The sequence below is a fragment of the Callorhinchus milii genome, unplaced genomic scaffold (assembly GCF_018977255.1).
Source record: "Callorhinchus milii isolate IMCB2004 unplaced genomic scaffold, IMCB_Cmil_1.0 Scaffold5, whole genome shotgun sequence".
Lineage (NCBI taxonomy): Eukaryota > Metazoa > Chordata > Chondrichthyes > Chimaeriformes > Callorhinchidae > Callorhinchus > Callorhinchus milii.
Genome location: NW_024704746.1, coordinates 25,859,193 through 25,989,192, shown reverse-complemented (window position 1 = coordinate 25,989,192; position 130,000 = coordinate 25,859,193). Strand labels below are relative to the sequence as shown.

Here is a 130,000-nt window from a genome sequence, read left to right as displayed (position 1 = left end):
TCTTGATAATAGGATCAATTAGTTGAATTCTCCACATCCCAATCGTCAGTCGGAAGCTGTTTTTTGTGACATTTTGTAAAATATGGTTTAACATTCAGATTCCTAAGCTCCTCACCCTGTCTGTATATTTACTGCCCACACATACACACACATACATGCACATTGACAAATACATCCACATACATCAACCTCTTCGCCACAATAAACATTAGAAAGAAGGTTAAGTGATCATAATTTACCTGTTTGTGAAAGAATGATCCACTGCCACAGAAAGCTGTGTGTCCACAGTGTCACCGCGAGGCATTGCTCTGCTCTGCTCTGCTCTGCTCTGCTGTCTTCTCTCCTGTGTTGTCCTGTGCTGCCTTGAGAGAGCTCGCGATTGAGCTCACAGTCAGGCACGTTATTAAGCTGCTAACGGCACTGCCTCTCCATCTACTGTGCCAAGGGTCACAGCTGGTGCTTAAACATTATGTGTGAGGAAACCCCACCTCCTTCACACTGTTACGCGACGCTCATATTTGGGATTTTCAAACGTTGCTTCCTTTGGCTGTTCTGCGATGTACGTGCTGTGATATGGAGCACATTTCTCGTGGAGTCCCTGTAGCTCAGTGGTTAGAGCATTCGCCTCACAAGCGAGAGGACCCGGGTTCGATTCCCGCTCAGGGCGAAACCTTAGGCAAGTTTCCAGCACCTCGGGACGTCCTCTCGACGTGAAAGACGCAATACAAATTTGTTGTTGTTTCCTTACTCCACACACTCCACACTTGCCTCTGTTTACCAGCAGTCAGTAGGAACCTGTTAGTCGATGGGCAGATCGCTTTCCGGGGCTAATAATCCCTTCAAAAAAAATAATAATTTGGTCACTCAATCCACGACTGTTTGTGAGACAGAGCTGTGTGCGGTTCTCCCACAAAATGTACAGTCATTACCTTTTACAGTATATTCTGTGAAGCGCTTTGAGATGCCTCAAAGATGTGATGAGGCGCTGTATCAAATGAAAATATTACTTATTATTATTATTATTATATTTACCCTTTAATGCTCCTGGTTACCAGCATCGCCCTAATTTCCTTTTCGATCAATCTCTGAATTCAGACTCAGGATTGGTTTGTGAATATTCCAATCACCTCTTTGCTAAACACTTGTTTTTTCTGATTATCTCAAATGTGGACCTTTTACTGACTCACTGATCAGTGTAGGTAATGTGTTGCTATTTACCTGATCATCAGAGAGCAATAAACATGAACCTCTCCCCTCTTGGTTTCTATTGCTCTTCTCTGTTTGTCTGACTCTACTTTGAATCTTTGCCCGTAGACATAAAAATAATAAAATAATCCTTCCATTTGATACAGCGCCTGATCACGTCATTGAGACGTCTCAAAGCCCTTCACAGAATACACTATAAAGTGAATAGACTGCACAGTTTGTGGGCGAAACCCGGCAGCCAATTGCGCACAGCAATGAGTGTCCCACACACAGTCGTGGATTGAAGTCACCACATTATTATTATTTCTTTCTTTTAGTTTTTCGAAGGGATTATTACGGTTCCCATATTCTGAATGGTTTAAGATTTGTTTGGGAAAACATGTCAGACCCCCCCCCCCCGGCTCCTGAGTAGCCGTGTGTGATAATGATGATGATTCACTGATTTACACAATTGGTTGGAATGAGTTGCTGAACACTGTGGCCACTCGAGTCACCGTCAATACACCACACAACACAGTCTTATTTCTTTATACTGTGTGTGGGCAAAGCTTCAGCGCTCAAAGTAAACACTCCACATCTGCGTCATGACCCGCTCTGCCCTCCCCCACCTCCGCAACACCGCCCGGCTCCATCATTGCCTCACACCACAGCCCCCGAGACCCTCACACATTCATAGCATCCAGGCTCCACTGTGCAAACTCGCTGCTTGTCGGCCCCCAACTCCTCCCTCCACAGACTGCAGATCATCCCGAACTAACTCTGCAGCCCGTGTCCTCTCCCCACCGGGCACCGTGACCCCATCACCCCCATCCTCTCCCACACCGGGCTCCGTGACCCCATCACCCCATCCTCTCCCCCACCGGGCACCGTGACCCCATCACCCCCATCCTCTCCCCCACCGGGCACCGTGACCCCATCACCCCCATCCTCTCCCCCACCGGGCTCCGTGACCCATCACCCCCACCTCTCCCACACCGGGCTCCGTGACCCTATCACCCCCATCCTCTCCCACACCGGGCTCCGTGACCCCATCACCCCCATCCTCTCCCACACCGGGCTCCGTGACCCTATCACCCCCATCCTCTCCCACACCGGGCTCCGTGACCCCATCACCCCCATCCTCGCCCGACTCCCCTGACTCCCCTTCACACAGAGGATACAGTTCAAGATCCTGGTCCTCATCTTCAAAGTCCTCCACAGTCTTGCTCCCCCCGACCTCTGTCACCTCCTAACCTCCTGCCATCCTGATTCTATGTAAGTGCCATTTTGTTGTTGTTGTTGATCAGCTTGTATATATAGCCGTCACAACAACACACGACATTTACACGGCACCTTTCACCTTTTCCAGCCACTAATTCAGTTTATACACAGACGTTTCATCTTAATAATCAGTGAAAGCAGTCCTGTAGCTCAGTGGTTAGAGCACTCGCCTCGCAAGCGAGAGACCAGGGTTTGATTCCTGGGCAGAGTGAAACCTTAGGCAAGTTTCCTTACTCCACACACCTCTGTTTACCAGCAGTGAGTAGGAACTTGGATATTAGTCGATTGGCGGATCACTTTTCCAGGGATAATGGAGTCCTGCAGCTCAGTGGTTAGAGCACTCGCTTTGCAAGTGAGAGACCTGAGTTCAATTCCAGGCAGAGGGCGAAACCTTGGGCAAGTTTCCTTACTCCACACAGAGCCTAATAATAATCCCTCCAAAACCAAAAACAATAATAAATTGGTCATTTTCAATCTACGACTGTTTGTGGGACATTGCTGTGCGCAATTGGCTGCCGCGTTCGCCCACAAATATACAGTCAATTCACTTTACAGTGTGTTCTGTGAAGCGCTTTGGGATGTCCTCCCGACGTGAAAAGCGCTATATCAAATGCAAGGATTATTATTATTATTATTAATAATACTTTTTTTTAAATGGTCACTCAATCCACGGCTGTGTGTGGGACGCTGCTGTGTGCAATTGGCTGCCGCGTTTCACCCACAGAATATACAGTCATTAATAATTAATATGATAATAATATTATAATAATAATTAATAATCCTTGCATTTTATACAGCCCCTTATCATAGAATCGAGACATCTCAAAGCTCTTCACAGAATAGACTGTAGAGTGTAGTGACTGTATGTTGACTAAGTAAACTGGACATGTTCACGCTGGAGAAGAGAAGATTAAGAGTTGACACGATGGCTGTTTTTAAGATTCTAAAAGGGCCAAACAATATAAATCATGACAGACTGTTCCAACTTGTCCAGAATAGTAAACCCAGAGGACAAGGCCTGCGATTGAAGACGGGTAAATTCAGAACAAATCTATGTAAACACTATTTCAGTGAACAAATAGTGAATCTGTGGAACAGGCTCCTCAGGGAGACGGTTGAAGCAGGAAATGTCGATTCCCACAAACACAGATTGGATAGTTTTTTCACATTATGGGATACAGTACACAGGGAGTTTGGGACATATGCGCCTGAGACCACCAGGAAGGTGGAAGGTGAACTAGATGGACTTTGGTCTTTTTTGTCCAGTATTTTTTATGTGTTTATGTTTATGGGTGAAACGCGGCAGTCAGTTACACACAGCAATGTCCCAAATGAAGCACTACATCTTCTGACAACACCCTGTCCATCCCATTATAAACTCAGGTTGCCAAGGTGTGTGAGTTTACTGAACAGTGACTATTCCTACCTGTAATGTGTCCCTTGGTATGTGTTACATTAGCCCTAAAGCTACGCAGAGCTTTTGTTTCGGAGAGAAGCATTTACTGAGTTAATGACTGAGCCATAAAGGAAATGGGCAAGCAGTCAGCCTTACCCAATTTAATTAGCTTAATAATATCCACCCAATTGTTTTCTCCCCGCTGACTAAACAAAACAGGTAGAAACCTCTAAGCTATTTACTGTCTGAATGTTCTAGTTGGTGAAGCTCAGCTAAAACCCTGCAGCACCGACAACGCACATTTACACAGCGCCCGTTACACAGGGCAGCGTCCCAGAGCGCTGGCCACTGGCGGAGGACAACACCGAGCCGGGGGGGGGGGAGGGGGGCAGTGACCGTAGCCATGGTCGAAGAGGAAGGATGGGGCACGGTGGAGTTGTGGGACACTTGGCTGCCGCGTTTCACCCACAGTCACTACACTTCGCAGTATATTGTGTGAAACGTTTTGAGATATCTCAATGTTGTGATAAGGCGCTGTAGCAAATGCAAGGATTATTATTATCATTATTATAAAATGGTCATTCAGTTCTCCGCACTCTGCCGTGCGCAATATGATTCTCACATTTGACTCCACTTGAACCATAATTACTATCACATGTACATTCGGAGTAAACAGCAAAGTCTTCAAACCTTCCTCAAGAAACTGGCCCTGAGGCAAAATTCCTCGTGCTGGTGAATGGCTTTGCTCACTGAGAGGTACCTGCAGATACAAGCTGCGGAGCGAGATGTCAGCCACCATCTGGTTTCTGTCAGTGACTCATTCCACCAGACACAAACCAATCAGTTTAAATAATCCTTGCGGTTGATACAGCGCCTTATCACGTTGTCGGGACGTCTCAAAGCGCTTCACAGGATGCGCCGTAAAATGAATCGACTGTGCATTTTGTGGGTGAAACGCGGCAGCCAATTGCGCACAGCAGCGTCCCACACACAGCCGTGGATCGAGCGGCCACATTACTATTATTATTTATTTTGAAGGGATTGTTACCGCTGGAGAGCGATCTGCTTTTGCTGATTTTTCATGTCACGAATGTTTGAGAAAAAAAAAAATCCTTAAAAATGTTGCTTTCGAAGGTGAACAAAAAGATTCCTAAACCACTTTCAAAATCACTGACTATTCTCACCGATGACATTTAAGAAGCAGATAATGTGCCACAATAAGTATTGAATAGGAAACTGAGTTCACTGAAATCTTCAAGGTCCTTCCCTAATTGAATAAATGTACCATATAATTTTTCTGACTGACCATATAATCTTTCCCAAACACAGTCAAGTCCTGACATATGGTTACATAACCCCAATCTTATTATCCCACTGAAAGGCATAAAAGCTTTGAATTGCCAATGCAATGTGAAAGGTAATGGGTTCAAGACATTTCCGTGACAGTGTAATATTGTGCTACATCATAGAATCATAGAATTATGCAGCACCGAAAGAGGCCATTCGGCCCATTGTGTCCGTGTTGGCTCTTCGAAAGAGCTGACCCAATTAATCCCACTCCCCCATAACCTTGCAAATCTTCCTCCCCGAATATCTATCTATAATATATATTTATTCATAATATATTATATTTATTATATATCATTTTTGTTACACCAGAGGTTTAAATTGAGGAATATTGAAAAATGTTGTCAACATTGGTGCCTCCCTGGCTCAGACAATAACAATAATAATAATAATAATCCTGGCATTTGATATAGCGCCGTATCACGTCGTCCAGACGTCTCAAAGCGCTTCACAGCATATACTGTAAATGTAGTGACTGTGTATTTTGCGGGCAGAACGCAGCACCCAATTGCGCACGGCAGAGTCCCACAAACCATCGTGGATTGAGTGACCAAATTATATTTTGAAAGGGATCATTATCCCCAGAAAAGCGATCTGCCAATCGACTAACAACCGGGTTCCTTCTCACTGCTGGTAAACAGGAGTGTGGAGTAAGGAAACTTGTCCATCGTTTCCCCGGCCCGGGAATCAAACCCGGGTCCTCTCGCTTGCGAGGCGAGGGCTCTAACCACTGAGCTACAGGACTCCACAAAATTAATTTGTGTGCAAGATTCACGAGTATGTGGTCTCTTCTCCTGAGCTCTGTTGTTATGCAGTAAAACTGAGAAAGTTTTAAAAGTAGTTTTGCAAAGTTCGGTCAGACCTTCTGAACACACTGAGCTGCAGCCACAGCTCTCCTGCGGCTGTATACGCTTTACCTGTCTGCCACCTCGTGGCGTGATTGCACCGTTGCTGTCCAGTTTATCCTTAACACTCACAACACACAAGAACTATATCAATAATAATCCTTGCAACTGCGCCTTTGAGACGTCTCAAAGCCTTCACAGGATATATTGTAAAGTGCAGCGACTCTGTATTTTGTGGGCGAAAAGCAGCAGCCAATTGCGCACAAGCAGCGTCCCACACAAACAGTCGTGGGTTGAGTGACCAAATGACTATTATTGTATGCATCCTACCTTTATTCAGGCAGGTTTACTCTGGGATGGTTTGCTGCGCAGCGCATTGTGAAGTGAATCTATCCTCAGTTTAATTGTGTTACTGTTTCAGAAACAGACAGAATAGTATCTCTTCAGGTTGGATGCCTTTTGCCCCAATGGGGTTTTATTTACGTCAGAAGAAATCTGCAAGTTGCTGATTATGCATTATTCTGAGCAGAATGTGCGGCATTCAATTTCTGGTTGTCAAGCAGTAACTCGCAGAAGGCAAGGACATTACCTCAAATAAATGTTCTTCCTGGTAATCTGCCAACTAGAATTTAATCAGATACAATAGGGCTCGGAAAATTACAACTTTGGTTCAGTATTGCAGATACTTAACTGGTTCGACTCCAGCAGTTACCCTAATGCACACTCTGGGCTCCCCTCCAAGCCTTGGCTCTTGCCAACCTGCGCCTAATACTCTCTGGAATTAGGTTGTGTCCCTCCGGGGAGAGAGAGAGAGCGCATTCCATTCGAACAGTCTCTCTCTGGGATTTCCATGTGTAGTTGGGATGTGGGGAGTTCTCAGTTTAGTTTGGATTCTCTTAAGTAACGGTGATGGGTTTCCACATGCCGTTGCTCACAGATGTAGTGAGTCTGAGGGATAGGGTAGGGAGATAAGGAAGTCAATAAGGTGAAAAGACGTTAGAATAACCTTTGCATTTGAATATAGCGCCTAATCGCGTCTCAAAGCACTTTGACAGGAGCCAAGTGGAACAGCTTCCATCTTGTCAACATTCAGCCGAAAAACACGTCAACCAAGAACAATTTTATCATATTTCAGCAAATCGCAAAAACATGACCTGGTGCTAACTGTATAACCTGCAGGTTCCAAAGCCAAGTGTATTGCAGTCACCTTTCTTTTTGTTGGGGGCTTAAAATGAAATGCAAAGAAAAAATAAAGTGCATACAACTTTATTAGGATAAGAACTCCACACGGAAGAAGTCAAGGTAGGAGGGAGGGTAGCATCTCAAGCAGGTCAGTTCAGCTGCGGCCTGTTCACTGCCTGGAGCTTTGTGGTGGAACCCACTGGTGAATCTTCTTGCGAGTGGTTGAGTAAGGTACGTACTGCCCTGCAGTGCCGCTCATATTGAACGTATGCGTCTCCCAGATAAACGGGCGGCTAACTGGCGGGTGGACACTGGGTGCATCATCGGTCATGTAATGGAGCCAGCGATGCCTGAGGTAACCAGAGAATATAAAAGCAGCTTAAAACCTTGGACACCAAGACGCCAGTTCAAAAAACTTCAAAACATTTCAACTGTATGTTTGCTCTTCTCTCGGCAACTTTCATACCAGTCGCAATACCTAACATCAGCAATGCACACACTGAGAGACAAGACTTCCTATTGTAACACACAAATACTAGGGACATAAATACCTCCCAAAGCCCTGACCAAGGTCCATCCAGTTCACCCTCCACCATCCAGGCAGTCACTTGCACAGGTCATGTCCCAGACTACATATGATCTTCATCCACACGTCACCTTAACACGTGATGGAGTGGGAGTTTTTTCCTTTCAAAATACTAAATCATCCACATGCAGAGTTTTACACAGCGACAGAAACAAACGGAATAGACTCGCGAGGTTTACCATTCTGGAGGAACCATAGAACCATCCAGATCCCAGTAGGTATTTTTTCCGTTCATCTCATTGGTGTATTCAACCCATCGATTTCTCCCTGAGATTGAATCACACAGTGAGTTCAGTGGAATATAACCAACAAACTATCTTTCACATAGTCACAAATCACAGACATACATATCAACATTTCCAGATTTAAACAGTACAATGTCAGATTATATTTATTAATGTTTTTAAAGTTTTTAATTAGGAAACTTTTAAAATATAACCAAACACTTATAATCTGTTTAGTATAGCATTCCTTAGCTGTTAGGGCATAGACAAGGCTGTGTTTGTAATGACTAACTTAGGGCCCCTGAGAGGGTACATGTGCCAATTAGCATTTGCAAAGGTAAAGATATATTGGTTTAACCCCGGCTGAGGTCAGGTTCTGATAACTTTCCCTCGTCCGGTGTGTGGGTCCCATGTCATTCTGCCATCTGAGACTTGAGTAATATTGTCCTTGAGCACAGATGTGAGAAACAAAGGCCTCAGAGAGAGGAGTGCACTCCTGGAAATCTGATAGCTCAAGACTAAGAAACAGGGAGATGGCAGAATGCTCCCAATCAGTTGGCCATATCTCTTTCTCCTTAACTGTAATTTTCCCATGCGGAGCGAGCCTACTCAACATGGCTAGCAGCCTGCGGAGGGTGTGGGCCCTCTCTCTGTGCCAAGGGGCGGTGGAGTTACAAACACATAAAAGATGTAACTTTGGAATAGTTGGGAGTTATCGAAGGAGGAACAGTTGTGAACAGCTGGAGGTCAGCAACTTCCCCAATGGAATCGGGTAATATCGGTTTCGTTGAATCTTACTGCTCTACTGAAGCGCTTTGAGACGTTTAGAAAACGTGAAAAGTGCTATATCAAATGCAAGGATTATTTTTATTATTAATGTAACTTAACAATATAATAATTGTACATGTTAAAGCATTAACCCTTGAATTGTGTATGATATCAAAAGATCTGTAATTCACACCAGCTGCATTGGGTAAAGTCTCCTCCTGGCAAACCTTACAACAGTTTGCAACACTGAATGGTGCTTTGAAGATTAATCACCATATATCTTGCTGAATTAATTTATTGGCTACTCCGTAGACTATTCAAACTCTACGTGTTTCATTAATTTTGTATTTTGTCTGACGCCAAGTTTTTTTTTGCTGGGTGTCTGACAGGTGCGGAAACCTGTCACCGTTGCTTAAGAATATCCAAACCAGACTGAGAATTCGAGGCATCCCACCTATACATGGAAATCCCAGAGAGAGATTGTTGGAATGGAATGCACCTCTCTCTCTCTCTCTCTCTCTCTCTGGAGGGATGCATCCATGTTGAGGTAATAATATTAATAATAATCCTTGCATTTGATACAGAGCCTTATCATGTCTTCAAGACACCTCAAAGCGCTTCGCAGGATACACTGTAAAGTGAATTTAGTGTATACTTTGGGGGTGAAACGTGGCAGTCAAATGCGCACAGCAGCGTCTCACAAACAGTCGTAGGATGAGTGACCAATTTTTTTTTAAGGAATTATTACCCCCGGAAAAGCGATCCAACAATCGACTAACAACCAGGTTACGACTTACAGCTGTTAAACAGAGGTGTGTGGAGTAAGGAAACTTGTCCATCGTTTCACCCTCCTGGGAATCAAACCCAGGTCTCTCATTGCAAGGCAAGTACTCTAACCACTGAGCTACAGGACTCCTGGAGTTCCTGCTATAGTTGTCTGGACTGTGGTTAGTTCAGTCAATATAGCTCCGAGCTCTCAATCTCAAATTTGGGGTTCAAGCCTCATGTTAGGTGATTCTTTGACTCTACCCTCTCGCTGCTGACTGGATGGGCCGGAGGGCTCGTTTCTGTCTGTAACTTTCTACAATTCTATCAGAACATCAGAATCATCGAACGACAAACTTTCTTTTGCAAAGTGACGTACACAACTTGATGGGACGGCCTGGGTTTTCTTCACTTTTAAAAAAAAAATCAATCAAAAGTTGACCTCAAAACCGTGTAAATTAGAAGTAATTTGTTTCTGAAATGATGGAACATTTAAGCGCCATCCAGAGAAAGAAAGAGAGAGAGAGAGAGAGAGAGAAAGGAGGGAGGGAGGGAGGAAGATGATATTACAACACTTGTCTAACAACAACTTGCTTTTATATAGTGACCTTCACACACGCAGAGACTAATCACATTTTAAATGTGCTTTTAAATTTTAATCATAACACATTAATCATTAATCAAACCCAACCCAGAACCAAGGACTTGCCAACCAAGAACAACAACAACAACAAATGACATTTACACAGCATTGATACAGCACCTTTCACGTCGGGAGGACGTCCCATGACACCGGACAGTCAGATAATTCCGTCAAATTAAATCAGTTGCTAAACGCAATGAGTCGGCAGGCGTTTGTTAAACAAATATGAAGTAATTTGTCAGTGAACACCAATGCCCAGTACTTGCCCCAAAATAATAATATGCAAAACCACATCTAAATGCTATACTGTGTACAGAGTCTCACCGACATGCAAATCAGTGCTTTAACCAATATGTCAACTGTTGTATCTTTAAACCAGCCCAATTTTTTTCAAGACTATTTTACTCCAACACAGTCTGCTACAGATTAATAAAAAAATATCAGGTATACACAAACCGAGAACAGGCTTTGTCCATACCAAATCACACACATCTGCTCTGCAAAAAAAACGTGTGCAGTCCTAACAGAACCAGAGGAGGTTCAGTGCTTCAGTGCTGTAAAGATTGCGTTCCTCCCTCAGGTCAACCCAACGTGTTGGAGGATTGTGTCATTCCAGTCAGAACCTACAAAACTGATGGTGATTAGTATTCCTGTCCTGTCTCTCGCCCTCGCGCTCTCCGCCGCCACACCACCAAACTCTGGGGCCCTCCCCCTCGCCTCCCTCCCTCCCTCGCCTGCCTCCCTCGCCTCGCTCCCTCCTTCCCTCGCTCCCTCCCCATCTTCAGGTCAAGCTTGAAGACCTTACTCTTCGACCGTGGCTACGGTCCCCCCCCTCCCCCCCCGGCTCGGTGTCGCGCTCTGGGGGACGCTGCCCTGCGAGTTGTTGTTGTTGTTGTTGTGGGGGGGGGGTACTGCCGGCGCTGAACCCGAACGGCAACAAACTGCAAAGTACGGCAAACGTGAGACACTCACCGAAGAAATAGCGCTGGTTTTCAAAGTACCGGTTCCCGGACTTGTCTTCGCCAACGAGTGTCCCGGTTTTCAGGTCACTGACTCTACAACAACAACAACACATTAACACAGACTGAATAAACAACAACAACAGCAACAACAGCAACCTCGGGGTTCCCCTCGACCCTGAGCCGTCCTTTCTCCCTCATATACGCACCACAACCGGCACCGCCTTCCACCACCTCCGGGACATGGCCACTACCTCACCCCTCACCCCCACCCCTCACCCTCACCCCTCACCCCCACCCCTCCCCCTCACCCCTCACCCCTCACGCGGCTGAAACTCTGGTCCACGCCTTTATCCCCTCAAGGCCGGACTATGGGACCTCTCTCCTCGTCGGCCTTCCCGGCCCTCCCTCCACACTGCAGGTCATTCAGAACTCTGCAGCTCGTGTACTGTCCCGCACCAGACACCGCGACCACATCACTCCCACCCTCACCCTCACCCTCGCCCTCACCCTCGCCCTCACCCTCACCCTCGCCCTCACCCTCGCCCTCGCCCTCGCCCTCGCCCTCGCCCTCGCCCTCGCCCTCGCCCTCGCCCTCGCCCTCGCCCTCGCCCTCGCCCTCGCCCTCACCCTCACCCTCACCCTCACCCTCGCCCTCGCTCTCGCCCTCACCCTCACCCTCGCCCTCGCCCTCACCCTCACCCTCACCCTCGCCCTCGCTCTCGCCCTCACCCTCGCCCTCGCTCTCGCCCTCACCCTCACCCTCGCCCTCGCCCTCACCCTCGCCCTCGCTCTCGCCCTCACCCTCACCCTCGCCCTCACCCTCGCCCTCGCCCTCACCCTCACCCTCGCCCTCACCCTCGCCCACACCCTCGCCCTCGCTCTCGCCCTCACCCTCACCCGCGCCCTCACCCTCACTCCCACCCTCACCCTCGCCCTCCCCCTCGCCCTCACCCTCCCCCTCACCCTCGCTCCCACCCTCGCCCTCACCCCCACCCTCACCCTCACCCTCGCCCTCGCTCTCGCCCTCACCCGCGCCCTCACCCTCACTCCCACCCTCGCCCTCGCCCTCACCCTCGCCCTCACTCCCACCCTCGCCCTCACCCCCACCCTCGCCCTCGCTCCCTCCCACCCTCGCCCTCGCTCCCACCCTCGCCCTCGCTCCCACCCTCGCCCTCGCTCCCACCCTCGCCCTCACCCTCGCCCTCACTCCCACCCTCACCCCCACCCTCACCTTCGCCCTCACCCTCCCCCTCGCCCTCGCTCCCATCCTCGCCCTCGCTCCCACCCTCACCCTCGCCCTCACCCCCACCCTCGCCCTCACCCTCCCCTCGCCCTCACCCCACCCTCACCCTCGCCCTCGCCCTCACTCCCCTCCACTGCTCCCCATCCCCCAGAGGATCGAATTCAAGATCCTCGTCCTCACCTACACGGCCATTCCCGGCCTCGCTCCCTCCTCCCTCTCTGACCTACTATCCCCCCACGTACCCCCCGTACCCCTCCGTCTCCGGTCGGCCCCCCATCCCCCGCCCCAACCGCCCGACCATCGGTGGCCTTCAGCCTCTTTCCCCCCTCCTCGCCCCCTCCCTCCCCTCACCCTGACCCCGGGGGCCGATGGCCGGTTGGTTCAGGGGTAAACCTCTGGAGCCCCACAGTCCGGAGGAAACCTCTCGCGCCTCAGAGGTCAATAATTCCGTCACAAAATAAATAATAATAATCTGATGACAGCGAACACCACACACAGTCACTACACTCTGCGGCATATCCTGTGAAGCGCTTTTGAGACGTCCGTTCACGGTGTGTGTCACAGTTTGTGTCTCGGTGTGTGGGTGTGTGTGGGTGTGTGTCACGGTGTGTGGGTGTGTGTCACGGTGTGTGTGTGGGTGTGTGTCACGGTGTGTGTGTGGGTGTGTGTCACGGTGTGTGTGTGGGTGTGTGTCACGGTGTGTGTGGGTGTGTGTGGGTGTGTGTCTCGGTGTGTGTGTGGGTGTGTGTCACGGTGTGTGTGTGGGTGTGTGTCACGGTGTGTGTGTGGGTGTGTGTCACGGTGTGTGTGTGGGTGTGTGTCACGGTGTGTGTGTGGGTGTGTGTCACGGTGTGTGTGGGTGTGTGTGGGTGTGTGTCTCGGTGTGTGTGGGTGTGTGTCACGGTGTGTGGGTGTGTGTCACGGTGTGTGTGTGGGTGTGTGTCCCGGTGTGTGTGGGTGTGTGTCACGGTGTGTGGGTGTGTGTGGGTGTGTGTCACGGTGTGTGTGTGGGTGTGTGTCACGGTGTGTGTGTGGGTGTGTGTCACGGTGTGTGTGGGTGTGTGTGGGTGTGTGTCACGGTGTGTGGGTGTGTGTCACGGTGTGTGTGTGGGTGTGTGTCCCGGTGTGTGTGGGTGTGTGTCACGGTGTGTGGGTGTGTGGGTGTGTGTCACGGTGTGTGTGTGGGTGTGTGTCACGGTGTGTGTGTGGGTGTGTGTCACGGTGTGTGTGGGTGTGTGTCACGGTGTGTGGGTGTGTGTCACGGTGTGTGTGTGGGTGTGTGTCACGGTGTGTGTCACGGTGTGTGTCCCCCCCCCCCGGTGCTGCTCGGCTCCCCCTCACCTCAGGATCTGCCAGAAGGAGCCGCGGAGGCCTCCGTGCGCGCGGACCTGCCCGAGGGCCCGAGTCACACAGCGCAGCACATCCGCCATCTCCGCTCCGTGTGCGGCACCACTCGCCGCCCCGCGGCCCCGCCCCCCGCCACCAGGGGGCGCCCGCCACCCCGGCCCCGCCCCCCGGCCCCGCCCCCAGGGGGCACCGCCACCCCGGCCCCGCCCCCCGGGGCACCGTCACCCCGGCCCCGCCCCCCGGCCCGCGCCACCAGGGGCGCCGTCACCCGGCCCCGCCCCCCAGGGGGCGCCCGTCACCCCGGCCCCGCCCCCAGGGGGCACCGTCACCCCGGCCCCGCCCCCCAGGGGCACCGTCACCCCGGCCCCGCCCCTTCCGCCCTCTCGCCCCTCCCTCTCCCTCCTTCCACTCACCCTAGCCCCTCCCTCTCCCTCCTTCCACTCACCCTAGCCCCTCCCTCTAGCCCCGCCCCTCTCTCTAGCCCCTCCCCTCTCTCTAGCCCCTCCCCCTCTCTCTAGCCCCTCCCCCTCTCTCTAGCCCCTCCCCTCTCTCTGGCCCCTCCCCTCTCTAGCCCCTCCCCTCCCCCTCTCTATAGATGCTGCCTGACCTCCTGAGTGTTCCCGGCGCTGAGTCTATAATCGCACAGTGATGGTCGGAGTTTTCCTCCCACACGTGGCCGGGAATTTTGGGCTGTGGAGGGGTGTGCGGTACATTACCTCGGCTGGTGGGTAAACAACAACAACTTGCACATATATATATATATATATATATAGAGAGAGAGAGAGAGTGCCCTCTGCACAGGATAGCGCTTCAGAGCGCTTGAGACGCTGTAAACCTCGAGAGGAAAGGCAGCCGCGTCACACACTGCGACCAATTCTGGGTCAGCGCCGACTGCTCAAATTACAATATTTAGTGTTTTTCAAACCCAATTAGACCCGGAGTCCTGCAGCTCAGGGGGTGGACACTCACCTCACAGGCGAGAGGACCTGTGTTCGATTCCCGGCCGGAGGAACCCTGGGCAAGTTTCCTTACTCCGCACGCCTGATGATAATCCCTCAAGAAAAAATAATAATTTGGTCACTCGCTCCCCGGCTGTGTGTGGGGTCACTGCTGTGCACAATCGGCCGCCGCGTTTCACCCACAAACATACAGTCAATTCACTTTACAGTGTATCCTGTGAAGCGCTTTGAGACGTCTCGAAGACGTGATAAGGCGCTGTATCAAATGCCGAGATTATTATTATTATTATTATTATGTTCAGGTAATTATATACCCAATAGTTTTACTCAGGACTGTTTCACTTTTTAGGTTATACAATACAAAAATGTCCAAAGGTTTTTCGCAAATCCCGTGAGGAAGCCACGAGGCAGCAGATCCCACTCTCCGTCTGTCCCTCAGAGAGGAGTGTATTCTCTCCGGATGATCTTATGACGAAGGGCAGGTGTTGGGCTGTGTTTCCTGTCACACAGTGGGACCGTGTTCACAAGTACATCATTGATGAGCACATGGAATATCAGAAACCTTGTGAACCGAGGCAGCGGCAATAAAGGGAAAAAAAAATGCAGGTAAAAGACATTTGATATTTTGATAGTCAATGAAAATGTATCATTATTTGCTTTCACTGTGAAAGAAAATCTTAATTTAAATGATTACAAAAGTTAAATCTCCCTCCTTTATTGATTGAATTTTGAAAGCACATGAAACAACCAACAGCCCAACGGAAACAAATGGACAGAACATTTCCAACAGCGAATGCATCACGCAGGTTTATTTTTATTTTTTTGTTTTCTAGGTGGATCGGGACCTCAAAGACAACTCGCTCCGACAACCTGCTACTGCGTCATGTGTGGAAAGAATTCATGTTGGACCTTGTGCGGTGTTTGACTGGAGCAGACGGACCGCTTGAAACAGCCCCTGCCTTCCAAGAGCTTCCACGCAAGTACACGAAACAGGGAGGGATCACCCAACACCATCACAGCTTCGTAATACATACTTGAAGGAGCTTATTAAAAAGAGAAAAAAAAAAATTAGGTTCGCAGCAAAATGCCATCTCCCAATAGCATCAATTAACTCCAGAACCTCCCCCCGGAAATTCTCCGCAATTTTTTGGCCAAATAGTTCCGCACTTTTCCATTGGCCCAAGGCGATGGCCAATGTTTCCGGTCCTGCTAACAGAATAAATGTTCCTGCTCTGCGGCATAAATCAATCAGAAAATCTAATAGTGATCCTTGCAAATAACAAAAATGATAACGTGGTCACTCAATCCAGGACTCTTTGTGGGACATCACTACGACCAATTGACTGCCACATTTCACCCACAAAATATAGTCAATTCCCTTTACGGTATATGCTGTGAAGTGCATTGAGACATCTCAAAGACGTGATAGGGCGCGACAGCAAATGCAAGTGTTATTATTCCAACAACTACAGCGCCCTCCACGCAGGGCAGCGTCTCAGAGCTTAACAGTGAATATTATTATTCACACGGCTATCTGAAAAGCATATATTAGCAGCTTCGCAATGAAGTTGTTTTTACTGCGAGAACTTCACATTAAAAAAAAGGGAGTTTAGGGATAAAAAAACAAAAACAAATGGGCTTCAACAAGATCTCAAAAGTTTGTTTCATGTAGGAATACAGAATTCCCGAGTACATTTTATTCGTTGGATGCACACAATATAAATAATAATCCTTTAAATCTGCTGTAGCTAATTGCAAATATTTACTGTTGTCTTAAGTCTTAGAAATGTCTAACAAAATACAGAAATACCAGTTTTAGTTCAGTAGCAAGTGTCCTCATCATATATAAATACACACAACTCACTTTTTGTTGCTGTTGTTTTAATACTCAAGAACCTTATTGCAATTGTCCTAATATGGAGCTATGTACAAACAAGTAAAACATCACAAATTTTCTGTTTTCTTTTTCCTAATAAAATCAGTTACAATCTGTTCTTTAAAAAAATACAGTCAAAATAGAATTTACACTTGTCTGATTTCAAGACATATTTTACAGGAGTATTTATACAAAACAACACACTGGGGAAAAGTCTGAAACAGGTTGACGGTATCCAGGTTAAGCAACTCAAGTGTATAAAGGGCTACAAGTATTTCGCCCACAAAATATCCAGTCAATTTATTTTACAGTATATCCTGTGATGCACTGCGAGACGTCTTGAAAACGTGATAAGGCGCTATATCAAATGCAAGGATTATTATTATTATTAGATATGGAATGCAAAGCAGTTTCAAACTGTACAACACAAACATTGTCCAAAAGGTTAGACTTCTACCTGACTGTACAATAATGTGTAATGTACAGCAAGTGACACTTGGATCATACCGCACTGGAGAAGACAATTTTAATACTTGCTACAACCCAAACAGGAAAAAAAACCTCACAACAGCAGCTAATTCTTACGAGACGAAATATAATCAGTTGCTGCTCCGTGTTGGTTGATTTCCAAATAATGATATTTGGGAACTTCTAATCAGTTCACGGTTAAGGAATCAAGTTGTCAAATTTAAGCCATCAATGTTCTCTCCCTTCACCACTGACTCCCTCCCCTTACAACAAAGTGCACATCTAAATGTATAGGTCAGCAATTCATTCATGAAGGATCTGGAATTCGTTCCAAAATGACTGCTTTGATAAGAATTTGGTCACTCAATCCAGGACTGTTTGTTGGACACTGCTGTGTGCAATTGGTTGCCGCATTTTACCCACAAAATATAGTCACTAACCTTTACAGTATATTGTGGGAAGCATTTTGAGACATTTCAAAGACCTGATAAGGCGCTATATCAAATGCAAGGATTTTTATTATTCAATTATGTATGTACACTGTCAGGGAGAAGTCTTACTATTTATTTAAAAAAATCATGCAGAGACCAGATTATTCTAGAGATGAGTTTGGTTGACAGAATCAGACACAAAGTGTTGTTTTTTTTTAATTATAAATTTTCTTTTATACAAAATAATCAATTTAAGTTACCCTGCAATAGCTCTTGAGAAAACGAGCAGGAATCAGACATTTGTGCAATTCTGATACCAGTTTCCGTTTTATTCTCCTGAAAAATAAGAGCATCTTTCATTCCCTTTCCTGTACCCTCAAAACAGGAAATAAGCCACAAAAAAAAACTTGGTCTGATGAAATCCGTAGCAGATACAGATTACGAATTCAAATTTGGAAATTCAGATTTCACCCGCAAAATATAGTCAATTCACTTTTAAGTATATTCTGTAAAGCCTTTGAGATGTCTTGAAGACATGATAAGGCGTTATATCAAATGCAAGGATTATTATTATTACTAAATGAAAAATGTTTCCTTTGAATGGAGACGGTGACATTTTGGTAGGTAAAACTCTCTCGTTTCACCAAACATCAGGCTACTTCATCTCAAGTTAAAAACTAATATTTTCTGAGCTTCATTAGGACATTTTGAAAAGTTAAATACAGTACAATAAATCATAATTAGTTTGTAAAATGCGCGTTTGCTAATATTGCTCTGTACGTCAAATATTCTGTAACAAACTGTGTTCATTATAGTGCAGAAACATTACTGAAATCCAAATATAATCCACCCAATCAATATATATATTTTTTTGAAGCATCTCAATTTGTAGTTAAATGAGTTATTGGTCACTGATGGTTTCAGTAGGACGAAAAAAAACAATCTCTTCTCCCATCACCACCCCCCCCACCCCCACACCCCTCCCTCGCTAAACCATTTGTGTATTAAAATGAATTTGCAGCACGTTAAAAGGTTTAAAAATGATACAGAATTGGAATAAAACATTGCAATGTTCACGGTTCTCTTGATAGCTATCAAAGTGCTACAGTATTTTTCACCCGGCTGTTTTTAATCTAATTTTGAGCCAATGTATATTATCTTATTAGCACTTGTTTGCGAAGGGCTCAAGTTCAAAACTGTACCCAGGAGGGTATTCTAGTCGGGCACCAGTACAGATTGCTAGAAATAAATCACTGTCGTTGCTGAGTTACAAATGGAAACTTAAAATCTAGATTGACTGATTTTCTGCATCTGTAACATACTGTAACATACGTGGAGTCCTGTAGCTCAGTGGTTGGAGCACTCGCCTCGCAAGCGAGAGGACCTGAGTGCGAATCCCGCCTGGGCAAACCGCTGCGCAAGTTTCCTCACTCCACACGCCTGTTTACCCAGCAGTAAGTGGGAACCTGGTTGTTAATCAATTGGCGGATCGCTTTTCCGGGAACAATTCCTTCAAAAAATAATAATAAATTGGTCACTTCAATTCACAACTGTTTGTGAGACACTGCTGTGATCAATTGGATGCTGCGTTTCACCTACAAAGTACAGTCAATTCAATTTACAGTTAAAGACGTGATAAGGCGCTATATCAAATGCAGGTATTATTACTATTATACTCTGGGGTGGGAGCGACTAAAACAAGGTTCGCCACCCGATCTGCTCTTCCTATGTTCGTGCTTTGTAAAAGCAGAACATACAGACCGTGCCTTAAGAACAAATGATATATACAGCATTTATACAGCACCTTTCACGTCGGGAGGACGTCCCATGACACTGGACAGTCAGATAATTCCGTCAAATTAAATCAGTTGCTAAACGCAATGAGTCGGCAGGCGTTTGTTAAACAAATATGAAGTAATTTGTCAGTGAACACCAATGCCCAGTACTTGCCCCAAAATAATAATATGCAAAACCACATCTAAATGCTATACTGTGTACAGAGTCTCACCGACATGCAAATCAGTGCTTTAACCAATATGTCAACTGTTGTATCTTTAAACCAGCCCAATTTTTTTCAAGACTATTTTACTCCAACACAGTCTGCTACAGATTAATAAAAAAATATCAGGTATACACAAACCGAGAACAGGCTTTGTCCATACCAAATCACACACATCTGCTCTGCAAAAAAAACGTGTGCAGTCCTAACAGAACAATTAGAAAAAGGAAAGGTTCTTTCATAGTCACTATTTTATTACAAAAGTGTTCTTGAGCACAATTCGTCACTGAAAAATATTCAGTCTTCTCTCCTCAAATTGTTTTCTCCTCTCCGTTTGCAAGGATTATTCCTCATCATATCTTTTGTAGATGTGTTCAGATAACAACTTGTTGCTCGTCCCTCACAAAGCCACGATGAACAAGATTTGCGCAGGTCGTGAGATATTGCTGAGGCGAGAGATCACACTGCAGAGCCTGTAATCTGGCTGTTGTATTCCGCTGTTTCCATTCGCAATATATAGGGGATTATACTGTCGATCTGAACGTTTCCTATTAGTCCTGCAAAGAACAGTTCTTCTGTGATGGCACTACTCATAAGCCGTAAAGCAGGCAATCTGAGAAGGAGCCTAGACAACCTGCAAAAGATACAATCAAGATTATTTATAACAAAGCCCTAGTTACAATCAACACAAAACCTGCCATTTTTTAACATTATATTGAGGCATTCTATTCAGATTTACAAGGAGGTAATAATAATAATAATAATAATAATCCTTGCATTTGATATAGCGCTTTTCACGTCAGGAGGACGTCCCAAAGCGCTTCACAGAACACACTGTAAAGTGAATTGACTGTATATTTGTGGGCGAACGCGGCAGCCAATTGCGCACAGCAATGTCCCACAAACAGTCATGGATGGAAAATGACCAATTTATTATTGTTTTTTGTTTTGGAGGGATTATTATTAGGCTCTGTGTGGAGTAAGGAAACTTGCCCAAGGTTTCGCCCTGACTGGAATTGAACTCAGGTCTCTCACTTGCAAAGCGAGTGCTCTAACCACTGAGCTACAGGACTCCACGTAAGTGAAGAAAAGCATTAATATTAATAATAATCCTTGCATTTGATGTAGCCCCTTATTACAATGTTGAGACGTCTCAAATGCTTCACAGAATATACTGCAAAGTGAATTGACTATACTTTGTGGGTGAAACATAGCAGCCAATCGCATACAGCAGTGTCTTACAAACAGTTATGGATTGATTGAGTGATTAAATTATTATTTTTAATTATTTATTTTATTACGCCTGGAAAAGTGATCTGCCAATTGACTAACAACCAGTTTCCTAATTACTGCTAGATGTTTGGAGTAGGAAAACTTGCTTAGGGTTTCGCCCTGCTCAGGAATCGAACCCAGGTCCTCTCGCTTGCGAAGCAAGTGCTCCAACCACTGAACTACAGGACTCACTTTTACAAGGAGATAAGTGAAGAAAAGCATTATTAACAATAAACATGTTGTAAAGAGAGTTACTCTGCCCGATAAGACAGGAATTTCCAGTTATCAATCTGCTGGAAGTCAAAGACCTAATAGAATTAGGAAATAAAGATTTACGTTTACCTGTAAGAATCATCTGGATATGATTTCGCTTCATAATCCTGAAGTTCCATGTATGCCTTTTCTTGAAATTTATCAATCTGTGCAGCGTTAATTAGTCCGGGGTGATCTGAGGAAACAACAAAAACAAGACAACTTGTGTATAATAATCCTTGCATTTGATATAGCACTTTATCACATCTTCGAGACGTCTCAAAGCGCTTCACAGAATATACTGTAAAGTGTAGTGACCGTGTGTTTTGTGGGTGAAACGAGGCAGCCAATTGCGCACAGCAGTGTCCCACAAACGGTCGTGGATTGAGCGACCCATTTTTAAATTTATGTTTATCACGGTAATAAATGGTACTCAATTTTTTTTAAAACTTCAGGAGCAACTTTTAACACCATACACATTATTGCTTGTGCTGTAAACTTAGTTGACTTGTGACTTACCTGGGCTAAACAGAACGATTGCCTTCAGGTATGCATATTCGTATCCATCCAGAGATAACTTAGCCATGCTGTTGGAGAACTCCTGCAGCTTCCAGATATGCTCCATTACTATTTTCGCTCTGTCCGCCGACAACTTATCTGTTAAGAAAGATGGCGAAGCATAAAAATCTTTGCATTTGATATAGCGCCTTATCATCACGTCGTCGAGACGTTTCAAAGCGCTTCACAGAATATACTGTAAAGGGTAGTGACTGTGTATTTTGTGGGCCAAACATGGCAGCCAATTGCTCATAGCTGTGTCCCACAAACAGTCATGGATTGAGTCACCAAATTATTATTATTATTTTTAGAGGAATTATCCCCCGAAAAGCAATCCATCCACCAATCGACTAACAACTGGGTTCCTACTTACTGCTAGTAAACAGAGAAGCGCGTGGAGTAAGGAAACTTCACCCCGCCTGGAAATCAAACCCAGGTCCTCTCGCTTGTGAGGTGAGTACTCTAACCACTGAGCTACAGGACTCCACGAGGGAATGCTAGCAACACCAATGAGCCACATCATCTTCCAATGAAGTTTTTCAGTACTAACTCTTACCTTGTTGAAGGCTTGTTTGCAAATGGTTAACAATCGCTGTGAGGATGGTGGATAAATTCATCACTTGGGAACACTGGGCCAGACCGAGTGTGAAGAGTTCATTCCAACAAGCTCTTACCAAGGCTGTGTTATTATCTGACCTGAGAAAAGAGAAAAGCACTGTGTTGATGCTGAAGGTTGACTCAGACAACCATTTCCTACCATACATAGCAATGTTCTGTGACCACTTTCGCTCTGTCTGCTGACAATTTATTTGTTAAGACAGCAAAACATAATAATAAACCTTGCATTTGATATAGCGCCTTATCGTATCTTTGAGACGTCCCAAAGTGCTTCACAGAATATACCGTAAAGTGAATTTCGCCCAGCTGGGGAATCGAACCCAGGTCCTCTCATTCGAGAGGATCTAACCATATCTGAGATAAAGCACCGAATACTAAATCGCCCACAAATACAGTCAATTCACTTTACAGTGTATCCTGTGAAGCGTTTTGAGACGTCTCGAAGATGTGATATGGCGCTGTATTGAATGTAAGGATTATTATTAATACAAGCACATCGAGCTCTTTAGTCTTAACTGTCAAAACAGCAAATTGAAATTGAAGATTAAAATAAATCACATACCCGAGCGCCTGGAAGGCTGGAATCGACCTTGACCAGTGCATAGAGAGAAACAATAATCTGCTTGCCGATTCACAGATATAGTGCACATTCAAGTATTCTGGCATGGGTGATGGCATGGTTAGCTGTAGGTGTGAGGGAAAAAGGAGGCGTTCAATATCAAAACAGGAATTGATTTCCAGTCCAACAAACAACAACAACAAATTTACATTTGTACAGCAAAAGACAAAATAATGCAGAGGCTGGAAATCTGAAATGAAAATACTGACGAGTTTGTCCAGTTCTGATGAAAGGTCAACGACCTGAAACGTGAATCCACTTTCCTCTCTCCATAGATGCTGCCTGACCTGCTGAGTGTTCCCAGCCACTTCTGTTTTTATTTCCAAAGTTTATATAATCTCATTAAAATTAAATAATGCAAAAGAGCAAACCTTGAAAGCAACATGCACATCACTGAGGATCGGCACCTCAATCTCTACTATACGCAGGACTGGTTCCCCGCTAATCAGCTGTATGTTGGTGCCTGATGTATCCATACAATCTGCAGAGTTCTGAACAGCTGATCCATCCACTGGATTTAGTGCCTTGGCCAGTGTATCAAATGCTCTAAGAGGAAAAGAAATAGAGAAGCAACACAATCAGAAAACATCACCAACAACTCACATTTACACAGCACCCCTCACACAGGGCAGCGTCCCAGAGCGCTGGACAGTGGTGGAGCACGACTCCGAGCCGGGGGTGGGGGGGAACAGGGGACCATAGCCACGGACGAAGAGGAAGGTCTTCAAGCCCGATCTGAAGATGGGGAAGGAAGGGGCAAGACGGAAGGATTGAGGGAGTGTTCCAGAGTTTTGGGTGCAGCGGCGTAAAGCAAGGCCTATGGTGGAATGGAGGGCATGAGGGAAAAGCAGGAGGCCAGACGGAGTCAGTCGAGCGGAGGCAGCAGATAGTGGGTTGGAGAGTAAGGCAGAAAACCTAAGAGTCACTCCAAGGTGGTATATTTGTTTGCTACAGATTAAGGATAGTTCATTTAGATTTCACCAAGAGTGAAGAGGATTCAAAAACACACAAATGCCAGCACCTTGGGACATAGGAGGCGCTATACAAATGTAATTTTGTATTGTATAAACTATAAACTGTCTGAAGAAAACAACGGAATTTGCATGGTTTCGTTAAAATTTACCAAACTATAAATTTACTTAAAATGTACCGTACAGAAATAGGCAATTCAACCCAACTAATCTGTGCATATGTTTATACTCCACACGAGTCCGATAATAATAATCTTTGCATTTGATATAGCCCCTTATCACATCGTTGAGACAGCTCAAAGCGATTCACAGAGTATACTGTAAAGTGGAATGACTGTGCATTTTATACGTATATTGTATACAGATTGGTGGATAGCTTTTTAGGGGTAATAATCCCTTCCAAGAATAATAATACAACAAATTTACATTTGTATAGCGCCTTTCACGTCGGGAAGACAAAATAATAATTTGGTCTCTCAATCCACGGTTGTTTGTGGGACGCTGCTGTGCATAATTGACAGCCACGTTTCGCCCACAAAATATACAGTCAGTTCACTTTAGAGTACATCCTGTGAAGTGCTTTGAGACGTCTATGATAAGACACTCTTATCAAATGCAAGGATTATTATTATAATAATTGTGGGCGAGATGAAACGTTAGAAAACAGAATTGTACAAAAGCAGTTTCAACTAATTCACGACTGTTCAAATTGAATACAAGCATGACTTGCAAAGTGGGTGTAAATTACCTCGTAATGACACTCGCAGACTGATCATCTTGTTGCATTTCTGATAAAGAAGCGTCTCCATTACTCAAGGTCTCGACAGCTGATAGATCGGCGCTGCTTTGGGACAGGTCCTTTGATTTGCTCAGGGTCGCTAGTGACGTGACCACATTTGCAAGCGTACTTAAATCACCTTGACACGTTTCCACCTGAAACGAATAGGGCTGGTGAGATCAAGATTAGTGGGCTGGGTTAGCCATAAGGTCGACCACAAAAAACGCTGTATTTCAGAGCAGTAAATGACCACATCTCACCTTGATGTCAGACGATAGTAACATAGTGTTTTCGGTCTCCAATAGTGGCTGCTGTATATTCACCAACATTCCTGACTCCAAAAGTCCCACTGGTCTATCAATGCAAACAAAACATAACCGAAAGCTTTTTCATTTCTGAAATAAACCTTTTCAGAATCTATTCCCCTTTGAGACCCAATAAGGGAATAATGTAAAAAAAGGCAAAATACTGTAGATGCTGGAAATCTGAAATAAAAACAGAAATTGACGGGAACAAGAGGGAATGGGGGGGGACTCAGATTTCCAGCATCTACAGTATTTTGCCTTTTTTTTACATTATTCCTTTATTGGATTATAAGGACAAGCAAGGAGAAACAAAGACAAAGGAAATAATGAGATAGAGGACAGAAGATGACAAGATCAGAGGTGTTGATGGTGCAAGACAAAAGAAGGCAATAATGGGAGGTTACAAAAAGAAAAGATCCATCACCAATCACCATTTTATCCCCCTTAACTCCTCAATCTCTCTCCCCACCACCACCCAACGCACCTCCATCTCCTACCACCCCTGGAAAAGAATCTCCTCACCCCTCTCACTCCGCTGCCCTGGAGTCATCTGAACTCCTCCCCCTCTGGCCTACCTCCCGCACCGACTTATCCTCCTCAGTCACTCTCCTCCACAACTCCCTCTCTCACCATTCTTGATGCCTTAGCCCTTCATCTCCTATTCACGAACGTCACTCACGCTGGTACATCAGTCACCTTCACTGTTGTTTATTATTACTTTAGTTATATTTGAAGAGATTATGGAAAGCGATCACCAATCGACTAACAACTGGGTTCCTATTTATTGCTAGGTATACAGAGTAAGGAAACATGCCTAAGGTTTCGCCCTGCCCGGGAAAACACTGGATAGTTTTGACAATAGACAAGCAATGTAATACCTTGCACTTTCCTTGTCTGTTACGAAGGTGGGGGTTGCTGCTAAAGGGCTTCGCAGGTCCTTCCTGATGTAAATCTTTTCAGTTGAAGCCGCGCAGTTTGCAGATTTTTCCCGGGAAACTTCTACTGGCTTTCGTTCACATTGAACAGCTATTAAACAGCAAAGAGAGGCACGAGCATTTAATATTTTTGATATCGTAAAGTCCTGTAGTGTATTAAGTAGGAACCTGTTTTTTAGTCGATTGGCAGATTGCTTTCTGGAGGTAATAATGCCTCCAAAAAAGTTAATTAAGATAATAATTTGATCACTCAATCCACCACTGTTTGTGGGACACAGCTGTAAGCAAATGGCTGCAGGGTTTCACCCACAAAATATATAGTCAATTAACTTTACAGTATATTCTGTGGAGCGCTTTGAGATGTCTCAATGACATAAGGCACTATATCAAATTAAAGGATTATAACTTTTTAAGCTTTTTAAGGTACTGAATTTGTAATAAAAGAAAATGGACACTCAGTTCTTGACTTACAATCCTGTTTCATTCCCAAAACCAAGCACCTCTGAAGTCGACAGTACTGGCAGCGGTTTCTGTGGTGTTTGTTAATGACGCAATCCTTTGATCCCCTGCACACATATACCAAGTTCTTCCTTATACTTCTTTTAAAGAATCCTTTGCAACCTTCACAGCTCACTGCCCCATAGTGACGTCCTAATGGGTGGGGGGGGAAATGGCATGATTATTAAAATCCATTGTCTGTTTACCAAGTCACCAAAAACCCAAGACAGACATCTACCGATCAACCAAAAATGTCTACAACATGCAAAGTCAACCTCAGGAAACCGTACTGGAGTCCCATAGCATAGTAGTTAGAGCATTCACCTCGCAAGCGAAAGGACCTGGGTTCAATTCCCGGGCAGGGCAAAACCTTAGGTAAGTTTCCTTACTCCACACGTCTCTGTTTACCCGGCAGTAAGCAGGAAACCGGTTGTCAGTCGATTGGCGGATCGCTTTCCGGGGGGTAATAATCCCGCCAAAAAATAATAATATTGTCACTTTGAGACATGTTGAAGATGTAATAAGGCACAATATCAAAGACTCGATTTTGACATTCCATTGCCAGGCATGTCAACTTGGAGCCAGTTCAGCTCCAAGGAGACCACCTTACCTCCCTCAGCGTAATGGAAAGTAAACTCAAACTCGTTGTTAAGATTATATATGATTGAGATTATTATAAGCAGATTCTTACCTGAAGCCCTGTCCCCACACACCACACAAAGCTCTAGTGCTGGTTTCACTGGGCTTTGCTCTGCTGAAGTAGCATCTGTTACAATCTGCACAGAAGTAAGACATCAACCAATAGATTGGGTCAATAGATGTGAAAACATTACAATTCACTTTATCTTCTTTCGTCTATAATTCTTATGTTCTTATGATATTTTGATTTGATTACAATGTACATGTAGTTTTAAATTTATAAGGGTTACATAGGAACAGGAGGCCATTCAGCCCCTCATTCCTGTTCCGCCATTCTATAAGATCATGGCTGATCTGTACCTCAACTCCATACCCTCCATCCAGAAACCTTTGCTCCATATCCCTTGATATTCTGACCTAACAAATATCTGTATTGTTAGGTCAGAATATCACTGTAACTCAGTGGTTAGAGCACTCGCCTCGCAAGCGCGAGACCTGGGTTTAATTCCAGGTAGGGCGAAATGTTGGGCAAGTTTGCTTATTCCACACACCTCTGTTTACCAGCAGTCAGTAGGAACCCGCTTGTTAGTTGATTGGTGGATCACTTTCCGGGGGTAATAATTCCTTTAAAAAATATTAAAAAACAAACTCGCCTCACAAGCAAGAGACCTGGGTTCGATTCCCAGCAGGAGAAACCCTGGGCAAGTTTCCTTACTGCACACACACGCCTCTGTTTACCTAGCAGTAAGTATGAACCAGGTTGTTAGTCGATTGGCAGATCACTTTTCTGGGGGTAATAATTCTTTCCAAAGAAAAAGAATTGGTCACTTTAATCCACGACTGTTTGTGGGACACTGCCGTGCAAAACTGGCTGCCATGTTTTGCCCACAAAATACATAGTCAATTCACTCTACAGTATATTCTGTGAAGCGCTTTGAGACGTCTCAAAAACGTAATAAGGCGCTGTATCAAATACAAGGATTATTATTATCCACCTCAGTCTTGACAATATGAATGGATCCAGCATCCACAGCCTTTTGGTGAGAGAGTTCAGGATTTAAACTATGCTTTGATCTATTGGTACCACGACCTATTATTGACTTTCCGATAAAATCCAACGAACCTGTATATGTTGTGCAGAGCCATCAGGAGATGTAAAAATAAGCTGGTTGAGCCCAGCTGAATCAGGTGCTGCTAGGATGACTTTCCCTTGTCCACAATCGGGTCTGGCTAGAATCACCTTATTCGATGTGGAGCTGTCAGAATTCGTTATGAAAAACTGTTTGGTCGCCCCCTGGTCCATCGATGTGACTATCTGAATTTTCTGGCCAGTTTGCTGATCTGTAACAATCTGCAAAGTGAAATGATATCATTTATTACAACAATAATAATTCTTGCATTTGATATAGCGCCTTATCAAGTCTTCGAGATGTCCCAAAGTGCTTCACAGAATATACTGTAGAGTGAATTGACTGCATATTTTGTGGGCGAAACGCGGCAGCCAATTTCAAACAGTCGTGGATTGAAGTGACCAAATTATTATATATTTTTTCCCCCTAAAGGACCTTCCTAAAGCAGCATCCATTTGCACACAGCTCAAGTGTTTAAAAACTAAACCATTTCCTTACTCCTTAGCGCATTTAACCAACTTAACACTCCTGAACTGAACACACACACTAATAAGATTGCTTTCACTATGTCTGAGGGAAGAGAAATTCTACCTGAATGCGCTGTGCTTCAGTGACACCAGAGTCGGCAGGAACAATCTGAATCCTCTGTAGGGGATTGGTCATCATTGGTCTTCCTATCACAGTTCCTGGAGCTACAGTAGATAATGTCCCGTGACAATGGGAGGCCTGGGAGGAAGTTGCCAATGATTAGACAAAGAAAGGGGGGAAAAAAAACAAAAGCTCATCGCAGACTAAAATGTAAAAAAAAGCAACATTTTTCATATATATATATAATCCTTGTATTTGATACAGCGCCTTATCACGTCTTCAAGACGTCTCAAAGCGCTTCACAGGATAGACTGTAATGCGAATTGACATTTTGAGATGATTGTTATGGAGTGACAAATCGTACCTGCTGTTCAGCGAGCTGCTGCACTAAATCATCGGTAACTGTGATCAGCTTTACTTGTGCTTGTTCAGCCAAGGACAGCGTTGGACTTCCAGCCATAGACACCTGATGTATATGAACCTGCAGTGAGCATAAAACACAGCTCGGTAAGAAGAACAACAAATTACAGACCCTTTCACGTCAGGTGGACGTCCAAAGGGGGTGGATGGTCAGGGATTCGATCTGAGCTGGGGGTTGGGATCAGCAGGGGTGGAGGGCAGCATGGGTAGGGGTAGGAGGGTCATCAAAGGTGTGGTCGAAGATGAGGGGCAAGTATTAGATTTACTGTATTCTATTTTCTCTACTTCGCACACAATCTAGCCTGTAGACCCTCAGTGACATTATCAGTTCAGTGCTGGATTACAAGCAATCTCTTTTTTAAACAGTTTAACCATGATGCTAGACAGATTACAAGTTTCACCTGGTGGCTGCTGAAGTCATGGAGAAATGACCGAATGTGCCAACAGACAAGTCAAATTGTCAATGGTCTCACACAAGTTCAAGAAACCTAGATATCAACTGACCGCTGACTGTATTAGCCATTTTCCTGTTGCTATTTGTGATACCTGCACAGTGGAGGAGGTTCTTGAGACAAGCCTTGAAGGAGCAAAGGGAGGGAGCGAGGCGAAGGGACTGTAGGATGGAGTTCTAAGAGGTGGGGGCAGAGAGGCTGAAGGCCCGACTACCGATGGTGGGGCGGGCAGGGTCAGGCGGGGGATGTGGAGTAGGCCGGAGCCGCTGAGCGGAGGTTGATGTGGAGTTAGCAGTTACAAAGGTAGGGAGGAGAAAACCCGTGGAGGGTTAGAAGGCGATGTTAAGTTACCAAAGAGAAGGAAATAAAACTCAAAAGTAAATCACTTAAATCACCGAGCAGCACAGGCAGATCAGCTGCTTCCCCAATTACGGAGTCCTGTAGCATAGTGGTTAGAGCAAGCGAGAGGACCTGGGTTCGATTCCTGGCAGGGCGAAACCTTAGGAAAATTTCCTTACTTCACAAGCCTCTATTTACTTAGCAGTAAGTAGGAAGCCGGTTGTTAGTCGAATGGCGGATCAGTTTCCCGAGGCAATAATTGCTCCAAAATCTAATAATAATAATGTGGTCACTTAATCCATAGCTTTGTAGGACACTGCTGTGCACAATTGGCTGCCACATTTCGCCCTCAAAATACAGTCAATCAGTGTACACAGTGGATCCGGTGAAGCGCTTTGAGACGTCTCTATGATGTGATAAAGCGCTATATCAAATGCAAGATTTATTATTGATAATTAGATAATTATTAGTATTCATGCAGAATGCTTTAATTTAAAAATATAGAAATACTCCACTAAGTCTATCTATACAAAGTTGAGTGCAGTGCGTAAACATAGTATCACCAGCTCTTGTAATACAAGACGATGTAGTATATAGCAATGTCACCTGTTTAATACCAGCGAGGTATCAGATATTAGGTCACGAACTCAACTGTGGACCTGACTGAATGTTACTCATTACATTATCACGTGCCCTGAAGATCACTATAAACTGAAAATTAACACAAGGTCACTTTAACTGCACAACATAATCTGAACTAAGCTCACAACACTTTCGTAAACTGAAATCAAATTGTTTAAATGGGTTTCACCCTGTAAAAAAAATTTATTTCAGCTGATATTGCAGCACCATGCAATCTGCCAATGTGAACTGAGGCTGGAGTCTGGGTCACAGTGTCAGGTCTCAATGCAAATACAACTGTTCCTACTGCAGGAACCCGGTTGTTAGTCGATTGGCGGCTTGCTTTCCGGTGACAATAATCCCTTAAAAATAATAATAATCGTAGATTGACTGACCACATTACTGCTGTGCGTAATTGGCTGCTGCGCTTTGTCCACAAAATACACAGAAACTACACTTTATAGTATATTCTGTGAAGCGCTTTGAGACGTCTTGATGATGTGAAAAGGCGCTTATATCAAATGCGAGGATTATTATATCAGTTTAAAATGAATAGTAGTGAGATCAGCACAACATTTAAAGTGTAAAAAACACAATCTAACAGTAAGTACCACCCTCAAAGTGGCAGAAAACCTTACCTTCTACTTGTCCTCACAATGCTCTCAAGCAGCTTTCACTGACGTACAAATGCTATTTACTCAAACGCGATACTGATGATATAGGATTGTTTGCTGTTTTTTCAGCATCCCTAAAGAGAGGAAGAAAAGTTATTTTTACAGAAGGGGGCAAAATTATATAGTTTTAAAAAAGCACCTGGTAAAAGAAACAATCCACTCTACATAAAGCACATACCCAAGCTGCAACTGAATGCTAGGTTGATGCAGGAATGGAACCAGAGTCCCCTCGCTTGTGAGGCGAGTGCTCTACCCAATACCCATAAGCATTTCTGTGACTACTAAGCCAAGTATCACAGATTATAACTGGCTAAAGTTTTTGATTTCAACCAAATACACCTTCCTGGTGCTTCCTGGGGCTGCGAATGCAGGGGAACCTCATTAAAATGGTGTTTTGTAGCATATTGATGTGGAGTCATGCAGGGTAGTGATTCGAGCACTCGCCTCACAAGCGAGAGGACCTGGGTTTGATTTTCAGAAGAGGAGAAACATTAGGCAAGCTTCCTTACTCCACTCGCCTCTGTTTACCTAGCAGTAAGTACCATTGATGGATTGCTTTCCGTGGGTAATAATCCCTTTAAAAAATAAATAATAAGTTGAACACTCAATCCAAGTGAAGACAGACTTTGTCCAGTAATTTGCTAAATTAAACTCAAAATGTAAATTAAAAATTAAAATATTCACTGAATTCACTGTAATTTATGCAAATACTTTCTCAATTGATGTGCAAATACTTCCTGCCATAGACTGCTTGCTCAACACCATCAATCACCCCTGGCTAACAAGCTACAATTTCATAATTCATAGAATTTCTGTGAAATTTTATTAGGATCCCAATGAAAAAGGACACGACTTGCTATAATAATAATAACCTGAATAATAATCTTTGCATTTAAGAGGAACATATCACTTCATTGAGATGTCTCGAAGACCTTCACAGAAATAATTGCTAAATGAATTGACTGAATATTTTGTGGGCGGAATGCAGCAGCCAATTGCTCACAGCAGTGTCCAACAAACAGTGGAATGAGTGACCACATTATTACATATTTTACTTTTTTGGGGGGGATTACCCCCAGAAAAGCAATCTGCCAGTCGACTAACTACCGGGTTCCTACTTACTGCTAGGTAAACAGAGGCGTGTGGAGTAAGGAAACGTGCCTAAGGTTTTGCCCTTGCTATGTGAATACAGTATGCATACTTAGAAGAATTATTTCCTTCCCTCTCAAAATTAAATAGATTAAAATCAGAATAGATTTCCAGAAAGACAGTTGAACAATGTTGTCTGTCTACATACCTCTTTCCTTTGTCGCTCAGCAATCTGTTGTGCCCCCTCTTCCATGTACTTTGCCATTCTGGTTATTCTTGAGAACTTTCTGGAAGAAATAAGGTATACAGGCTTTATTCACTGAAAATATTTTGGTTGGAAAAATCTGCTGCTTTACAAAATAATAATAATCATCCTCGCATTTGATATAGTGCCTTATCACGTCTTCGACACGTCTCAAAGTGCTTCACTGATACAATACAAAATTACATTTGTATAGAGCCTCTCACGTCGGGAGGACATCCCAAGGTGCTGGACAGTCAGGGATTGGGATCTGAGCTGGGGATCGGGATCAGACAGGGTGGAGGATAGGGAGGGTAGGAGAGTGGCCGAAGACTCGGTCAAAGGAGGGTTTTGAGACCCCCCTTGAAGAAGGCAAGGGAGGGGGCGAGGCGAAGGGAATGTGAGATGGCGTTCCACAGGGTGGGGGCAGAGAGGCTGAAGACCCAGCCGCCCAAGGTGGAGATATACACTGTAAAGTGAATTGAGTATATAGCAGCAGCCAATTACGCACAGCAGTGACCCACACACACCAAATTATTATTATTTATTTTGAAGGGATTATTAACCACTAGAAATGCGATCTGCCAATCAACTAATAACTGGGTTCCTACTTATTCCTAGGTAGAGGCGTGTGCCTAAGATTTACTTTGCCTAAGGTTATGCCTTGCCCAGGAATTGAACCCGGGTATCTCGCTTGCGAGGTGCTCTAAACACTACGCTACAGGACTCCACATCATCTGCCCGTTCAGGTAGAAATTCAACGATATCATGACATTTTACAAAGTGAAAGGAGTTTCACTCGGTGTTCTGGCCAACAATCCTACAGATACACGGATTGCCCAAAATTAGCTGCTATGTTTGCCTCCAAAGATAGTCACTACATTTAACATCAATTATCTACGAACAATTTTAGGATGTTCAATGTTACAGGTTAACTTCCAGCAGTTACTCCAACGCACAAGCCTGGGCTCTTGCCAACCTGCGCTCAATATATTCCGCAATTAGGTAGGCAGGATGCGTCCGTCCGTCCCTCCAGAGAGAGAGAGAGAGAGAGCGCATTCCATTCCAACGAGCTCTCGCTGGGATTTCCACGTGTCGGTGGGATGTGTGGAATTCTCAGTTTGGTTTGGAGACTCTTAAGCAACGGTGATAGGTTTCCACATGCGTCAGGACACCCGGCTGACCCAAAATGAAATGTTACAGGTGATGTATCAGATGTAAGTATTATTAATTATTTACGATTCCATCACCTTTGTTGAACTTCGGTCCCCACTCTTCCATTTGAAGACTGTCTTAACATTTCTTTTGAACTTAATGTAAAATGTCCACAAGATGGGCATTCATAGTAATACTTATGCCAGTTCCAAAAATACAATCTGCTTTTATGTATTATCCAAGACACCAACATTCATTTCAAGAAACTTTAATTTGTTAGCCAAAAATACACCAAAACGTGGTTATTTGAGAACAAGACTCTGTAAAATGTTTGCCCTGAAGACTATTTTCAACCCAGAAATGTTCTAAATTGTGCTCTCAATAGCATGTTGTCATATTAGAATACAGAGCTGAGTTTTCACTTCAATTAAGACTCTTTCCAAATCTCAATGTGCCAGAATACATGTGTTAGTCTGCCTTGCAGTCCAACTAGTGGTGTAGTAGTGTACATCTGAATGAGGTCTATAATAATAATTTGGTCACTCCATGACTGTTTGTGAGACACCGCTGAGCGCAATTGGCTGCCGCGTTTTGCCCACAAAATACAGTGAATTCACTTTACAGTATATTCTGTGAAGCGCTATGAGATGTCTCAACGACGTGATAAGGCGCTATATCAAATGCCAGGATTATTATTTATTATTATCCACTTTTCTAAATCTAAAAACCTCTTTGCAAAACATGCTGAAATATTTCAGGGTGTTTTTTTTTCATGATATTTCTGAGTTTGGAAAATTGTAAACTTCGTTTATCCGTTGCGCCATATACCTGGTCAAGCTAGCTATGAAACATGCATTTACACCACAGTTCCAATGTCCACTTGATTTCAGATTGGAGTTGAAATTCTAAATCAAACAGGACTGTATAAACAGCCAGGAGGTATTTACTCAGATCCCATAGAAATTAACTTGGATTTTGCCTTTAGCACATGACTGGATTACATAATTTGAGACTTGCAGCAGGCTGGCGAAAATAACCCAATGCAAATCCTATAACATATTCCACCCACACCTTGTAATAATATACCTGACAACCCACTTATACTCATAAGACGATGCTCAAACTCGCCAAGAAGCCAAAAGCTCAAATCAACTTTTTCTGGTTATATAAATGTAATTTTGTATTGGCTTTGTATTATTCAGTGCAAAGATGAGAAAAAAATTGAAAAAATTACATCAATTGGCCTTTGGCAGTGAACAATTTAATACATTGTCCATTTTCAAAATTCTGATTATAAATTCCAACAGAATACTCGCTGATGTAAGCATAGCAACACATATGTCATACAAATCTCAAGATTTTGAAGACAAGTAAATCTTTTGAGAGATGCTCACATTTTACATAATCTAAAACCTTTTTTCATTGGAATCATTTTGAGCCTCACTTTGTAGCTATTATAATAATCCAGACAATGAATAACTGTACAATCAAATAATTAAAACCAAAAATGACTTTCAAGGCTCGGGCTTAATGGAATGCATAAGTGTGCCTTGTGACTTAATATTAATGTAGGGTAGTCAATTGAGGCTCATCAGATTGGTTGAATTCCAAACATTAAAATAATTTTGCTTTCAGCATTAATCCCTCAAAAAAATTATTTGGTCACTCAATCCACATCTGTTTGTGGGACACTGCCGTGTGTAATTGTCTGCCGCATTCCACGCACAAAATATAGAGCCAATTTACTTTACAGTATATTCTGTGAAGCGCTTAGAGGCAGACACCTCAAAGATGTGATAAGACCCTATATCAAATGCAAGGATTATTATTATATAAATGCAACTTGTTGTAAATAATGCCCCAGATGTTGCTGACTGTTACAAATGTTTGTTATTGTTCCCCTATTGCTCTCATACTATATACGCTAAATATGGCATTGAATTTTTATGTTTATCGAGCTGTAGCTGCACTAATTTGTTTTCCCGTTAGCTTGAAGCAATTTAATAATAATAATATATATTTCTATGTATGTTTGAAACAAAACAGTTAAAAATGTCTCGCAATCAGCATCAGTATATAGTATACCTTTATTAGCAAATTGTGTGTAATTAAAATAATTGAGAGACATCTGTGCTGGAAAAAGTCATTGTAACATTTCACTGTAACATCCCAAGGCGCTGGACAGGGATTTGGGCCCGAGCTGGGGGTTGGGATCAGAAGAGGTGGAGGGCAGGGAGGGTAGGGGTAGGAGGGTGATCGAAGGTGTGGTCGAAGATGAGGGGCAAGCACTAGATTTACTGTATACTATTTTCTCTACTTCCCACACAACCTAGCCTGTAGACCCTCAGTGACATTATCAATTTAGTTCCGACGAAGGGTTGTGGACCTGAAACGTTGACTCACTTGCCTTTCTCCGTAGATGCTGCCTGACCTGCTGAGTTTTCCCAGATCTCTCTGCTTTTGTTTCAGATTTCCAGCATCTGCAGCATTTTGTGTTTTGTTATCAATTTAATGCTGCATTATAAACAATCATTTGTTTCTAACAGTTTAACCACGATGCCAGACAGACTACAGAAGTTTACCTGGTGGCTGCTGAAGTCATGGAGAAATTACCTAATGTGCCAACAGACAAGTCAGATTGCCAATGGTCTATCACAAGTTCCAGAAACCTAGATATCAACTGACCGCTAACTGTATTAGCCATTTTCCTGTTGCTCTCTGTGAGATACCTGCACAGGGAGAAAATCACTGCAGTTGTTTTTCTGACTAAACTCAATTGATGTATTTGGCAGTGAAAGGAGTGAGTTTCAAGGATCCAATACGCATCGCAAGATTCTTAAGTGGAGAGATAACTTGAGCTTCACCTTATCTACCTTGAAAGTCAATGCAGCCTATGCATTACCTCACAAAAAATATTCCCCGTATCATGAATTGCAATAATGTCTATTCTAACATGCTATGAAATAAAACCATGCTGAAATTATGAGATAATTTAAGCACTGACATTCAAGCTTTTGCTTGATACCCTTCTTCACCATTATTATACAGAACAGAAGAGTGTGTGCTCCAGGGACGAATTTCATCACTAAATCTTTAACAGGATTACTCATCCACAAAATTTATCAAAAAGACATTAATCATTTTTTGTATGCTTTAAACAAAATGCAGCTACTCGAGTGGATTTGTGTTGAAGCACACTCCAGTTATTGGAATTGTATTTACTTTTTTTTGTGTGATGAATTACTGGGTTACTGCTCCCCATGAGCAACTTTCATGTCTTGAATTTTCAACAGCGGAGTGCACATCAGTACAGCTAGCTCATCCAAGGGGGTTTTGGTTTCCAAAAGCATTAAATAACCTACAGTTGTCAAATCTCAGCCTAGGCCATATTAAATATGAATCAACTTACACCACTGTCCATTTTTACATTTGAGAAGGGGCCATGGAACAAAGGCAAATGTGGGAGTGCATCAGTGAGTGATCTAACATCGCAGAGCTTCTTGTTGGCCTTCACACACACCAGCAGTAAGTAGTAAATAAAGAGTTTTTCCACATTTAATCATTTGAGGGACAGGTTGGCTAAACCTCGATTTGGCAAAAATATTATTATAATAATCCTTGCATTTGATATAGCTCCTTATCACATCATTAAGGCGTCTCAAAGCGCTTTACTGGATTACTGTAAAGTGAATTGACTGTATTGGATTTGTTTATAAATGAAAAGATCATATGTCACCAGGGGCCATTTGTGTCCAATTTTACATTGCGCTTTAATAAAATGTACCCGTCTTCGTTGCAAAACAAGAGTCAACAACCGTAGAGCAGAGACCGGGAACGAGACAGACAAATACAAGGCTGGATCCATCCACACCTTCAAGAGTGAGGTTGATGGATTGTTGGTAGGTCAGGGTATTAAGGGATATGGGGAGAAAGCAGGAAATTAGAATCGAAAGGATTAGTTGAGGTACGGATCAACCATGATTTAATTAAATGGCGGAACAGGCTCAAAGTGCTGAACGGTCTCCTCCTGTTCCTATGTTCCTAAGGCTACGCTGGGTCCTCAGGACAAACGGCGGACGGACAGTCTCTGGCCCAGGGAACTGCAGGTGCTTTTTTTTTGTGTGTGTGTGTGTGTGTGACTGCTTTACTCCCACACTTTCTGCTTCAATATAAAATAATAATAATCCTTGCATTTGATATCAAACCTTATGATGTCATTGAGGTGTCTCACAGAGCTTTACAGGATACACTGTGTGCTTTGTGGGCAAAACGCAACAGCCAATTGCATACAACATTGTCCCACAAACAGTCGTGGTTTGATCCCAGGTTTGAAGAGAATAATAATAAGAATAAGCGTTGCATTTTATATTGCAGGTCATCATGTCTTCAAGACGTCTCAAAGCATGAAGCGGAGCCAGGTGAAGTTTTCAGATAAACGCAAGTGTGACACAGGAATAATAATAATGACTGTTTGTGGGACGGGACACTGCTATGCCCAATTGGCTGCCGTGTTTTGTCCACAAAATATACAGTCACTACACTTTACAGTATATGCTGCGAAGCGCTTTGACACATATCAAAGACGTGATAAGGCGCTGTATCAAAAACAAGAATTATTATTCATCAAACAAAGGATCAATCAATACAATTCATCAATACGATTATTATTATTATTTTTGACTGACTGAAGCGCTTTGAGACGTCTCAACCAGTGAGTGACTGTGTATTCCTTCCTGAGGGGAGTCTGTGCCACCAACACACACAGGGACAGCAGCAGTGAGTGTGTAAGCGAGGCCCTGGCTTGGCTCCTTTCAACCAGCCCAGGCCTGGGAATGACAGACTGGACACCGGCCGGGGAGAGGGAGGGAGGGAGGGAGGGAGGCCACTGCCCGCCCGTCTGCACACTGACAGACTCACCGCCAACTCCATTCAACCGGCGTCCCGGGCTTCTTCCTCCAACAGCCCGACCCACAACTCTCTACTTCTCATACACATTTACTCTGCTCCCTCCCTCCCCCTCCCTCCCTCCCACACACACTCACTCCTCCCCCTCCCACTCACACTCACTCCTCCCCCTCCCACTCACTCCTCTCCCTCCCTCCCACACACACTCACTCCTCCCCCTCCCTCCCACACACACTCACTCCTCCCCCTCCCTCCCACACACACTCACTCCTCTCCCTCCCACACACACTCACTCCTCCCCCTCCCTCCCACACACACTCACTCCTCCCCCTCCCACACACACTCACTCCTCCCCCTCCCTCCCACACACACTCACTCCTCTCCCTCCCACACACACTCACTCCTCCCCCTCCCTCCCACACACACTCACTCCTCCCCCTCCCACACACACTCACTCCTCCCCCTCCCTCCCTCTCACACACACTCACTCCTCCCCCTCCTCCCCCTCCCACACACACTCACTCCTCCCCCTCCCTCCCTCTCACACACACTCACTCCTCCCCCTCCCTCCCTCCCACACACACTCACTCCGCTCCCTCCCACACACACTCACTCCTCTCCCTCCCACACACTCATTCCTCTCCCTCCCTCCCACACTCACTCCTCTCCCTCCCTCCCACACTCACTCCTCCCCCTCCCTCCCACACACACTCACTCCTCCCCCTCCCTCCCACACACACTCACTCACTCCTCTCCCTCCCACACACACTCACTCCTCTCCCTCCCTCCCACACACTCATTCCTCTCCCTCCCTCCCACACTCACTCCTCTCCCTCCCTCCCACACACACTCACTCCTCCCCCTCCCACACACACTCACTCCTCTCCCTCCCACACACTCACTCCTCTCCCTCCCACACACACTCACTCCTCTCCCTCCCACACTCACTCCTCTCCCTCCCACACACACACACTCCTCTCCCTCCCTCCCTCCCACACACTCCTCTCCCTCCCTCCCTCCCTCGCTCACTCCTCTCCCTCCCTCCCTCGCTCACTCCTCTCCCTCCCTCGCTCACTCCTCTCCCTCCCTCCCACGCTCACTCCTCTCCCTCCCTCCCACGCTCACTCCTCTCCCTCCCTCCCACGCTCACTCCTCTCCCTCCCTCCCACGCTCACTCGCTCCCTCACACACACACTCACTCGCTCCCTCACACACACACTCACTCCGCTCCCTCACACACACACTCACTCCGCTCCCTCACACACTCACTCACTCCGCTCCCTCACACACACACTCACTCCGCTCCCTCACACACACACTCACTCCGCTCCCTCACACACACACTCACTCCGCTCCCTCACACACACACTCACTCCGCTCCCTCACACACACACTCACTCCGCTCCCTCACACACACACTCACTCCGCTCCCTCACACACACACTCACTCCGCTCCCTCACACACTCACTCCGCTCCCTCACACACCCACTCACTCCGCTCCCTCACACACCCACTCACTCCGCTCCCTCACACACCCACTCACTCCGCTCCCTCACACTCACTCACTCCGCTCCCTCACACTCACTCACTCCGCTCCCTCACACTCACTCACTCCGCTCCCTCACACTCACTCACTCCGCTCCCTCACACTCACTCACTCCGCTCCTTCACACACTCACTCACTCCGCTCCCTCACACTCGCTCCCTCACACACACACTCACTCCGCTCCCTCACACTCACTCCGCTCACACACACACTCACTCCGCTCCCTCACACACACACTCCGCTCCTTCACACACACACTCACTCCGCTCCCTCACACACACTCACTCCGCTCCCTCACACACACACTCACTCACTCACTCCGCTCCCTCACACACTCACTCACTCCGCTCCCTCACACACTCACTCCGCTCCCTCACACACTCACTCCGCTCCCTCACACACTCACTTCTCCCTCACACACTCACTTCTCCCTCACACACACACTCACTCCGCTCCCTCACACACACACTCACTCCGCTCCCTCACACACACTCACTCCGCTCCCTCACACACACACTCACTCCGCTCCCTCACACACACACTCACTCCGCTCCCTCACACACACACTCACTCCGCTCCCTCACACACACACTCACTCGCTCCCTCACACTCACTCCGCTCCCTCACACTCACTCCGCTCCCTCACACTCACTCCGCTCCCTCACACACTCACTCCGCTCCCTCACACACTCACTCCGCTCCCTCACACACTCACTCCGCTCCCTCACACACTCACTCCGCTCCCTCACACACACACTCACACTCACTCCGCTCCCTCACAAACTCACTCCGCTCCCTCACACACTCACTCCTCTCCCTCACACACTCACTCCGCTCCCTCACACACACTCACTCCGCTCCCTCACACACACTCACTCCGCTCCCTCACACACTCACTCCGCTCCCTCACACACTCACTCCGCTCCCTCACACACACTCACTCCGCTCCCTCACACACACTCACTCCGCTCCCTCACACACACTCACTCCTCTCCCTCACACACTCACTCCTCTCCCTCACACTCACTCCGCTCCCTCACACACTCACTCCGCTCCCTCACACACTCACTCCGCTCCCTCACACACTCACTCTGCTCCCTCACACACTCACTCCACTCCGTCACACACACACTCACACTCACTCCTCTCCCTCACACTCACTCCTCTCCCTCACACACTCACTCCTCTCCCTCACACTCACTCCTCTCCCTCACACACTCACTCCGCTTTCTCACACACTCACTCCGCTCCCTCACACACTCACTCCGCTCCCTCACACTCACACCTCCCTCACACTCACACCTCCCTCACACACTCACTCCGCTCCCTCACACACTCACTCCGCTCCCTCACACACTCACTCTGCTCCCTCACACACACTCACTCCTCTCCCTCACACACTCACTCCTCTCCCTCACACACTCACTCCTCTCCCTCACACACTCACTCCTCTCCCTCACACACACACTCACTCCGCTCCCTCACACACACACTCACTCCGCTCCCTCACACACACTCACTCCGCTCCCTCACACACACTCACTCCTCTCCCTCACACACACTCACTCCTCTCCCTCACACACACTCACTCCCTCACACACTCACTCCCTCACACACTCACTCCCTCACACACTCACTCCCTCACACACTCACTCCCTCACACACTCACTCCCTCACACACTCACTCCCTCACACACTCACTCCCTCACACACTCACTCCCTCACACACTCACTCCCTCACACACTCACTCCCTCACACACTCACTCCCTCACACACTCACTCCGCTCCCTCACACACTCACTCACTCCGCTCCCTCACACACTCACTCCCTCACACACTCACTCCGCTCCCTCACACACTCACTCCCTCACACACTCACTCCTCTCCCTCACACACTCACTCCTCTCCCTCACACACACACACAGATTTGCTGCCAAGCCTTTCTCCCCTGTCGGTCGGCTGCGGGCCGGGCCGGGCCGGGCGGGGGGGGCGGGGGTCAGGACGGGGGGGGGGGGGGGAGGGCGGGCGGTGGCTGTGACTAGGCCGAAGCCCTCGAGCGAGGGAGACGGTGAGACGCGGGGGCGGCACTCGCGAGGCAGGGAAAGGGCGGGAAGCCCCGGGGCCCCGCTATCTTACCTGACCGTTAGGATTTGAACGCGAATGGAACGCCGAGCCGTTGGCCTCGCGCCTCCCGCCGCCGCCGCCGCGGCTCTCTTTACCTCACGCGCGTCAGAGTTCGTGACCCCGTCCCTCCCCCTCTCGCTCGCTCTCGCCGCTCAGCTCTCCTCGCGGCGCACGCGCAGCCCGGTCGGGCGCACCGCGCACGCGCGCCGCTCGGCGGAGTGCGTCACCCCTTAAAGGGACAGGACCAGAGCCACGCAGACCACGACGACAACAACAACAACTTGCGCTTATGCAGCTGGCGGTGGGGGCTGGGGGTGTGGGGTGTGGGGGGGAGCGTCCCGGAGCGCTCAGAATCGAAGGAAAAATACTGCAGAGGATGCTGGAAATCCGGAATGAAAACCGTAGTGGCCGGGGATCGCGCGCGCAGCAGGTCAGGCAGCATCTATGGAGAGAGGAAGGTGGTTATCGCGAGTGCTCCGCCAGGACTCAGTACACCCCGCGCGGTTTGACCCGGCGCCTGATCACGTCTTCGCGACGCCTCCCAACGCTTCACAGGATACACACTGTAAAGTGTAGTGACTGTGACTCCTGCGGGGCGCGGCGCGGCAGCCGATCGCGCCCGGCGACGGCCCCACAAACAGCCGTGGGTTGAAGTGACCGAATTATTACTATTAATTGGTAGTGACGACTCGGGGGGGCAAACCCTTCGCTGTCCACAGCGCAATGTGTTACTGTGTCCGTCACGTTTCCTTTTCGTCCCTTCATACTCAGTCTGAACATTGATGACGGAGCCTCAGTGACGGCAGCGGAGGGAGGTACGTGGAGAGAGCAAGTAAAGGGAATTCCACACTATGTAACCCTGTCCCAAAGAGAACCCTTCCAAAAACTCCCCAACCTTTTAAAATTGATCTTTTAATGGTTCGTTTGATCGACATTCCCAAATGTTTCTTTTCAGTGCTCAACATTATATCTGTCGAGCAACGTTAAACCCACTGGAGAGATGGTTCTATACCCTTAATTTGTACACCCTCGTTCCCCCACTCGCAGATGGCCTCTGAGAACAATTCTCACCAATGTGTGCGAGAGCCTATTTCTTGCCAATTGAAAATTAACAGAGCCCTCGAATGAGATACAGTTAAGAAAACTCAACGGTATTTTTATTATGGTTCGTTCAGAATCCCAAACTCTTCGGAAATAGTTCTCAAGTGATTTCGACAAATAACAATAAATTACACAACCCTGAATTACACAAATAACTAATCAACTTTAACAAATACTAACTAGCAGGCTATTAAATATGAGGTGACTGAACCCAACTCTTGACTCTAAGGTGTAGGATAGATGTTCTTCGGTCCGTACACCAGTCTGATCTTGTCCATTCCAGTTTCCCAAACAATATGGATTCCTCAGGACTGATCTTTGTAAATCAGAGATTCAGAGTACCATGGTGCCATGGAGTAAGATGGTGATGCAATGACAAGTAATTTTATTCGGCCTTTTGTAAGCTATAAATATTCAGACTTGATGGCACAGGAAAACATCCCAACCAACTCTAAATATATCAAAGATGCATCCAAAGGGCCACTCAGACTGGCCAATGCTTCTGGTGAATACATAAGCCCTACAGAACACATTCTAAAGGACCGGGTGACCGTAACACTATACTAGTTATTTGTGAATGCAAGGTGTAATGCAACCATATGTTCTTCAGAGCCCGATGTGAGGACAGTTTTATTCCTACCCACTTACTCTTGAATGGGATTTGTGCTATCGCACAATGCTAAATGCAACAACAACAACAGGATTCCATTTATAGAGCGCCTTTCACGTCGGGAGGACGTCCCAATGCAGTATACTGAGCAAAGTGCAAAGCATCTGGCAAGTCAACAACAACAAATTACATTTTATGGCGCCTTTCACATCAGGAGGTAACCTAACTGGCAAATCTGTGAGGTGATCTTATACGGTTTATTGTCCCCACAGATGTCAGATTCGTGTATAAATTCCAACATCTGTTTAAACAGCTATCTCCGAATTCTCTTTTTTCCGTCATTTAATTTGTTGTTAAGTGTGGCAACACTTGTATTTAAAGCTCAGATTTGTTTTCCCATTTGTTCAGAAAGCTACACCCAAACTTTTACATTCAAACAGTTAAACTCCCTCAAAACCCACTTTCACTTGTATCAGTTCCACACCTATTCATAGCAGTTTTGCTTATTGCAGCATGAAAAAGGCACACAAATGAACCGGGAGGGGAGGGGTAAGTACTGAACAAGTCTATACTGTACAGAAACAGAACATTATGTTCGTTCATAGCTGTTGATAAACCTGCAGTAACATAATGACCGAATCTCCTCTCTCCCTCAGTGACCTAATGAACTGCAGGTACAATTGCGATAAACTGCTGGAGGATTCTGTAATTCAGGTGTTAAATTATATTTTTGATGTTTATATTTTTGAGACATAATCAATCTCATAAGACATGATGGGAGCCGGTTGTGACTAACTTCGCAGGAGATCCTTTCTCAAGGATGAGAAAGAAGACTATTTATAAACAACAAACTGTTCTCATTCCTTATCAGTCATTTTCTCATGGAACAATAGTCTGCAGTTAGTTTAATATGGGAGAGCTGTGTTGCATTTTTTTTTCAAAAAGGAATCATCGCAAAAGACAATAGGTGAAAGGTCACCTAATCAACTGTATACACAGAGATTGATTCAAAAAGAGAATCAGAAGAATTGGGAAGAAGAAATAAAGAACTTGGGAGTCGCGAACCATATTCCAGCTTCTACAGAAGGACGATCAAGATTACGATATAAACAAGCCAACGTCAAATCACTGGACACCTTTGGGTGATCGAACCGGGAACCGTACAACAATACTTGGATACCTTTTGATGGACATTAAAAAAGGACACATTAAAAGACATTAAATTAGACGTTGCTCCTTAATCTCTTCCGCAGCATTTGATCAACTTAAATCGTTGTGAACTGTATGTGGATACGTAAGCAATTACTGTGATGTATTCTTTAAATTACTTATAACCATTATTAATTTGAATTAATAAACCTCGGATTAATTTTGCATTTGTGTCAGTCCTTACTTCGCTGCAGGGTCACAAATTAACCCTTACACTGTGCAGTTTAAAGAGAATATTGACCATTTATTTGTGTGTTGAATCCAGGATTGGTTTCTGTGGTGAGGTGTTGTCTCAACAACAAAGTGGAAAAGAAATCTTGGTTCTGCGGTGATATCAGTGGCAAGCTATATGGTTTAGCTGGTTAGACTCCAGCAGTTAGCAATCTGGGCTCCCCCAGCTCTTGCCAACCTGCACCTAATACTTTCCAGAATTAGGTAAGCAGAATGTGTCCCTACAGGGAAATCTCAGTAACAAATGGCCTTTAAGGTAAACTTATCTTTCAAAGTAATTTTAATCTGTACAATTAAGTGATATACAAACAGTGTATGTAAAAATGTACAAAGTGTTTCTGCTTATGCTTGGGCAACATGTAAATGCTTTCTTTCACCACTCATTTTATTATAAAATACTGTTTTGTGTAGTGCAATCCTCAATAACACAAACATCATTACATGAAAAACAATCTCCCAAACAGTGATAATATGCACTGCATATTGATAACAAGAGAACTGGGCAGTACTTTGTCATTTGGTAGCCATACATTGGGTCAGGGTGGTTTGGGTTTCTCTAAATTATTATTTTAATAAGTTATATTTAAATCTTGCATCAACATTTTTGAAAGGCTTTAAGCAATCTTTTAAAATAAACCGTTTTACAGATACAGTAATTTGTCATTGGGGATTTCCATGATTTACAGTACTCCCAATGAGAACTGATGCATGCAAGGATTTCCTGAGATAGAAAAATCATATTGAATAGGAGTCACTTCTTAAGAACTAAACTGGAGACGTGGTAAGGGAGTTGAGGAATACGTTAAGTCCTAGTTAGACAGTAAGATGCAAAAAAAAAAAAAAAAAAATTCAAAAGTTAATAATTTGCTGTTTCTCAGTATCTTTCTCTGCCCTTTCCCCCTGTACCTTTTTTTCCTATGTGTCAGGTAATAGGGGAAAAAGCTACCAGGGAGGAGGAGAGTGAAGTTCGTGAGAAACAGCAACTTATTCAATATCAATATATAATCTCAAAGGGATTCCCGAATGAAAGCAAAATAAAATAAATATCCAGATCTTATTTTCTTAGCTTTGCCTGTGCATTTATACCAGGAAAAAGTGAATAATTGACCAGAAAGCCTGTTAAGATTGTGGGAGTACACCGTATGGAACAGTATTCTTAAATACAGCCATTCTGCAATTGAGGCATGAATACAAAAATAAGATCATCAATTGGTAAATGTCAATGGCTTCAAATAACAATTGCATAGGAATAGGAATTTGTAGAAGTGAGGTGAATGAAGACAGAATTCAGATGATCAGTGTGCCAGTGGAAAATACTGGAACATCCCATTCACTTTACATGGGATTTGTCGAGTGGTATTTGCTGATACAGTGGCCCTTATTTCAAGTGCTCCCATAAACCAAGTTCTTTTTGAATTCTTCTATTGCCATGTTTTTGACACTTATTAGTGAGGATCTACTGTTGAGAAACTGAACTTTTCTTCATTTTATTAACATAAGCCAAATTGTTAAGATATCACAGATCGGATAGACCAGACGCAGCATACTTTCTCCCAACACTTCCATATAAAATATAGAGCACCAGTGCTGAGCTCTAGAGAAGAGTTGTATTTTACATTAAGTTGGACTTTAAATTATATTGATGTTTGTTGTGGCTTCAGAAGGAACCAGTTGCTCACTAAAATACAATTAATAAATACATATCTCATGTACAAATCATCACTGAATTATTTTACAAAAGCCAAATATTAAATACAGGAACAGTAAATTAAGTTAGAGTATTGGATGTTGAAAGTGGATTCACTCTCAGGAGGTCTGTTGCAAGAGCAGTGTTTTCTGGAATGACTTAAAGCGTAAATTCTATTAAGTCAGCAAAAATTATCAAAACCAACTGGTATTGCACATCAATACCAGTGAAATCAGTTTGCTGGTTGAGAAAGCCGCAATTATTTGATTCTATGAATATTAACTCAAACAAGATACATAGTCAATTCATTTTACAGTATATTCTGTGAAGCACTTTGAGACATCTCAAATATGTGATAAGATTTTCACCATACTGGTCCTAGAAGGCTTAAACATCACAAAATTCCAATCATTCACAAGAAAAAAAAACATGCACAAATCCTAATATTTAGAAATCATTGAAGAATGGGAAAACAGATATTACTTAACTTGCACCACAAAACCTTTTGTCAAACCTCCTAATATAATAGATATTGCTGGACAAGTAGCAGGAAAGCTTGCCAGGCAGCGATATCAATGGCAAGCTATGGAGTTTTTGCTGGTTACCCCAACACATACGCTGGGCTCCCTAAGCCTTGGCTCTTGCCAACAAAGAAAACTAAGCTTAGTTTCTAGTTGTCTACAATGACCTTGAAAAAATTATGTCAATCAGTTCTAGTTTTGGAGACATTTTTTAAATGAGAAAATTAAAGGGACTGTCCAACATTTCCAACTAATATTTTATATGAGATTTTTGGAAGTTACGTTTTTAATATATTTATATTATACAAAATATATAGCAAAGTACAAAACCTGAGAAAATATGAAGAGTGTTTTGGGGTTAATACAGAATCGATCCAGTTCATTCTGCACTCCGAGATGAATCTTCAGTAATAGCAGATTAAGGTGCTAATGGCTACACGTACGAGTTTTCTTTCAGAGATCAACATGCATGTAGAAGTGAAACAGTTGTCCAGTTGCATTGCAGCAAATCACTACATTGTTTTCACAACAAAGCTGTTTGGATGTTGTTTCTTGAACTCTTTCCCTTTAAACTTGTATTGCTTTTCAAAAAAAGTGCGTCCATTTTTGGAGTGCTATAACACAGTTGCTTCTTGAAAAACTTCTATCCACCTGTTGAGATACGAGAACATTTACAATATTACATTATTGTAACTCACGCTACACAGATCATACATATATACATCTGCATTAGTGTTTAACGTATACTGCATAAAATGTACAAAAAAACACACAAAATCAGGAGGCATTTTTTTCACCCAAAGGGTAGTAAAAATCTGGAACTCTCTCCCCCAAAAGGCTTTGGATGCTGGAGCCATTCACAAAACTGAGGTGGACAGATGTTTGTTAGTATCAAGGGAAATGGGAAAAGGGAGGATAATTGGAGTTGAGGTACAGATCAGCCATGATCTAATAGAATGGCGGAACAGACCTGAATGGCCTCCTCTGGTTTCTATGTTTCTAAAACACACTGTTTACTTAAAATGTTTGACAATTGGAGCATAACAAATCTAACTAACATGCTAAATGTGCATGAATGCGATTCCAATGATTAAACATTGTCTGTGATATAATGCTACCATAATGTCTATATATATTTACTGGACCGTTGCAATAAATTATATAAACAGATCTCACTCTGTTTGCATACAAAAGAGGAAGCAAGTTTGCAGATTGTGCTGAGCTTTGGAATAAATGATTTTACCCACCTCTGGGCAGTATGTTGATCATCAACTTTAAATACATAGAACAGTGTTCTTTTGTGGAGCAATTGAAAAATCACTTTAGATTCTGTAGGATCTTCATGAACTCCAGAAACCGTGAATCCCAGCAATGGTTGACTCTCCAAAGCAGCCACATCCTATTCAAATAAACGAGCATTAGAGATAGATAAAGCTTTGTCCAATTCCCATAAAGAATCCACATTATTAGGATGATTCTTATTAGAAGTAAATATCGATATGTACATTTCCATATCGACCTGTCCGCTCCCTTCACTCAGTGGGCTCCAGCCTGCTCTACATCACCCGCCTGGCCCACTTCACCATCAGCAGTCGGGTCTTCAGCCTCTCCGTCCCCACCCTTTGGAACTATCCCACATTCCCTTTGTCTCATCACCTCCCTTGCCTCCATCAAGATACGTCTCAAGACCCTCCTCTTCGACCGTCCCTTTGGTCACCCTCCCAGCCCTTCACCCCTCTTGATCCCAACCTCCAGCTCGGGTTCAAATCCCTGACTGTCCAGCACCTTGAGATGCCTGGCACATGAGGTGAGTGGGCCAGCTGTATGAATGCACAATGAACAGTGTCCACAATTTGTTGGTGTTGAATGCTTTATATACAAGATTCTGCAACCATATAAACACTTACAATACAATTCTGCTCATTCATAATAATAGCTAGTCATTAAGTACGCTCTTTACACTTACAATACAATTCTGCTCATTCATAATAATAGCTAGTCATTAAGTACGCTCTTTACACTAGAACACATTGCAAATGGAGAACATTAAAAAGTGAATGATATTGTGTAACCTAACAGAGTAGAGAAAACCATAATCAAAAGATAAAAATCTTTGTTTGTGCAGGATTAAGTTCTCAGTCTCTACTGAATCTAGCTTGGTAGCCAAGTGATTACAACATTGTGTTCCTCACCAGATGGTGGACATGGATGCCAGCTTTGCCTTCCACTGGTGGTGAGTTTCCACTACAATATTTATGAGGTAATTATACTGAGTACTGTGCAACTATATTGCTTCAGGAGGAATAAGCTGCCCATTTTGCACCATAAGAATGTAATTTATTGCACCTGATTTGGTCACTTAATCAATCCACAATTGGCTGCTGTGTTTCGCCCATGAAATACAGTCAATCCACTTTACCATATATTCTGTGAAGCGCTTTGAGACCTCTCAACAATGTGACAAGGCGCTATATCAAATGCAAGGATTATTATTATTTCTATTCACTTGCAAGTGGGTTTTCTGTTTTCTAATGAGATTCCAAGTTTTAGTCACAACATCCTGTTGACATGATCATGAACATAAATGGATTTACTCATTAACCATATCTAATACTTACCTCACTGGCAGCATAAGTATACAGGACCTTATTCTGAATCACAAACCAAAAGCGTTTCCATGGCTTTTTACTGCCCTTTGACCTATATAGATATCCACTCATAGATGAGGCTCCAGTGTTAGCAGACACCTAAAATTTTTAAAAAAAGCAATTTGAGACGTCTCAACGATGTGATAAGCCGCTATATCAAATGAAAGATTATTATAATAAAACTGGCATCTACTTTAAAATAGTAACATTATGAATGTGTTCAATCAAAAACGTGGTGGGTTCCCATCCAACCCCAAGTGATAGTTTTAAGTGAGCGAGAGAGCCACATGGTCCTGTCTAATTCAGTTGAAGCTGTGCCACCCTCTGGCATTGTTTGAAAATATACATGTTGTGTTGTAAAGCAAACACAATTGGCTTCTGAATGATTCTGGTTTTACTCAAACACAAGTGTGTGTAACAAAAGCGTGCCTGACACAATTTTTTTTTATATAAGTGCATGACATCATCTTTTTAAGAGTTGTTATGGTCTGGAATGCACTGCCTGAAAGGGTAGTCGATGCAGATTTGATAGTAGCTTTCGAAAGGGGATTGGATAGGTACTTGAAAAGGGAAAATGGTCAGGGTTGTGGGGCAAGAGTGGAGGAGTGAGACTAGTTGGTAACTCTTTCAAAGGGCTGGCGGCACAAGCACGATGGGCCGAATGGCCTCCTTCTGTGCTGTAGGATTCTATTAGCGCGTGAGGTAAATACTTTATATAGAGTTATATATATATAAATAGTTTATATATACTCCAACCAGGTGAAAATCTTTTAACAATAGTTTGAGTTACTGGATCAACTTACTTCTTTCAATGCTGCTGGAATTTTCTTGTGCTTTCGCCCTGAGGAATGCTGAATGCTATGTAGAACTGAGGTGAGAGCACTTGAAGATTTTTGAGGAGTAGACAGCATCTTCACATCAGACTGGGTTTCTAATATCGTTTTTTTTCAAATAAAGAAACAGAGCAAAACTTTTGCAATATCTCAATGTGAATTCCCACAATTCAAATGATAAACAAGGAAGTTATGGGTAAGGAGAGAAATCTAACACTACAATTTAAATTGAAAAATAAAGCAAAGTTTGAAATGATTTGCAAAATTCTATTACAAACAGAGCTGAGTGGGGAAATCGACAAGATTTCAATATCTACAAAATATTTATTATGCTCCTGTTTTGCCAAAATGTTTGCAGTGAAAAGCTATAAACCTTACCTCTCTTTTGCAGCTCTGTGAAGCAGTAATCACAAACTCTAGCAGGTCTATTTTTAAGGTAGTCCAAACTGAATTTGTTCGATGAACAGGCTTGACAGACAATCTAAATATAAAGAGAATACAGGCAAAGCTAAAAAATCATCAATTATAATAATTTGGTCGCTCAAACTATGACTGTTTGTGGGACACTGCTGTGTGCAATTGGCCACCATGTTTTGCACACAAAATATACAGTCGATTCACTTGACAATATATTCTGTGAAGCACTTTGAGACGTCTCAATGACATGATAAGGCGTTGTATGAAATGCAAGGATTATCATCATCATCATTTCAATTGAACTAGCACTAAACTAAATTACAAAATCACCGTTTGGGTTTCTAATATTTTTTTTCAAAAAAAGAAACAGAGCAAAACTTTTGCAATATCTCAATGTGAATTATAATGTTCGTCACCACACCAAACAATTCAAATGATAAACAAGGAAGTTAAGAGTTAGGAGAGAAATCTAACCAAAAAACAAAGTAAAATAACTACAGAAATCCTATAATACAGGTATCCCAAGCCCTGACTTGTCTAAGTTTTAGCTCACTCATTAAGATCTGGTTTGGCAGGACTACCTCAAAAGATCGTCAAATTCAGGGGTAAAAAAATTAAATTAATTGCTATACCAACCTTTCCACATGCTCTACAGTGATGCCTCCTCCAGGTAAGTGTGAAGTCACAGGTACAGATCATACACATGGTGGCACGGGGGTCAGGGATCCAGATCGGAGCTTTCGTACCTAGTGGAGAATCCAATTCGGTCTTATCTGCTTCTTCCTAAAAAAAAAGCTTATGATCCAGAAGCTACAAAACATCAAAGCATTATCAAAGCATTATGAGCCATAATTTTATAGAATGGTGGAATAGGCTCAAGGGACTGAATACCCTACTCCTGTTTCTAAGTTTCTATTATTTTCCTCACAAACAACTCTTCACCTCACTCAGATTACCTACATTAGCAGCACAGTCAGAGAAAAACCTCATGAAGGCCTGCAGTTTAAAACTCTCGATAGCTTCCCTAAAGCTTTAGGCATCCCTTCCATGTGATGTTACATAAGAACATAGGAACTGCTAGATGAAAGACCAAGGTGTATCCAGTTCACCTTCCACCATCCTGGCAGTCACTTGTCATGTTGTGTATCAAACTATATACCGTATCCCAAGCTAATAAGCTTTCCCGCTAGTACCACTCTACCCATCAGTAATCAATAAGATAACATTTTTGGAAATGTAACAATTATGTGTCAAAGCATTCAATTTCACACGAGAGGTTTCCGTAAATAAGCCATACCTCATCCAGACTTTTGCTACCACTGAATGTGATCCGCTTTTTGGTGTAGTCCTCAATGGCCTTAGAAATGGCTTCCAACCATTCATCTCTTTCTGTTGCTGAACTACAAGCAAAACAGCTGATATTAGCAAATAATTACTACAGACAGGGTGGGAGACAATTACATTGAATAAGACCGACAAACAAAAAGGAAAAATGGGACTATAGAAACACACCTGAACCCTATACAACTGTAAATTTGAGTCCAAATGAAATCCTCTCCCATTCCAACTGCATTAATCAATACATTTTATTAACTACCAAACAGTCTGTCAGGGAAGTGATTTGAACGAGAGTATCCTTCTACTGCTAGCTGCAGTGATTGACTAGATTCACACCATCTCAATCCCTACACTTAGCCAGAGCAGCCTCTGTCCTGTACTTATTTACTCACATCTGTCACTTAAACATGGCTTCAATCAGATCTTCCTTCAAATGTCTACTGTGGATAAAAAAAATTCTTACATGCATGTTTATGGTGAAACCTTGGGCAAGTTTCCTTACTCCACATGACTGATAATAATCCCTCAAAAAAAAAAAAAATTGGTCATTTCAATCCACGACTGTTTGTGGGACATTGCTGTGCACAATTGGCTGCCGCGTTCGCCCACAAATATACAGTCAATTCACCTTACAGTCTATTCTGTGAAGCGCATAGAGATGTCCAGAAGACGTGAAAAGCGCTATATCAAATGCAAGGATTATTATTATACAGAAATAATTAAATTACTAAACTCCACAATAGTTCAAAAACAATAATAATCCTTGCATATGATATAACCCCTTATCATGTTATTGAGACGTCGCAAAGTACTTCACAGAATATATGGTAAAGTGGATTGGCTGTAATTTGTGGGTGAACCGAGGTAAGTCAATTGCGCACAGCAACTAGTTTTGGTCATTTTATTAAAAGACTAAAATGATCAATCTAAATATTTTTCATTGTGAAGTATTTTAAAAAATTAACTATTATAGAAACTGATATAGTATTTGAACTACCTTTACATTTCCTAAAATGTCTTTGAAACATCTCAATGTGCTTCACAAAATATACTGTATAGTGAATTGACTGTATATTTTGTGGGAGAAAATGGTCCAAATTAATTAATGTGTTTATTGGGACCTAATCTCTGGTTTTATTGCTCCCTGTAGATTATTCTACCTCATGTTTTATTGAATTACTGTATGGTTTTCACTTCTAGTCCAAGCACAAGCTGAGACCAATCACACCATTAGAGTCTGTTGTGTTAACCTTATCTAAACTTCCTGCCTTAAGATGTTATCAGAATACAGCAGACATCCTGCTGGTGTGAGCAACCACAAGGTCAGGTACTGAGGCAAGAGGAAACCAACACTGCCCAGCAACATCAGTAAAGGTTATCTCTCCCAATATTCCAAAACCACTTCCAAAACGTTAGCAACAATACACAATAATATATTGCTTTTACAAGGTGAAGAATGCACACAATGTACTGATATTCAACTTAAAATTCTAACAAAAGAGCCATTGAGATTTTTATGCCAACTGGACTATTAAGATTTTTAAAACTATAAAAGGCAAAAAAATTACCCACATTTACAAGAATCTCCCCAAAAAGTATACTTCGACAGTCAAACATTTGTCCTCATTTCACAAGCAGCAGTAATGCAATTCAACAAGGTCAGTTGGTCCTCAAAGTTTATAAACTATTCTGTCCATTACAAAAGAGGCTTATCAGATATATAAATAGAATGAACAAATGCTATATCTGGCTGCTGTATGCGGTTGGGTGAATGACAGACAGATGGTTTGTTAAACTGAGTGACCTTCGTACACCAGCCACCTCTGCTCCCTTAAAGTCCAGGCGGGTTCCACTGAGCGCACCGAGCTTAACTTGCACACAGCAGTGTCCCGCAAACAGTCGTGGATTGAAGTGACCAATTTATTATTGTTTTTTTTCTTGAGGGATTATTATCAGGCGTGTGGAGTAAGGAAACTTGCCCAAGGTTTTGCCCTGCCGGGAATCGAACACAGGTCTCTCACTTGTGAGGCAACAGGACTCCACATTGGCAGTTGAGCAATACTCGTTGGATACTCTTGCCCCCATCACCTCCCGTACTGCCTCCTACTCTCGCTCCTCCCCCTGGTTCACCACCCACCTCCACTCACTGAAGAGCCAGGTGCGGGCCGCTGAACGCACCTGCCTCAAATCTGGCCTAACAGTCCACCGACAAATCTGGCTGGACCTCCTCAAAATCTACCGCTCCACTCTAGCCTCGGCCAAGTCGTCCTTCTACTCCAGGATAATCCTGGAGGTGAAGAACAACTCCAGGCTTCTGTTCTCTACCACATCCCGACTCCTCCGTCCCCCCGCCACTCCGCGCAGGTCATCTCCTCCAACCTTCACTGCGAGGAGATGCTGGATTTCCTTGAATCCCAAATCAAGGGAATCCACTCCACGGTCACTCCCCCTCCAACTTCCACTTACTCCTTCCCTTCCCCACCCCTTTCCTCCCACACTCCGACTCCTACCCATCCTTCCCTACACACCTTCATACCCGTTTCCCCACCCTCTGTCACCAAACTCATCTTGTCCCTGAAACCCACCACCTGCTCCCTTGACCCCATCCCCACTCCACTTCTTATCTCTCAGCTCCACCTCCTTGCCCCACTTCTCACAGACACCATTAACCTGTCCCTCTCCTCTGGCTCCGTTCCCATTCCCCTAAAAACTGCCACCATCACTCCCACTTTGAAAAAACCCTCCCTTGATGCATCGCAGCTATCAAGCTACCGGCCCACCTCCAACTTCCCCTTCCTGTCCAAGGTCCTTGAAAGAGTTGTCGCTTCCCAGCTGCGCTCTTTCCTCTCCACCCATTCATTATTCGAACCCCTTCAGTCGGGTTTCCGTGCTGCCAATAGCACAGAAACTGCCCTGGTCAAGGTCACCAATGACATCTTGACCATCTGCGACCAGGGTCCCCTCTGCCTCCTCGACCTGTCGGCCGCATTTGATACGGTCGACCACGCTATCCTCCTCCACCTCAACCTTCAAGGCCCTGTCCTTGAGTGGTTTAGGTCGTACCTCTCCCATCGTCTTCATTTTGTTTTCACAAACGGCTTTTCCTCCACCCCCCGCACTGTCTCGTGCGGTGTCCCTCAGGGCTCTGTCCTCGGTCCCCTCCTCTTCACCCTCTATATGCTCCCCCTGTGGTGACATCATCCGCAGACATGGGGTTAACTTCCACATGTATGCGGATGACACCCAACTCTACCTTTCCTCCTCTACCCTCAACTCCACGACCCCCGATGTCCTGACAGCTGCCTGTCCGACATCGAGTCCTGGACGAGAGACAACTTTCTTCAGCTCAACGTGCGCAAAACTGAGGCCCTCCTGATTGGCTCACGTCAGCTCCTCCGCGCCTCAGGCGCTGACAGCCTCCGCATCAAAGGCTGCACTCTCCACCTCTCAAAGCCATCAGGAACCTCGGGGTTCTTTCGACCCTGAGCTGTCCTTTCTCACTCATATCTGCGCCACAACTGGCACCGCCTTCCATCACCTCTGGAACATCGCCAGACTACGGCACTACCTCACCCCTCACGCTGCTGAAACTCTGGTTCACGCCTTTATCCCCTCAAGGCCGGACTATGGGAACTCTCTCCTCGTCGGCCTTCCCGGCCCTCCCTCCACACTGCAGGTCATTCAGAACTCTGCAGCTCGTGTACTGTCCCTTCGCGACCACATCACTCCCACCCTCGCTCGCCTCCACTGGCTCCCCATCCCCCAGAGGATCGAATTCAAGATCCTCATCCTCACCTACAATGCCATTCACGGCCTCCCTTTCCTCCTTCAAGGCCGGTCTCAAGACCTTTCTCTTCAACCATGCTTTCAGCTCCCCTCTCGACTCTCTACCCCCTCCTCGCTCCCTCCCTTTCCTCCCCTCACCCTGACCATTTCCCCCCTCCTCGCTCCCTCCCTTCTCTCCCCTCACCCTGACCATTTCCCCCCCAATGCTCAGGTCCTGACCCAACTGTCCAGCGCCTTGGAACGTCCTCCCGACGTGAAAGGCGCTCTATAAATGAAATCTTGTTGTTGCTGTATTCTCTGTGAGGTGAAATACGAATACAAGTTCCAATTGCATTTCTGCAGTATAAATGGCATTATTCCCAAAAGACATGAGGAATTCATCAATGGAAGTGTTACCTGGCTGATAGAATAAAGGAACGCTCCACACTTTCTATATTCAGTTCATTCTGGTAGGCTTCTTGAGATGGTTTACTGACCTAGAGCACAAAGAGCACATTTTAAAGCATTGTATTTCATCCACAAAATATATTTTGCCCCCAAAATATGCAGTCAATTCACTTTACAATATAATATATAAATAGTAATCCTGGCATTTGATATAGCGCTTTTCACGTCTTCTCGACTTCTCAAAGCGCTTCACAGAATAGACTGTAAAGTGAATTGACTGTATATTTGTGGGCGAACGCAGCAGCCAATTGCGCACAGCAGTGTCCCACAAACAACCGTGGATTGAAACTGACCAATTTATTATTGTTTTGGAGGGATTATTATTAGGCGTGTGGAGTAAGGAAACTTGCCCAAGGTTTCGCTCTGCTAGTATATTCTATGAAGCGCTTTGAAACGTCTCAATGACATGATAAGGCGCTATATCAATGCAAGGATTATTTTTATTGTTGAAATTGTACTTTTTACATAAGGAAAAAGTATGATTTCAGTTGTGGCTTTTATATTTTTTAAGTGAAAGCCTTTTTACGCATGGCTGGAGCACGCTGGCATCAAAGTGAATTCACTGTATATCCTGTGGGCAAAATGCAGCAGACAATTGCGCACAGCAGTGTCTCACAAACAGTCACAGATTGAGTGACCGAATTCTTATCAAAGTAGTCGTTCTAGAATAGAATTTTATTTAAAAAAAAGGGATTATTATTCCCGGAAAGTGATCGGTCAATCGACTAACAACCGGGTTCCTACTTACTGCTAGGTAAACAGAGGTGTGTGGAATAAGGAGACTTGTCCAACATTTTGCTCTGCCCAGGAATCAAACCCCGGTCCTCTCATGAGTGCTCTGACCACTACACTACAGGGCTCCGGATATTACATTGTTTTCTTCATTGTGTGGGCAAAGAAACTGAGCATTTAATATAAATTTAATTTGCAGTTATTTTCCTACACTGTATTAAGAGTTTAGTCCAAGAGATGTTGGGGAGATGAGAATCAATCACTCACCTTCATACCTGCCAGTGACAGCATGTTATTAAGCTTATACATTCCAGACTGCACTGGTGTAGTGTACAACAAAACATCGTTTAGCTGCAAAAGTTAGAAAAGAATGTAATTAAAATTGAAAGCAACAATCTTCAATCAAGTCAAAATCCAGTGTTTTCCCACCCCCCGCCCTCCCCACCCTAAATTACCCATACCATGCATGCATGAGTTCAATAATAATAATTTAGCATTTTACTTAGTGCCTTATCATGTCATTGAGACGTCTCAAAGTGCTTCACAGGATATACTGTAAAGTGAATCGACTGTATATTTTGTGGCCGAAACGCAGCAGCCAATTGCACACAGCAGTGTCCCACAAACAGTCGTGGATTGAGTGACCAAATCATTATTATTAAATGAACTGTGCTTTAAAGAACTGTCACAAAAGCAGTTCTTTGAATCTCATATACTTAGGCTTCATCTGTACATGCATTTTTCTAAATAAAAAATTACAGCGTTGAAGACAGTAGAAACACAGAAAAGAGCACCATTTCCAGCCGTGTGTAGGAGGCAAATAGAATTTCGAACTTTACCAGAAAAAACATTCGCGGCTGCATGATTTTCCTGGACAGCTTCATTAGAGTTCCTTCCTTTAGAAAAACCTAGTTACATCAAGACAAAATGTATGAAAATGTTATTAGTTGCAATAGGTTAGCAGACTGGACAGATTTATATGTAAATAGTGTTCAAATGTGTTGAATATGTACTTGAAAAGCAAACGTGCCATTAACTAAATCACCTGCTTTAATCTAGAAGTTTCAGATATTGAATGATCTGAATTAGAAGTTACAGTCTATTCTGTGAAGCGCTTTGAGACATCTAGAAGACGTGAAAAGCGCTATATCAAATGCAAAGATTATTATTATTAAATTTAGAAGCCCTCGTCAGCTGATTGTTGAAGCTGCAATTTTCAATTGGGCCACATGATGGTTTGCTACCATAAAGAAAAGCTTTGAGGCTGGAAAAAAGTTTATTTTATACCAGAAAAAATGGTATGGAAAGTGGTACTAAGGAATGAACAGTTTACCTGTCAATCATTTCATATTACAACTTCTTTTATTATCTATAATGAAGTCAGATGAAGTTTTTTTTTGTAAATCCTGTGTTAGAGAGCGTTATAAAAATGGTCTTCAATTTTCAATAAATCTTAATGAGAAATAGGGTTTGATATAGTGCCTTATCATATTGTCAAGGTGTTCCAAAGTATTTCAAGGATTCACTGGCAAGTTTAGCAACTGTATTTGTAGGTGAATTCGGCAGCTAATTTGTACTATATAGTGCAACCATAATCTCTAAACATGGAAACAAGACTTGCAGAGATAGTCAGTAGTCCTCACCCTTCCTGGCTGCACAATCTCATGTTGTCCATTGAGGCTGTATTGAATTTGCATCAGCTTCTGGAAGTTATCCTAGAAACATTAAAATAAAACTCAAGTTCATAGCCAAATTCTCAACAAGCCTTGGAAACACAGCAAGTATCAAATGCAGTGATTTACAGTGAAACGGGTCTACTTACCCCTTGTTTCATGATGTCATTGGCATGATTGGCTACTTCAACAACGATGGCAAGGGCAGCTGACATGATAAAGAACAAGTGGCATTAATAATTGAAAGATAAAAATGGAGCTCGAAATTTAAAATGTAACTTAAAGACGATTGAAATTAAAATGGAGAGTACCTTGAGTATCTTTATAATCAACACAGTCTTTAGACAGGTTTTTTACATAGTCTAAAACAGAAACAGAGAACAGTTCATTGCAGTATGCTTCTCAGCAAATATTCAAATAATGTGAAGGTCATTAGAACAATAACTTGCACGTATATAGCACCCTTCAAGCAGAGTAACATCTCAGAGCACTTCACAAGGACAGGATCAGATGACAAGCATTGGAGAGGAGAAGGGGATAATGGCTGTTGGCATGTCGAAAGAGGGAAGTTTGAGGCAGAACTTAAAGACAGATAGAGAAGCAGAGAGACAGAGAGAGATAGGAAGAAAGTTCCACAGATTAGGTGCATAGGAGATGAAGGCTCAGCCAATGATCATGAAGCAGAGAGGGCATGGAACACGGGGTAAGCCCAAGTTAGCTGAGTGGAGAGGGCAAATGGAGGTATGACTAGTTTTCTAGACAAGGTCCCCAAACCCCAAATTAAATGGTAAAAGGAGACTGCACTTACAATTAACCAAAGAGTGACTATCCCCCTGGGCCGGGGGGAGGAAAGAGGTAAGCAGCGTCTCTGAGCTGCTGTTGTAATTGCTTTTTTGACTGAGATCAGTTAACTAAACACAGGTCAGCCACTTTCTGGAAATGCTCAAAACACATGTGGATGATCACTGCTCAAACTGATACCTTTACCTCCTCACTCCAGTCCATCTATGGAGCTAACTGAGACAGATTTGTTTCATGAGGGTTAACTATTATCTTCCTTTGTACAAAAAAAGTACTCCATAACAAATCACTGAAATTAATTTATGCCACTTTTATATCAGCTGATTCCAAAGAAGTGCTTTATATTCTAAAAACTTCAAACGAAGCCCATGTAATAATAATAGTACTTGCATTTGTTATAGCACATTATCATGTCATTAAGAAGTCTCAAAGCATTTCACAAAATATACTGTAAAGTCTGGCGACTGTATATATTGTGGGCAAAAGACAGCAGCCAATTGAGATTTAAATTTTTTTTAAATTAAAAAAGTTGAACATGTAGCTTTAGAAAATAGTCATCTATACCACATGGCTATTCTACGTATCCACATTGACCATCTCTGATCTAAACCATCAAATAAAACTCAACAGGTGATAAATAATGCATTCTTCATGGTTGCTTTCCATCAATCCCAAATGAGATCCTGTTATTATATGTGATAAGAAACATGGTTTTAACTTACTGATTAGCTTCCATTTAGTAAATTTAGTTGTAATGATACAACAATAGAATCTCAAGCTCAAATCCATTTAATAAGAGTAAATGGTTCTGAATGGCCCATGTGAAGAACTATATGCTGTTGACTGTCTGCTAAGGATACAATTTATCTGCAGCATTCAGTAAACTTTGTACAATACTTTCTGTACTTCCTTCACTCTGACCGCTTCCAATACTCAATAAGTTTAAGTTACAATAAGCCACACAAAGCTGGTAATTTCAAGTGATATGGAGGCCAGATGCTACCTAGGCCAGAAGGGAAATTCAGCAATCCAGCCCACACTCCTCACTAGGTTTACAGCACCTTTAATAGCCCGGTTTTCCCAGCAGCTTAAATGTTAGAGGTGTTTCAATTGAAGGCCAAAACATACATACTATTCAATTCAAAACTCACCAAGTCCTTTTTACTCCCAAATTAATTAGCACAGTATTTACTCTCAAACTAAACCTTCCACTGCTGTAATACCGCACTTAGGGACATGGTGAAATAGGTTACCATACTGCATTAAGGACCACAGTATTTAAAAATAATCACTAGATGGCAGTAGAATCACAGAACCAGTTGTCTTATATAATAATCCTTGCATTTGATATAACGCCTTATCACGTCTTCAAGACGTCTTAAGGCGCTTAACAAAATATACTGTAAAGTGAACTGATTGCATATTTTGTGGGCGAAACGCGGCAGCCAATTGCACACAGCAGTGTCTCACAAACAGTTGTGGATTGAGTGACCAAATTATTATATTAAATTATTTAATGCTAAATGCAGGTACAAATTCCCATTTAGAAAACTACGTTACTTTCCTTAAATAGATGTTTTTGATCCATGTGGAATCAAAACATCAAAATAATAATACTACAATATCTCCCCGTTTTCCATTGTTCAGTATGCTTATACTAACTCCAGATAGCCCAATGCACAAAAATGTATGGCACAAACGTGTTTAAAAAATTGAATGGCACTAAAAGTGATAAAAGATTAAGCTCCAAATGTTACAAACTCACCTGCTTAGCTTTCCTGTGTAACATGGCATAATAAGAGAAAGTGATAGATTTTGTTTTATTTTAAAATCCAGAACTCCTTTACAAAACACAATACAAATTTATATTTATACGGCATCAGTCATGTCAGGAGGATGCCCCGAGGTGATGTAATGAAGGTAAAGTGCGTATGTGCTAATTTTTTTTAACAGATAATAATTGTTCCCAACATGAGAAAATTAGATAAATTACAAAGTAGACTTAAGTTCTTAAATCATAAGCCCTGTTGTTACAAGATTTGGCGGGTATAAAGGGACTATTGACTTGTTCCAAAAAGGACATTTTATTGTAATAGATAAGCTTTCAGAAAACCATTGGGACAGCAACTTAATACACTAACATGGTGTGTAGAGGGACAACAGTCAGGAATGCTCTTGAGCATCCGTCAATCTGTGGAGATAAGTGGCCATGAGGTGGTTCCCCTCTCCACTCTAAAGAAGTGAGGGAACAGTAGTCAGGAAAGCCATATTCCTGAGGTTATACTGGGCTGAACAGAAGCAAAATGACTTAGTTTTAAAGAATTTTTAAATTAAAATTTTCAAGTAAACAGTTTAAAACACAATCTCGGAATGTTCTAGAATTCCATTTTAATTAATTTGCAATATCTGACTGAGAATTTGAGATCCATTTGAAGAAAAATTACAATGAATACTAAAACTATATTGTGTGTTAAACAGCAACTTTGTATGAAATAAATGTAAAAATCTCTGTACAACAGTAGCATACACATTATTTTGAGATAGATACGCTTGCAGATACTTTTGGTCGTGTGATGTCCAACACATGTAGAAACCCATCACAATGCATAAGGCCATATGGCATAGTTTGCTATTACAAGCACTGTCTGGCAAGCTTCCTGATGCTTTTTCAGCTAGAACCACCCTACCCATTGGGCTTTGGCTTGTGAGATTAATAGAAGCCAAGTGGGAAGTATCCCTACCACAGTAACTGGTCTTCCGCTCCGACTCTTGCTTACGAGCCAGGCTGGCTAGTTTACCATCAACAGTGCCGTGGCGTACCGCAGCCATGAAACTATGGAGACTGTGGCAGAGGATCAACTACAACAACAAGATTGCATTTATAGAGCGCCTTTCACGTCGGGAGGACATCCCAAGGCGTTGGACAGTTGGGTCGGGACCCGAGCAGGAGATAAATGGTCAGGGTGAGGGGAGGGAAGGGAGGGAGCGAGGAGGGGGTAGAGAGTCAAGAGGGGAGCTGAAGGCTCGGTCAAAGAGAAAGGTTTTGAGACCGGCCTTGAAGGAGGAGAGGGAGGAAGCGGCGAAGGCACTGGGGGATGGTGTTCCAGAGCCTCGGGGCTGAGAGGCTGAAGGCTCGGCCACCGATGATAGGGCGGTTAGGGTGGGGGATGTGGAGCAGACCGGAGCCAGAGGAACGGAGGGTACGGGCAGGTAGGTAAGGGGATAGTAGGTCGGAGAGGTAGGAGGGAGCGAGGCTGTGAATGGCCTTGTAGGTGAGGATGAGGATCTTGAATTCGATCCTCTGGGGGATGGGGAGCCAGTGGAGGCGAGCGAGGGCGAGGGCGAGGGTGAGGGCGAGGGTGGGAGTGATGTGGTCGCGGTGTCTGGTGTGGGACAGTACACGAGCTGCAGAGTTCTGAATGACCTGCAGTGTGGAGGGAGGGCCGGGAAGGCCGACGAGGAGAGAGGTCCCATAGTCCAACCTTGAGGTGATAAAGGCGTGGACCAGAGTTTCAGCCGCGTGAGGGGTGAGGTAGTGCTGTAGTCTGGCGATGTTCTCGGAGGTGGTGGAAGGCGGTGCCGGTTGTGGCGCGGATGTGGGGAAGAAAGGACAGCTCAGGGTCGAACAGAGCACCGAGGTTCTTGACTGGCTTTGAGAGGTGGAGAGTGCAGCCTTGGATGCTGATGCTGTCAGCGCCTGAGGTAAGTAGCCTAACGAAGTTTCATATTCCATTGTCAGACATTTTACCTTGAAACCAGGTCAGCCATAATGAGGATATTAAGTCAATTTGATTAATGGACACCAGACAGTCTTGCACCCTACCTACGTGAACATCAAGTAGCAGAAACTCCTTGAAAGAGAGAATAGTCATTACTCCTGCTCACACACAGCATGTATCCCTACCCACTGAGCCCTGGTTTCACCAGTTGGAAATGTACAGCTTCCCCTCTACAAACATTAGATAATACAGTATTATGAAAGACTACCAACATCCTATGTCTAGGCTACAACCTCAAACCAGTGACAAAATATTTTTAAACTGTTAAATGATTTACTTTAACTGAAATTAATTTCATTTAAATATCGAAGAAATGAAAACTGAAACTACAACTGCCACATATCAGTAACCAGATAATTAACCGTTTACATATTAACCAACAAGTGGAATTTCCAGTGCAGGAATAACTTAAAATCATCATCCATGAAATGTTTGTTTCACATTTCCGATGATGGTCCTGTGGGTAACAGCAGAATCCAGGCAGACTAGAAAGTTGTTGGCTTGATATAGTTCTATGCTGATTTGGCCGATTAACAACAACAACGTGCATTTATACAGCACCTTCACGTGGGATAGTGTCCCAGAGCTCTGCCAGCGAAGCAGATGATGTGCTACAATTAACCTTTGTGCCCCATTAAGAGGGGAAAATCTGATCGGTATCCAGAAACATTTGCTAGAAAGTGGGTATATCAGATGAGGGCAAGATCAGACTTAACTGTTATGCCTCCTGCAGTCAAATATCCTATCAAAACTCACACAAGAATAATGACCACCTAGGAACGGCCCTTAGAACTGTATCCCAGTGGAAGGAAAAGGAGTCAGATGCTTTTATTAGCAGAGAAAGTAAAAAAAGCCCAAGCCAATAACGGTCATCAAAATGTTAGAAATAAGGCACAATAAGAAATAATACCTGTTAAAAGCAGTTTGTACTGTGGAATCCTCTGGACAGGCTTTAACAGGTAATGTTTGAGGGCCAGGCTTGCACACCGAGAACTCATCTGAAACAAAACAAACACAGCCCTGAAACTTTGTAGAGAAGAACAAGGACATTCAATAACAATTAAACATAGCATTGAAACTAGCTTGCTTCTTTAGCAAGTTGTATTCTGATGACAACATGAGCTGTTGTTAAGTGTTCAAACAAGACTTCCATATTCGTGGAGTGCTGTAGCATATTGGTTAGAGCATTCACCTCGCAAGTGAGAGGACCTGGATTTGATTCCCGAGCAGGGCGAAACCTTAGGCACGTTTCCTTACTCTATACGCCTCTGTTCACCTCGCAGTAAGTAGGAACCCGGTTGTTAGTCGATTGGTGAATCACTTTTTCGGGGATAATAATCTCTTCAAAAAAATTTGGTTACTCGATCCATGACTGTTTGTGGGATACTGCTGTGTGCAATTGGCTGCCCCGGGTTTTGCCCACAAGATATACGGTATATACATTTTACAGTAAATTCTGTGGAGCACTTTGAGATGTCTCAAAGACATGATAAGGCACGAAATCAAATGCAATGATTATTATTATACAAGGTATTCAAAGTTTTTACCTCAAATTCTTTAACTACGGCAGCAAAGATTGGATTCTTCTTGCACTGTTCATCCAGTAAACAAACATTCTTGTCAAACTCTTTGATATAAGTAGAATACATCTTTAGGTATGGACCTTTCGTCATGAATATATCAGCTATTCTCCGATGTTCATTCCTGTAGACAGAAACAACGTTTTGACAAAACAGAAATAACATTTTGCAATAAGAACTTCAGCTAGAGACAACATGTCTCTAGACAACTTGTATGGGTTAGGAATGGGTTAGTTACAAGAGTAAATCGTTTTTAAATTGTAACCTTTGATCTTTAGTGTTCAAACTATATGGGAAATATAACTATATAGTAACTAAAATAAATAACAAAATACAATCAATTCACTTTACAGTAAATCCTGTGAAGCACTTTGAGATGTCTTGATAATGTTATAAACCACTATATCAAATACAAGGATTAGTATTAAAGATAATGAATTTAGTATTCAGTACAACCCACAAACCCAAAAGGTTCTATTTTTCAAATTGTACTGGGTTTCAATCATACAAATATTATGCAGAAAGGTTAGTTACCAATGTGCCATTCTCTCCTCAAGTTCTCTGAGCAGCCCTCGGTTTAACTCGTATAGCTGCGGTAGATAGTACAAGATCTGGTTCAAGATCTTATCTTCAATCACTTGCTTCCCATATTGTCTCGTTGCTTGAGTCACTGCATCTCGGAAATCCTGTTGGAAGCCATCAAAATTGAACATAGTACTTGTAAAATTATTTTGAATATTCAAATCTGTTTCTTGATCTTTCTATAGCCAGAAGGTAGAAACTTGTGACCTAACCAATCCTTCTAAGTGGTTGCTGAATCCCCTGAAATGATTTTATTGTCTTTAATAATCTTTCAGCACAACGTAATTTTGGAACACTGCAAGACTAAGCCTAAAATATTCCCAAACCAAAGGCACTCTAGGTTTTCCCCAACATCATTAGTTGGTGTGGATCTGAGACCATTTGTAGGGATGAGCCATGATGCAGTAAATATACAGTAAATAATAATCTCTACATTTGATAGAGCAACCCCCAGAAAAGTGATCCTCCGATTGACTAACAACCGGTTCCCACTTACTGCTAGGCAAACAGAGGCATGTGGAGTAAGGAAACTTGCTCAATGTTTTGCCCTGGCCGGGAAAACGGACCCAGGTGCTCTCGCTTGCGAGGCAAGTTCTCTAACCACTAAGCTCCAGATGCCAGAAGGAACAAATACCAGTGAGGAAACTGGACAGACCAGCCTTACATTCCTCACAACTTATTTCCACAAAAAAAGCACCTTTCTGAGATGATTGGGAGGGGGCAAACTGCTATAATCATCATCCATAGAATCGTTTTGCATCGTCAAACTTATTTTTGAATATTTCAAGATTGTATTTGAAAAAAAAATTGACAAATTGGAAATTTGAAAATAATTTGTGACTAAATACAAATCAATGTTACCTTTAATGCTTTGTACAACTTTGAAAATAGTTCAGACTTGTAGACACTGCATTACATAAATGACTATTCAACCAGAACTATTTTTGGAGTGCTTTAGAAAACCGCAGTCTGCGCCACTAACCAATTATTCAAACAATCCTGACTTTCAGACGGCACCCAAACAGCTCTGAACTGCTGACAAAAGCAGCATGAACCCCATCATCATAAGAAAAGAGACTAAGCACGTTTGCATGCAGCTGTTAGGCACTCTGTGCAACTAGGATATCTGATTTGCATTCCAGTTGCTAGAACGGCCAGGACTTGTTTGACGAGCTGTGCGATCTGTCACGTGATTAAACAGCAGCAGATGACATAGTGAAACAGAAATGGAAAGCACTGACAGGTGGCCAGCCAGCAGCCCTTAGCACACATGTCTGTAATGGATACCAAAGCCTTTTAATGGGCAGCCATACATTTCATTAAAACACATATACAACAGCTGACCAGCAAACATGAAACATGTGGTTTCAAAGCGATACTGGAAAGTTAATCTGAAACTATTTAGTTATAGCTAGTGAAACATTGCATTTCAGAAAGAAATCTCAAATTAACCATTGGTTTCGCCCACAGAATACACAGTCAATTCACTCTACAGTATATTCTGTGACGCACTTTGAGACCTCTCAAAGACATGATAAGGTTCTATATCAATTGCAAGGATTATTATTATAAAACACATTTTATATAGCCCATCTAGTTTAAAATTCTCTTTCACAGATGAATTTCAAAATAAGACGAGAAGCAGTAAAATGCCTGAAAACAAAACATTACTTACAATATGCAGGAGTTTTAAAACATCCACAAACCTGTTGAGAGAAAAGCAAAGTTATCCTTTTCTATATGAACCAAGTTTAGTCAAACATTTATTGGATAATTCTGAAATCAATGTGAGCATAATATACTTACACTTTCTCCGAGCTCATAATTTCTCGAGCAATATGATAGACTTTAGTTTTTTTGCCTTCATCATTCTGCAGAGAACAAGAAACGCTTAGAAAAATGCTTTGGCATTTTTTAAAAAAATGGTGTTTCATTGCTACATCAGGAGAAATATCAAATAAAAATAGTAATAGATTTACTGGTTACTCATGATAAAACATTTATTCAAAACCCATTGCATCTCACCATATTCTAGGTTATGAATTCAAAGATGTTACCATATAATAATAATCCTTGCATTTGATATAGTGTCTTATCATGCCTTCAAGATGTCTCAAAGCACTTCACAGAATGTATTGTAAAGTAAATTGACTGTATATTTTGTGGGCAATATAGAAGCATGGATATAGTATCCATGCATCAGTTGCATTGGATAAAGTGTAAACGAAGATTTTGGAGCGCACTTGTGGTTCTCACATACTGCCGACAACTACTTATTTTGTTATTAGTTCAGGAGTCTATTTACTGGAATATAGTTTTCCTGAATACAGTTAGAAAAAAAAGTATGTTAAGTGTATTATAGGAAATGATGTCGTCCTATAAATATTCAGGTTTTTACAGGAGGAGAATCAACTGGCAGAAACAAAGTCGAGACAGAATGGGTGAGAATGAAACCAGGTAAGAACAGAACTGTGAAGGTGGAACTGAGAGGAAAGGTGGTGGAGAATAGATTGGTTGACAGTGTTGAGCGACCAAGAAGGACAAGAAGGCAGAGAGAGCCCTGGTTACACATGGAGAGAATGACCTTTGTGACTTTGACCAGGGCAGTCTCTGGACTGTGAGCAGTGTGGAATCCAGATTGGAGGGGTTCATGTAGGGAGTGCAAGGAGAGGAAACAGTGAAGCTGGGGAGCAACAGCTCATTCCAGAACCTTGGAGAGGAAAGAGAAGTTGGAGATGGGACAGTACTTGGTAACAGAGATGGGTCAAGTCTTCTCTAAGACATACATGCCAATTAATAGTTAATCTGACTCAGAGAGCAAATGGACTGTTAACTCACAGAAGCAACAAAAGTATCACATCGCTGCACTGGAAAATATTCTCCTGAAGTTGTCACATTGTTTTCACAGAAGAGAAAGTGCTTTCCCTGCATCTAACCTACCCTGTAACTTGTGAATACTCAATGCCAACACAAAGTATAAACAGTGGAAAATGTTCTGTTCTCCAAGACGGAGAACCCTGAACCTCCGCACTTGCTACAAAGATGCTGAACTGCAGAAATGCAGGTTATTGGCCCTGAAATGTTGCACAAATCATGGTAGGACTTTAAACGAAAAAACCAGCAACCCCAATGGTCTAATAAGCACATTGCCCCATACAGAATAAGTTGTAAAGTCCAGAGGATCAAAGATTCAAGACAGTGGAAATAAGCAAGGCTTGAAGTTAGGGCAATATTATTTACCTTTCCACCTCTGCAATCGTGAGGAAAACAGACCATTAGACAGTCTGACTGATCATTTTGAAATCTCTATGTATCTCTCAATTAAGCACTCTGAATCGTTACCCCAAATGAAGGGCACCATGTAAATGCAAGTTGTTGTATGTTGCATACATCAATCTCATTCAACATCAAAAAGGATCNTTTTTTTTGATACCCCTCTTAAAACTCCCCACACTTTCTGCCTCCACTACCTTGTGGAAAGGATATGTAAACTGTCTATTTGCTTTCCCCTTTGTATGATTGAGACCCTCACCCAATACTATTAAAAAAAACTATTAAAAATTGAATAGCACATTATTGACCAAAGTGAATCCAGAAAAAAAACAAGCATTCATAAAGCACCCCTCGCACAGAGTAGCGTCCCAGAGCACCTAAAAAGCCTTGGTTTGCTAATTTGTGAAACATTGATAATCAAAGTGGGTGGTAGTGATTGTAGAAAAACATGCAACATTGGATACATATCATGAATCACAGGCTTGTTTGAGAAGAATCAGAAGAAATTACCTGCTTGTCATCATGCTGATCCAGTTCTCCTTTGCTCGTATCTGAACTGGCATCTTCTTCATCTGAGCTAAAGATGATTTCTTCCTCATCTGAGTTGACATCCACCTCTGAAGAATGGTTATCTTGATCCTGCATATTGCTTCAGACAAGTCAGTCAGAATAAGATTGTTGTAACACTTCATCTGGACAACAACAGTTTGCATGTATATAGCCCCCTCAAGGAGGGTAGCATCCCAGAGCGCTTGCATGCATTGGCTATTGAATGTATAGAACTCAAACCATATTTTAGCTGAATTATTTTGTGGCTAATCAAAAGCAAGTGCTAGAAATGGAATTTTTTTTTCAGATTATAGGTTGCTAGTTATCATTACTGGACAGAATAAACACAGAGTTTAAAACACCTAACTCGGATAATAAATAGTAATATCTAAGTAGATTTTACTGCCAGGCAGTATTTTTTTTATATAATAACAATACAGTTTTACAAGTTTTGTCTCAGATTAACAGAGTTAATAGAGTTGATCTGAAACAATTTTTTCTTGGTCAGCCGGGTGTCTGACACATGTAGAAACTCATCACCATGCTTAAGAATATTCAAGCCAAACAGAGTTCCATGAATTGCACCTATACATGGAATTCCAGGGATATTTACTGGAATGGATGGGCACTCTCTTCCTGGAGGGACACAGTCTGCTGACATAATCCTGGAAAGTATTAGGCGCAGATTGGCAATAACTGCTGGAGTCTAAACACCTAAAACCACATAACTTGCCATTGAAAGCACTGTCTGACAAACTTTCCCGCTGATTGTCCAGTTGGGACCACCCTACCCGTTAGGGCTTTGGCTTGCAGGGTTAACAGGAGTTGGGTGGGAAGAGTCCCTCCCCTCTGTCCTTCCAGGCTGTGCTGTGCTGTCATCAGTGGTGCTCGGAGTACTGTGGACCTGACTGGCTCAGGAACTGGATTACCGAGACGGGTTAATATTAACATTCCGTTGCCAAACATGTCACCTTGGAGCCAGTTCAGTGCTTACTTGGCCCTCCTCTCAAGGAGGATAGTCTGAAACAATGTTTGCTGCTCTATAGACCAAGCCCCATGTTCATAGACTATTCAAAATACTTTGCTTTCATTGGTCAAGATTCTCAGAAAAACTTCTACAAAGAAAAATCATCTGAAAGCAACATGTAAGAATAAGGAATCTTATTGGTTGTGGGGGTGTGTGGAAGAGAGAAAAACATATATGTAATAATATTAGTACATGTATTAAAATGTAAGCTCCTCAACTAGAGGATTAACTTAGGAAACCCAATTATTAAAGCATTGGAGAAAGTTTAGGAGTCAGATTTTAGACCAGGGTTTAAACAAACATGTGCTTAACTTCTAGGCTAACAATTCTAAGAGCAAAAAATAACCCAAACCATTAATACTGTGTTTTGCCTTCTCTTCCTGAGCTATTTATAACCAATATACTATTCCATCGTTATAGTAATAAACAGGAAATTAATTTAAGCTTGCTTCTGTGGTTTAGTAAAAATAGATATGCTTTACAGACTACAAATGATTCAACGACTAAAGTAATCGTATCACAACAGTGACTACAGCTATAAAAAGCAGTTTGAAAATAGATCAAAGAGATACAAATTCTGCAAATATTTGTCATAAAGAAGATCACAGTAAGCCCCCACACAGTAAACATTTATAGAATATTTTTGCAAAGATAAAACTTTCTTTTTTAGCTTCCTCAATGGCCTAGACTAGAGAATAAAGAGACTGCTTGCCTTAGACTGGGATTCAAACCTGTGACGTTTAGTGTTAGTTGATCTCAAAGCAGAATAATTGAGCCCTGTGATCCATTAGATAGGACAGAGTGGGGGGGAATCAGCTCAGCTTCTTACCCCTGATCACTAACTTATGACTCCTGTTGGAAAACGAGCCCATATCATGTTAAGACAGAATTAGCCTCCGCTACGATCCTACCCACCCAATCAAACAGCTTGCCAACATTCAATGTGCAGTCTCCCACATGAACAGCTATTAGGTACGGAGTGACTTGTGAAACAATGGCTAGCATGAATCACCTCCAGGAGAGGGGAGAAAATTTATAAACCTTCCTCATTAAAATTACTGAACGATAAAATGAAACCAAAATTAAGCATCACCTTTCACTAGATGCTGCAAAATGTGTCCTTCTGCTCCCCTTAATTTACCTTTGAACAGCAGGTTTTAGGTTTAATAAACAACCAAGCTTTCCCACATGAAACTAAAATAGCACACAGCAGCTTCACATTTCACCCTCTAGTATCCTGACGCCACATGGACTTTCAATTTAACATTGGACCTTTAGAATCCTTTCATTGTTCTTCATTTGCTAAAACCATTGGTAGTGCGACACCAGAGAAACAAGGAGGGTTTCAGATTCAATCTGCTGTTTTGTCAAGTTAGTTGTATCTTAATAGTTGGTTTTCTACATTTGATCTCAGTTCCCCGCACTGATTGCTAACCAAAAATCCCTGGTGGGAAGTATAAATATGTGGTTTTCAAATGAGGCCTCTCAACAGTCAAATAACTTGTCACAATTCACTTTTAGGTCACTAACCAGCAACAATCAACAGTAAGAAGAGAATGATAAAAACAATCACCTATTATGTCAGACGACCATATTGAGATGGTCATACAGTAGTTGAAGAGGTTATAGTTGAAGGACTTTATATGGATTTAAACTGAAGCAGAATTTCACTGCCTCCAGGAACCCATAAAACAATCTTTCAAGCAAGCATGGACTCCTTCAACATGCATTTAACAATACAGAAAGCTTTGCTTTTATGTTTAAAGTTTGTTTGGGTAAGAAAACGTAAAACATTCAAGTTTTGAGAATCATTGACCAAAATGTTACAAAACACTTGAATATATTTTAGTAATATTCAAGTGAAACAGATATTGCACAAATATGGTCATGTGTTTATAAATATTCTTTACTTGTTATTTATATCAATTCCAATTGGAAGGTCAGATCTGGAAATTTTGGTTTCTGCATTTACATCTATTCAAATCAGCACTGAACACAATGGGAAGATGAACAGCATGCAATACATTATTCACGTCGAGACCAATCGTGATCAGCAGCATAAGCCATGAACTATCGAGAGATTTGATCTGTGCAAAGGTTTAAATGTTTTATTACTGTAAGTAGTGGATTCAATGTTACGATGAAGACCAATCATCAGTTAGTCTTCCATTTTCACATGAAGCTGACCATAACTTTGTTACAAACATAATTCTATTCCACTCCAGTAGCATGGCAAATGAACTGAGCCACTTTGACTAGAACTTTTCACTGCAATTTGCAATGCAGCCATTTTCACTACAGGTCCCACTGTACAAGATTCAGGCAAGTGTATAATTGCATAATTACCTGATGGATTGGTTCCTCTGATCTGAACTGTATTTTTGATAGCAGATTGACACAGCATAGGGTTCTACTTCATACAGATTTGGGTCACAGTCAGCATTGCTGGAAGAATCTTTCCAGTCAAAATTTGTACATATGTTTTCATATTTTGGAGAAAGCAGAACCTGTAGTTCGGTCAACTGCTCGTTAGAGTTTGGGGGACATTCTTTCTGAAGCTCAGTTGTGGACTCTTGTCGAATGGATGAGTTGTTCTGCACTTGGGAAAGATTCCTGAGCATAGGACCTTTCTGTGCAGTCTGGTGGCAGGAATTAGCAGAATATACTTTTAGTGGTTTATTTTTCCTGCCATCTGTCTGTGACCTTGGCCTACAGTGATTACTGTCTTGGTGAGTTTCCACAGAAGGAAGCACAGATGGTGCAGTGTCTATTGAATAGCTGCCTTTTGACAAAAATTTCTGGAGATCAGTTCTCATTCTAGCAGGGAGTTTGATACCAAGAATCTTTTTAAATGAATTTTTCTTTGGAGATTCCTTTGGGGACTGCTCAGGTCTTTCTATATCAGCTGAAGTGAATGATTTGGCTCTCGGCTTTAAAGCAGTTGAACGTTCCTTTTGTTGTGTAGTGCTTTCTGTTGCTACAATGCCTGGACTCCCCGAACATGGTAAAATAGGATGCGGCAGCCTCCATATAGGTTTCTCAGTCAAGCGAATAATCTTGTGCTCATCACTTGAAATTTTACTGTCTGTGCTTGAAAAGCTGCCTTCTTCCGAGTCATGTTCCACAGAACAACTTTCCCCTTTGACAGTCTCTGCTGAGAGGTCCCTTTTAATCAGTGCAACTGCAGGCAAACTGTGTCTCTGTGGCTTTTTAGGTATAGCTTTTGGAGAACCATCTGCTCTAGTGTACATTTCTTTATTGGTGCTTTTCCCTTTAAAGTCCGAGCCTTCCACGCTGCTGGCCAGAGGCACGTTCTGAACATAAGACAAACTGACGCATTTAGGCAAACTCATAGATAAACTACTTCGAACAAAGCTGCTAATTTTTTCTGCTGGTAATGTTCTGTTGCCACTTTCCAAGTTTCTTTTGATCTGTTCTATTTTACTTTTGTTTTCAATGTCTGAAGAAAGATCGACCTTGGAGACAGAAACCAGTGCTGGCTTTGTTAAGGTCAAACCACTTTGATTATGAGGCACTTTTAAGGAAACAAGTTCTTTGACTTGGCGGCTTAGCTCAGTAATGTTCTCAGAAGATTCACTCTGCCCTTCAACAGTTTGATGTGAATTTTCATAATTGTTCTTTGAATAAGAAACATCGTTACTATCTATAGAAACAAATGGTTTCCTGAAATCCGCCATGTTCCCCGTGGTCTTCAAACACGACTCGCTACTTGATGAGTTGAATTCCATGGGATCTTCTATGCAGTTCTGCCTAATGATACCAAGCAGACGTGCTTTCTTTGGCTTTGGCTTAGGCACTGGTTTGGTACAAGGTGCTGAATCGAACTGTTTCACAGTAGTTAAATGGTGGGAATCCTGAAAGATCAATTTCTCCTGTTCAGCAATTATAAAATTAACTTTGTGTGGATTGTAATGCCCCTTTTCTTTGTGGTCAGTACTATAACCATGGGAACTTTTCTCATTCATTGCTGCCCATTTGGTTTTATGAGCAACATTTTCAGCCTCAAGGTCTTTAACTCGGTCACAAAGCATCTCACTTTTAACTCCATTAGAACTTTTTGTATCCAACAAGGTTTGGTCAGCATTGAAGAGTTCATTTTTCCTATTATTGCTATCGTGTAGTTTTGCCCCTGTATCACAATCCGTCTCCTTTTGCTTTGGAAGGCAATTGTTTGGCGACACAACCTGAGTTAAGACTTCTTTGAACTTCTGTTCAGGGAAACCAGCTTTCCGGATTACCTGATACTTGTTGACCATTTTGCCACATTGGATATCTGGTCTGTGCCTTGTCCTTGAGGAATGCGTTTGGTCACATAATTTGCCATTTTCCAAGCCTTCAAGTTTGGCAAGTTGATCAACCACAAGTTGAGTTTTACATGTGTTTTTACCATTGATGTATTTTTGCCCACATTCAGCTTTACACGTGCAGGGTGACATGATGTAATTACATCTCGATTTACAGCCTTCTTTTCCTCCACCGTTCTGGCATTTTGGACACTTCACATTTTCAGTCAGCTCAACATGGATTTCTTCTGAAGATTGAATATTATTCTGTGGAGGTGTTGGATTCACGTCAACCACAAGTGGTTTGGAAAATGTTGGTTTTGGTGCTAAGGCTGGTTTGGGTCCCTTGTGTGCTTGTAAAGGAATTGAAAGAACATCTGGCTTGGGTGCCACTGGAGGTGGTCCTGGCTTGTTACCCACCATAAGTTTAGGTTTAGGGGCCACTGGTGGTTTCTTGATTTCTAACAGAAAATACATGAAAAGAAAAATTATTCATTTGCAGTCCTCAAAAAATAGCAAATCACCGTGCATTAAATTCTCTACTTAGAATCATACCAAAACATTTCATGGAAGGGTACAATGGCACAATTGGTTAAGATAGAAAGCTCTGATTTCAAGTCACAATTAAACCAAACTGTCTTTTACCCTTTTAAGATCAATACATTGAGTGCTATGTCTAAAAAAAATACTCCATTGTGTACAGAAGTTAGTTCTGTTTGCATTTTGTGGTAAAATCTGTAACGGTATGGAATAGTTATCTTGCCCCGTTAACAGTCATATATAGGCATCAACACGCATTGCAAATGTATATTTCCAGAGTTTGTGGAAGGATATTATTTGTCTTCCTGATAATGGTGGGTAATTAAGGCAACAACTACTGAATAATACTTCAGGGGGAAAATTAAGAAAAAATAGATCAAATTAGATTGGGTAATCAATGCAGGGATTATGATAANTTTTTTTCAATTAGTGGAATAATGAAAGCAAGATTAAAGGATTTAATTAGAATTGGTAATGTTAGAAGCCCCCATTTAAATTGTCATGCAGTCCTCCACCAGCTTCATTGCTTAACATGCAAATGCTGGCAAGGTAACTGATGCTTTATAACCAAATTTGGAACCTTGAATACAGGCTTACTCTTCATAAACGTTAGCAGGTCTCCTCAGTTTTTTTTCCAATAGTGATAATGCAACATCAGCATCACTCAATGCACAAGAAGGCTCAACTACTAACTTTAATAATACTTACAGTTGATACGCCTTATCACGTCCTCAAGACATCTCAAGTTGCTTCACAGAATATATTAATAAGTAAATGGACTGTATATTTTGTGGGCAAAAGGTGGCAGTCAAATATGCACAGCAGTGCCCTACAAACAGTCATGGATTGAGTGACCAAACTATTATTATTTTTTTAAGGGATTATTACCCCCTTGCGCCCATCCTCTCCACCGCACTGTGGCCTTCTGCCATTTTGCTCCCATTCTCTGGAATTACATCCCGGAGTCCCAATACATTGACCTTCTTTCTCCACCTTCAAAACCCACATTAAGACCTCTCTTCAAGCATGCTCTGCCACTTTGCTAGTTTGACATTTCAATGCAGTATTGGGAGAACAATGCATTGTCAGAAGTACTAGGGTTCAGGTGAGACATTAATCCAAGGCATCGTTGGACTATTCTGGTGGACTTTATAGAACCCATAACACGATTTGAAAAGAGACGGAAATTTCTCACGATATCCTAGCCAACAAACCCTCCAGTTAAATTGGTCATTCCTAGCTGTTTGTGGAACATTACTGTATACAAATTGTCTGCCACATTTTCCTACAAATATTATGATAATAATTGCATCTGATAGTGCCTTTTCACGTTATTGAGACATCTCAAAGTGCTTCACAGAATATATCCAGTTAACAGTATTTACTGTGAAGCCCTTTGAAATGTTTCAACATAAGCCACAATATAACATGCACGTATTTATGACTTAAAATCTTTTTCAATAGAAGTTCCAAATTGGAGACTCATATCAACTCTCTTTGAAAGATGACTAAGCTTCTTCTACTGGTAAGGACGAGGTTTCAGGGCCAGCTGCAACCAGGAGTTAGATTGTACCAGCAGGAAGCAAGCCTCTTAAGTTATGCGCTAAAATGGTTAATCGCACAATGCTTTTGTGTTTCACACTTTAAAAAAAAACCTGCTCCTCAAAATTAGACAATTACAACCCAAGTGCAGTCCACTCAAACTCAAAGAGCTATGGAAGCATGTAATTTCTTTAAAAATAAAAAAGTTTCAAAATGGAAAACTATATATCATACACAAGAAACTAAAGGGACAATTGGCAAAAGGACTCAAGAAGTTACTTATTGTGCTAGAGACTGAAATCTCAGCAAGTATTAGTATTGTCTATTTTTTAAAATAAACACCTAAGAACATCTGAACAATGAATTTTTTTAAAAAGATAAAAGCAATTCACAAGATCAATGTTTCAGTGACAGATACGAATACATGTTGAAACAGAAAGAACAAGTTTCCATGCAACTGAACTGGTTAGAAATAATGACTGATTGTTTTGCTTTTAAAAGTCTGACAGACAAAACTTGAGGGGGCTGATTTTATTCTAAACAGGAATTACTAAACACACCTCCGGAAAAGTGACAGATGGCAAAATACGTGGTAAAAGAAATATCCTGAATGAAAGATACAAGTCACTTTTGTTACTCTTTGTTACAGGACCCCATTATTTTAAGGGCAGGGAAATTATCTGTAGTGTAACTTACATTAGAAATTAGCCTTGACGACTTCAACCAACAAACAAACAATAACGAAAAACATGAATACGACACGTTTTGCAGATTAAATACTATTTATTCTGACTCAAATTTGACTTCTGAAAGGTTCAAACCGCCTTGGCGATTTAAAACCTCCTGAAATCAACAGCAAGCAGATACTATTTTTGACCGTAGCATTTCTCTGAAACTCTTATAACCATCTTTTCCTTTGCTCTTTTCTAGAGAACGAACAAATAAACAAAAGATCATGAAAGTTTGCTATCGGGACTGTCGCCATGAAGGGAAACCTGATCTGAAACAATGCCGTGCCCAGCAGCAGCTGCTGTACGTGCTCATTTGCTGATCCTGATAACAAACATCCTGAAGTTTGTGCGTGCGTTTGTCACCTCCCTGGATTATTCAAACTCACTCCTCGCCGGTCTCCCCAGCTCCACTATTCACAAGATCAGCTCATTCAAAACTCTGCCTCCCGCACACTGACCCGTACTCACATCTCAGCAGTTTGGCTCAGGCTCCACTGGCTCCCCATCACCGAATGCATCGACTTCAAAATCCCTTCACTCTCTGGCACCTCCCTACCTCTCCGACCTCCTCGCTCCCCAATCCACCACCCGGCACCTCCGCTCGACTGGCACCGGTCTCCTCCTCACACCCTCCGCCCCACCATCGGAGGTTGCACTTTCAGCCACTACGCCCCAAAACTCTGGAACATTCTCCCTCAATCCCTCCGCCTTGCCCCCTCTTTCCCCTCTTTCAAGTCCCGCCTGAAAACTTTCCCCTTCCCCCGCTCGGAGTCAGCCTCCGCCACTGTTAAGCTCTCTGAGACTCTGCCCTGCGTGGAGGGCGCGATATGAGTGAAGTTACAACAATAACAACAATAATCCTTGCATTTGATACAGCGCCCTATATTATTATTATATTAACATTGAGTCGTCTCAAAGCATTTCACAGGATATACTGTAAAGTGATTTGACTGTATATTTTGCTGTAAAGAGCACATATCATCCACCGGCCAAAAACAAACTGATCAACAACAGACGTGAGAAATAATAATAATAATAGTAGTAGTATTTGGATCACGTTCATCAGGACGTCCAGAAGCGCTTCACAGAATAGACTGTAAAGTGAATTAATTGACTATATCTTTGTGGGCAGAAGGGAAGAGCATTTGTTTTTAAAAATCACTTAATTCTGTAACTAACACAGACACACAGTCACACACACACATACAGTCACATATATACACACAGTCACACATATACACACAGTCACACATATACACAGTCACACACACAGTCACACACACAGTCACACATATACACAGTCACATATATACAGTCACACACACAGTCACACATATACACAGTCACACACACAGTCACACATATACACAGTCACACACACAGTCACACACACAGTCACACATATACACAGTCACACATATACACACACACAGTAACACAAACACAGTCACACAGACACTGGATTTCTTTAGGACGAAGGGAGAGAGAGGGAGAAGAGAAGAGAGATAAGCAAAGAAGGAAAGAAAGACCTCTCACCACACACACACACACATACGCACATCGCCGTGAAACTCCACACACAAAAAAAAAACCCCACACACAGGCAGCGCTTTCAACAAGTTTCACCACGAAGTTTTATCACGAAGTTGTACCACAAAGCAAACCACGAACTGGACTGTCTGTCCCTCTCCCTCTCCCTCTCTCACCTGTGCTCATACTGGGTTTCCGTGCGCTCCGCGGGCTCTCGCCCCCTCTCCCCACTAACTCTCCAGTTACTTTCCAGCCAAAGCCATTGTTTTCTCCTTCGCCGACACAGAGAGAGAGAGAGGGAGCGAGGCCCCAGGCTCGGTCTCCTGGGAGTGAGTGGGGGGGGGAAGAAAACCTCACCCAGAACCGGATCACGACGCCCTCTCTCTCTCTCTCTCTCTCCTCCTTTTTCACCTCAGCTCTGTCGTGCGTTCCCAGCGCTCGACTGCAGCGAAACCCCCCGCGCGCGCGCGCCCCCGCCCGCCGCGCGCGACACCCCTCACGGCCCAACTGCCATCCACAGCCACAGCGCACGTCATCACGTCACCCGCCTCCCGCGCGATATCAATCCAAGTTGTTGTTGTTGTTGTCGCCGCTGCCGGACGCCACCGTCCGAACGCCTGTCAATCAGGCCTTGACGTCATCACGCCACCCGCCTCCCGCCCGAGCTGCCAGAGACCCAGAGCCCTCAATACGCCTGTCACTCACGTCATTACGTCATCCTCCCTCGCGCGCCTCTCGACTCCATTGCCCGTCTCCCGCAGCATCTGCGTTCCCGTCAATCACGTCGGTACGTCACTCGCCCCACCGCCCGCCCGCCCGCCCGCCTTCTCGAGCTGCCAGACCCTTTGCGTCGCCCCCAACGCCTTGTCAACCACGCAGTGTCACGTGCTTCTCACGCGCCGCTGCCGCGCGGAAGGGAAGGTGGCGGGCTGATGCCTGACGGGAAATGTAGTTCATTGAGGCGGTGACTGCCCGCTCCGATCGGAAGGAATGAACAGCGCGGAGCGACTACGGGTCCCAGAATTCCCAGCGCCACCCCGGTCACCTGCTCTTTCACTCTCAATGGCGGGCAGCAATGTGTGAGGTGTTTGATGAGGAGCTGGTCCTGGAGGTGAGGGGAGGCCTCGGCGGTTTTGTGTTTGTTTCGCTTTTTTATTGCCACGTTTTATAATTTGCTCCATATTTCTACCGCTCTGAGGTTCCCAAACATTGCCCGAGAGCCACACGTGCAGCTATCAATCACAGCTCCACCACAGCAACAATAATCTTTGCATTTTATGTACAAGAAAACAGCAACACGAGTAGGTTTGACGCGGCGCCTGATCACTTTGTCCAGACCGCTCAAAAGGTTTCATGGAATGCACTGTGAAGTGTAGTGACTGTGTGTTTTGTGGGCGAAACGCGGCAGTCGATTGTACACAGCAGTGTCCCCCACAAACGGTCATAGATTGAGTGACCGCATTATTCTTGTTTTCTTTTGGAGCAGTTATTGCCCCTGAAAATCATAAGCCGATGTAAGATTCTAAGGCATGAGAATATGAGTTTTTATTAACACACATTAAAGAGGGAGGGCGGTCATGGGCTCTGTCAGGGCTTCTGCTTTTGATTCGTATTCAGTGACTTTGTTTGAAAAATGTTAAATGAGGATAGGATTGAATCCCAAGACCAGTGCCAGTACTGTCAAGAGCCCTGGAACCACCTCCCGACATGAAAGGTGCTATATAAATGTAAATTTGTATGATATTATAATTCGACTGATGCGTTCCATGACCCATGTTGGGAACTGCAGTTCATAATCCAGGCTGACACTCCAGTGCAGCAGTGGGGGGAGGGAAGAGTGCTGTGTTTTGGATGAGACTTTAAACTGAGATCCTGTCTGTCTGTTTTCAGGTTGATGTTATTGAACCCCTAATACTATTTGAAAAGAAAAGTTTCTCCTAGTGTTTTGGCCAACAGTCATGCAAAGAAATGAATCGTTCAACTACTTGTTGATTTTGGACATTTCTGGTTGACAAATTGGACAAATTGGCTGCCATGTTTCTTACAAATACAGTCACTATGCTTAATACTGTAATACTTTAATTACTTGGAGTCCTGTAGCTCAGTGGTTAGAGCACTCGCTTTGCAAGTGAGAGACCTGAGTTCAATTCCAGGCAGAGGGCGAAACCTCGGGCAAGTTTCCTTACTCCACACAGAGCCTAATAATAATCCTCCAAAACCAAAAACAATAATAAATTGGTCATTTTCAATCTACGACTGTTTGTGGGACATTGCTGTGCGCAATTGGCTGCCGCGTTCGCCCACAAATATACAGTCAATTCACTTTACAGTGTGTTCTGTGAAGCGCTTTGGGACGTCCTCCCGACGTGAAAAGCGCTATATCAAATGCAAGGATTATTATTACTGTAAACACATTGAGATGTTTTGCCGTTTTAGGCACTGTATCAAACACAAGCATTATTATAAGTTATATGTTCATGGTTGAAGAGTGTACTAGCAGTTATTGCTTAGGCTCACACATATGTTGACATGCCCATAGATTCGCCCATAAAATACACACTCAATTCACTTTACAGTGAGTGTATTATGTGAAGTGCTTTGAGATGTCTCGAAGATGTGAAAAGGCACTATATCAAATGCAAGTATTTTTATATGTCAGTAGATTCACTCCTCAAAAAGATTCAGCTCAGGGAAAATTAGGTCAATGGCCCAAAAGCCACAGTAAAACTTACAAAAAAAACTGCTTTGATTTGTCATTTGGTCAGATTAATTTCTATGTTTATTTACAGTAGTGTTGGCTGCCAGCTCATACCAATAATGGTGTGAAAGCTGAATTTATAAGATTTGTTGATACAGCTGGATCCTTATTTTTCCAGCTCCATAGGTGAGTGAAATCACAACATGCAAGCTGTAAGGAAAGGTACGTCAGCCAAAATGATCCGCAAACTAGACCTTGTCAATTTATGGTCTGCAGGAGTAATCAGCGTTTATCTTCTGTGGTTTCTTAGTTACTGGATTTTATCAAATTTTATAAGTCATGTCATTTACTTGAGTTCAAAGTCTCGACTGATCATTTACTTGAGTTCAAAGTCTCAAACTCCACTATTTGTAGAGTTATCAGAGGGCCTTCCTTCGGTAAGAATGTTACAGCCAGGATCCCACCTGTGCCTGTTCAGGTGGATATTAAAGATTTTGCCCCCAAAATACAGTCACTACACTTTACAGTATATCCTGTATACTGCAAAGATTGTGCAGAAGTATTGTTTGAGTGTTGCCACCAGTTGAAACCTCAGTGTTAATAGGGTGAATTCCTTGGCACTGGAAGTTCCAGTGTTGCAGGGCATTTTTCTTTGAAGTAGTTCCATAATTTAGCAGCATTGTTAGTAGTTCACACTGGTGACAGCTCTCATAGTGAATTCTAGACTCTGTGACAGGCTGTTGGGAAAGTTGCCAGATAAATGTGAAGCATTTCCCCGTTGGGTGGTAAGAAAATTGAGCAGTCGGGAATTTGAGTGCTCCAGGCCTTTACTGGACACCTAATATCTGGTTACAGAGAGGCAGCAGTGGAGACCTACGATTAAATTAACAAAGATCATGATCGTTGCAAGGTGATGACGCTAAAAGTAAATGAATAATCAGGAGTGTAGCATTCAAAGAAAATTCTATCTATTGAACTTAAAGTAAATCAGTCACTCCATTAGTCCTCCCAATGCCTGAGTTAGGCAATGGCGTCAATCATTGTAGTATAAAAAGTTGCAAACGGGAAAGTCACATAGATTCACCAGTCTGTCTACAATACCTAGTTGTTCTAAACTGAGCAAGACGCAGCAAAAAACAATCAAGTTTTCTACTCCCTATGACATTTGTTTGAAAATCTGTGTATATTTATGAGTGAAAGAGGGACTTCAGGGACACACCTGTGACATTCTGCAATTGTATTGTAGATTGTATCACAGAAATTTATACTGCAGAAGGAGTTATTTGGCCTATAATCAACCACAACAAATTACATGTGTATAGCGCCTCTCAAGTTGGGAGGACGTCCTAAGTCGCTGTCGAGCCAGCATCAGCTCCCAGTGAGCCTAAATTTGGGGGATTGTGAATTCCAATGGGCCATTCTACTCAACTTTTTACTTATTTGACATCCACATACATACATCTCTGTAGTAGTCATTGGATAAAGAAAAGGATAATAATGAGCCTTGCATTTGATATAGCGCCTTATCAGGTCATTGAGACATCTCAATTTGTGGAGTCCTGCAGCTCAGTGGTTAGAGCACTCGCTTTGCAAGTGAGAGACCTGAGTTCAATTCCAGGCAGAGGGCGAAACCTTGGGCAAGTTTCCTTACTCCACACAGAGCCTAATAATAATCCCTCCAAAACCAAAAACAATAATAAATTGGTCATTTTCAATCTATGACTGTTTGTGGGACATTGCTGTGCGCAATTGGCTGCCGCGTTCGCCCACAAATATACAGTCAATTCACTTTACAGTGTGTTCTGTGAAGCGCTTTGGGACGTCCTCCCGACGTGAAAAGCGCTATATCAAATGCAAGGATTATTATTATTATTATTATCTCAAAGAGTTTTGCGGAATATACTTAATTTAAATATAAAGTGAAATGTAAGTTTTGTGGACTATTTGATATTTTCTGTTGTGTTGCACTAGTTGTCTTAATGCTTCATCTTTTGGCCTTTTGTTAGAACTCTCCACTGTACCAGTACTTGCAGGATGTGGGACACACCGACTTTGAAACATGTCCAACTTTGTCAAGGGAGGCAGAAGAATGTGCGTCAAAGGAGGGCCCAAATGAACAGGATTTCCACACCACACCAAAAGTGAGTCTTTAGAGCGAGGCCGTACAGTGAGAAAGCAGGTCCTGTCCAAAACAAACATCTTGAGGACTCCGCTCTGTCCTAATATTAAAGAAACAGTTTTTTAAATCGCCTTTTAATTAGCATCTATCAAAATGAACTGTACATTACACCTCTGTTCTAAGGGAAATTTTATAGAGTCCTGTAGCTCAATGGTCACCTTGCAAGTGAGACACCTGGGTTCAATTCCAGACAGGGCGAAACCTTGGGCAAGTTTCCTTATTCCACACGCCTGATAATATTTCCTCCCAAACAAAAAACAATGATAAATTGGTCATTTTCAATCCACGACTGTTTGTGGGACATTACTGTGCGCAATTGGCTGCTGCGTTTCGCGCACAAATATACGATCAATTCACTTTACAGTGTATTCTGTGAGGCGCTTTGAGACGTCGAGAAGACGTGAAAAAGCGCTACATCAAATGCAAGGATTATTATTATTATTGGTTAGAACACTCACCTCACAAGCGAGCGAACTCGGGTTCAATTCCCGGACAGCGCGAAACCTTAGGCAAGTTTCCTTATTCCACGCTCCTCTGTTTACTTAGCAGTAAATAGGAACCTGATTAGTAGTCACTTTCCGGGGGTAATATTCCCTTAAAAAAAAAATCTGGTCACTCAATCCACGACTGCTTGTGGGACACTGCTGTTAGCAATTGGCTGCATCGTTTCACCCACAACATACGCAGTCAATTCACTTTACAGTATATTCTGTGAAGAGCTTTGAGATGTCCAAACAATGTGATAAGGTGCTGTATCAAATGCAAGGATTATTATGTTCCATTAGAGCACTCTGCGTCACTACCCCAAGTGAAGGGCACTATGTAGGTGCAAGTTGTTGTTGTTCAATATGTTCAGGCATTGAAATCCTTTGTCAAATTTTCCTGACGAGCTATTCAAATGAGCTGCTATTAAACACATTTGATTGTTCATCATTTTGTTTATTAACAATGTAATTGTCAATAGTCATAATTTTTCTGATCCAACATTATAACATTTAATCAAAAATTTACTTGCGATCTCCATATTCTTTTATTTAGAATAACTTTCTTGGGAAACAAAGAAATAGTGCGTGCGAATTGCTTGTTCACTTTGGTCCAAGATTATTGTTGTGACCTTGAAAGGGTGAACAATCTAGTGAATGTGATGACATATAGGTTGAATCTAATCATGCCTGTTGGGCAAGGTCAAGCTAATTTGGTCAAGTTACTATTTGAGACGTCTCAAAGCACTTCACAAATATACTGTAAAGTGAATTGACCGTGTATTTGGTGTGGGAAACGTGGCAGCCAATTGCCCACAGCAGTGTGCCACAAACAGTCATGGATTGAGGGACCATTTTTCACTCTTACCTTCTGTGTGAAGTAATTCCTCCTAAATTCTCTTTTAGATCGGTCATTTTCTATGTGCCAATGGTAATTTTTCACATTATTGAAAATTAAGGAAATTGGAACAGTTTCAAAAGTTTAAAAGAGTTAGACTGCCTAATAAGTGAAGTGATGTGCAATTGTGGATATTAAGGGCAGGACTGATTGAAAATTAGAAGACTATATTTGTATAATAACTAGAAGTGAAAATCATTTGTTTAAGTGGTGATGTGGGTGGCATTTGGTAAGGCTTCAATTGGCAGCTTATCATTCCTATGACACCATGCAACAGGGCAAGTCAGTCAATACTCTGCAAGTCAGTTAGTGCTGCTGTGTAAGTTGCTGGAGGGAGGTGTTTGCGTGAGAGCTACCCAGGCAAGAGGAAGCACCTGATTTTCACCGAATTCCTTCCTCCCTTCCCAAAGCTACACGGCTGTAACTGGCTCTCTTTCTGGGATGTTATGGGGCCGAATTCCTGTTCTACTGTGGAGCACTCGCATATCCTGATCTGTTTACTGGATTCATTCTTGTGATACCAACCTTTATTACATAACAAGCGTAGCATTTTCTGTAATAATAATAATGATATTTGCATTTATAGTGCCTTATTACTTTGTTGTGACGTTTCAAAGTGTCTTCACAGAATTGAATTGTGTGTAAAGTGAATTGACTGTATATTTTGTGGGCAAAACTCAGCAGCCACTTGCACACAGCAGTGTCCCACAAACAGTCATGGATTCAGTGACCAAATTATTATTATTTAAATTTGTTATAAGGGATTATTAATCCCGGAAAAGCGATCCACCAATCGACTAACACCTGGGTTCCTACTTACTGCTAGGTAAACAGAGGCGTATGAAGTAAAGAAACTTTCCCAACATTTCGCCTTGCCCAGGAATCAAACCCGGGTTCTCTTGCTTGTGAGGCAAATGCTCTAACCAATACGCCACCGGCTTCCACACTAAATAGAGATTACCACTTTTACCATTGCTCGTGCACTTAGCATTCTGGTCAAGCTTCAATGTCACATCTGTGTAGTTCTTTAATGGGGTTAATCATGTGTTAAGTATAAGATTAATCAAAATGTTTGGGTTGGATATCGTGGGAGCATTCCTTGTTTTTGTTTGTAACTTGAGACAGCTTGCCAAGAGATACGCAATGACAAAAACAAAAATGATTTCAGATTACATAAAAGGCATTTGCATTGCTTTGTATTTATAGTGTCCTTGATGTGGAGTGGCGCCTTAGAGCTCTTAAACATAAGTGTATAAATTAAATATTGGCTCAACCCTATCTATGAACAAGGATGGTATCAGATTCAGGAGAGCTCTATTTGAGATGCCTCTCGGTGATTCCCTGCTCAGTAACAATGAATCTGCTTGTCAGTAATACGAGATAGCTGGCTCTTTTAAATGGTCAACAAGTTTAAAATGGTATATGTCTCTTTAGCACTTACCATTGTGGGGAGCAGACCTCAACCCAATAGGAATTAAAGCACTTAATGCATTCAATTGGCTGTCACGTTTCGCCCACAAAATATACAATCAATTCACTTTTAGGTAAATTCTGTGAAGCTCTTTGAGACGTCTCAATGACGTGATAAGGTGCTATATCAGTGCAAGGATTATTATTATTTTAGGATCCAGTTGCTTCTGATAACTTGAAGATGCCATTGAAGTATACTAGAAATGTATTTTAAACCATCTGTGATTGTTATAACACATTTAGCCTTTTACATTATTTACTATTTGATTTTTTTGTTTCTTGTGTTTCTTTTCATATAGAGGAGCTTTTTATTGAAGATTGCTGATGTTTGTCAAAGGTGCAATCCGTTTACTGGATCCAAAATCAAGAATGATTTGGAATTTCTGGTAAGTTTTTGCTTAAGGTGTACATTTGTTTACTAAATCTAAATTGACTAAATTTGGTCAGTGAATCCACGACTGTTTGTGGGACAGTACTGTGCACAATTGGCTGCTGCCGCATTTCGCCCACGAAACATAGTCAATTCACTTTACAGTATACTTTTGAGACGTCTCGAAGACCTGATAAGGTACTATATCAAATGCAAGGATTATTATCATTAATCCTTTGGTGTATGTTGTACTTCAAAAAGTTCTAAGGATGTAAAGAAATACGTTGATGGACTCAAAAGTGTTTTGCTTGCATGTTTGACATCCTGTATGTGGTTTACAGGAATAGTAATATTGTACGTTATTCCCTTGTCTGATTAACAAGGATATTGGGTTTCGACTGTGCTCTCTACACACCATCCTGCAACAGGAAGTGCTTCTGCGGGAGGATGTGGAGCTGATTGAGCTCCTTGACCCCAGCGTCCTGCAGTCAGCACAGGCTCAGCAACAGCAAAATGGCCGCCCGCCAAGCCAATGCTTGCCAGTAACTCCTAATATTTGGTACGTTTCGCCCACAAAATATACAGTCAATTCACTTTACAGTATATCCTGTTAAGCTCTTTGAGGCATGTGGAAGACGTGATGAGACGCTATATCAAATGCAAGGATTATTATTATTGCATCAGATTGGCCTGTGGGGCAATTCATCTCCATGAAGTTGACAACACTGTGTAAAACTGAGAGTATCTTCTCATGAAAACAGACTGGGGTCGGGTGGGGTCATTGTCTGATGGCTTCATTTGTCCTCCCTATCTGGGAAGTGTCTATCCTGTGCTCAGTGCTAGCTACCCTTTGTTAAAGCACACTGGGAAACGGAAGACATTGAAGTGCCCACATTACTGTTGTTAGAAGAATATCAAGTTTATAACAGTGAGGGGAATTCTGCTGTGGGAATTATTTTGTACAAATTGTTTCTCCTCTGCTGATGGTGCTGTCTCAAGCGGGGTCACACTTTTCCAGGCACTGCACACCCATCACCTAACTAGCTAAAGCCATTGAGAGCTCTCTGGCAAGCTTCCCACTGCTTGTCCAGCTAAGCCTACCATTCCTGGTTAGAGCTATGACTTGGAAGGTCAACAGAAGCTGAGTGGGAAGAATCCCTGCTTGCTCCCTGTCTGCCCCTCCCAAGTTCTGACGACAAGCCAAGTTGACTGGTTTGTCATCAGCAGTGCTTTGGAGGACTGTTTCACACCCGCCTGGCTTAGGAAACACTTCCGAGACTGCCACAGAGGAAAGACTCGATTTTGACGTTCCATTGCCAAGTACGTCATCGTGAAGCTAGCTCAGCCCCAAGGAGACCTTGCTTACGTTAGTTCCCCCCCCCCCCCCCTCTCAAAAAATACATTTATGATGGTTGTTCTGATTATAGATCTATAGAATTGTATGACAGAGTAGGAGTAGTTCGACTAATGTTTTCAAATATCTTTTCCAATCTATTCTAATCTTAGGCAAGTTTCCTTCTCCACACGCCTCTGTTTACCTCGCAGTAAGTGGAGCCCAGTTGTTAGGTGATTGGCAGATCTCTTTTCCAGGGGGAATAAACCCTTTTTTAAAAAAACAGTTTTTAAAAAATTGGGTCACTCAATCCACGACTGTTTGTGGGACACTGCTGTGCGCGTTTGGCTGCCGCATTTTGCCCACAAAATATACGGTCAATTAAATTTACAGTATATTCTGATACAACGCCTTATCAAGTCTCAAAGGCGCCGTATCAAATGGAAAGATTATTATAATTACCTTGATTACCTATTCTTTATGCTAATCCTGTAATATTCTTCCTTGGCATATTATTGTTCTTTTGTGTTTTAAATGTCCCAATTTACTCTGCTGTGATTGACATTAATCAAATAATTTCCTTATCCTGACAACCCTCTGAGAGGGAAAGTTCCTCCAAAAGCTTTCTGTTCATTCTCCTCGTCACAATCTTGATCATCTTACAGTGTTGGGGAGAAGTGTTGAATACTAAACTTGTGTTTCCTCTTGCATACTAGGGATGTTTCAGTATTAGCTGCCATCGTGAGCATCTTGGTCGTGACCCCAAACTTCAGTGACTCTTTCCCTTGGGTCACATTTGGAATGAGCTTGTTTGGTCTCGCTCTTTATATGGTCTTCAGAAGCTTCAGCTTGTGGAAAATCGCCAAGTTGCAGAGATGCATGAGAAAGTGTAGTGTCTCTCTGGGAAACATAGTGGAAAATAGCTGTGCGTTCACCAGCCTTGTGCGAAAAACACTTCGGCAGATTCAGGAGACCGAGGTCATTTCTAGAGGATTCACAATGTGAGTTCATTCCTCTAAATTAACTCTTATTTCAGCATCTACTGCAATGCAAGCTAACAAATTTATTATATATAAAAAAATTAGTCACTGAATCCTCAACTGTTTGTGGGACACTGCTGTGTGCAACTGGCTGCCACGTTTTGCCCACAAAATACAGTCAATCCATTTGACAATATATCCTGTGAAGCGCTTTGAGACATCTCAATGACATGGTAAGGCGCTATATCAGATGCAAGGATTATTATTATGTAATATTGTTTCTGCTGCACGCTGGCAGATTAGAATTTTCCACTGATGTTAAATTACTATGAACAACATATAGTGCTGGATGTGCCTGTAAAACATTTACTTGTGCTTCAGCCACAACTTGGAAGACATATATTGTTATAAATGACATCATGGCAGCCAATGTGATTGTGTACTGTGTGAGAGATAATCTCTGACCTCACTCCCAAATGTGCCGACTAAGATTGCCGATCAAACTTACCCAGTCGGGGACAATTGTACTGAACTGACTAACTAGTCTTTTCTCAGTATCTGTTTTTAAACCTTAATGTAAAATTTGTTGAATTTTGTGTCTTAAACTATCAAACACATTCATATTTGGGGTGATTTTTGCCACAGTATTTGTCTACTCACTTTATAACTCTGTTTAAAAAGAACTAAGTCTATACTATTTTGGGGGACATTTTAAAACAACGTTTCCTGTGCAGTAAAATACCCTTTAAAAGCTACAAAAGCTTTGCCTTTCGGGGGCATACTCTGGTAATAATTATTTGAATTCTAAGTTGATGATCTGTGATCAGCCTTTTGCCCCATTTTAAGAAATTTCGCCCCCAAATTATACAGTCACTCCAGCTTACAGTATATTCTGTGAAGCGCATTGAGACGTCTCAAAGACATGATTAGGCGCTATATCAAATGCAAGGATTATTATTATAAAATCCCTAGCTGAGTTTTAATTGTACGTAGCTTTCGGAGCGATCAGTCCAATTGTGTAAGTTGTTCCTGTGTTGGTTTTTCAGGGTGACTGCTGGGTTTCCTCTCAATAAATTGGGAAGCTCTTGGCAACAGCAAGGCCAGCAGCTGATTGGGCTTCGGAAAGCGGTATACCGGTCATTAAGAGCTGCCTATCGAGTATCTCGAATGACTACCTGCCAAATGCTGAAATCATATCCTTATATTACAAAGGCATCACCTGCCCATCTGATCCTCTGTCACTGAGTATCAATTGGATACTTTTTGCATTAAAAGTCACTTTCCTATCAAATTGATATAATTGCCAGAATTCCTTGCACGTTCTCTCTTGCCTCAGTGATGCGAGGGGATATGGCTTCTAATTATAGACTGAAAGCTTTCGGTTTACTTTGTTGCATCCTTTTAACTGGGATTTTTTTCACAGGCCATCAGTCTTGCTGTGTGACTGACATCAGCAGATTGCTGTGTTTGTTGTTACTTACAAATATCACAAACCTCAAACAGAAGCCAGTCACATTTTGGGTCTGAGTTTCCTAACGTGTATTACTCTATTGTTATACTTGTCTTCCAGAAAATACACAAATCAGACCTTTCAGAGCCATGTCGAACCATTGCTTTGATTTGTTTAATTTTAAATCTGGCAACACGTCAAAATGGTTCAGAGAGAGCACAGGGAGGAATGACTTTATGTTAGGATACCTTAACAGTCAGAACACCTATCCACTGAACTCCGAAATTGATAACGTGACCAATTATTTGTCTACAATCCCATTGAAAGAGCTGGGCATGGGATTGTGCGAGGAACCTGTGACTGATGAGGAGGTTCAGGAGCTGACTGACGGCTACAGTCTCCAGGTTTTGAAGGTGTGAGTAATGTGAAAGGTGCTATACAAATGTAATTTGCTGTTGTATAAGGTGGGGAAGGGGTTATGTGTATTTGGTCAGCACACGTTGGGACGCTACCCTGCATGAGTGGCTCTATATCAATGCAAGTTGTTATTTAACAATCAAGTGAAATACATAGAAACAAGTATTATTAAAAAAATCTTATTAAAAAATAATTATAATTTCATCACTCAATCCACAATTGCTTGTGGGACAATCCTGTGCGCGATTGGTTCCCATATTTTGCCCACAAAATACACAGTCAATTCACTTTACAGTACATTCTGTGAAGCGCTTTGACAAATGCAAGGATGATTATTATAGTTGATTATCTTAAATTGTTTAAATTACTTATAGTAACTGCTCTTTCTCCTGTAGCCTTTTATATCCTGTACATTTCTGACCAATTCTCTTTTGACTGTTGTGGTTAGCCGCTTGTGGTAAAGCATTCATACTTTGGCAAACCACAGTGTGAAAACGTTTCTACTAACGTCCCCCTTTAAATATTTCTGTGATCAACCTCTGCTTGTTAATCATTGTTACCGATCTTCTAAGCAGACTGAAATAATCTTTTCCTATCTCTTTTTTCAAATCCTTTAGGAATTTTGAAAACCTGTATTAGATCCCCTCTTTTTGGGCCTTTTCTTCCTGTATACCCACTTTTAAAGATCTATTGGTTGATCATTTTCCTGGGGGCAATAATCCCGTCAAAAATAATAATTTGGTCATTCAATCCACGACTGTTTGTGGGCCACTGCTGTGCGTACAGTCAATTCACTTTACATTGTATTCTGTGAAGCATTTTGAGATGTCTTAACAACATAAGGCGCTATATCACATACAAGGATTATTATTTGTTATCATCATGCTCAGGTACTCTTTCAACTTTGGATTGGTCAAAATTCAGAATGTTTCAGACGCCTGGCGTTACTGCTGTCTCCAGCGCAGATTGCACATAAGCCTCATATTCTTCCAGAACACTTTTCGCATCATACAGTGTCAGACATAGTCCACGATTTACCTCCTGTTCTCACTCGCTGCCTTGAAGAGTTGAAACGCAGCTATGAGTTCCATCGGTACTTTGAGATTCAGCAACGCGGTAACTTAGCAACGTCATCCAGGACCAAGAAACAGACACACTCCCGAGAGCTGAACAACATGTATGCTTCAGTGCGTAGCCTACATCTCCACCTTAAAGCACTGCTAAATCAGTAAGTTTATGCACGTAACATCAACATTCTGTTAGTTATTAAGCACTGTACCACTCTATTTCCACTTAGAGAGGTTACACAATAATGGATCTACACTATAAAACATCAATTCTATGCTTTTTATTTACATTCACAATACAATCTCACAATCATTCGATATTAACAAAAGCTGTGGATGAATTTCTCCTGTCCTGAACGTGCTAACTCCTGCTTCAACAAGTGCTTGAAGCGCTCTGGGACACTACCCTGCGTGAGGAGAATGCAAGTTGATTACCTTTGTTCAATCCACAACTGTTTGTGGGACAGACGCTGCTGTGCGCAATTGGCTGCCACATTCCACCCACAAAATACACAGTCACTTCACTTTACAATATATTCTGTGAAGCGCTTTGAGAGGTCTCAACGACGTGATAAGGCGCTTTATCAAATGCAAGGATTATTGCTTTATTATAATTCATCTATTCTAACCTATTTTGAGAATTATAACGTTATAGAAAATGACACCGATAATGACTAACTGTTCGTTTGATACAGGGTTATTGCTTTAGAAGATGATCTGGAAAGGTTCATAGGATCCGGAGAACAGCAGGAAATTACATCAGAACTGTGCCATGCTCTCAAACAGAAGCTCAAATTGATCCAACCGCACATGCACGGAACCATAAGCTGCTGGGAAGATGCAACCACTCAGGTGGATAAACTTGGACACAAGTCTACTGATAACAAAGGTATTCAAAGAAGGAAAAAATCCCAGAGTGCAGTAAATTGTTTGTCCTCTTGGCTCCTGTTGGTAATACTGTCACCTCTGGGCCACTAGATTCAAGCCCCAAGTCGGAACTTGATGTCATAACCTAGACCAGGATGGTTCAACTGGCATCCCACGGGCCTCATCTGACCCTTTCCCCCTCCTTCCATTTCATATGGCCCACCCGCTCCCTCCATAACCCGTAAATGTTGTTATGTTTCTGTAAGATAAACACAAAAATATTGCTTATACGTCCCATGGATGCTTCTCAAATAGGGCATCCGGCCCTCAGTAGCCAAAGGGTTGGACCACCCCTGACTTATCGGATCAGTGAGTCATCTATTAGGCCAGTGATTGCATCCCTAATACGTGTCTTGAGTGAGAGACAAACGCCAGGCAGTGCTGGGGTGTGAGGGATTCATGCTAATCACTGGGTTGAGACTGGCAAACCTCACTTAAGAGTCTTGGAGCTGTCAGACTGGAGCCTGTCATCCTGTCAGTCTGAACCCAGGTCCCAGAGGTGAAAGGCCACCCATTTCCCCAGACATTCTCTGTGCAAGTCTTTCAAGGAAATGGCAGTAAAAGTACTATTAAGAGGAAACTGTAAGAAAGGGCAAGTCTGTGCTGAAAGATAATGGACAAGTAGACTTGTTGTTAGAAAATCAGGCTCAACAGAGAGGATCAGTGCTGTATACCAGCACTAACGATCCTGCTTTGCTTTTGGTTTAAGCTTGACTTCTACTTGTTCCTTTTCACCCAACATGATAACTGATTTATTCTAGCTGACAGCATTTTGGACTCCTAGTTGTGAAAATGTTATTGTTATTAGTTCTTTTACATGCACCTTTACATAATATTAATACTTGCATTTGATACAGCGCCTTATTATCACGTCGTCGAGATGTCTCAAAGCGCTTCACAGAATATACTGTAAACTGAATTGACTAATTTCACACAGTAGTGCGCAATTACTGCTGTGCACAATTGACTATATATTTGTGGGCGAAAAGCGGCAGCCAATTGCGCACAGCAGTTATAGAATCACAGTGTTTCCAGAATACTAAATGAAATATTTACCCGCAAAATGTGTTCCTTTTGAAAGTCCATTCACAGCCAGCTCTGTGCAGTACAGACTCCAAGTGCCCCATTTCCTCTGCACACACTCTGGTCTTTGTTTCATTTGAACTCCATGTTTGGTGTCCACTAAAAACATACTTGGCTGAAGGAGAAATTCAGTTTCCCTTTTGTCCCCAACACACTAAGGCCTTTATTCTTTTTCTTTGGTTTCCTGGGCTCTTTACTGGCAATTTATTACAAATCTGGGGCAGTCATCATCATTCTTGAAACGTTATCCAAATTAACCAGTTTCTTATCTGTTTCCAGATCATCATCCCATTTTTCTGATTGTGTTATTAATTTAGGTTCCCTCTGTCTTAATAATAATAATAATCCTTGCATTTGATATGGCGCCTTATCACATCTTTGAGACGTCTCAAAGCACTTCACAGAATATGCTGTAAAGTGAATTGCTTGTGGGCGAAACCTGGTAGCAATAGTGAAATCTAGCAGTAAGTAGAAAGCCGATTGTTAGTTGTTACTCGATTGGCAGATTGCTTTCTGGGGGTAATAATCCCTTAAAAAAAAAAATTTGATTACTCAATCCACGACTGTGTGTAGGACACTGTTGTGCGCAATTGGCTGCTGCGTTTCGCCCACAAAATATACAGTCAATTCATTTTTACAGTATATTCTGTGAAGCGCTTTGAGATGTCTCGAAGACATGTTAAGGCGCTATATCAAATGCAAGGATGGATAGCACTGTAATTATTTTTTTATTTGGAGCCTGTCTGGTGTTGCAGGGAGACTTGAGGCAGAAGACGATAATTTGCTCCCGGTTTGGAATCCCCCAGCAATACCTCTTGTACAGATAGAGAACCGGGATCCGGTTCCTGAAGAGCAGGTAAGAGCACGTTTACACTAACACGGATCCTAACCCCGGAACTGATTCCATGATGTAATAATAACAATAATCCAGAGGTGTGAATTGCAAGGATATGGGGAAAGAGCGGGGAGTGGGACTGATTGGGTAGCTCTTTTAAAGAGCCCAATGGACCGAATGGCCTCCTTCTGGGTTATAATAATGATTCTATAATTCCATGGGTGCCCCCTGCTGTCTAGTACATAATCCAAGTGGCTGTTTTTCATGTGTGAACGGGACATTGAGTGTCAACAGGATGTTTGACTGTGATGGACATCACAGCTGTCATGTGCTCATCTGATATCCACACAAGGCTCGTTGGCCATTGTTCAATTGAGGGTCACTGGAATGCAATCAGGAGTGTGAACTGCAGCTAATTTGTCTCTCCCAAACACACAACACAGTGTTGAGGCACATTTTAGACGCCCATTGAGCACAAATTGTGGAGATTGAACCTCGGGACTTCCCAAATCTTTAGTTTGGCTCGCAGGAAGTGAAGGAGGTGAGGAAACCAGAGGCAGCCATGTTAACTCACCACAGTCTGGAGTCCCCAGCATCTCTTGGTAGGAACCCGATGTTTAGAATATTCAAAATAAACAAAAATCTTTTTTGTTTCAGATTTGTATACATTTGTGATTCATCTTTGGCCAATTCATTCAGTAGTTTTTTTCCAGCAATTTAACTACAGTAAACCTCAGATAAGTCTCATCTGTGCAAATTGTATAGTTGCCTAAGTGGTTCATCTGCCCAAGTCACATTCAAGAGTTTATAATCATAGAATCTTACAGCATTGAAGGAGGCCATTCAGCCCATCGTTCCTGTGACGGCTCTTGAAAGAGCTACCAACTAGTCCCCACTTCTCCACTCTTACCCATTAGCCCTGCACATTTTTCATTCTATACAATTCTGTGCAAGTCTGACATAACTCATACTTTGCATAAGTAATACTAAATGTATGGTCTCAACTGGTACGACTTGTGAGGTTTACTGTACTATTAACAAGCTATTAAGCTGAATTGTAATATGTATTTAGCCAAACGACTAACCATTGGGCTTAACCGCTATATGAATCTGTCAGCATAGGCTTTTGTTGAATTGTATTTGTCTGCAGGAACTCGAAGCCTATGTGGAAGAATCTGACTCGGATGGAGAGTTCCGACGGGATACTTTTGACTACCTGTCGCCAGAGGAGAGAGAAAAGGAAAAGCAGGAAAGGGAGGAATCTAGAAGGATGCTTCACGAACTGAAAAACGTGTTGGGATTCAAGGCCTCTGAGCTCGAGAGACAGAAGTGGAAACAACTACTTTTCAATGACCACGGTGAGGGCCATATTGCTGGTGAGAGGTTCAGTACATGTGGAAACGTTCGCCCACAAAATAAACCGTCAATTTACTTCACAGTATTTTGAGATGTCCGAACAACGTGGTAAGGCGCTATAATCAACGTGATAAGGCGCTATACATTGCCTTAATTTACTCAGTTGGAGTGTTATAATCAAGCCTGTTGTTCGCGATTGAAATACATTCATTCATACATTCATTTTAAAACACCCTAAATTCCAAATGTCATATAATACTGTATTTGAATTTGTGCTTTTATGGTATTGCTTCAGAGAAGCTGTGCTTCCATTGGACTTGTGAATAGTTTTCTCATTTCAATCGTTTAGGAGCAGTAGTTAGCCTTGCTCAGCTGTGCTGCGGATTATACATGTGGGATTGAGTTTCTCATATATCCCTGTCTTCAGTGCTGTGGGGAAATTAATACCTCAAGGATGTTTTGACTCATTGCCTCACATTTCCCTCGGATTCTTATTAGATTTCCATGAAACTGTTGCCTTCAGATTGTCATTTGATAGTTTACTTGATAGTCCCATAGCAACTGTTATCTGTACATGCCTCGCAAGCAAGAGGACCCGGGTTTGATTCCTGGGCCAGGAAAAACCTTAGGCAAGTTTCCTTCGTTTTTTGTGGAGGGATTATTACCCCCGGAAAGCGAACTATCAATCGACTAACAACCGGGTTCCTACTTATTGCTAGGTAAACAGAAATGTGTGTGGGGAGTAAAGAAACTTGCCTAAGGTTTTGCCCTGTCCTGGAATCAAACCCAAGTCCTCTTACTTGCGAGGCGAGTGCTCTAACCACTGAGCTACAGGACTCCACTGTATGGACAGTGGCTGGGAACAGATCAGCAGGTGCATGAAACATAGAGGGGAACAATCTCACCATAAATAATGGAAAGCACCAGAAACAACCCAGAAACGGAAATAAATACAGGAAATAGATAACCGCCTCCTGATGAGATTAAACCACATCTAGAGAGCTCTGAAAATGAAGCACCCCAGATAGGTCACCTCACCTAAAATGAACCGAAAAAATATCAAAGAAAATGCATCTTATTTTGAAATATTGGGTAGTAAAACCATAAACAATAGCTGCAAAGCAATAGTTCAGTAAAGAACTGGATAAATACGTCAACAACCGATTGAGGATCAATAAACAGGGATCAAACAGCGATATGATTGCTGTCCTTAAGATTCTAAAGGGAATAGATAATGAGAAGCTGTTTTATTTTGTACTGAACAGAAGAACCAGAGGACACGGCCTGCGTTTGATGGGTAAATTCTAAACAAATCTGTGGAAACACTACTTCAGTGAGCGAGTAGTAAATGTATGGAACAGGCTCTTTAGGGGGACAGTGGAAGCAGAAAGTGTTGATTATTTCAAGAACAATTGCGATAGATTTCTGTTCGGAAATAATATCTGGGGATACAGTATAGAGTTTGGAACACAACATGTGCAAGCGACTGCCAGGATGGTGTAAGGCCAACTGGATGGACCTTGGTCTTCCTTTCAAATTCTTATGTTCCAATCAACTCTCTACTAGTAGCAGATATTGTCAACAAAATAGCATCACACTGGAACAATGGCGGAAAGTGGCAAATTAATAAACACTGATCTAAATTCAGCTCCTTTCATTGAAGTAATGGAGTTCAACGAAATGAGTCAATTTTTTGGAAGTATTTCCACATCATTATGGATGAAAGAAAAACAGAGAGACACAGAGAGACACAGAGAGAAAGGCAGAAGCAGCCATTGTTTAATCCTCAATGTACCAAAAATCCTGAGGCAGAGAGCTTCCTAAAGCACATCAGAAAGCATGGAATAAACAGCATATTCAAACATTCCTGTTATGGAATTCAGCCCATTTACTCTTATCTACCTCAGAACATATTGTAGATATTCTCTGTATAAGGCAATTGAGTAAACATACATTGATGATATTGTACATGTGTTGTGTGTGTGTGCGCACACATGCTCAATACATAGCAGTCACTGCCAGGGAATGTGTTTACAGAGAGCTCTCACATCCTTGAGATTGTATTTGCCACCTGTTCTCATACAGCCTCTGGTTTGTTTGGTGAAATCCGCAAAAATATCCTTTCTGCTTGAAGCTCCCGTTTGACATTGTTTGACTTGCACAATCATGAATAGATTTTGTAAAAATTAATTTTGTGTCTTTTGGACTTTGGAATTCTCTCCCCCAATCGCTCCGCCTTGCCCCCTCCTTTCCCCACTTTTAAATTGCACAAGACACACAATGTAACCCGTGTAACATTACTGTTTCTACCAGCTGCACTGAAGACCATGTCACCTCCAGCTGTAGTGGAACAAGCTGCGAGTCCTGAAAATCTTCAGGACATGGGTGCAAGTGAGCAGGAACGCAAGGAATGTGAAGGCAGCCCACAACAGGCACATGGCCCCAAACCGGACACCTCCGGGGATTGTAAAGCTTGCTGCAAAACGATCGAAGCCAAGAACATTGATGTGTATTTAACCGGGGAAAGCAAAGACACAAACTTAAGTGAAGCTGAGCAGGGCAGCGAGGTGGATGGCAATTCAGGTTATTGTTTAGAGACGATGGACATTGATCATGGTGCTCTCAATGAAGAGGAAAATTGGCAAACAGTGCTGTCTGAGGAGCAGCAAACAGCAGTTAAAGAGAGGTTAGCAGGACTGCACAGCCCAGCGAGCATCAGCTTCACCCAGGCTCTGGCAGCACAAGTCGCTGCTCAGTCACACACCTTCACACACTTACAAGAACAGACGTTTGGGGATGATTAACAACAGAGAACAATGAAGGCTGCTACAGTTCTTAGAAATAACATAAAATATTATTATGAAAGTGCAAGTCGACTACATCAGTAAAGACTAAGTGATCAGTGAATGCTATATTTTCTGTAGTTACCAGTCAAAGTACTTATACCAATAGCAACAATAAACCATTCTGTTTTCTGAAGAGTTGTAATAGGTCAATTAATCAGCCTGTCCTTTGCTGAACACACAAATTGTTGGATTGTGGAGTCCTGTAGCTCAATGGTTAGAGCACTCGCCTCGCAAGCGAGACGACCCAGGTTCAGTTCCCAGACAGGGCAAAACCTTAGGCAAGTTTCCTTGCTCCACAATCCTCTGTTTACACACGCCAGGGGTAATAATCCCTTCAAAAAAATATATTTAATAATAATTTGGTCGCTAAAGCCACCGCTGTTTGTGGGAAGCTGCTGTGCGAATCTGCCTTAAAATAATGTATTTGGTAATATTAATATTATTACGAAGCGCTGTCTTGTTTGGGTAAATGCAAGGTCATCTATGGAATTGAGCCACAATAAGAACAGCAGAGTTTTGATCCTTGGTGTGTTATCAGATGAAACTACAGTTAAAAGCACATACTACTCCCTACCGCTGTGACCTGCTAACTCCATACTGACCTGTCCACTCCCTTCGCTAAGTAGGCTCTGGCCTGCTCCATGTTCTCCGCCCGGCCCACCCCACCATCGGCGGTCAGGCCTTCAGTGTCTCTGCTCCCACCCTTTGGAACTCCATCCCACAGTCCCTTCACTTCACCCCCTCCCTTGCCTCCTTCAAGGCCCAAATGAAGACCCTCCTTTTTGACCACCCCTCTACCCTCCCTGCCATCCACCCCCCACCCCGATCCCAACCCCCAGCTCAGGTCCAAATCCCTGACTGTCCAGCGCCTTGGGACATCCTCCCGATGTGAAAAGCGGGCGCTGTGTAAATGTATCTTTAAATCCCTTCATGGTCTTGTCGGACTGGCTGTGCTGTCATCAGCAGTGCCCAGATAATCTTCACAAGGGTTAGCCTTTCTTAAATTATCTAATGCTCAGGTGAAAACCTGGTCTGGGTGTCCTGTGTGTTGGGTTAATTTTTTTCGGTTTAATATTCAGTTGTATTCAGTTTAATATATTCAGCCCTTTATATAATAAACTATATAATAAAATATATAAGGTTTCTGTGCTCTGACAAATCTATTGTATGGAACATGATCCATTCTGAAATGGGGAAAAAATATAAATAAACCACTGCTTTACATTTTAAGTTGAGAAGAACCATTTTGCAACGTGTCACAGAAAAATACAATGTGTATTCTCACAATCTACATGTCATGAACATAAAACATAATACTCTAAAACACAGTGACTAGGAATAAATTTAAATCACATTTAGAGCTAAAAATTAATTACAGGATATAATTCAATAAAGTTCAGCTTTATTTTGACATGGTAATAGGCAGACTTCCACTGAAATTAATGAATGAGGATTTTGGTATTTATTAATCTACATAATTAGATGTCATTCACTTTGGTGGTGTAGACTTCACCACCAGTAACGTTGCCACTAGGCTTTAGCTACTAAACTATTATATTAAGTTTCCAACCTTATATTTACTTCATGATGCTGAGCTAAAATGCAATATCAAGTGCTAAATGCATGAATATATCTTTTCTAATGGTCCCTAAAAGTTAATTTACCCAACGAATCATCCCTTACGCTTACAGCAGATTCTTGAAGGCTTCTGAATGCTTTCAGTGCCTTGGGACATCATCCCGACATGAAAGGCACTATAGAAATGTAATTTTGTTGTTACAGATTTTGGGTTGAATCACAGTTCTGAATAACGCTGTTTTCTTCATAGCTACATTCAGCTGAATTTAACATTGTGATTATTAACGTACAGCCACTGCTCCCACTTAGGTATGACGCATATTATACGCCAGTAGACTGGCTTTATCCTGTTGCCCCAGTGTTATATCCGCTGGCTTAAATGGGCAGCAACTCTTCATCCAAGAATCTGTCGGTATATGTGATATCTCAGGTATCTTTTTCTGCTCACAAATCAGGTAACTTGTTTGGGACAAGTTCAGGGGTATGAACCTTGTGACTGGTATTGTCCTGTAAGAGAAAGATCATATCATTCTTCTATTATTTGTCAGTTATCACAACATTCATAGAGTTAGAATCATAATAACTCACAGAACAGAAGAGCATTCGGCCCAGTGTGCCTGTGCCGGCTCTTTGAAAGAACTACCAACTGGTCCCACTCCCCCATAGCCCAGCACAGTTTTCCTTTTCAAATATCTATCTAATCCACTTTGGAAAGCTATTTTCGAATTTGCTTCCACCACCCTCCGAGGCAGTACATTCCAGACCATCACAACTCTCTGGGTAAAAAGAAAAATTCTCCTCGTCTTCCCTCTGGTTCTTTTGCCAATTATCTTAAATTTGTGTTCTCTGGTTACCGACCCATCAGTCTGTAAATCTGTTTTGAGAGCAGACTGCAATTCTAGAGAGACATTCATCTTTCAGTACTGTCGTAGATGATATAAATGCTAACAGTGTAGTTGATTTTGTTTGGTCTTAATATTTTCATTGCTTCTTCAAGAGACTAGCTGATCAAGGATTGTTCTTTAGAGGAATAGAACATTAGAGTTCTACTTGTACATTTGGAATAATTATTTCAGTGTCTTCAATGCTGTTTTGATGGCATGAATTGCTGTTATTATGATTGTCTAGTTTCTCCAGCAGCCGAACATAACTGGTGATCAACAGCAACAGACTTATTACTTATGTTGTGCTGGTGATTGTGCCTTCAAAGCCGCATAAGAAATATCTTTGTGTTTCCCTTCCAGAAAAATAACATAACGTTTACGGGTTATGGAGGGAGTGGCCAGGTGAAATGGAGGGAGGAGGCGGGGGGGGTGGGCCACCAATTGAACTATCCTGGACTAGTTCAACACAAACCAAAGTCTTCCAGTCTCTACAGCTCAGGATTGCAGTTGTAAGCAGTGCCCCACCAGTGAAGGTCCCATTGTATACAGTACATTTATCTCACCTGTCATAAGACTGAAGGCATTTGTCCAGCTTAAAGGCCCCTTTGGATAATGGTCTGTCAAAAGGTTCAGGACAGGTGGCCCAGAAACCATCTTCTGGCTCTACATTAGGAACCACAGTCATTCGAGGTATAACTGACATGGGTCTGCGATTGGTAAGTAAAAAGGAATTTAAATAATATCACCACAAGGTTTCTGGTCCATGCTTCGGAGAAAGGTTACACTTCGTATTCCAAACAATATTTTCTCTTTGTTTCCCCAGCTCCACCATCTACAAAATCCAGGTAATCCAAACCTCTGCCGCCCACACTCAGACATACTAAACTCCAACCCCCCCCCCCCCCCCCATCACCCCAGTCCTCGCCAGGCTGCACTGGCTCCCAATCACCAAACGGATCGACTTCAAGATCCTCTCAATCGTCTTCAAAGCCCTTTATGCCCTGGCACCTCCCTACCTCTCCAACCTGCTCACTCCACTACCCACTGCCTCCGCTCGACTGGCTCTGGCCTCCTACGTGTCGCTTGTACCCTCCGTTCCACCATCGGTGACCGCGCTTTCAGCCACTACATCCCAAAACTCTGTCACACTCTCCTATTCCTCCGTCTTGCCCCCTTCTTCCCCATCTTCAGGTCGCACCCGAAGACCTTCCTCTTCGACTGTGACTACGGTCACCTCCCCCTCCGCCCCGGCTTAGCAACTTGCTCTGCCACTGTCAAATGCTCTGCTCTGGTTCTCCCGCAAAACACACAGCATATGCTGTGAAGCGCTTTGAGACGTGGCAATGACGTAATAAGGTGCTGTATCAAATGAAAGGATGATTATTATTTATTATCATTGTTATATTTGTTAATGTCTTTATTGGCCATTGTCCTTACAGTGAACTATCTTCAGCTGGGTGGGTGAGTCAGGCATCTCTCTCACAATATAGTGTCTGTGGATCCCTCTCCAACCTGTACATTTTCTCTATTTATATTGTCAGCCAAGACGTATCATTTATGACACTGTAACGTGCACTTATTTGCTCATTGGCTTCTGAAGTCACAGACAAACAGTGTTGTTTATAATTAAGTTGATTTGCACCAGACTGGTTACTTTCGTTAAGCGTATGATTTAAATTGTATGGAATAAGAGTTTTGTACAGACTTGTACGCTGCAGTGGATGTCAGTTCAGCAACTGATTCCCACGTTAAAGGCTTGAACTCCAAATGTTGCAAGGGAACGTGAACATAACCTCCAAATGTGGCCTGTCTGATGTCCTTGGTAACTTGTCTTCCAAACTGTTCGACTTGAGGCTTCTCAATCTCACCTACCTATAAATCCCTTCATGCCCCATAACCTCCTCTTCTCTCTGATCTTCTCTGCTCACTCTCTCCGCTATTTTGTGTTCTGCTGTCATCCCCTGTGCCCGAACCTTCAGCTACTATTGCCCTCGTCTCACTTCTCGTCTCACCCTCTCTATTTGTCCTTAAATCCTCATATGTGAAGTCCTGTAGCGTAGTGGTTAGAGCACTGGCTTGTGAGCGAAGGGACCCGAGTTTAATTCCCGGGGAGAGCGAAACTTTAGGCAAGTTTCCTTACTCCACACACACGCCTCTGTTTATCCAGCAGTGAGTAGGAACCCAGTTGTTTGTTCATTGGCGAATTGCTTTTCCGGAGGTAATAATCCCTTATAAAAAAATAATGATAATTTGGTCACTCAATCCACGACTGTTTGAAATGTATAAAAGCAGTAGAATACCTGAACTTGAAGTCCTCGTGCAGATGGTGACCCATTAGGTAATCATCCCACGTCTGAGTAATCTGCTTCAGGAGGTCTTTGCTGGAGGTACTGTATCCATTAAGGATATAGTCAGCAAACAATAACTTCCCCCCACCGTACATCTGTGGACAACAAGGTAAACACTCATCACCAGTGACAAGAGCTAAAGACGTTCATTATTAATAATAATAATAATAATAATCCTCGCATTTCATATAGCGCCTGATCAGGTCTGCAAAACATCTCAAAGCGCTTCACAGAATACACTGTAAAGTGAATTGACTATATTTTGTGGGCAAAACACGGCAGCCAATTGCGCACAGCAGTGTCCCACAAACAGTCGTGGATTGAGTGACCAAATTATTGTTATTTTATTTTTTTGAAAGCATTATTTCTCCCGGGAAAAGTGATCCGCCAATCAACTAACAACAGGATTCCTATCTACTGCTGGTAAACAGAGGCGTGTGGAGTAAGGAAACTTGCCTACGGTTTTGCCCTGACCAGGAATCAAACCCAGGTCCCTCGCTTGCAAGGCGAGTGCTCTAACCGTTGAGCGACAGGAGTTACAGTGCACACAACAGGATGCAGTCACGGAGCTGATTCTTGTACAACCAAATGCAGAAAGACAGGAGAATTGTTATGAGTAAGTAACATGGCAATACAAAGAGCAGCAGTCTTCTTAGCCAAGCCCTCACTGTCTACAGCACACATAAATAGTGAAATAAAGCTGTGCTTTTTATCAGTTTTCTCCCTGTGGCAATGCCATTAGGACTCGCCTGCAGTTTCCTGCCACTTTCAAAGGGGCAAAGTTCAAGCAGTTCCACAATAAGACAGTTCTTTGTCCTGGAGAATTGCTTATCAGTGACTGGGAGTGTGTCAGTGATGTAAAACATTGAGCAGATTTGACATGTTCTGTTAGTTCCATTTAGAAATTGTTAGAATCATAATAATACATAATAATCCTTGTGTTTGAAGCAGCGCCTTCACATCGGCGCGACGTCTCAAAGCGCTTTACCGCATATACCGAATTGTGAGGCGAGTGCTCTAACCCCTGAGCTGCAGGACTCCACCCCAGTAGAATTGCTTACGTTTGATTATTGTTGCACAGAACGGAACCACATGTGCCGGCTGTCATCTGAAACTTGTTTTTCCTGTGAGGAAAGCTAATGTAGTGTTGGCGTTTGCGGGGCTGAATGCCAACCAGACCCCAGGAACAAGGTGGGACCTCAGCAGATGTCAGGAAACGTTTAGAAGGATCACGGTAGCAGCTGCCCTTTGGGGAAACCAACTTGCATTACTCTGATTGAAGCTCTCTGAGACACCACCCTGCATGAGGGGCACTCAAACAGCTTCACAGAATATACTGTAAAGTGAATTTTGTGGGCAAAACGCGGTAGCCAATTACACTCAGCAACAACCCACAAACAGTCGTGCATTGAGTGACCAAATTATTCTTCATTTATGTTTTTGAAGGGATTTTTACACCTGGAAAGGCAATCCACCAATCGATTAACAGCTGGGTTCCTACTTACTGCTGGTAAACAGAGGAGTGTGGAGTCAGGAAACTTGCCCAATGTTTCCCCGGCCCTGGAATCAAATCCAGGTCCTCTCGCTTGCGAGGCGAGGGCTCTAACCACTGAGCTACAGGACTCCACAAAAAGGAAAAAAGGGATTTTATGCAATTCTCTATCTGACACACTAGTGCCCAGTTGTAGGGGTCAGAGTCATTCACACAATTCATATTTTAGATTGGAATCATTTGAAAGGCTGAGGTGTGAGACTTGATGGCAACAATCGACAGTCTGCCCTTTACTGGTAGAAAAAAATACATGTTCCAGCCAATGCTCCCCGAGATTACTGTGAGAAAACTAGGAAGATTGGTAACATTATCTCATGTTAGCTCCATCTACTTCGCCATTTGTTGTAAGTTTTCTATAATGTATAGTTCAGCAATAAAAGGGGAAGCCGCTAATCTCTCTGCTATGTGTCCAGGGCATATATAGTACGTATAAATAAATAACTGGGCTATTTTAGTTTTATCTGCTTTTTATCTGCATTTTCCACTCAATGCAAGATCTATGATTCAAAAACATAATCCAGGAATATTTCAAATATTAAAATCTGGCTGAATTAATTCTCTCGTTAGCTCTTTAAACGTTCCAAAAGTCAGCGTGAATGAATTATAATAATAATAATACTTGCATTTGATAAAGCGCCTCATCATGTTGTTGAGACGCCTCAAAGCGCTTCACAGGATACACTGTAAAGTGTAGTGACTGTATGTTTTTTGGGTAAAACGCGGAAGCCAATTGCGCACAGCAGCGTCCCCACAAAAAGCCGTGGATTGAGTGACCACATTATTATTATTTTACTTTACTTAGGAAGGGATTATTAACTCTGGAAAGCGATCCGCCAATCAACCAACAACCGGGTTCCTACTTACTGCCAAGTAAATAGAGGCGTGTGGGGTAAGGAAACTTGCCTACAGTTTCGCTCTGCCCGGGAATCAAATTCAGGGCCTCTCGCTTGCGAGGCGAGTGCTCTAACCACTGAGCTGCAGCACAAGCACTAACCAGCAGACTTCTGTACACTGCAATTGCCAATGTTTTCTGTACCATGAGTTAAGACCCAGTCCCAGCCTTGCCCCAAGCTATTGTTATCATTCTGGAGGTACTCAGCACATTTCTAAGTAGCGACAATAACAGATCCTCCCTCCTAAGTAATAAATCTTTTGGTTACGAAAGGAAGTTCTGATTTTATTTAAGAATGCAGTCTCCCTATTTAACACAAAGGCCGATTGTAATGTGCAATACCGCATTATGAATGGCTGCGGAATTTGACTCTTTAATAATATTTAAACAGGAATTAGATTAAGGAAAAATTGAGGAAAAATAAGGTTAAAAGGTTGTATGCAAAGAGCAGGGCAATGAGATTACAGTAGATATAGATAGAGCATTCATCCACTACGTCGCAAAACTCTGGAACTCTCTCCCTCTATCCCTCCTTCCCCATCTTCAGGTCACGCCTGAAGACCTTCCTCTTCGACCGTGGCTACGGTCACCTCCCCCCCCCCCACCCCCGACTCAATGACGTGCTGCGCCACTGTCCAGAGCTCTGGGACGCTGCTCTGTGTGAGGGGATGGTCCTAGCTGGACAAGCAGCGGGAAAGCTGGCCAGACGTCCCGTTGACAGTGGCCAGCGACAGAATAAAGCTTCTCAGGTACAACAGTAAGTTCCTGTCTCTGCTCCACAATGGAGGCAAAGAAGAGGGCCCTCTGCTGGGATGGTGCAACATTTTCTATTTGCTGTCCTGACTGTGATTACCAACTTACTGGCAGGCAGTTAAGGGTAGTTAAGGATAGCTTCTGTGCGTTAGTTCACCCGCTCTCTAAACGTAATACTAGTTACAACCGCAGCAATCAGGAAAACTGTAAGTTTCTTGTTGGTACAATATATCCTCCATTGTCCAAAATAATAATAATAATTTGGTCAACGAGTTAACAAATAATAATAATAAGTTCAAAATGGTGTTTGTCTCTTTAACACTTACCATGTGGGGAACACACCCCAACCCAATAGGAATTAAGACATTTAATGTATCCTGCTGTGCGCAATTGGCTGCCAAAACACACAGTCACTCCACTTTACAGTATATCCTGTGAAGCGCCTTGAGATGTCTCAATGATGTGATAAGGCGCTGTATCAAATGCAAGGATTATTATTATAAAATAAAAATGATTATTATGGGTGTAACTGTCGCCTTGGCTAGAGATCAGCGTAAATTCATTATTTTGTTGTGGCTTATGTTAAAATTCCCGCACATTCCCACTTCCTCTCTTACCAGGAACATGCCTGGGTCGACATTATGTCGCTTTTGTAGTAATGGAAGCTCTTCTCCCCACTGTTCAGCTGCCGTGTTGATATCATATTTTATCAGACGGTATGAGTCAGCTTGGCTCTGTAAATCAACAGGAAATACAATTAACGTTGGCTGTGGGTAGGAACAATAATACGATTCTCTGTGTGGATGGTTTTAACCAGAGACACAGTACAGTACTGAAGAAATAATGGTCAAGTCCTATGATAGGCTCCCCAGCCTGGCTCCATGTAAAGGGACATCCGTCATTCTCTCTCCACAATTGAAAGCATTTTGAAAACCGCACGACACAAACATGCAATTCATGGCAGAAAGTGTAAGCAGATCGTTGAAGGAGAAGACAGGATAACGTCATTGCTATTTCAAACTTCCCCTCCGCCCAAAAAAGCCAATGACTGCCCTCTCTTCATCCAACCTCATGCCAACTCATGCTATAAATTTATACTTAAAAACAATAATAACAATCCTTACATTTGATGCAGCGCCTTATATGTCTTTTCGAGATGTCTCAAAGCACTTTACAGGATATACTGCAAAGCGAATTGATGCGTATTTTGTGGGCAAAACACGACAGCCAATTGCGCACAGCAGCGTCCCACATAACGGTGGTGGATTGAGTGACCAATTTTTTTTTAAGGGTTACACAAACAATTGTAAAGTAAGCGAGGAAAAGGAATTGAGGAGCGGAGGCAGCACAGAACGGTATGGCTAAGTTAAACTTTCACACCAGTCTCCGGTTCTCCTAGTCTTGTACACAATAAAACAGTAAAACACACTGAACAATTGGAATTTTTGGAGCTACACAATTTGGACTTCTCGGTCAAGGCTGCATGAGTTCCAATGTCTCAATGATTAATGCAGAATGTTTAAGTGCCACATGATACAGTGAATCTAAGGTATCTTGTCACAATTTTTGCCATCTTAAATATTAATAATAATCATTGCATTTGATATAGCGCCTCATCATTGTCAGAAGGACATCGCAAATCGCTTCACAGAATATGTGTGACAGCACCTGCAACACTCCCCAACCCTCCCAGGGCTGCATTGGAGCATCATTACCTTAGACGATGTGAGTTCAAGTCGCGACGTGGGATTTGAACCCACAACCTTCTGACTCGGAGGCAAGGGTGCTATCACTGAGCCAGGCTGACACTGAGCTGAGTAGATAAGGCGCTGAGGGCTCTGCCCAGCAAATACAACAATAACCTGCATTTACACAGCGCCCCTCACACAGGGCAGCGTCCCAGAGCGCTGGACACTGGCAGAGCACGACACTGAGCCGGGGGGAGGGGGAAGTGACCGTAGCCACGGTCAAAGAGGAAGGTCTTCAGGCGCAACCTGAAGAAGGGGTGAGGCGCAGGGGGAGCGGGGAGAGGGCGAGAGGGAGAGGGATAGAGGGAGAGAGAGAGTTCCAAACACTAAGTGACCTGTGGACAGGGCAAGTTGCGGTTTTGGTTTTTCTTCTCGTAAAGCTGTTCCAACATGTTCTCATTCACTATGTCTCTGCCTTGCTCCGACGACACCACATAGACAACAAGGATTTGCTCAACTCCAGGCATCTGGGTGTTGAGGAAGGTATCATACTCCAGGTCAGTGATAGTGGGAACCTTATGGTTACTGCATTTGCAGCGTTTGACTCCTTCCCCCATCATCTCCAGCCGCAAAGCCACAGGACACGGGTTGAAGGAACTGAGCCATGGTTTGTCATCTTCAGGGACACTGGGGAGAGAGGAAGAGATTAGTGGTTGGACCCAGGGAAAGAACGAGCAAAAGGACCACGTCAGTCAAAGCCCTTTTTCTCCCCTTGTGCCTGTAGTGGGGCAAAACCACAGTCAAGTCAATAATAATAATGTTGATGATCCTTGTATTTGATATTCACTTTACAGTATATCCTGTGAAGCGCTTTGAGACGTCTCGAAGATGTGATAAGGCGCTGTATCAAATGCCAGGATTATTATTATTATTTGCAACTTTTTGTTAAAATTCGACCCTGATTAATGCAATGTCCCAGCAAACTGCACTGGCTGTGATATATTCTTTCAGGTCAGTGTCATGTTTTGTTCAGCTTTACCTTAGTTTGACAGGCTTGCGAAATCTAGGCACACGTTTCACTGTCTTCACCTCATCCAAACTGTCACGTTTTATGCTCGCCGTCAAATAATTCCTAGTAAAATTATAAACATTTGTGTTAATAATAATAATAATCCTGGCATTTGATACAGCGCCTTATCACATCTTCGCGACGTCTCAGAGCGCTTCACAGGACACACTGCAAAGTGAATTGACTGTATATTTTGTGGGCGAAACACAGCAGTCAATTGCACACGTCCCCACAAACAGCCGTGGGTTGAGTGACCAGATTATTTTTAATCAGGGCAATGGAGGAGAGGGAGGGTGAGAGAGTGCCGGTGGTGGTGGGGGGTGGGTGTGGGGCGGTAAGAGAAGGTTGCGGCAGCTTTCTTGAATCTTTGAACTTGAGCGGGAGTTTAATTTGATGTCCAGCGGTCAGCATCTGAGTTCCGCTTCGTGCTATATCAATTTAATTCAACAACAACCTGCACTTATATAGCGCCCCTCACACAGGGTAGTGTCCCAGGGCGCTTGATTCAGTCAATAGTTGCACTCAAATGCTGCTCGGCACAACCACGGAAGCTTTCATACAGTGATCACAGCAGGGTCTCCATTTCCCCTTTTCTTCCATAAAGCAAATTTATCTTTTATACATCTAGAAAGATTTGAGTATTACTTACTTGATAAATGAGGGGCTCAGAGGTAAACACTGTACTTGTTTGCAAATTTCTTCGGAGTTGAAACTCTTCACCTCTGTTCTGCTGTGAAGATGTTCTTTCTTGGAGCGAGGCATAGCTATTTTTGAACGCAGGTTCCGGTGATGGGTTCTGGTAGGAGAGTCGGGCAACTTGAACGGAATAAGTCGGTTTAGTCCTGGACAGAAAAAGAACCGTCATTGTGAAGAGGTTGACAAAGCGCTTCACAGAATATACTGTAAAGTGAATTGATTGTATTTTGTGGGCAAAACGCAGCAGCCGATTGCATACAACACTGTAACACAAACAGTTGTGGATTGAGTGAACAAATTTTTATTTGTTTATGTATTTACTTATTTTTTTGAAGGGATTAATACCCCCGAAAAAGTGATCTGCCATTAGACTAACAACCGGGTTCCTACGTTTCGTTAGGTCAGGGTATCAAGGGATACGGGGCAAAGGCGGGTAATTGGAGTTGAGGTACAGATCAGCCATAATCTAATAGAATGGCGGAACAGGCTCGAGGGGCTGAATGGCCTCCTCCTGTTCCTATGTTCCTAGCTGTATTTTGTAAAGGGTGCAGTTACAATGGCTACTTAAGTTTATAATATCTACTTACCTGTTTCAGTTCGATAATAGTTCAGCCAGTCCTGTATGATCTGCCTTATCTTCACTTGTGTACGCCACAGATCTTGTGCCAGAAAATGCATGGATAGCGTGAGACTGTAGAGGTCTACTGAGTCCTTTTTCATCTGTTGACCAATTGATTGGCTCCTTTGCTTGGGGGAGGGGAAAAGGAAAGACTTTATACTCGCGGGATTTATACTCGTGGTATATTAACCACAATCAACAACAACAGATGACATTTACACAAACCCTTTCACGTCAGGTGGACGTCCCAAAGCGCTGGACAGTCAGTGATTTGGACCTGAGCTGCGGGTTGGGATCAGGAGGAGTGGAGGGCAGGGAGGGTGGAAGTAGGAGGGTGGCCGATGGCGTGATTGAAGAGGAGGGTCTTGAGTCGTGCCTTGAAGGAGGCGAGGGAGGGAACAAGACGAAGGGACTGAGATGGAGTTCCAAAGGGTGGAGTAAGAGAGGCTGAAGGCCCGGCCGCTGATGGTAGGGCCGGTCGAGCGGGAGACGTGGAGCAGGCCAGAGCCTGCTGAGTGGAGGGAGCGGGCAGGTCGATATGACGTTAGCAGGTCACAGATGTAGGGAGGAGTAAGAACACAGAGAGCTTTGAAAGCGAGGACGAGGATTCTGAACTCAGGTCTGTGCTAATTCCTGATTGTCTGACAGATACAAACTAAGTGTTTCCCAATCTCCCCTCACTCTCTCTCCTGCTTTATTACATTCATCACTTACACTTCTTTTATACCCTTTATTCTTCATCGCCTTCTCCTTCAGTTTTATTGCTCTGATCCTTAAGAGCTCTTTACCAATCTTTGATGTAAATTTGGTGTCAGTCTGAATGTAACCCTGAAATAATACAGGAATATTCAACACATCTGAGCTTCCAATTCATACTGTCTTTGTTCAACAAATATACTTGTGTGTGTGGTATATAACCCAACACATACTTTGGGGTCCCCCCAAGCCTTGGCTCTTGCCAACCTGTGCCTAATACTCTCCAGAATTAGGTAAACAGGATGTGTCCCTCCAGAGAGAGAGAGTGAGAGCGCATTCCATTCCAACAATCTCTGGGATTTCCATGTGTAGGGGGATGCATGGAATTCTCAGCTTGGGTTTGGAGACTCTTAAGCAACGGTGATGGGTTTCCATGTGTGTTAGACACGTGGCTGGGCAAAAAAAATGAATACCTCACAAATCCAATAATTCCCAAACAAGACAGGGAACAATCACAGGTCAATGCTTCCATATTGTCATGTCATATGATCATCACATGATCAATGCTATCCTTGCACATGCATGTAATAATAATATTAATAATAATAATAATCCTTGCATTTGATATAGTGCTTCTCACATCTTCCCGACGTCCCAAAGCGCTTCACAGAACACACTGTAAAGTGAATTGACTGTATATTTGTGGGCGAACACGGCAGCCAATTGCGCACAGCAATGTCCCACAAACAGTCGTAGATTGAAAATGACCAATTTATTATTGTTTTTGGTTTTGGAGGGATTATTATTAGGCTCTGTGTGGAGTAAGGAAACTTGTCTAAGGTTTCTCCCCACCCAGGAATCTAACCCGGGTCCTCTCGCTTGTGAGGCGAGGGCTCTAACCACTGAGCTACAGGACTCCACGTTATGTGGCTCCATTTTCATAGCTATAACAACAACTTGCATTTACACAGCGCCCCTCACACAGAGCAGCATCCCAGAGCTGGGGGGGAGATGACTGTAACCACGGTTGAAAAGGAAGCTCTTCAGGCACGACCTGAAAATGGGGAAGGAGGGGGTGAGGCGGAGGGAGGGAGGGGGTGAGGCGGAAGGAGGGAGGGAGTTTCGGGGTGCAGTAATTCTTCATCTGAAACCTCCCACAGGATAGCAGGTGGGCTGATATCATGAACACGTGATAAAACAAGGAAACCGCGCACACAGGCTGGTTGGTGGTGGTTTCCTGTCCTTGTTGTGTCCTAAGAATAGTGTTTGTCCACGTCAATGCTGCAGGGAGGGGGTGGCTGATGGCAAGATCCAGCCACAGGAAGGGTTGGCCGGGCTGATGGCTTGACAGGAAGCGCTCTCGGGGCCGCTGCTCACTGACAACATTTGGTCGAGTGTAAAGTATGAAATTCCACCTTCGCACTCTGCGACTAGACATGCCCCGTCAGGTGTTAGATTCCTAAACTGGCTGCCACTTGCCTATTTATTCCTCTTTTTTCCCTGGTGGGGAAAGTTTATTGGCAATGAAACAGGATTTGCTTCGTATTTATAGCAGAGAGATTCAGGTACAAAAAGTTGGAGTCCCTGTAGCTCAGTGGTTAGAGCCCTCGCCTGACAAGCGAGAGGACTTGGGTTTGATTCCCGGGCAGGACAAAACCTTACCCAAGTTTCCTTACCCCACACTCCTCTGTTTACCAGCAGTAAGTAGGAACCTGGTTGTTAGTCGATTGGCGGAACACTTTTCTGGGGGTAATAATCCCTTCAAAAAAATAATAACAATAACTCAATCCACGGCTGTTGTGTGGGACGCTGTTGTGCGCAATTGGCAATTGCCGCGTTTCGCCCACAAAATACAGTCAATTCATTTGACAGTATATTCTGTGAAGTGCTTTGAGACTTCTCAAAGACGTGATAAGGTGCTGTATCAATGCAAGGATTATTGTTATTATTATAATAATGGGACACTTCTCTAATTATTTAGCAATAGTAATAATAATCCTTGCATTTGACATAGCGCTTTTCACATCTTCTCGACGTCTCAAAGTGCTTCACAGAACACACTGTAAAGTGAATTGACTGTATATTTGTGGGCGAACGCGGCAGCCAATTGCGCACAGCAATGTCCCACAAAGAGCCGTGGATTGAAAATGACCAATTTATTATTGTTTTGTTTTGGAGGGATTATTATTAGGCTCTGTGTGGAGTAAGGAAACTTGCCCAAGGTTTCGCCCTCTGCCTGGAATTGAACCCAGGTCTCTCGCAAATGAGAAAAAGTAGGAGTGAGAAAAGAGGAATGAATAAGGAAATACTTTTATAAATTTTATTATTATTTATTAATTATGTATTAATCGGTCAGGCACTCACCATTTCTTCTGGTTTGGGAGGAATCACATCCAACAGGGAGGCGACAGGAAAGCGGAACACCTCGTAATACCATCGGAATATCAGCCAGATAGAGAACTGCCCTAACACCCGCACTGTGATGTTCTCATTAATCTGCGGTCAAGGAATGGAACAGACAAATTCTTACAGAGTCGGGTTTCACATAACACAGCAACGGCAGCTGAGGGGAATCACCCCATCCAGCACGGAGGGCAACAGGACCTGGTAGAAATGATCGTGAAGAAAGAGCCCATAGCTTTGTGGTTAGAGAGCTCGCCTCACAAGCAAAAGGACCCAGGTTTGATTCCCGAGCAACAACAACAACAAGATTGCATTTATAGAGCGCCTTTCACGTCGGGAGGACGTCTCAAAGCGCTGGACAGTTGGGTCGGGACCCGAGCATTGGGGGTAATGGTCAGGGTGAGGGGAGGGAAGGGAGGGAGCGAGGAGGGGGGGAATGGTCAGGGTGAGGGGAGGGAAGGGAGGGAGCGAGGAGGGGGGAAATGGTCAGGGTGAGGGGAGGGAAGGGAGGGGGCGAGGAGGGGGGGAATGGTCAGGGTGAGGAGAGGGAAGGGAGGGAGCGAGGAGGGGGTAGAGAGTCGAGAGAGGAGCTGAAGGTACGGTCAAAGAGAAAGGCCTTGAGACCGGCCTTGAAGGAGGAAAGGGAGGAAGCGGCGAAGGCACTGGGGATGGAGTTCCAGAGCCTCGGGGCTGAGAGGCTGAAGGCTCGGCCACCGATGGTAGGGCGGTTGGGGCGGGGGATGTGGAGCAGACCGGAGCCGGAGGGATGGAGGGTATGGGCGGGTAGATAGGGGGATAGTAGGTCAGAGAGGTAGGAGGGAGCGAGGCCGTGAATGGCCTTGTAGGTGAGGATGAGGATCTTGAATTCGATCCTCTGGGGGATGGGGTAGCAGGACGATACCTTAGGCAAGGTTCCTTACTCCACACACCTCTGTTTACCTGCAGTAAGTAGGAACCCATTTGTTAGTCGATTGGCGATTGGTTAGTTGCTGTGTTTCGCCCACAAAATATACAGTCAACTCACTTTACAGTGTATTCTTTGAAACGCTTTGAAATGTCTTGAAGATGTGATAAGGCGCTGTATCAAATGCAAGGATTATTATTTTTTTCCCCCAGAAATGTGCTCTCATATCTAATAATAGCATTTCTGTAGCCTGGTCAGATTTGATGTCACCAGATGTGCCAACAGATACCACAGTTGGCTGTGTCTGAGGTCAGCTGTTCTTTGCTAGTTATATATACACACACATTATATATATATAGTTCCCCTCTTGGTTATGAAGGCACATCAGTGTCTCAAACGCAGACAGAGGATTTCATGGAATGCTGGTAACATTAATGCGGGTTTAAAGCAGATAGCATGTGCATAATATCAGCTCTTGCTAATGACTGGGGTCAGCCTGGCTCAGTTAGTAAGCACTCTCGTCTCTGAGTCAGAAGGTTGTGGGTTCAAGCCCTATTTCAGAATCCTTGCATTTGATGTAGCACCTTAAACGTCTTCAAGACGTCTTAAAGCGCTTCACAGCATTTACTGTAAAGTGGAGTGACCGTATATTATGTAGAATGCGCAACCAATTGTGTAGAGCAGAGTCCCACCCACAGGCGTGGATTGAGTGATCAAATTATTCTTTTTTTGAAGGGATTATTACCCCCGGAAAGTGATCCACCAATCGACTGACAACCAGGTTCCTACTGACTGCTGGTAAACAGAAGTTTGTGGACTAAGGAAACTTGCCCAACATTTCTCCCTGCCTGGGAATCGAACCCGGGTCCTCTCACTTGTGAGGCGAGGGCTCTAATCACTGAGAACAGGACTTCATTATTCAAGTGAGTCTAAGGTGATCCCTATATACAGAGCAATTTTAATATTATTTGAACACCTCAGACCCGAATGTAAAAGCAAAAGATCACAAAACATTCAGCGCCAGAAAATCCGGATAGCATAATGGCATATTCCTCCATGTTTAGCACAATTATGTTTAATATTTTTTTTAATCCTTTAAGAGCTCTGATTGTTAGTTGATAAGAAACGTACCTTAATTCGGACTGGTTCAAACCTCTTGCCTATCCTCGGCCATTTCCAAATCTTAATTTCGGTTTCATCCTCATTTGCTGCCATTCCCCCTTCTTCATCAATACACAGAGCCATCAAATACCTGACAGTACAACATAACAACATAACAACACAACAGCACAACACAACAACATAAGAATTTGCTGGCGAAAGAAGACCAACGTCCATCTAGTTCCACCATCCTGGCAGTTGCTTGCACGTGGGGTGTGGGGGGAAAAAATTGGTCACTCAATACACAACTGTTTGTGGGACACTCATTGCTGTGTGCAATTGGCTGCTGTGTTTCACCCACAACTTTACAGTGTATTCTGTGAAGCGTTTTGAGACGTCTCGAAGATGTGATAAGGCCGTGACATCCTTCCTAAAGTTTTCTCCCTCGCTCACTCTCTCTCTCACTCTCTCTCTCTCTCTCTCACTCTCTTACCCATTGGGGAAGCACACACTGCCAAGACCAAAGGGTGTGAAAGAGGCCAGGATAACATGCTCTGGTGTATCACTGAACACGTTGGTGTAAAAGGCTCCCGGGCATGAGTAACAAGATTGGCTACGACAGATAGCAATCCTTCCTGAAGGGTAACTGTACCAGCAGTCAAGGAGGATATCGAACACAATGATCACCATAGACCCCATTCTTCACACACTAAATATCGTCAAAGGGTATCACCCCACATAATACAGTTACTACACTTTACAATATATTCTTTGAAGCGTTTTGAGATGACGTAATCAGGCGCTATATCAAATGCCACGATAATAATAATAATCCTTGTATTTGAAATAGTGCCTTATCACATCATTGAGATGTCTCCAAGTGCTTCACAGAATATACTGTAAAGTGCACTGACAGTGCACTTGTGGGCGAAACGGTTAAATATAATAATGCAAGTATTATTATTATTATATGTTAACGTATTATTAACATGTCAACCCTCTCATATCCCCACATTATTATAATTAAAGCCATCAGGAAGTTTAAAGACAGAGCATGTGAGTCTGAATAGCACCTGAACATATGTGTATACATTTTCAAGGATACTATATGATGGTTGATCCATCATTGATTTCACAGCGTAGCTTGGTGAGATCAAGGTTCTCTGTCTTAATAACTGGGATACGTGGCAATCCCTCGAGCAGCACAGAGACTGGTGGCTTAATGATCAACTTCCTGAATTTCCCGGTTTCATCTTTCTTGGTCTCTTCGTAATGCAGGAAAATGACTGGTTTGTCATAACCAATATCCTTCAGCCTCAAATTCTGTTCAGATCTAAATGAAAACATTAGTTATTGTCAATTCCTGTGTATATTGAACGCCGTTTAAAAAGGAACCACTGAGGGTAATATTAAGCCGCTTTAATTAATTACTAATAATACCTTCAAATAAATAAAGTTAAAAAATAATAATAATTTGGCCGCTCAATCCACGATGGTTTTTGTGACAACAGCAACAAATTACATTTTTTGTATATCACCTTTCATGTCGGGAGGACGTCCCAAGACACCGCTGTGCACAATTGGCTGCCCCGTTTTGCCCACAAAATATAGACAATTCACTTTACAGTATATCCTGTGAAGCGCTTTGAGATGTTTCGACGACGTGATAAGGCTCTATATCAAATGCAAAGATTATTATTATTGTTGCTATTATTATTATAATTATTATTGTTGTTGTTATTGTCGTTATATTGTTATTATTATAATATTATTATTGTTGTTGTTATTACTAAATCCACTCAAAGGAGTGGAGTCAAGTGGAACGTTCGAGCTCTCCTCCAAGGGAAGAATCAGTAGATTGGAGAAACATAATTAGGATAACTGGGAAATATAAATGGTTTTAAAACCAAACCTGTCCTACACTTATCTTAATAAATCATGACAGATGTTTTGATGTTTAAATATGTACATTTGTTCGATTGTGGCACGAAGTATGTCCAGAATAAACAGATAGGTTGACTTCAGGTCCCGCTTGGTGTCTGAAACTTCCAGTGATTTAACAATCCAGCCTGGGGGAAAAACAATAAGAATAGCATGTAATACGGTGACACTTGAGTCTAATCCCGCACTTCAATGTAAGAGATTCCTTAAGGCTCAATTATGAATTAAGCAGAGATCACAGTTACACATTCATCTTCTGGCTACATAGAATTACAGGGAAAATGTAATGAGATAAATAATAATAAAAAAAACTGTGACCTGTCCCATAAGTGTGGACAGATAATACTAATAATAATAATAAACCTTGCATTTGATGCAGCACTTTATAATGTCTTCGCGATGTCTCAAAGAGTTTGACTGTAAGGTGACTTGACTATATTTTGTGGGTGAAATGTAGCAGAGAATTGTGCTAATCATTATTCTCAGCCGATTAAAAAAAGCGAGTAGTAAACGTGTGGAACAGCCACCCGAGGGAAACGGTGGAAGCAGACAATGTTGTTTGTTTCAAGCTTAAATTAAATAGATTTCTGTTAGAAAACAACATCTTGCAATACAGTAAATACTTTGAGACACGACATGCAAAGCAACGGCCAGGATGGTGGAAGGCAAACTGGATGACCTTTGGTCTCCTTACGCCAAGCAAATTCTTGTCCTTATTCTTATATTCTTACCTTCCTATTTAATCAGGTAGAAATCGCTACACAGAATAGCTCGGAATAGCTTCTATCTATTATAAAACCTGCGGCCATCATTTTCTCACCTTTTTCTCTGCATTCTTTACACAACATAGAGAAATTTATAACTTCTCCCGACGGTATCCCTCTTCGCGCTAAAAATTAAAACAGAAATGGTTGTTAATTGATTATGTTTCAAACTTGGTGCTTAATCGTCTAAAGAGCCAGTGGCTTAAGATTAACTTCCCAATATCTAGAATGACCAGTTCTAGTCATTGCATTTATCAGAAGACAAAGAGCATCACTTCCAGGAGAAACCAGAATGATATTGGCCAATCTATCCTGTCAATAGATTGTTATATCAACCTGTCCACTCCCTCCGCTCAGCAGGCTCTGGTCTGCTCCAGGTTCCCCGCCCGGCCCACCATCGGTGGTCAGGCCTTCGGCCTCTCTGCCCCCACCCTCTGGAACTCCATCCCGCAGTCCCTTCAACTCGCCCCCTCCCTCGTGTCCTTCAAGGCCCATCTCATTTTATTAAATTATATTTCCAGAGAGTGGAAATAAGGAAATAATTATTGATGAGAAGCAACAGTTTGTTGGCTGGAGGACATCCAGATTTTGTCTAACTGGCACTATTCATGCTTCACTGATTTCAAGTTGGTGTTGCAGTTGTTGTACAATATTTTAGTTTAAAAAGCCCATTGAGTTCGCACTCAGTTTTTCAGTATGATTATTTCATAGCAGCATGAGATTGAATATGAACTGCTGATGATAAAGTTGTGTGACATCCACAAGCTTGAGTTTCAAAATGACCACACACAGCAGCCAATCCCTTACACATTAGATCACACCAGGCAAGCGATAATTTGCAACTAGTCCATTTCCTTAGAAGCTGCTTGCCTGAGCTAACACCCATGCTTACATTACGCAATAGCAGTGTGTGCTTTGGAATACAAAGCCCAGCTCCATAACCACTTCATGCTTCAGTTGATGTTTTCTGCTCCATTGCAAATGTGCCAGAAACAGACCAACCTTCCTGGGGCTTATTGAGGCTATTATATCTGATGTGTTTAATTTGTTGGGGATTTTTTTTACTGAACTGCTGTACTGCAATAAGTTTCAAAGTGTGGTTTGAGCGAAGCCATTACATTTTAGAGAAATAATAATAATTTGGTCACTCAATCCATGACAGTTTCAGTCCTTCCCCCAGCGCCTTGGGCTGTCCTCCCGACGTGAAAAGCGCTCTATAAATGTAATTTTGTTGTTGTTGTTGTTTGTGGGACACTGCTGTGCGTAATTGGCTGCCACGTTTTGCCCACAAAATATACAGAATACTTTGCAGTATATTCTGTGAAGCGCTTTGAGACATCTCAATGACGTGATAAGGTGCTGTATCAAATGTGAGTATTATTATTAATAACATAGGAGTCAGTGGGGTAAACCCCTTGAGAGTATTTGTAACAAAGCTAAATTGATGCACAATCCTAATACATTATTAGCGAGAAAGACATCTGTATAATTAGTCTCGCTGCTTTGATCTGTTCTGTTATACCTTTATGTTCTTGGCTAGAGGCAGGCTGGAGAGAGATTTGATATAAAAACTGGCAATTACAGAGCCTGGTATAGGCTTGGCGGACTGGGCAACTGTAACTCCAAGCTCTATTGACTGGCCACGTGGCTGATCAGCGATGACCTACTTGGCTTTGCTTTGAGTCAAGTATTTTGTCTCAGAATCTGTTATTCCCAGAGAGACCCATCTTACACTCGAGCCATCTCAAGGAAGATTTTATTTTGTAGATGTGGTTCTCAATTTAGTGACCTTCGAAGAGAAAATTGGGGAGTGGATCCATAGTTCTACATTGGTCACTCAATCCACGAGTGTTTGTGGGACGCTGCTGTGCGCAATTGGCTGCCGCGTTTTGCCCACAAAATACACCATCAATTCACTTTACAGTATATTCTGTGAAGCGCTTTGAGACGTCTCAAGGACGTGATAAGGCGCGATATAAAATTCAAGGATTATTATATTACTTAATATTAACTAAAGTTTCCACATAATGTGAGATGATAGTTTTCTAATGTCATAGGAGTTACTGTGTAAAGTTCAGCAATAATGGCCTTCATTCGGTGAGCATTAATTCCAACAGTTTGACATAGAGATGGTTGTTATTCTAGCTTCAAAACCTCATTTCATGGTGCAGTAACCCTGGCTGTGTTGTCTGATGGATTCAGATTGTCACTGGCGAGTGTAAATGTAAAGACTAAATGTTACTTACTCTCTGATAATTTATTGCTTTTCGCGATGAACGTAATCTGCTGGGATCAGATGTGCCAAGCTAGCTGAGTGGGCTGCTTCTGTCATTATCTGTTGGTGAAACATTTAAGAATTATGCAGTACATTATTGGCAATCCCTAGTAAGGAACAGCTGTAAGTAGGAACCCAGTTGATAGTCGATTGGCAGATCGCTTTTCCAAGGGAAATAATCCCTTCAAAAAATAAATTAAAAAATAATAATAATTTGGTCACTCAATCCACGACTGTATGTAGGACAATTGGCTGCCACGTTTTGCTCACAAAATATACAGTCAATTCACTTTACAATATATTATGTGAAGCGCTTTGAGACGTCTCAACGACGTGATAAGGTGCTATATCAAATGCAAAGATTATTATTATGTCTCAAGGAATGCAATTTGGTAGAGTGAGTTTTCCCTTAAACCTCGAGGAATATTTCAGTAACTCGGCATCAAATTTCTCTCTTAACCGACTAACAGAAAGAACGCTTTAAAAGTTCAATCTTTCAACACTTTCTGTTCTTTTTAGGGGCACAAAATGACAATGAGAAAGAACCCAGTGGTGTTACTAGTGTTAATGACGTGACATCCCAGCTGGAGAAGCAAGCCCTGGAGGACAAAGAGAGAGAGGAAGATGGAGAGGAAGGCAAGTTCGCCGTCAACACGGGAACATTTGTGTTTATTTTCACTAAAATGTCTTGTGGACTTGTGTGAAATGTAACCTGTTCTCAGACAACGTTTACCCTTTATCAACAGAAGGAGACGGTGAAGGGGAAAATTCTGGAGGGAAGAAAAAGAAGAAAAAGAAGAAGAAGAAAGGACGTAAGTGTATTTTGATCGATGTGTTTGGTAACATTAGTGCAGCACTTGATTAATGTCAAGATTATGGAAGGTGAACTTGTCCTGTATCAGACACAGTTAGTTCTACATATGTAGCCACTTACGCTTGGAAATTTCCCTGTGAAATGGCATACACTCTCTCTCCCGAGGCTCGCAGGCTGCCCAGCTGATTCCATAGAGTATTAGGGACAGGTTGGTGACAGTCAGGGCTTGGGACCCCAGAGTATGTAGTGGAGGACTGCTGGAGTGTAATCAGCTAAACCCACATTTCTTGCCAGTGAGGGCCCTGTCTGGCAAGTTTCCCACTGTTTGTTACCCAGGATAAGCAGAAAGTTGCTTTGAGACCGTGATGGCAACTTGCCAATGAGCTAGGCTGAGTTGTCTGTCATCAGCGGTGTCTTGGAGTACTTCAGATCCACATGACGCAGGACCTTTGAGTTCCTAGTTGCGTTATGGGTTCAAGGCCCATATTGTGACTGTGAGCTCATAGTCCAGGCTGACACTGTCTCAATCCCTCCCGCCTTGTCTCCTTCTTCCCCATCTTCACACCAGAAGATCTTCCTCTTCGACCGTTCCCCACACACCCCCACCCACTCCCTGGCTCAGGGTCAAGCTCCACCATTGTTCAGCGGTCCGACATGCTCCCTGCATGAAGGGCACTGTATACATGCAAGTCGTTGTTGTAAATTGATCATTCACTTGGTTGCTGTTTATGGGGCATGGCTGTGTACATGGGTTCACCTTCAAATAGTCGCTGCACTGTTAAGAATATTTGTACATAATCACATGGAATGATTATAATGTAAATGTATGTGTTTTTTTTCCACTGTGAACAGCAAAGATTCAGACAGATCCTCCCTCATTCCCATATGTGAGCTGTTTCCTTCGGGTGTTTTCTCTAAAGGGCAGGAGTGTGAATACCCCACTTTACAGGATGGGTAAGTCCTTTTTTGCTATCATTTAATTCTGACTAAATCTACTGTGTAGGTGAATAAAGAGGGAAGATTACGAAGTAAACCTTTTGTTTCGATAATTCTGGCTAGTGTCATATCAGAGTTTGACCACTGAAGTGTTATTTTTGTTGCTAGTAATAGTTGACAAAGTCGATTCTTAAAACAGAAACTTTGATACACTCATTACAAAACACACAGTTACTACACTTTACAGTATATCCTGTGAAGTGCTTTGAGATGTCTCAAAGACATGATAAAGCGCTATATCAAGGATTATTATTATTATTCTTGTATTATTTATTCAGACGTACTGCTGCCTGGCGTACCACCAGCGAGGAGAAGAGAGTGTTAGATCAAGCCAGCGAAGAGATCTGGAGTGATTTTCGACAGGCTGCCGAAGCACATAGACAAGTGCGCAAGTATGTCATGAGCTGGCTAAAGCCTGGGATGTCTATGATTGAGATCTGGTAAGCACTTCCAATCATTTCTGGTATTTTATTCTCCTTTTCTTCCTCTTTTCTCACCAGACCAAACTCGGTAACTAAAGAGAGTATGTAGGTAGTCGACCTGCTCCCAGATCCCTGTACACATCGCTTTTGAGACAACAGCAAATGACATTTACACAGCAGCTTTCACGTCATGAGAACGTCAGAGATTTGGACTCGAGCTCGAGCTTGGGATCAGGAGGTTAGGGGCTAAGAGGGTGGCCGAAGGCACAGTCAAAGAGGAGGGTCTTGAGACATGCCTTGAAGGAGGCGAGGGAGAGAGCGAGGCGAAGGGACTGTGGGATGGATAAGGGGCTACATCAAATGCAAGGATGGTTGTTATTATTATATTAGTGATATTCTGTTTAGAGTATTTACAAAACTGGAAAGGAAAAACAAATTTGAAATCATGTGTCTCTCCAGTGAAAAGCTAGAAGATTGTTCACGGAAGTTGATCAAGGAGAACAGATTGCACGCTGGCCTGGCTTTCCCCACAGGCTGTTCACTGAATAACTGTGCTGCACATTATACACCCAACGCTGGGGACTCCACCGTCCTCCAGTACGACGATGTTTGCAAAATTGATTTTGGAACCCATATAAACGGTTGGTTGTGTTTTTTCTTGTCCATGTTTTACAATAATTTTACTATTATGAGGTTTTGTTTTGTGGTTGTCTTGGGAATCCGGTTCCTGAGCCAGGAGGGGCTGCAGTATCCCAGGGCACAGCCCGGCCTGGCTCATCAGCAGGACCTGGAAGGGGAACCAGCCACTGGGGGCAGGGAATCCTAACCATCAGCTCCTGGTAACCCTACAAGCCAAAGCCCTAACTAAGGAGGGGGTCCTAGCTGGACAAGCAGCGGGAAAGCTTAACAGACAGCGCTCTCAATAGCAAGCTATGTGGGTTTAGCTGGTTAGACTCCAGCAGTTACCCCAACGCACACTCTGGGCTCCCCCAAGCCTTGGCGCTTACCAACCTGCGCCTAATACTCTCCGGAATTAGGTAAACAGGATGTGTCCCTCCAGGGAGAGAGAGTGCATTCCATTCCAACAGTATCTGGAATTTCCATGTGTAGGTGGGATGTGTGGAATTCTCAGCTTGGTTTGGAGAATCTTAAGCAACGGTGACGGGTTTCTGTGTGTGTCAGACACACCGGATGACCTCCCCAAAAAATGTTGTGACATTGAATGCTGACTTTTCCCCCATTTTCTCCCTCGCAGGCCGTATTATTGACTGTGCGTTCACAGTGACGTTTAACCCCAAATACGACAAACTTATAGAAGCTGTTAAAGATGCCACGAATACCGGTATACGGGTAAGTTAACAGAGTTAGCATACCTTGTATTTGTTTTTTCCACAAAATACAGTCACTCCACTTTACAGTATATTCTGTGAAGCGCTTTGCGACATCTCGACGATGTGAATAGGCGCTATATCAAATGCAAGGATTATTATTATTTGTTGGGCCGTTTATTCTACCTTACAGTATACAGCAATCAGAATTGTACGTCAAGCTATTTTACATGTGTTCACCCAGAAAATATATGCAGAGTTCTAAAGTCTACGCACCATCTAATGTGTCACAGTAACTGATTAGAAATGTAATAGTTTGCATTAACATTGACCACTCAAGTTTGTATATTTGTGTCTTGTATCTTAGAATGCAGGAATAGATGTTCGTCTGTGTGATGTTGGTGAAGCAATTCAAGAAGTTATGGAATCCTATGAGGTTGAAATCGATGGCAAAACATACCAAGGTATACATTGTATATGAACGGATATGTTGGCAGGTCATATTTGCAATTAGACCAACAGTGTAGAAACGTGTAAAGTTTAGTCAGTACTTGTAGGATTTTCTGCAGTGTCAGAGCTCAAGTTTAAAGAATTTTTAAGTTTTCCTTTGCTTTTCAGGAAATTGAAAGCTTGTGTGTGTGTGTGTATATATATAGGAACACAGGAACAAGAGTAGGCCATTCAGCCCCCCCGAGTCTGTTCTTTTGTATTTTATTATATTGTATTTTATTGTCAGGCTTTGCCACTATCTGGGACGCTATCCCATGTGAAGGGCACTATATAAATGCAAGTTGTTGTATTGGGAGGAGGGGTTGCAATCCCGGGATTTGGGATCCCATATGGTTCTGGTGCTCCCGAAATTCCGGGATGAAAATCCCTAGTTGGTAGGCAGGTATCGTTAGCGAACATACACTGCAGTTAGAGCTGGTGAGGACAGAGTTATACACTCTAGAGTTTCTAGAAGCCATCGGGACATAGTTTAACAATATTTTAAGTCGGTGGCTTGATTGAACCTTGTGTTTCAGTCGTGTTAGAAGCTTGTCAGTGTCGTAAAATGTGAGTGTGTAAAAATGTAAGTGTGTCATATATTAGCGTGCAAGTTTAATGAGTTATTTTCTACTCATATTACAGTAAAGCCAATCCGCAATCTGAATGGACATTCCATTGGACAGTACAGGATACACGCAGGGAAAACTGTCCCGATCGTCAAAGGAGGAGAGGCAACCAAAATGGAGGTAAAGAACCATCATGTTATATTCCTGATTTACCTTCAGTTCACTTTATGGTATATGCTATGAAGCACTTTGCGACATCTCAAAGACATGATAAGGCGCTATATCAAATGAAGGATAATAACATTATGTTTGTAACTGCTCTGTCCCTGCCTGTAGGAAGGAGAAGTTTACGCTATAGAAACCTTTGGCAGCACTGGAAAGGGAGTTGTTCACGATGACATGGACTGTTCACATTATATGAAGAATTTTGATGTTGGCCACGTGCCGATCAGGTAAGATTGATCAGCAAATCTGTGAGCTTTTTTTCATCACAATTTTTCAGCTAGTTTTTTTTTATATATTCAGGAATTTATATTAAAATAATGGGAAAAATAGTGTTTTCCAGACCAGTAGCACAATATATCCTGTATGTTTGGAGCACCTGTCATTTCCCTCATAGATTTGTGAACATTGTCGGTCTCAACAAGGCATTAGCTGGAGTCCAGGTTCATGAACCCTTAGATATTTAGGTCTTGTATCCACTTTGATTGGTATGCTCAGAGGTGAACAGCTCAAGCTCTGTATCTCTCACTGTGGGATCAATGGGAGGGACAGATGTGTACCTGAGCTGTGGGTAACAGGTTGGTAGCAATGTGCCTCGGAGTCCTGCAGACCCCGACTCAGGAATTGAACAAACAAGACCACCACAGAGAGTCGGCTCAATTCTGGTATTCCATTGCCAAGCAAGTCTAGCTCAGGCACACGGAGAGCCCTCTTATTAGAGCAGGTAATTGGAGTTGAGGTACAGATCAGTCATTGATTTTATAGAATGGCGGAACAGTCTAGAGGGGCTGAATGGCCTCCTCCTGTTCCTATGATCCTATGTTACTCCTTTCGTCGTCGTCGTCCCCCTCCCCTTTTGGAGAATGAGTTTGGCAGATAGCAGTGTCTGTTGATAATTAAATACTTAAACCACATGGACTGTGTACTGATCACCATTTGTGCTGTGATTCCCCCCAGACTTCCAAGAGCAAAACACCTCCTAAATGTTATCAACGAGAACTTTGGGACACTTGCCTTCTGCCGTCGGTGGCTGGACCGTTTGGGGGAGAGCAAATACCTTATGGCCCTGAAGAATCTGTGTGACCTGGGGATCGTGGATCCTTACCCTCCGCTCTGTGACATCAAAGGCTCGTACACAGCACAGTTTGAGCACACTATTTTGCTGCGTCCAACGTGTAAGGAAGTCGTGAGTCGTGGGGACGATTATTAAGCAGTCACCTGTTTCACTTTATTCTGTCGGGGAGAGCTGACAAAATGGTTCCACCAATAGCTTTCTCCTCTTCTTTTTGTTTTGGTAATGGACTGCAGTTATTATATTTGCCATGTTATAACGCGGCTGGCAATTGGGATGATGCAGGGAGCTTGTATTTCCTTTGATGACGACATTTTTAATAAAGGTTTCTGGCTCCTAGGACCTTCTTATTTTAGTGTTAACGGGCTTTTTCCAGGACGTATCGGCTAAAGAATTCATCTGAATGTAATTGAGATGGTCGGGGTGATTAAGAGTCCTGTAGCTCAGTGGTTAGAGCACTCGCCTCGCAAGTGAGAGGACCGGTTGATTCCGGGCAGGACAAAACCTTAGGCAATTTCCTACCCTACACCCTCTGTTTACCGCAGTAAGTAGGAACCCGTTGTTAGACATTGGTGGATCACTTTTCGGGGGTAATAATCCCTTCAAAGAAAAATTGTCACTCAATACGACTAGTAATTGGCTGCCGTGTTTCTCCCACAAAATATACATCAATTCACTTTACAGTGTATCTGTGAAGCGCTTTGAGTATCTCGAAGATTGATAAGGCTGCTATAAAATGCAAGGATTATATTAGAATATAGAACACTCTGTTACAATTGGCTATTGAGGCGGAGACCTATCGTAATTTGGAATGGAAGCAGGTAAGCAGGTAAAGTGTATAAAAGTATCAGGAATTGGAATTATGGCAGGTAGAGTTTCACCAGGTTAGGCTTGATGGGTTTTCTATGCTGTAATTTCTGTGGTTCTAATAGGCTGGCCTTGAAGATGTGTAGACTTATTACAGCTCTGATTCTCTCTTGAGCTCTATGAGGACACAATCCAATGGGAACTGGCACCACAATTGGAGGTTGTTTACAAACAGCACGGTGACTGATGGACAGGAGAGTCTTGCTGAGTCCATTCACAATCCACATAAACAATGGCATCTTTGCTACAAGAACTTTTGCGACAAACTTAAACCTTACTGTCACATGCTTTATGTAAGTGGTAAAGCACCCAAAGATGGTTTTATTTTAAAGATTGAAGAAATTCCAATTGGAACTTGACATCTGATTTTATAAAAGAACTTTTTAAAAAATATATAACAAATGTCAATTTCAACATTTATAGTAATATGTGAGATTGTTCCTATCTGTGGTACCTGTATTTCAGTGGGAAAAGCATTGATGTTCTTAGGGAGTGCAGTTACTCTGCATTATCTATCTCTACCGCTCGGCTTCTGCATTCTGCTCCACCACTGGTGGCTGTTCCTACAGCCACTACGCCCCAAATCTCTGCAACTCTCTCCCTCAATCCCTCTGCCTTGCCCCCTCCCTCCCCACTTTCAAATCCCACCTAAAGACCTTTTTGCTCATGCTGACGGTCACCTTCCTCTGGCTCGTGTCAGGCTCCGCCACTGTCAAGCGCTCCAGGAGATTACCCCACGTGAGGGGCGCTGTGTAAATGCAAGTTGTTGTTATTTATAGCTGTTAGAATCGTGCAGTAAACTGTGTAAACCATTCATGGAGCTAGTTGAAGAGAAGTAGGCGTTTACACAAACCTTCCGGAAAGCAGGTGCTTGTTGGGAATGTCGGGAAGGAATTTGCAACTTGTCTGTGATTCCTACCACGTGGAAAATATCCGTCAGGAACGATACATGAACCTCAAT

The 130,000-nt window shown here is 42.9% G+C and overlaps 7 protein-coding genes and 1 long non-coding RNA gene across 13 annotated transcripts in view; 3 read left to right on the top strand and 5 right to left on the bottom strand.

The window, feature by feature from the left end:
- Positions 1-561, bottom strand: part of tmcc3 (transmembrane and coiled-coil domain family 3) — a 33,775-nt gene extending 33,214 nt beyond the window's left edge. Inside the window, exon 1 of the mRNA XM_042335163.1 lies at positions 240-561. The gene's annotated coding sequence lies outside the window, so the exon portion shown is untranslated. The remainder of the gene's footprint in view (positions 1-239) is intronic.
- Positions 562-7,304: 6,743 nt separating this feature from the next.
- ndufa12 (NADH:ubiquinone oxidoreductase subunit A12) lies at positions 7,305-13,925 on the bottom strand. The gene is made up of 4 exons (XM_042335179.1): positions 13,769-13,925; positions 11,195-11,277; positions 8,002-8,089; positions 7,305-7,586 (listed from the first exon to the last, which is right to left on the bottom strand). The coding sequence occupies exons 1-4, from the start codon at positions 13,855-13,857 to the stop codon at positions 7,406-7,408; spliced, it is 441 nt and encodes a 146-aa protein (XP_042191113.1). The 5' UTR covers positions 13,858-13,925; the 3' UTR covers positions 7,305-7,405.
- A 5,225-nt stretch (positions 13,926-19,150) lies between these two features.
- On the bottom strand, positions 19,151-42,395 carry LOC103188905 (nuclear receptor subfamily 2, group C, member 1). Of its 4 annotated transcripts, none has more exons than XM_042335150.1 (17): positions 42,251-42,395; positions 32,474-32,552; positions 31,141-31,250; positions 29,035-29,151; positions 28,674-28,808; positions 28,076-28,303; positions 27,005-27,089; positions 26,287-26,466; positions 25,759-25,906; positions 24,836-24,929; positions 24,546-24,745; positions 23,198-23,372; positions 22,770-22,891; positions 22,146-22,285; positions 21,551-21,688; positions 21,122-21,227; positions 19,151-20,141 (listed from the first exon to the last, which is right to left on the bottom strand). In XM_042335150.1, exons 4-17 carry the CDS (start codon positions 29,128-29,130, stop codon positions 19,967-19,969), a joined length of 2,022 nt encoding a protein of 673 aa, XP_042191084.1. In that variant the 5' UTR covers positions 29,131-29,151; positions 31,141-31,250; positions 32,474-32,552; positions 42,251-42,395; the 3' UTR covers positions 19,151-19,966. The 4 variants fall into 4 exon arrangements, with proteins under 4 accessions (XP_042191084.1, XP_042191087.1, XP_042191085.1 ...); XM_042335153.1 differs by having other exon boundaries at positions 24,546-24,730; XM_042335151.1 differs by lacking the exon at positions 42,251-42,395 and adding an exon at positions 38,579-38,687.
- Positions 42,396-42,562: 167 nt separating this feature from the next.
- On the top strand, positions 42,563-45,172 carry LOC121849191. The gene is made up of 3 exons (XR_006085140.1): positions 42,563-42,668; positions 43,010-43,053; positions 44,462-45,172. It is a non-coding gene; the product is annotated as an uncharacterized LOC121849191 (long non-coding RNA).
- Positions 45,173-47,686: 2,514 nt separating this feature from the next.
- fgd6 (FYVE, RhoGEF and PH domain containing 6) lies at positions 47,687-80,182 on the bottom strand. Of its 3 annotated transcripts, XM_007909074.2 has the most exons (21): positions 79,886-80,182; positions 73,409-75,827; positions 69,997-70,135; positions 68,020-68,084; positions 67,889-67,919; positions 66,166-66,317; positions 65,599-65,755; positions 64,962-65,049; positions 59,783-59,833; positions 59,621-59,679; positions 59,442-59,513; positions 58,638-58,706; positions 58,066-58,149; positions 57,016-57,095; positions 52,793-52,895; positions 52,132-52,278; positions 51,457-51,559; positions 51,049-51,176; positions 50,216-50,344; positions 48,845-48,996; positions 47,687-48,248 (listed from the first exon to the last, which is right to left on the bottom strand). In XM_007909074.2, exons 1-21 carry the CDS (start codon positions 79,893-79,895, stop codon positions 48,212-48,214), a joined length of 4,275 nt encoding a protein of 1,424 aa, XP_007907265.2. In that variant the 5' UTR covers positions 79,896-80,182; the 3' UTR covers positions 47,687-48,211. The 3 variants fall into 3 exon arrangements, with proteins under 3 accessions (XP_007907265.2, XP_007907266.2, XP_007907267.2); XM_007909075.2 differs by lacking the exon at positions 58,066-58,149; XM_007909076.2 differs by lacking the exons at positions 67,889-67,919; positions 68,020-68,084.
- A 580-nt stretch (positions 80,183-80,762) lies between these two features.
- vezt (vezatin, adherens junctions transmembrane protein) lies at positions 80,763-100,233 on the top strand. Its single transcript, XM_042335142.1, has 12 exons — positions 80,763-80,820; positions 84,414-84,548; positions 87,736-87,822; positions 88,190-88,365; positions 89,856-90,140; positions 91,166-91,312; positions 91,835-91,982; positions 92,877-93,214; positions 93,749-93,942; positions 95,819-95,919; positions 97,049-97,256; positions 99,568-100,233. Exons 1-12 carry the CDS (start codon positions 80,785-80,787, stop codon positions 100,056-100,058), a joined length of 2,346 nt encoding a protein of 781 aa, XP_042191076.1. The 5' UTR covers positions 80,763-80,784; the 3' UTR covers positions 100,059-100,233.
- A 1,660-nt stretch (positions 100,234-101,893) lies between these two features.
- Positions 101,894-118,475, bottom strand: LOC103188911 (uncharacterized protein C3orf20). The gene is made up of 13 exons (XM_042335166.1): positions 118,389-118,475; positions 117,777-117,929; positions 117,314-117,434; positions 115,240-115,371; positions 112,894-113,007; positions 112,148-112,307; positions 111,514-111,706; positions 110,835-110,927; positions 110,191-110,482; positions 108,725-108,841; positions 104,863-105,005; positions 103,126-103,269; positions 101,894-102,185 (listed from the first exon to the last, which is right to left on the bottom strand). The coding sequence occupies exons 3-13, from the start codon at positions 117,425-117,427 to the stop codon at positions 101,984-101,986; spliced, it is 1,704 nt and encodes a 567-aa protein (XP_042191100.1). The 5' UTR covers positions 117,428-117,434; positions 117,777-117,929; positions 118,389-118,475; the 3' UTR covers positions 101,894-101,983.
- A 3,785-nt stretch (positions 118,476-122,260) lies between these two features.
- LOC121849177 (methionine aminopeptidase 2-like) lies at positions 122,261-128,511 on the top strand. The gene is given in 12 exon segments (XM_042335019.1): positions 122,261-122,266; positions 122,734-122,899; positions 123,010-123,075; positions 123,930-123,950; positions 123,953-124,031; positions 124,352-124,513; positions 124,955-125,136; positions 125,751-125,845; positions 126,191-126,287; positions 126,955-127,058; positions 127,215-127,330; positions 128,058-128,511. Coding segments are annotated over 12 exon segments (1,347 nt in total). The 3' UTR covers positions 128,311-128,511.
- The last annotated feature ends 1,489 nt before the right edge of the window (positions 128,512-130,000 follow it).

Coding starts and splice junctions, on each gene's coding strand:
- ndufa12 (XM_042335179.1), bottom strand. CDS start 13,857: ATGGCGGATGTGCTGCGCTGTGTGACTCGGGCCCTCGGGCAGGTCCGC. Junction 8,090..11,194: donor AAACCAGCGCTATTTCTTCG/GTGAGTGTCTCA, acceptor ATTCAATCTCAG/GGAGAAATCGATGGGTTGAA. Junction 7,587..8,001: donor TCTATGGTTCCTCCAGAATG/GTAAACCTCGCG, acceptor TGGTTACCTCAG/GCATCGCTGGCTCCATTACA.
- LOC103188905 (XM_042335150.1), bottom strand. CDS start 29,130: ATGGCTGGAAGTCCAACGCTGTCCTTGGCTGAACAAGCACAAGTAAAG. Junction 26,467..27,004: donor GTGTGGGGACAGGGCTTCAG/GTAAGAATCTGC, acceptor CCCACCCATTAG/GACGTCACTATGGGGCAGTG. Junction 23,373..24,545: donor TCTGCGAGTGTCATTACGAG/GTAATTTACACC, acceptor TTTTCCTCTTAG/AGCATTTGATACACTGGCCA.
- fgd6 (XM_007909074.2), bottom strand. Junction 52,279..52,792: donor GTAGCAAAAGTCTGGATGAG/GTATGGCTTATT, acceptor CTTTTTTTTTAG/GAAGAAGCAGATAAGACCGA. Junction 50,345..51,048: donor TTCCAGCAGCATTGAAAGAA/GTAAGTTGATCC, acceptor TAAAAATTTTAG/GTGTCTGCTAACACTGGAGC.
- vezt (XM_042335142.1), top strand. CDS start 80,785: ATGTGTGAGGTGTTTGATGAGGAGCTGGTCCTGGAG. Junction 84,549..87,735: donor ATTTCCACACCACACCAAAA/GTGAGTCTTTAG, acceptor CTTTTCATATAG/AGGAGCTTTTTATTGAAGAT. Junction 95,920..97,048: donor ATCCGGTTCCTGAAGAGCAG/GTAAGAGCACGT, acceptor ATTTGTCTGCAG/GAACTCGAAGCCTATGTGGA.
- LOC103188911 (XM_042335166.1), bottom strand. CDS start 117,427: ATGGCTCTGTGTATTGATGAAGAAGGGGGAATGGCAGCAAATGAGGAT. Junction 110,483..110,834: donor CGCAAGCCTGTCAAACTAAG/GTAAAGCTGAAC, acceptor CTCTCTCCCCAG/TGTCCCTGAAGATGACAAAC. Junction 103,270..104,862: donor CACGAGGACTTCAAGTTCAG/GTATTCTACTGC, acceptor TACCAATCGCAG/ACCCATGTCAGTTATACCTC.